We start from the raw sequence: 114,920 nt of genomic DNA, 5'->3' as shown, positions 1-114,920 counted from the left end.
TGATTTGATACAAGGAAAGGGTGAAAGGTCCATCTACGGGTTTCCCAAAACGGTCGATCAACCATTTACCAAATTCGTCTTTTCGGCTAGAGATGAAAAACACGACACCAACGTGGGGATCTTCATCTTCATCTTCACCACAGACACAAAAAGCTTGTTCAAAGAATTCATCAGAGAAAATCTGTTCGCTTTGGTAGCAATACAAAAGCGATTGTCAAACGACACTTTGACCGATTCTTCTAGCCAAAGCCTCAAGTTCTCTACCAGAAAGTTTTGCTGCGTAAAATTAACTCTCCACCCACATCCAAATCACCCTGTCGTATTGCACAATAGCAGTGCCAGAAACCTCAGATTTAGCTTACATTTGACCCCAAAGACTAAACCCTCACTCATTTTTAGTTGTGGTTTGGCGAAGTTAGGGTTTTTCTGTTGGTGGTAGGTGAAGGAAGAGGGGTTTTCGTGAGTGAAGAAGATGGTGAAAATGGGGAGTCGGTTCACATCTTGCAACAACCATCTTCTATTCTATTATATTCTATGCGAGTAAAACACAAACAGAATCGTGTGTGCATTTGTATTTATATATTATACTATATATTGCGACTTATCAAAGGAAAGGATTTTGAACAGAAACGTGTTTCACCTGGATATACAGCTGCGAGAAACTTCGGAATCGTTGCCACTGACCAAGGTCTCTAACCCTACAAAACAATCAAAAGCGATTGTCAAACAACACTTTCGACTGATTCTTGTAGCCAAAGCTTCAAGTTCTCCACCTACAAAACAAAATAGAATTAGCCAAAACCTCAAGTTCAAATCAAGATAGAATTAAATATTTTTCAAAAGGGCTGAAATTAATTACCTGTAATAGGCTGCTGGTCAATTCCCCATATGGACAATTCACCATTGTGGTAACCAGAATGCCCTGAGTAGAAAAACAAGACATTGTTCCCATCACATTAATCTTAATAAAGAGAGTCCATTGCCTCCCGGATTTGATGAGCAGTAGTAATAATTGTGTCATTAAATTTTTTTTTTTCAGAAATTTATCCACAAGTCGAGTATCCTTCCTTTCAACCAGTTAAGATCTCTCTTCCTCAATCTCGGAACCTTGGTAGTTCAGACCAACAATAAGTGCTCTCCGTGTGGGTGTGGTCATAGCTGCAGCAAAAAAAAAACACAATAAATTGGAAATCTATGTTAGCAAAAACAGGAGTACAAGAAACCCCAAACAGGAAGGAAAACAAAATCAGAAAAACCAGAGAGTTTTGCAGTGTAAAATTGACTCTCCACCCACATCCAAATGCTACCCTGCTGTATTGCACAATAGATGTGCCAGAAGCCTCTAATTCAGCTTACATCTGACCCCAAACTCTAAACTCTAAACTCTAACTCATTTTTAGTTGTGGTTTGGCGAAGTTAGGGTTTTTTTGGTTGGTGGTGGGTGAAGGAAGAGGGGTTTTGGTGAGTGAAGAAGATGGTGAAAATGGGGAGTCGGTTCACATCTTGCAACAAAAATCTTCTATTCTATTATATTCTATTCAAGTAAAACACAAACAGAATTGTGTGTGCATTTGTATTTATATATTATACTATAGATTACAACCTTTCCTTTGATAGATTACAACCTATCAAAGGAAAGGATTACTATATCTTACTCTCTTTCTCTCTCACTTTCAAATATCAAATTAGTGGAAACCATAAATCAGATTTTCATCTTTCTCTTTTTCCTTCCCAAATTTATTTACCTTCCGCTCAAACCCAGTTTTCTTCTTCTTCTTCGTGTGATTTTCAAACATAACACTCTCTTCCATACATTTATGCTCTGCCTTCATCAATCGCTCAAATTCCTGCTCCATACCCTAAACCCTCTTTCTCGAGAGACACCAGCGACCTCTCTCTTATCTCCTTCCACTTTTGCTCTCTTTCTTTCGGTCCACTCTACAAGTGTCCTTCACAAGCTTCGTCGAACCTCAGAAGCTGATTTCGGCTTGCTAGTTAATATTCTCCACTACTGATTGATGAGCAGCTGGAGGCCCTTTCTGTGCTTTAGACCATAGGTCCATTTTTGAAAAAAACTTTATATAATTTAATCATTATATAGTCTACATGTTTCAACTAAGGTTGTTGTTATTTCCACCCCTTCACATCTAGTTCCATCTCCCTTACATTAGAATAATCCAAAAATGCCCCTTGTAAATAATTCCGGTCATTCTCACTTTAAAGTGCGTAGGCTACTCACTTTAAAGTGTGTTACCTACGCACTTTAGAGTGAGTAGCCTACAAACTTTAAAGTGCGATTAATGGTAGAAACGAACAATTTAGCGGTAAGAGTCGGCGATGGGGCAGACAACGCGGCAGTCGAGTGCGACGGTGGGTAGTGGTCGCAGGTGACAGAATGGAAGAAGAAGATGATGAAACACCAAGAAAATAGAAAGAGATGGAGAAGAAGATGATGAAACCGTTGAAGAAGAAGTGAAATTGAAATGGGTGGTGGGTGGTTTTGGGAAAAATTTAAAATGAGAGCGGGGGGGTTTGGGAGGTTACGAGAAGTTATTTTTTGAAAAGGGGTATTTTATAATTTTCTCATTTTTATAGGGATGGAACTTGATGAGAGGGGGTAAGAATAACAATTATCTTCAACTAATAATAAGTATATAATTTTAAGAGGTAATTGCATTCAGCTTCTTTGAGATTTGTCATTATTTCAGTGACCTCCACTCTATTTAAGTCGTAGCGATACAGAGGATTATGTTGGCATCAATGGAGATTTGTACTTTCGACATCAATGGAGGTGCATAGTTGCGTGTGTTGGTGCGTGAAAAAACAGGGGAAGGGAAGGTTTTTTAAGACGCTTTTAATCTCATCCATTGATTTTGATCTAATGGTTGAAAATCACTCCTCTCACTCTCACATAAAAACATGCCCTATCACTAGATACTCCCTCTCTCTCTCTCTCTCTCTCTCTCTCTCTCTCTATATATATATATATATATATATAAAACAATAGGAAGCCTAAACCTAATTCTAAAACTACTCAACCTAATGAAAAGCCTTATGCGAATAATAACAATTCTCGCAATAAAATCATTACCTGTTATAACTGTGGCAAGCCTGGTCATTATAGCAAGTATTGTAGGCTCAAAGGAAAGATTTCTGAACTTAAACTTGACCCTGAATTAGAAGATAAACTCAACAATCTCCTTTTCCAATCTTCCGATGAGTCTGATTGAGAGGGTATCCGATGCTTTTCTTTTTTCTGCAAAGGGTCCTTTGAAGAAGATGCTTGATTGTCTTTTGAATTATTTTGTAGTATTTGAAGGGCAACTTGGAGGCTTTTCAATAAACCTTCCTCTGAAGAGGGACCTGCGAGTGCTGCAGTGATGTGAGCCTTCTGGTTGAGCAGGAGGCAAGATTGAGGACTTGCATGATTCAGATATTTCTGATTTGTTCTGAACCAAAGATCAATATTTTCCCTTGAAACCATCGAAGCATCAAAGGTTTTCCACCATTTGATTGAGGTCTGCTTGTGGAGCTCAGGAATGTTTTTGGTTTTAATGAAGTACTGCCATGCAAAAATCCAAGACAGCGAAAAGATAGTATAAAAATTTAAACTAACCGGATAGTTGTTTAAATCTTTATTCCAATTTTTTGAAAAAAGTTTGAATCCCTCCAGTACTTCGGGGGGAAAAATATCTTTTGTAGGCCCAAAGAAATCCCACCAAGAGTGGAACCAATTTGGAAAAGAGTAATTGGTGGCTTTCTTGAAATAGATAAGCCAGGAATGTTTGAGATTCTTATTTTGGAAGCCGAGGATGGTATTTTCCCAGGCCCTGACATAGTCCCAATAATTAAAACATATTGGGTCAAAGTTCTTGGAGAATTTCTTGGTTTTGTTAGGATTACTACCAAAATCTGAAGGTTTAAGAACTCTCATGATCTAGAAAGTTGAATGGGTTATTAGGGATTCATCATTTTTGTCCCTAAAGTGTTTGATTGCAAAAATATATGTATCTACAAGGAAAAACTCATAGAAGTTTTGGGTTTTGTTGTGGCTGATTGGTTCAAGGTGGCTTGATGTCGGAAAAACTTTCGAAGCTGTTTTATCGGCTACGAGCTCACCACTAGTTTGGTCCCAATACTCTGGCTCGATCAACATGACTAATTTGGAAATTGGTTTTTTGAGATATTCTTGTTTGGGAAGGGTTGATTGGATTGGTTTGGGATTGGCTTGAATGACTTGGGATTTCTGGGTTTGGATTAATGTTTGGAGTGATGGTAGGTCTTGGTAACTATCATCATCTGCAATGCTAGCCCAAGTCTTTTTTGGAAGTTTGGTTAGACCTTGTTCTTGGAAGGCCTGAAGGGTTTGGATTGGGAAGGCATAGTCTTCCTTAGTTTGTTTGGATTGGACAAAGTTTTGGGTGGATGACCCAGATTGGTTTAGGGTGGAAGACCCATTTTGTAAAGAAATATTCTTACCTCTGGATTTGCTGCTTCCCCTTCCTCTGGAGGAAGAGGTTCTGGAGGCCATATTAGTCTCTTCCCTGTAGATATTCACGGGTGAGATAGTCAGGGAGAGAGTTTTCTGAGCCTTTGATATATTCTATGTCAAAATCGAAAACACTTAAAATAGCTTGCCATCTGGCAAAAATTTGTTTTGAAGCTAAATTTTTAACATCTTTTTGTAATATATCCTTGGCAGATTTACAATCTACACGGACAAGAAACTTTTGATTTATCAAATCCGATTGAAATTTTGAGATGGATAAAACAATTGCTAATACTTCTTTTTTGACAGTAGAATAATTCTGCTGAGCAGGGTTCCAGTGTTTTGAAGTAAAAGTAATAATTTGTTCTTTATCTGAAATTCTTTGTTTCAAGATACCTCCAAAGCCAATATCAGAAGCATCAGTTTCAACAATTTTAAAAGCTTGGGGATTGGGTAAATAAATACAAGGAAGACTTTTTACTTGAACCTTTATTTGTTTGACAACATTGGTATGGATATCCGACCATGGAGGAGGATCCTTTTTGAGCCTATCATGAAGGGGTTTTATGAGGTTGCTGATCTGTGGGCAGAAATCAGCAACGTAATTGAGGCAACCCAAAAACCTTTGTAATTGAGTTTTATCAATAATTTGATCAGGGAATTTGTCTGTAAATTCAATGGCACGATTGATAGGAATTATTGTTCCTTGGTGGATATTGTGTCCAAGGAATCTGATTCTGGTTTGGAAGAGACTAATCTTTGATCTGGAAACAGCAAGACCATTTTTCTTGATAATGGAAATGAAAATGCTGATATGTTTGAAATGTTGATCAATGGATTGGGAGAAGACCAGCACATCATCAATGTAGACAATTGTAAATTTTGAATAAGGATTAAATATATCATTCATGATCTTCTGAAATTCGGAAGGGGCGTTTTTTAATCCGAATGGCATAACATTCCACTCATATTGGCCAAAAGGGACAGTAAAAGTGGTTTTATACCTATCTTCTTCTTTGATTTGAATTTGCCAAAATCCTGATTTCATGTCAAACTTAGAAAAGTTTTTAGCATCATGTAGTCTTGCAAGAAGATCTTTTTTGTTAAGGATAGGGTACCTATTCCAACCGAGGGCTTGATTAAGAGGTTTGTAATTAATGACAAGTCTGGGAGTTCCTCTTTCTATTTCAGCTTGCTTGTTAACATAAAAAGCTGAACAAGACCATGGACTCTTACTTTTGCGGATTAATTTTTTGCTTAATAGGTCATTGATTTCCTTTTGACAAAACTGAAGAAGTTCTTCGTTCATTTGGATTGGCCTAGCCTTGGTGGGAATTTTTCTATCATTGAAATCTTTTTCATAAGGGAGGTCAACCATATGGCGTTTCCTTTCCCAGAAAGCGCTTGGTAGATCCGAACAAATGGAAGATTGGATTTCTTTAAGAAGGTTTTCAATCCTAGCTTGGATCGAGGAATATTGTAATTGGGTTTCAACATTTTTGAACGAAATCTCATCTTTGAGAAAATTAATCTGTCTTTCTTTATATGAGATGACATTTAAATTCTTGATAATCGGAGGTTTGGAGAATTTGAAAGTAATAGGTTGTCCTAGATGTTGGACGGTAATGCCATCTTTAGTTGTCATATAAGGGAAGAGTTTTTTTATGAAGGGTGTTCCAATAATAACCCTGCTACTCAGATTTTTGACAAGCAAGAAGGATGTCTCTATTTCAAGGTTTTCATTTTGAATGATAGCCGAAGAGATTTTATATCTGATAATAAGCTAAGAACCTTCAGCAGCACTGAGCTTTTCAGTAGTTTTCTCAAAATATTTAGTGGGGACAAGTCCTTCTAAAATGCAGCTGGAATCAGCCCCAGTGTCAAAAAGAGCTGCAGTTTTAAAGCTAAAATCTCCTATGATGATTTTGACATCAATATAGAACTTTTGGATTGTAACAGTATTAATTATTTGCAGGAAATCTTCAATATCATTTTCAGGAGAATTGTTATCATCATCGTTAGGTAATTTAGATGTTGAAGGTTTGTGGTTTAAAGAATCATCTTCATACGATTTTTCTTCAATCCAACTTTCTAAGATGAGTTGTTGATTAGCCTGTTGTTGCTTCAAACTTTTGACTTCAATTTTTAAGTTGTTGACCTCCGATTGGAGATCTTGAATGGTAACAGGCTTAATACTGGATTTCTCAAGCCTCTTAAAAGTTTCTCTAAGATTAAATTTATTGGTGGTGAGAGGACCCTTTGGGGGTTTGCTTTCTAAGGTAGATTTAAGTTTCTCAAGATATTTCCTCTTCTCTTCTGGGTCAGGAATAACATTAATTGCTGTAAAGAGCAAATCTTGCTCATTGGTTAGGACATTAATAGAAGAGGAAGATTGGGACCAATCATCATCTTGGATGTGATTAAGGTCTTCAGATTTGTCCGAATTAGGAGAATGTGATTCTTCTTCATCGGAAGATTGGAAAAGGAGATTGTTGAGTTTATCTTCCAATTCAGGGTCAAGTTTAGGTTCAGAAATCTTTCCTTTGAGCCTACAATACTTGCTATAATGACCAGGCTTGCCACAGTTATAACAGGTAATGGTTTTATTGCGAGAATTGTTATTATTCGCATAAGGCTTTTCACTAGGTTGAGTAGTTTTAGAATTAGGTTTAGGCTTCCTATTGTTGTAGGTTTGTCTAGGTCTTCTTCTATGCTGAGGTTTGGGAAGATCATGCCTAGGTTTAGGTTTGTCTTTATTTTCACAACGAGCTCCAAATCCAAATTGTTCACAGAAGGTTCCTAAATCCCTTCTATTTTGGACCTTTTCTTTTGAGAGTTGCTGCTGGATTTTGTCATCTTGGCAAATTTTTAGAGCAACCTTTTGGATTATAGCTATAAGCTGACCATAGCTTAAGGTTTGGTAAGGGATTTCTTCTCCTGGATGTTGACTCCTAAGTTTTTCCCTAACCTTGTCGCCTAAAGATTTGGGAAGACCTGCAAGGAATTTTTCTTTCCAGAAGGCTTGCTGATTGTCTTCTCTAGTGTAAATCCTAGTCAGGAAGGTGTCTTTATACCACCTAAAGTCTCCTAGAGATTTACACTTAAGATTGGATAATAAGTCGCCAGACCTATCTTTGATCAAGGAGGGGTCTCCTATGAAGTGTTGGGCTATAGTGAAGATGAGAGTATTGACAGCATCAGATGTATATTCTCCACCTTCTCCCCTGATGGGGTTATCCTCATCATCATGTTTGATGGCTGTCAGAATTTGGAGTCTTTCATCGTCAGTGAGATAATTATCCCACCATCCTTTAAGTTGACCACAGAATCCTGCTACGAGGATTTCTACAATTAAAGTTTCTGGACAGTTGTTTGAAGTGGAGTATGCTGTAGCAACCATTGTCATATTTTGGAGGATTTTGGTGATACCATATTCATTTTCACCGTCTATGTTCCATTCATAGATATTGTTGGCACTGAAGCTCTTGGTACTAGAAGAATCATTTTCTTCTAATAATAAGTCAGGAGTTGTAGCCCTATTGTAATAGAGTTTGGTTCCTTTTCTCCAATTGTTTCCTGGATTGTGCATGACAGGACTGATTTTAGGTGAATCTTCAACAGATCCTGTTGATTTTACTTCCTCAATGTTATTTACAGATGCTTCTGGTGTTAGTGGTGTATCTTGAGCAACGGTATTGAGAAGTTTGAGTTGTTCAACTACCTTGCGAAGAAGCTTGTTATCTGCATCTTTTCCGGCTTGGGTATTTTGGAGATTTAGTTTAGAACCTTTCGTTAATTGGTAAGGTCTAAACAAGGGTTTTTCTTTGTGATTTTCTTTTTGAATTCCTGAGGTAGAGGGAGTTTCCTTCTTAACCTTTCCTGTGTTCAAAAGTTGGAAATAAGCCTCATCACCTAATTGTTGAAGGTATTTGTTTGTGTAGTTGGCCTGTTCCATAATATCTTTGATATCCTTCCATGTAACTGCTTCCTCACTTTTTGTTTTAAACGGGGATGCTAGGACATGAAGGTTTTGGGCATTTTTAACCACAAAGGGTGCCTTGGGAGGTACATCTGATTGTATTGTTTTTCCATCGCTTAGTTGCCAGGTTATGACATCGACTTGATAAGGGTAATTAATCCCTTGTTTGATGGTATAAGCATGGAACCAGTTGAAAAAACGGATATTTTGTTGGACTAGTTCAAGAAACCTATAGAATCGCTCTTGGATATTTTTCCTATTTTGGCCTCGGTAGTTTTTTAAGAACCATTCTCTTTGAGGAGTCCATTCCTCGGAATAGAAATCTTTCCTAAGAGATTCTTTGTCAATAGTGAACTCTATGTTGATTGCTCCAATGAAATTTGGGGTTTCAATGGAGGAGTAAGTTGGGGATAAAGTAGATCTCTGGTCATCATTATCCATTTGGTATGTTGTTTTTACCGGTGTTGTAGTCTCAAAACCAGTAAGGTGGATTGTAGATCCATCATTGGAGGGTTCAGGTTGAGCCCTACTGATGGAATTGGTCCGAGACATGGAAAAAGATCTTCTAAACATAGTAGATCTAAAGTCTTCTTTATTTTTGATTGATTTAGGTAGGGAAAAGGAGTTTCTCCTATCAAAGACTAAATCAACCTGCCCAGTTTGGTGTTGGATAACATCACGGAAGTCAGGGGTGACAATAGGTTGAGCCGGTGTAGCTCTTTCTATTGACCATTTCTCTGGTAGAGTGATATCATTCCATTGAATAGTTTTTGGGACGATAATATTAGCTTTTTTATTATCAGTGAGAAACAAAGTGGTTTCTCCAGACTTTTCACAACCTGTTTTAAGGAAATGAGATTTGATTGAGTTCATAACCTTATACTGAACTCTGTAAATTAAGGTAATTGGGACAGATCCTTCCTTCATATCATATCCATGAAGCTTGATGTTAAGGAATAGAACATCAAGAATGTTTTTGTCATCCAGACTTACTGTTAAGTCCGGATAACAGTTGAAGAAGATTGGTCCATGACTCAAGCTAGATTCAATAGTTCCTAAGAGAGAGTCATGAAAATTGTTATGTCTAGTATCTCTTAGACATAGAAGAACGACGACGTCTAGTGATCCTCTAGTAAGAGGTTTCATACCAATTTGAACACTACCTATGTGCAGGTAGTTAAAACCTTTGAGGATATGTTCTCTAATGCTTTTCTCAGAGAGCAGATGAATTTCTTCATCTTCCTTTTGAATTTTGTATTTTTGTTCTACCATCCTAATAACATAATTTGATTTTTTGAAAAATGATCCATTTGGTTTGTAGATCTCGTTATGAGGTATTCTTGGAATTTCCCAATTATCAAGATCTTGATTAATGTCTTCAAAATGAATTTCTTCTTTGAAGATTTTCTTTGAATGATTATGAGATTCATTTTCGTTGAGCGAAGAAGATGAGGGTTGGGAAGATTTGAAAGAAAGCTTGGAGAAGGAGCGTAGCATAATGAAAGACAAATCTTCCTTACCCATTAATATCATCGCCATCACTTGGTTTCATAGAAATAGATAATTAAATTGGAAATATAAGTTATGTTCTGGGTTGTTCTTAAATTTTAGGCTGGGAAAAAAGACAAGATCATACTAAAGCCACTCAAAACAAGTGTTTAAACGGAGGAAATAAATATTGTTCAGATCTGTCGTATTTTATCTATAGTATGGCCAAAAAGACAGAGAAGCCCACAACAAACGGGGCTTACAGACAAATGCCTCCGCTATAGATAAAAATTCTAAATCGAAACAGTACTTAAGTCCCAAAGTGTACTCATAGTATAGATCCAGGTAGATTCCAGCTTAAACATGTAAGAACAAAGAAGATAAACAACTTATTATATCCAAGTTACTCATCATATTCCTACTTCAAAAGACAATCAAGCATCTTGCTTGTCTTTTGACTTGAGCCTTTATTTGTTTGACAACATTGGTATGGATATCCGACCATGGAGGAGGATCCTTTTTGAGCCTATCATGAAGGGGTTTTATGAGGTTGCTGATCTGTGGGCAGAAATCAACAACGTAATTGAGGCAACCCAAAAACCTTTGTAATTGAGTTTTATCAATAATTTGATCAGGAATTTGTCTGTAAATTCAATGGCACGATTGATAGGAATTATAGTTCCTTGGTGGATATTGTGTCCAAGGAATCTGATTCTGGTTTGGAAGAGACTAATCTTTGATCTGGAAACAACAAGACCATTTTTCTTGATAATGGAAATGAAAATGCTGATATGTTTGAAATGTTGATCAATGGATTGGGAGAAGACCAGCACATCATCAATGTAGACAATTGTAAATTTTGAATAAGGATTAAATATATCATTCATGATCTTCTGAAATTCGGAAGGGGCGTTTTTTAATCCGAATGGCATAACATTCCACTCATATTGTCCAAAAGGGACAGTAAAAGCAGTTTTATACCTATCTTCTTCTTTGATTTGAATTTGCCAAAATCCTGATTTCATGTCAAACTTAGAAAAGATTTTAGCATCATGTAGTCTTGCAAGAAGATCGTTTTTGTTAGGGATAGGGTACCTATTCCAACCGAGGGCTTGACTAAGAGGTTTGTAATTAATGACAAGTCTGGGAGTTCCTCTTTCTATTTCAGCTTGCTTGTTAAGTACCGAACAGTGTTTGTTTTTTCACTGTAGTTAAGTACCGAACAGTTCTGGTTGATAACCGGAACTATTCAAACAGTTTTTGTTTTTTCTATAAATACAGAGCCCCTCCTTTGTTAGAGGGCACACTTTAGACGCAGAGAGATAGTCAGATCCTAGAGAGATAAACTGTAAGTCTTATCTCTTCCTGCTTTCTCTTTTTTCAATCTGTTTCAGTTTTTCAATCTATTTCTGTAATTTCAATCCTTTTCAGTTTTCAATAATATCAATCTTCTGCAATCTTGTTTAATGGACGGCTAAGCCTCCTGCTTTATTTTATTCTGTCAATGGAAGGCTGAGCCTCCTTTTAATTTATTTACTTACTGCGCATTTATTATTCCAGTCTATCTTTATATTCTGCAGTCTGGCTGCATCCTACTTCTCTTACCAGCTTTAATTCTAACCCCTTAAATCTGCTTCCGAACCCCTCTTGGTATCAAAGCCTCTTAAAAGTTTCAATCCTACTTCTCTTTCAATCCTTCCGAACCCTTCTTGGATTTCTCAAGCCTCTTAAAAGTTTCTCTAAGATTAAATTTATTGGTGGTGAGAGGACCCTTTGGGGGTTTGCTTTCTAAGGTAGATTTAAGTTTCTCAAGATATTTCCTCTTCTCTTCTGGGTCAGGAATGGCATTAATTGCTGTAAAGAGCAAATCTTGCTCATTGGTTAGGACATTAATAGAAGAGGAAGATTGGGACCAATCATCATCTTGGATGTGATTAAGGTCTTCAGATTTGTCCGAATTAGGAGAATGTGATTCTTCTTCATCGGAAGATTGGAAAAGGAGATTGTTGAGTTTATCTTCTAATTCAGGGTCAAGTTTAAGTTCAGAAATCTTTCCTTTGAGCCTACAATACTTGCTATAATGACCAGGCTTGCCACAATTATAACAGGTAATGGTTTTATTGCGAGAATTGTTATTATTATTATATATATATATATATTGAAAGCCACTCTCCTCATTCATATATCATTTAGTAATGATTAATCTTATGAGAGATCGAGACAGTAATAATATACATCAGGAGTTGTTGGTGCAATGTCTTCAATAAAGTAAGAGTAGTTAATGTTTTGTTAAATAATAGAGCGAGGATCAGTAGATTAATGATAAATCTCATGAGAGATTGGCACAATTTCCCATAAATTTAATAAAATAAAATAAAAATACAATGTAAAAATAATAATAAAGGCTTAGTTGCAACTTTTGTCCCTGACGTTTACCAATTCCACGATTTTAGTCCCCCACCTAATTTAATTACACAAATGGTCCCTGACTTTGCTGGCAGTCTGCAACGTTGGTCCTACCGTTTGTTTGTTACTGGAGGAGGTTTACGTGGATGGTCACTTAGCTGATGTGGAAGTTGAATTGGAGAGAGAAAGAGACTAACAACTGATTCAACCTTCTTCCTCGCCTCTAGGGACTCGTTCGTTCTTTATCTCTTCCCTTTTCGCTCAATCTCAAGCTTCGAAACATCTTCCTCACGGTACTCTGTTTTTTAAGGAGGAAGAGGGTAGAAGATGTCTCACGTGCAACTCACGTGCTTCCCTCTCACTTCTGTCCTTCTTTCTCTCTCCAATTGGACATCCACGTAAGCCTCCTCCGTTAACAAATAAACGACAGGACCAACATTGCAGACGAGCAGCAAAGTCAGGGACCATTCGTGTAATTAAATTAAGTGGGAGACTAAAATTGCAATTAAGCCAATAATAAATTAAATTTACGTTGATTATATTTTTTTTTAGTGGGTTTGTTAGTCTTACTCGGCTTTCTAAACTAGTTTGGTTTGTTACTTATTTTTCAACGTGTAACCAAAACACTAGTTTGGTTTGGACTTTTATTTTTGTCAAAGTTCAGGCTTTGTTTGAAGCACCATTCGGCATGCAACATCTTTTGGTACTTACAACCCACGGGCTTTGTTGGGTTGTTGGGCTCTTGCCTACTCTGTTGGGTCTTTGCCCACTCAATTATTAATGAAACTTTGATGAAAAATATGACAAGGTTACCTAATTGACCAAAGAAAATGAAAAGGTTACCTTGTTTTTGAAAGCAACAAGTTTACCTAAAAAAACAGACCAAGGACAAGGAAACTAAATGCAAGGGAAGAGGGTACTTCTCAAACGGGTAAAATGTTTTTTTTTTCTATATTCAGAATGACACTAATATTGTAAATGTTTTTGACATTATCTATCAATTTCTATCAATTATGTTTGAAAATTTTACCACATCATCATCTAAACTCATATAATAACTTAATTTAATTAAATAAACAATACATCTCCCACATATTTATAATGTGATTTGTTAATCAAGTGAGTTTACATAATGGTTCAACACTTTGTTTATTAAGTAAGTGGTTGAGAGTTCGATTTTTAACTCTTGTGAGTAGAAAAAACTCATTAACCAGTCTCCAACTGCTTTATGCGCTGACCGTGTAACAAATGATTAACCTCACGATTATCGATTGTAGAAATATTTTAGCTAAGACGAAAAATTAATGATGGTTAATTTATATAAACAAAACTCTTTTATAATATTATTTGGATGCATATTAGAATTAGGTAGGTCTAACTCAACCCAAAGGCTAGCTCTTGGGTTGAGTTAGGCCTACCTAATTCTAATATGGTATCAGAGTCTATTCTAGATCCATTTGTTGACTCCCCATATTTGGTCACCTGTTTCATTCCACGCTCCAAATGTCCAACCCTGAGCGTGAGGGGGTGTGTTAGAGTCCCACATTGGCTAGAGATGTGGTTAATCAAGTGCTTATAAATGGTTGTGCAAACCTCTACTCTTGAGTTAGCTTTTGAGTTGAGTTAGGTATCCCTAATTTTAATATAAGTATAGTTTAAATAATATAAATGAATTCAAAAAACGTTACATAAAAGTTATCTTTGGATAGTTAGGTAGTGTTTATTAGATTGGTGTCTTTTTTTGAAATTCAGATTCATTCATTCAAGAAGAAGCCCATGAGACAAGTACATCATTATGGATGATAGAGGAAATTTCCACAAGATCCTCTTCAATCCAAACCAAATCATCAAAACGGAAAACAAGTTTAGCTAAAGTGTTTTCAGCACTATTACGAGTTCTACGAACAAAACAAAAATATAAACATCAAAATTATGAAGCAACAAATGACAATCTCTAACCATTGTCTCCAAGTGTGAGAACCCACCATCCTGACGACACCATCAATTAAACAGCACCAAGCAATCTATCTCAAAACAAACTCGCTGAAAACCCAACTCTATGGCCAAACCAACCGCCCACCTCAAGCATAACGCTTCAGCCAACACATGGGAGTGTACTGGTCCCGAGACGGATGTAGCATCAGCTAAGATCTTACCATTCGTGCTGCGAGAAACACATCCCAACAACTCCTGAATCTGCAGTAGCCAAAAACCCCGTCAGGAACTGTTCCAATGGACATTCCTCCTCTAAACGAAGACCCAAGGGGGATGCGAACTAGATTGGCTTTACCTACGGGCAGAAGAGAAGAGTGTGTTGGGTTGTTTATGGTACGTCCAGGCACTGTGGACTTGAAGAATCCTGAGCAATTCCACGTCTATGCAACACCGCACGAACAAGGAGAAGATCAAGGCAAGCTCGCCATGCAGTCTCGCGACATCTGGGAGCTGCATTCGCCTTCCAAAGTTTCGTCCAAGAAGATGGTGTCAACGAGGGCTTAGATGAATTGGAAGGTTCCCTCTCAAAAAGTTGTCTTCTAAGGAATTGATAACCTGTCTTCGAAGAATAACATCGTCCACTGTTGCAAGCCCCGAAAAACCGTCCTCCAGAGGTTGCATGGGCAAAGGAACAACAAAAATTGCACGCATTGTGGGTGGCCAACAAAGAAAATCAACCCGATCCCGAACCCACCCACCTCCATCAGCCAACATGAGATCAGCAAGATGCGTGATACCCAACTTTGAAGCAATATCCTCTCATACACCATTTGACCAGAATTAGGAATCCACTTCTCCTCTCAAGCCTACTCTTGTCATTACCTACACGTAGGGGCGTATCTAAGGAGGGGCTGGAAGGGGCCATTGTTCCCGAAGAATTTTGATAATTTTACCGACTATAGGTATTTTTATGTAGAGTTTTTGTAGTGCTAGTCTCCGGCCCTCGCAAAGTTTAGTTCTCGTAAATTGATGACTTTTGAATTTTTTTATGTTAAATGTGAGGATAGAAATATTAGGAATCAATGATACTCTTTATCAGTCCTTACAACGACGCTCTCAAAATATACTTAATATTTTAAATCTTGTGTCAACAACTAAATATCTTATTCAAGAATCGAGAGACAATAGTGGGAAGCAAGTAAACAACTATTGGAGAGTGTTATAACGTTATGTGATGCTCATCAAGTTGAAGTTTCTTATATAAAAAATCTCTTAGTCTGTGGGTGTAACACCCCAATTTCTCAACCGGGGATCACATTAGTAACCCAACAATTCTAGGGATTAACTCGGATTTTTTTTAAAGGTGATATAGATTTTTGAAAAATAGGCTCATCATCACCCAAACAATAGTCCGAGATGTTCCCAGGTTAGCGGGTCCGGCACAATGTCTGATTAAAAGCCTTATTTCCTTAGACAGAATAACCCAAGAGTTCTTACTTGAATTCAAATGAACTTATCCTTTAGTCTTCGCTTGATAAAAACAATTCAATTTTAATATTTTCAAAAAAACTCGTAATAAATGTAATACCCAATAAATATCGCATAATATTAACCAAGTTTAAATTAAATAGATAACGGCGAAATTCAAAATAATATTTAAGCTAACGTTGAAAACCACAAAGTCAATTTAACGAAGTTCTAAGAAATCGAAAGATCTCCATCTTTGCCACTCCAAACTTCTCGCCGCTCAACTGTAAGCCACATCGCAATCCATAGACTCCCCATAGTCAAGCAAGTCGAACCTCACCACTTGACGGTCCACGACCTAATAGTGTTAAGCGCCCAAGTAGCAATTACCAAACAGAAAGGGTTAGCTTAAAAATCAACAACAACAATTAGCTAACCAACTTTTAAATTTCAAACTGCATAACTTTAAAATTTAAAAGAGTAACAAACTCATCAAACAACAACCTTATTTTAAAATTCAAAAATACCAACAACATATCTTCAATTTTTAAGAAAATCACAACATGTTCAAATTTAAAACAAAATAACATCATATATACAAATTAAAGATAAGATATCGCATTTAAAAAAAAAAAAGATAAGACAACATAATACAACCAATAAGATTAAGGTCTATCCCCTTAATCAAACAACAACCGATTAAAGTTTATCTCATTAATAAAACAACCAACAACAAGATTAAGGTCTATCCCCTTAATCAACAAATAACCCGCAAGTTAATTCCATTAACTTTCCAATAAGTTAATTCCATAAAATTTTCAATAAACAACATATTCCTTCCAACAGACAATTCAACAAAATTAAGCATGTTATTAACACAAGAAGCAACAATATATCAAGACAAATAATCAAATCAAACAATAAAACACCTTGCACACCTTCACTTCACGTATCCACACGTTGGATCTCTTCCCCCGGGACCCACTAACACGTGCCTGCCCCGGATCTCCCCAGCTCACCCAGTTCATCGGAGCCACCGTCGACTGCATCACCGGAATAACCTCCTTCCCTGGCCAGTCCCTCTGTTGTTCGTCCAACACCCCAGGCGTAACCACGAGGCCTCCATCATCCCCAGGACTTTGATAATAACTCTCATCTTCATCATCCTCTGTCATGTATCCATCTCTAGTCTCACTTCGTACTGCCTGTGACACATCCATATTCATAAGCCTCCATGTCCTTTTCTACCAGAGCCCGATATACACTCCCTTGGATATTCACTAGCAACACAAATGGGTGCAGGAGAGGATGAGGCAGCTCCACTAAAATCCGCGCAAAATCAAGCCTGGCCTTCGCTGTTGTATCCCCATCAATACACAAATAGCGTCCTAGCCTATACCCCACATCCGCAAAAAACTCCCCCTAGACTCCCAATGGAACTTGCCAAACCTTGACCCAAATGCATTGTGTTCGCCCAAAGGTAGACCACAAACAAGGTCTTACTCCATGCAATTTCTGCTCAAGAAAATCCCGACACTCGGCAATGGTAATCTCCATTTCCTGTTGCGTTTCAAATTCCAGAACAACCTCCTTGGCACCTAACGGAACAAGTCTGAAATTAAATAGCCCAATGGAACTAAAAAACTTATGAAGCTCCTCAACGTTTTGAACTTCCTGTACCTCTACAATCGCACAACGCTCGAACCAGCGTTGAACATGTTCCTGAACATTTATAATCAGCTCTGAGACCTCCGCTTCTGCCTGCACATTTGGTTTGCCTGCACTTCTGCACCTTTTACTGTCATGTTGTCTCTCTCTTTTGGCCTCCATACCCTCCCCCAAATCTCGTACTGCAACCCCTTTCCCCCCTCAAGAACAGGTTTTTGCGGTGGTCGTTGTTCCCATGCCTTTTAACGACCAAACAGTACCCCTCCAACCGCAGACCATGGAGCAGTCCAATCGCCAGCCAAGCCTCAACATCTGTCCAAAAATGAACAAAACCCATCCTAAAATGTGTGTCCCCCCTCCGTTTGTGAAAAAGCTCGACGTCCAGAACCCGACCAGCTCGCGAAAATACCCCACGCGCACCTTCTCCTCATTTACCCGAGCTCCAATCCCATCAACAAACACCGTGAATTAACCGGTCTATCGTCGTCCCTACATAGCTCTCCTGCCATCAGACACACCCTGAGCATTACCCGACCACTTCCAGCGTCCCTGAAATCGTGATGTCTGTACCCTTGGCTCTGGATACCGTCGTGCCGGAGCTCTTCTTCCGGAGTCTCTCTCTCTCTCTCTACCCTCCCTCTCTCTAAACATCTCTCTCTTGTTTTTAAATTTTAATAGATATATTATAAATAATATCTACAACTATTATCTCTGAATGAAATTCATAATTCATCTCTCCTCTAATTTTCCACCTTTATCTCCTAATTTTTCAATAAAACAACTATATCTGCAAAACTAAATTTTAAACTAACATCTCATAATAAATTTCTTAAATTCCAAAATTAATTCCTAAGGTTCAGAATAACCTCTAAATCACTTTTTAAAATAATAATTTCGGATTTAAAATTATTTTAACCACAAATTATATTTATCCTATTTTCTCTCTCTAAAAGAAATATGGAAAGATCTATTTTTAATTAATAAAACTCAAAAGAATTCAATTAATAATTTTTATCTCAATAATCACGAAAATAAACCTAATTGTAATGATTTTCATCAAATACACTCATCTAATAATATTATGCTTATGCATTATGATTTCAAAATCAAAACAACACTCAAGACTCATGAGTCAAAGTCAAACAAACAAGTCAACACAACATAAAAGTCAACATTCTCTTAATTATTATAATAATAATTAAATACTAAAATATAGGTCTTACAATGGGTAATGGTGGTCATAAGAAATAAGATGGAGACATGAAAGAATAAATGTATTTTATTCTACAATTGATTTGCAACTATCTGAATTAAATAGAAGATATAATGCCCCTTAGATTATTTTCCTGAGATGAAAAAAAAATCTTGTTTCAACTAAAACACATTATCCAGATGTTTCCCAAGATCTAAATTTAGGATAAATGTCTAGTTTATCCATGTTTTACCATACTTTAGTTTAAACTAGAAATCACTTATTGATATTTGACACTTCCAGTTTCAATAGCATCTACATGTTATTTTTTTTTCTACAATGAAAATTGTTATGAATCGGCTTTGCAATAAGATTAAAGATGACCTTATCGGAAATTTTTTAGTAATATATTGAGAGAAATTGCTGAAAAAATCACAGTTGATACAATAATAGATAAATTTGGTACTATGAAAGAACAAAAAGTTGTATTTAAATAAAAATTGTATTATTTGAAGTTTATATATTCATTGACAATTTTTTTAATTTTTTATTTCGGTCCCCACAACAACAAAATTAGGGATACATCCCTGCCTACATGCCATAAGCGCCTCCTTTCTCAAAAATTGAAGCCAAGCCAACTATACTGGACCAGACATAGCTTGGTCTGTAGCCCATTTTTTCCCCAAAAATAGAATGACGGGGGAAATACACATCCTTGTTAGGCCTGTCCAGAAATTTTGGGCCCGTCCGAAACCGACCGGCCCGTTACCAAAAAAGGCCATCTCGGTTCGGACGGGTCGGTTGGCGGGTTGGCGGTCGGAAAAAAACCGGGTTAGGCCGGTTTGGTTCGGTCGAGTTCGATTTGACCTCTGAGCCGACCGAACCGACCGAACCCACTCTAATAAAAAAAAAAAACCTAGAGACCTAATACAAGCCCAGCCCAAAGCCACCCTTCAGAAAAGAAAAAAAACCCAATTTCATAATATAAATACTCCTTAACTCCTTAACCCTAATTCAATCTTCATTCTTCAGCCGTTCTTCTCCCTCCCTTCTCCATTCTCCAGAAGCTTCTAACCCTAGCAGCACCACAACCTCCTTCTTCTCAACATCTTACCCTAGCCGCCGCAACTGTCCTTCTCTCTTCTCCTTCTTCCCTCACACATCTCAAACCTTAGCCGCTTCATCCTCCATGCTTCTCTCACCCGACAGAGCTTGTTCGTTTTCATTTTGCTCCAGAACAAGCCAACCATCGATTCTGGTTTGAAATCGCAAGGATGAAACGAGGACTCTCTTTCAGATGAGGAAAAGAATGGAAACTTTGTTCATCTTCTCTGGATCTGATCTGAAATCGCAAGAATGAAAGCTTTTTCGGTTTCCTTCCCCTTCAACAGCCACCGGACTCAACTAGTTCGAGAGCATGCAGAAAGACAGGCTTCGTAACTTCTTTCTCCCTCTCTCTTGATTTCACTTTTATGGTTTCCTTTCTGATTAGTTCTTTTTGCAGATCTAGAACTGGAAGCACAAAAAGTTTCAAACTTTGTGAAGTTGAGGAGTAGATCTACAGTTTGAACTCTGAATAAACACTGAAAATTGGAAAAATCAATGTAGAAATGGGAAATTTGAAAAAATCAATGTACTGTGTGACTTCAAAGAAATATATCTGACTGGTTTTAATATTTTGGCCCAGAAAATTCGGTTGGTTTTGATTTGGTAAAAATGTTTGAATAAAATAAAAAATGGAATAGATTTGGGAGTAAAGGACACAAACGAATTTAAAACCAACCCGACAGAACCCGCCCGACCCGCTGGGTACCCGAGCAACCCGCAACCGACCCAAACCGAAACTTCCCACGGTCGGTTGCGGGCCCAGTTTTGTGTGTGCGGGTTAGGCCGGTTTGGGCTTTTTGGGCCCGAAACCGACCAAACCCGACCGATGGACAGGCCTAATCCTTGTAAACCTTAGAAAGCATTGAATCAGGCTTAGACATGATGCGCCACCAATTTCCCCCCACCAAAGCAGTGTTAAAAGCTTTAAAGTCCTGAAACCCAAGGGGCCACCACACCCTTTCGAACGATAAAGAGAATCTCATTTGAGCCAATGGATACTCCGGCAACTAACATCTCCACCCCAATAAAACCGATTCATCATGGCTTCAATTTGAGAGCATTACCCATCTGGAAGCAGGAAGCAAGACATAACATAAGAAAGGATTGTCTAGCCCACTGCCTTTTCTAAAACCTCCCGGCCCGCTCGTGAGAGCGCCTTCTCCTTCCAACCCTTGCCTTGGGCTTCCTCCAAACCCGTTCCTTGAAAAAATAAAAAAATATGGGCCTTTGACTTACCAATGATGGTAGAGAGTCCCAAATATTTGTCAAAACACTCTACAACCTTTACATTCATAACCCTTTAAGGTGATTAAAACAAATCACATACACATTTCGGTTATACGAGAGCGTTGATTTGTCAAGGTTAATAATCTGATCCGACAGTTGCTCATAGGTTGAAATGAGATGGAATAGGACATACTGGTTCTATTTTGTGTTTGTTATATTTTTAGAGTGGAATATAATATGATACAAGGTTTCTTGAACAATAACTCTAGTGTTGTGTGATGTGATAAAAAAAGGCTTAAATAAGTTTTTGGTCCCTAACCTTTTCCAAATGCTTGGTTTTCGTCCCTTGCCGGAGCAAAGGTGGGTTTTAGTCCCTAACCTTTACCACAAGATTTGGTTTTGGTCCCTCCGGAGCTCTGGGTCAATGCCGGAGCTCCGGTGGCCCATGTGGCATAGCCACGTCACTTTAATGAGCCCAACTGGAATTTTTTTCATTTAAAATATAAAAAAAACACATAATTAAAACCCTTTTTTCTAAATTAAATCTTCATCTTATCATCTTCAACATCATATCATCCTCAACCCTAGAAAACAAAATCCCAAACCCAGAAAGGCAGAAACACATTTAGCTTTTCAAATCCCAGAGGCATAATCCCAGGAAACAAAAACCCCACACCTCCATGGATTGATTCAAGTTTGGTTGATTCAACTTTGTTGTTTCCCACACAACTACAAAACAAAACCAAACCCACACCCCCTTTCTCGATCCTTTTTGGGTTTGGGTCATAGATGGAGAGGGGAAAGGGTCATAGATGCACAACAAGGAGAACGATTGGTGCGAACTTGGTTGCAGAGGTCGTGTGACGGTGGAGTGGAGCGGTGCTTCGTGGCTCCAACTTGATGATTCGCCGGATCCAATACATGTGTTCCTCCACCGTCCTTTTCTTCGTTCTCCCTCTATCGATCCTTTTTCACTTAGCTTCTTCGATGGGGCAGCAATTAAGCTGCAGAAGATGGGGATCTGTTGCAGTTTGCTCAAAGGCACCTGCGTGTGCATTTTTTTCTTTTTCTTTTCCTCTTTGCCTTACTGGACATCATGTCCGTGTTTGTGTTTTGTTTGGGTTGCTGCCATCTTGGTTTGTGGGATTGGATTCTAGGTAATGTGAATATTCAAAGGGAATGGGTTTGATTTTGACAGGGAAAGGTAACAACAGAAGCAATGAAGATGGAGGTGGTTTGGATCTGCAAAGATTGTTATGCTTATGAATTTTCCTTTTTAATGTTTTTATTTAATTAAGTTATGAAATTATAAAAATTATAATTTAAATGAAAAATAAAAATAAATTCCAGCTGGGCTCATTAAAGTGACGTGGCCATGCCACATGGGCCACCGGAGCTCCGGCGTTGACCCAGAGCTCCGGAGGGACCAAAACCAAACGTTTTGGCAAAGGTTAGGGACTAAACCCCACCTTTGCTCCGACGAGGGACGAAAACCAGGTATTATGGAAAGGTTAGGGACGAAAAACTTATTTAAGCCATAAAAAAATGTCTAAAGAAATAAAAAGAAATTAAGTAAAATTCATATGGAAATTAAAAGAAACTAGGTCTGAATGAATAATAACGTCTCATGTTGTGATGATCACGACTTTTTTATCCCACAATGAAATGAACCAACACCATGAGGTCATCACCATCATTGTTAACTTTGCTAACCCAACCAATTAATTTGTGCACTCAATGCATACTGTGTGGTGTGCCAAAAATGTCAATCTCTTGTTACTGAAATATATGTGTCGGTCACTCAGCCTTAGTATTACTGTACTGCTATACTCCCATAGTCCCATGATCAAACCTTAGTTATTTATAAAATAGATTAAATGAAAAACTAATGGCTATAAATTAAGAACATTCTGTAACCAAAAAAAATTAAGAACATTCAATATATTATTCATTTACATAAATATTCTTCGAGCCGTACGTAAAAATTAATTAGAACGAAGGAAAAAAAAGAAAAAGCAAAAGGAAAAAGGTATCATAACAAATTAAAGTCCTAGGATGTATGGTATATATATTTCACTATAAAGTCTGATGAGTGAAGATATCAACCTCACATGATAACAAGATGGTGAAAAATACAATAATGAAACTGTAAAAATACGGTAGGGTCCAATGTCCTCTAAGAATCCAAGTGTAGGTCAATTGGAGCCTCTATCCAAGCCCCACGATAGTTCTATATCATTCTATCAAATATTGGAAAGTGATGTATGAATTGAATTGTACTATACTTGCTATTATGTTAGCTTCTTTTGGCCTGATGAAAAAGAATACAATACATAAATTATTTAAAGTTAAATGCAAGTAGTTCAGTTCACCAACTGGCTTATTTTCATTTTGTCAACTTTCACAAAACAATCAAAATATTCAAGGGTCCTACTTGACCTCTATGCAACTAATAATTTGTCACTTTAGATTATCTCAGATTACTGTGAAAATTTGCTATTTGCCAATCACATTGAATGTTATAGTATCACATGAACAAAAAGAAAATTACATTGTTTTCCAAGTTGTAAGAAGAAAGAATTTACATTGATAAAAAGTACCACCAAATGCTAGCGACTTTCCTGAAAATGTTAATAAAAATATACTATTATTAAAAATATGATATTTGATAACTATACATTAACATATGTAACTTAATATATAGCCCCTTATGGAATAAAAAAATGTAAATTAATATGATACAAATATCCAATTAAATTTCACTATATATAATATGGTCCTTAATTCCTTTTATGTACAAATTCAACAACAATCAGCTAAACTTCATTTTTTAGTTTTTAATGTATCAACTAATTTTTAAGCTTTTTGTTAGTTTTTTTTTTCTTTTACCACCAGTCTCCACGGGGAAAGAGTCCCACACACATGACTAATCTGCCTCGGGATACGGTAGTGATGTTCATGACCGCAAATATATTATTTTTGTTAGCTTATTAATTAGACTTGTCAAACATTGTATTATTCTTAACCTATAATAACTTCATACCGAACTTTGATATTCTTACACTCATTTCTTTTTACATGTTATTTTCACATATTTTTCTTTCAGGGCCGTGTAGGCCACAAGGCAAATGAGACATTCGACTTAGGCCTCAAACAAATATAGATGTATATTAGGCCCCCAAAAAATAAAAAAAAGTACCTATATAGTATATATATATTATTGAGATTAAAGAGAGGTAATGCAATAATAAAAAATCATGTCATATTAATTACATGAGAAGTGCAATTTTGACAGTTGTTAATAGTAGTAGTAATGATTTGTATTAGCAAATTTACATTTTCTAATTTGTTTGTATTTTTTATGTTTTATATATCTATAGTTTTTTAAAATTGAGATATATATAGTTTTTACTTTTTATACTACTACTTAAAGAAGTTTTTTAAAGTATTTTTAAAATTGTTTAAATCATATGTAAGGTCAATAATGTTCGAGATGGATTGAATGAGTTAGATATTTTATTTATGGAAAGTAAAATGTTAGAATTGCTTGATTATAAAAACGATGATAAATGATTTCGCAGCGTTAAAAAAACTAAAAAATTGATAATTTGTAATTGTATGATATATTATGTCTCTTTAAGATTATTGTTAAAAAAATTACTTTAATACTTTCGCTTTAGGCCACAAAAAGTCTATACACGACCCTGTTTTCTTTATATCTCTTTCATTTATTTTATCATATCATTTATCATATTGCTAGTTTCTTTCTCTCTTTTATTTCTATATGTCTTTAGTGTGGAGAAGTGTGTAATATCATTTTCCATCCATATCACGAAATCTATGGCGGTGTAATAACTATATTAGCTCTATATATCCATCTTTAGTTTCCTACATTAATTATTTTTCGCAATTATTGGAGACAAATATAGTGAAATAAGGGGGAAAACAAAAATGCAGGACCTGACTTGCCCTTTTGCTGTCTAGTATCTCTCTCTCTTTCTCTCACCATCTAGTAGTACATCTTTTTCATTTCCCTTGTTTATGGTCCTCCACATCATCCACGAGTGTTATCCTGGACGGTGCTCCTGATGACGTGGCATACCCACTTTTGTTGTAAACTCTCACCCTTTTCTCACACAAAGATAAATGGCTAATTGAAACTCGACCCACGACCCACCTGATAAAGTCGTGATCCGTTTGTAAAACTCGTAGTTACTAATCAGTCAATCGATCGTGATTCTTGTATTTTGATGATGTTTTCTCCTGACAAAATCGACTATTTTAGTTTTAGCTCGAATCCGACTGAAACCACGGGCCGGCGGGTGGATGACCCTACACAAAAGCATTACTAAGGACAGAAACGTCATTTCCCAAAACATAATGCAATAGAATCGGCTATACCTGATCCCTGACTCTCATCTCCTCGGCTTTTTCCTGATACACTCCAAATTTGTCTTGAACAGGTTCCTGAATTTTCAAATCAAACCTATCTATCACTTTCTCTCTCTAACACGTCCTCTCTCTCTCTCTCTCTCTTGTTCTCTTCAGATTCAACTCCCGGGAATTTCTCACTGTCTTCAAATTCTTCACGAATCAGATTTATATAGAGGAAGCCTTGAGAGGTGAGTTTCTATTTTAATGGATTTTGTTGATGATTCTGTTGAAGTTGGAAACTTTAGTGGTTTTGAGATTCTGGGTTTTGGAGTATTTTGGATTTTCTTTCTGGGTTTTTTTTTTGTTGAGGAATTGTCTGAAGATGCTACTTTCTAGTGTTTTTTTTTTTTTGTGTGTGTGTGTGTGTGTGTGTGTGTGTGTGTGTGTGTGTGTTGTTGGTTGCTGTTTTTGCTTTGTTGGTCGCTGTTTCAATTTGAGGTTTGTTTGATGATGTTTACTGTTGTTTTGACCGGCTTGTTGTTTTGTGCTGAATGACTTCTAATTTGCAGTGTTCTTCACTCTGCTGTGTGTGATTGTGACCTGTGACTTGTGGGTGCCGGAAAGTTTCTATTCGAGTTTTGGAAAATTAAGTTCATTTTTTAATATTTATTATATTTTGATTGGTTGGTGTTCTTTTTTGTTCTGAAGGCAGTGCTTTGGCATGGTGGAATTTGTGGTGTTTTGTTGGTACTATTTTTACATGCCTAATTTGAGTTGCCTGCAATTTTTTTGCATTTTGATTTTTGGAACCTATTTGCACAACAGAAAGCTCCTGAAATTTCCAACTCATTTTATGGTATGGGTTTTCGAAGTCTGAGTCTTAAGATGTATATAGAGCTAAAATGTAATTGATTCTTTGGTGGCTTTATGCATGTGAGGGGTGTTGCGTGGACAGAAGTTCCCGTTTTGTGATGAGTATGCAGTTTTTAATGGTTTTTACTTGCTGGATGATATTCTGGAATCTTGGAGAGTGTGGAAACTTAATTTAATGTTTACTGATAGGTCAAAGCGGTGCTTTCAGAGAGAATCTTACTGTCTATCGACCCAAAGGCCAGTAGGATTACGGATTATACATTATTCCTATCATATCTATATTGAGTATTGACACTGCACAAGTATCAGTTTTCCCTTGGTGGGAGAATGATCCTTTGTCTCCCACAAAGTCAGTGTAAACAGTTATTGGGTATCTGTAGTTTTGTTTCTTTAACTTACTTGGTGGTGGTCTTTCTGGATGTTTGAAAAGAGATTTTTGAAATATGGGATTGTTTTAAGTTGGATATGCATAATTAATAGTGCATGATGATAATAACTTTTTTTCCTATCATGTTTATATCAGGTTGGAATTGGATACTTGGCTTCAAAGTCCTTAGTATTTAGATATAGCACACAATGGTAGCAAGAATCAAGCAAACTTCTACTGACTCTCCCAATCCAAAACCAGAGGTTGGAGAGATTGACACTAGCCCACCTTTTCAGTCTGTTAAAGATGCTGTGTCTCTATTTGGTGAAGGTGCTTTTTCTGGTGAAAAACCTATGTATAAGAAGTCAAAACCGTATTCTGCTGAGGTAATTGTCAGTTTAGTAGTCATAGTTGTTTTCAACTACAATTCCCTTGCAATGTTGGAAAACTATTTTGAAAGTTGCATAATGCATGCTGTAAATTTCATTAAGTGGTAACTGTTTCAATAGCATGCGTTAAATCTAGTTACCTAGTATACTTAAACTAAATATTGTCTGATTTTCTTCCCATTTTGCAAGGAGGCACCCTTGCAAAAAAGGAGGCACCCTTGTATGATGTTGTGCTTCTTCAACTTTATTCAAGAACAAAGTTGCATAATGCATGCTGTAAATTTCATCAAGTGGTAACTGTTTCAATAGCATGCGTTGAAGCTAGTTACCTAGTTTACTTAAACTTTCACACTATTATATTGTCTGATTTTCTTCCCATGTTTTCCATATTAAATAATAAAATTGCAGTAGGAATCTATTTTTTAATCGGATGCCACAAAACTTAAGGGTGCCTCTGGTTTATGGAAATCTCTTCTGCTTTCACTAATAAACACCAACATTTTGCTGTTTTGTTAGCTTGTATTATCTTTTGTTTGAACCAACTACCCGAAAGTTTAAGTTGTTTAGTAAAGACACGTGAATGATTTTATATTATATTTCTAACATGTCCCCTCTTGCAAGAGCCCACTGGGCTAGAGGTGTTAGCAATGCACATGTCCATTGACGTTGTGCTAAAATTTACTTTTTATTGGAACAGTGGGGTAACGAAGATCGAACTCCATAGCACTTGGTGATAGAGCTTCTAATATTATGTCATGAACCAACTATTCCAAAAGCATTAGCTATTTGGTGACGGCACAAGAACAACTTAATTATATTTCTAACATCTTAAAAAACAAAAAATAAGGTGAAAACAATGTGATGATTTGTCGTCATTAATAAGATAAAAAATGTGGAAACAGAAAACACTTAAACCAAACAGGCCCTGAAATATAATCTTACAGGCTGTTCTGACCACTGAACTATAGGTTATCTGATTAATTTTAATTTCCTATTTCCTTCTTCCAAGGTTAGATTTGAATGTGCTTAATCTGTTTGGCTTTGTAATTTATACGTGTTTGTTCTTTCACTAGAGAGTTTTGGCCAAGGAGACAGAACTTCATGTAGTGCAAAAGGAGCTGAACAAGTTAAAGGATCAAGTAAAGAATGCTGAAACTACCAAGGCTCAAGCTCTTGTGGAGCTTGAAAGGGCTCAAAGGACGGTTGACGATCTGACACAAAAGCTAAAAGTTATCAGTGAATCTAGGGAGTTAGCAATCAAGGCAACAGAGGCTGCAAAATGTCAGACAAAACAACTTACAGAAGAAAAATATGGTGACCCGGATGGAACTAATGGTGCTTGGAAAGAAGAGTTAGAAACTGCAGTTAAAAGGTATGCATCTGTGATGACAGAACTTGATGCTGCAAAGCAAGAACTGAGGAAGACTCGTCAGGAGTATGAGTCATCCTTGGATGCAAAGTTGTCTGCTTTCAAGCAAGCTGCAGAAGCTCAAGGAGCAATGAAGGAAAATACAGAAAGAATGGCTGAGCTGTCTAAAGAAATTTCAGCCGTAAAGGAGTCAATTGAGCAAGCGAAGCTTGCATCTGTGGAAGCACAGCAACAACAAGCGACAATATTAGCTGAGAAAGATGTTCTAAGACAATCATATAAAGCTACCCTTGAACAATCTGCTAAGAAGTTAATAGCTTTGAGAACAGAATTCAATCCTGAGCTTACCAAAAATCTTGAAGTACAGCTGGCCGAGATAGAGAATGAAATTGGAGCTCTGCAAAAGCAAATGGAAAGTAAAAGGACGTCCGACTTGGACTCTGTGAAAAGTATCACTTCAGAACTTGATGGTGCTAAGGACTCACTGCAGAAAGTAGCAGATGAGGAAAACTCTCTTAGAAGCCTGGTGGAAACTCTTAAGGTGGAACTAGAAAATGTAAAGAGAGAACATTCTGAATTAAAGGAGAAAGAAGCTGAAACTGAATCCATTGTTGGTAATCTGCATGTCAAGCTTCGCAAAAGTAAGTCTGAGCTTGAAGCCTGCTTGGCAGAAGAATCCAAAGTTAGAGGTGCAACTGAGGAGATGATCTTGACGCTGAGTCAGCTGACAGCTGAAACTGAAAATGCACGGCGGGAAGTAGAAGATATGAAGAACAAGACAGCCGAATTGAAGAAGGAAGCAGAAGTTACCAAACTTGCATTAGAAGATGTGGAGAAAAACCTTAAAGTAGCACTTGAAGAAGCAGAAGAAGCCAAAGCAGCTGAGGCTGGTGCTCTCAACCAGATTACGGCATTATCTGAAAGGGCTATCGCTGCACGCTCGTCAACATCTGAATCTGGTGCTGTAATTACAATCTCGAAGGAGGAATTTGAGGCACTAAATCGGAAAGTTGAGGAGTCTGATAAATTAGCCGACATGAAAGTCGCTGCTGCCAAGGCTCAGGTTGAAGCTGTGAGGGCTAGTGAAAATGAGTCTATCAAAAGGTTGGAGACAACTCAGAAGGAGATTGACTATATGAAGACTGCGACACAGGAGGCCTTGAAAAAGGCTGAGATGGCTGAAGCAGCAAAGAGGGCAGTGGAGGGTGAGCTTCGAAGGTGGCGCGAGCGGGAGCAGAAAAAGGCAGCAGAAGCTGCATCTCGAATATTGGCTGAAACACAGAGGTCGCCTCAAGCATCTCCTCAGCACTATATGATTCAAAAGCAGAATCCTCCTCATACAACAGTGGAGGTCAAGAAGTTTGAAAAGGAGAAGGTTTCAGTTTCAAAGAAAGTTCTCTTGCCTAATATCAGCGGTATTTTCCACAGGAAGAAAAATCAGGTTGAGGGTGGATCTCCTTCTTATCTGCCTGGTGAAAATCCTGTATGAAATTTGAAACTTGGAGTAGTTTGTGAAGTTCCTGAATTGGTGAGAGAAAAAATGGATCTGTGTGCAGCTAAGAAATTTGATCAGATTTTGTTTATGTAGTGTAGTCTGTTTGAAGGAAAGAATTGTGTGGTGTTAATAGTTTTGATTACAAATGGGGGGAAGCTTCATGTAAATGGAACTAGTAGTAAGATTAAAATCTAGTGGTATTTTTCTGTTGATACTAAGCTTTCGTGTGTGGTAGGTTTAACTCTTCCAATGCAAGGGAGGGAACAAATTAAGTGAAAACACTATCTTGTTTTTTTTTTGCTAATGAAAACACTATCTTTTATCGCACGTATATGGTAAAATGTTCGAAGTTATAATTAGGTTAATTGTCACTCATAATAGTGTTTTAATTTTAATCTAATATAGATGATTAATAGAAACTTCAACACCATAATTTAAGAGTTAGGAAATTTTATATCTTGTTTGACAATATCATTCCATATATTTATTTTTTTAAGAAAACCTTTGAAGTTAGTATTTCATCACTTCTTTTCATTTTTAATATAAATGATTTTTATAGAAAGAAGAGATTTTTGTTATGCTTTAGTGCTATTGGATTTCTATCACAATAATCAATAATGTAAGGAAATTTAATATGTGGTGTGTATGTGTTTGTGTTGGACAACTAAAAAACACGCAAGTTTAGAATACACCATCTAAAATAATAAAAATATAAAATTTAACTACAAAATTTGGCATACTTCATATTTTATTAACAATTTATATGCAAAACAATTTACAACAATTCATTCATACTTAAAATTATAAATTGTGCAATTTTATTTAAAAATATCTCTTTAAATTATGTTATATTTTTAACATTTATATTATTCATGCAATGAAAAATCCAGTTATAAAGTTTTTATTTCTTTTTTTAATTAAAAGTAAAACTCTATTATTCTCTTTTTACTAAATAAAAAGGATATAACCTTTCTATAATTATAGTGATATATTCTACAATCACAAATTTAGACTTGATTCATTGACTTATACATTTATACCCCATTTTCTCCTGAAGGTGTCCTTGAAGCTCAAATGTTGAGACCAACATCACTATAGTTTACGCTTACTCGTGGTTCAACACTCAATTAGTACGAGTTAAAAATAGTGCATGTCTCACTTATTTAAATTTGATTTTGGTAAAGGAGAAAAAATCAGTTTGTGATCAAACTAATCATTAGAGTTTACCTTGACCTAAATAAGGAAGGCTACTTGAACCAGTGGTTATGTTCATTAGTTCTAACAACTCATAAGGGTTTTGAAGTTGGTGCTGTGCATTCATTTATTTGTCTGGTAAACATGGTGTCGTGCATGTTTGAAATCTTTCTAAAGCCAAAATCAATTCTGAAACAAGCTTCTGAGTTTCAGGATTGATTCTGAGGAAAAAAAGTTGATTCAAATACGCTACAAGTATGACAATTGACATGTAACAATGCACCTTGATAGTTATAGAGGTTATAACATGATGCCATTTCTATCAAATATTATCATATGCTCATCTCATAGTAGTTATAGAAATTAGATTAAGGTTTCTGTATGGTGAAATTTGCATCTAGTTGATGCAAAATTCCAATATTACATCTAATACCTGGGTATAACCCTTATAGAGAACAAGTATACCCTCCTTATCCAAAAGATATCAGTAAGAAGTCAAGGAATAAAAGTGGCTCAGAACTCAGAAGTCTTAAGGTGACTGAAAACAGTTGAACTAGCTTTCAGTGCCCATTAATAGCAAGACCATTTAGTGAGTTGGTAAAGCCATTCTGATTTTCCAATTTGTGGAGCTCAGCTTCTATGGTCTTGGCTATTTTGGCATCATCAGGATCTGGCTCAGGTATGTCTACATAGAAAGACCCCTGTCTGACTGGTGATATGGACTGCATAATCATAGCTTGCTTCTTGATGAAGTTATAGAGTTGTTGATGGAAGACATGATTAAAGGAGAAACAATTGTCGGTGTTTGTTTCTGCAGCGTGATGTCGGGATGACCTGGAATTTTCTTTTCTGCAAAAGTGTGGGAGGGATGCATAGTCCATTATCTGCACACAAGTTTTAAAAGAACCGTTGAGTATGTCAAATGTCTCTTGTAGCAACCAATCTAGAAAGAATGGAATAAATTTTGATTTGGTCATGTTCATCTCAAACTCAATCAGCATCATGTGAGATAAGATTCTTAACAGCAAGAATAATTAATTAATTAGTGATAGACCACATCCTCCACGACGTAGAGGTATGAGACCAAACTAATCTGATCCACTGTTATTAAGACTTCTCCAACCACTAACCAGTTACAAAGAAAATTCACAAATCTTATTTCATATTTCATAAAATGACAAGCTAAAATTAAATATTGGCATCTTTGCTAGCCTAGTAATTTGGCAGCATTGAACTAAAAACTAGCAAACAATAATGATGCAGTCATCAAGGAGGCACTTGAAGATAATGTTGATGTTTACCTTCAGTAATTCCTCCTTCCCGGAACCTTGCAGCACCTGGATTTTCCTCCTTGTTCTTTCTTGCAAAAGAGGCTTCACAACCTTCCAATTGTTAAATAAAAAGATTACAGAAGTTATAATTGGACTTTCAATGATGTTTATGAAATTAAGGATGTGAATTAGTCCAAATTCTCCAGACACTAAGACTTGCACTAACCTTCCAACATGCTGAGAAAACATATGGTGCATTAACTATATAGTATGTGTCTGTCTTTTCTGGGTAGTTCAAGTCATCTACTGTAGATATAGCAGTCAGAAGCTGCATAAGAGAGGAGTCCAATGGCATTAGCATTGATGACAATGAATACAAGACAAGGGAATTTCATAAGTTTAAAATACGAAGCAAAAGAGAGAAGTTAAAAAAGCAATACATTTTCCTAAATAACTGTCATACCCTCAATTGATTCAGTGCTGAGAATTTTAAACCAGACATATCCAAGACTTTCACACAGGTGCCAATGTATCGTCCATGCTTCTTTGTAGCTGTTGGCTAAAATAAGATCTTAAAATTAGCAAGCGAGGCATAAGAGAATTTATAAGAATGATCAAACAGTAAGGTACTCACCAAGACCACACGATCTCTATATTCATTAATTTGGATGTGTGACTGTATATAGTGTTTGTCCTGAACAAGAAGGACATGCAATTTAATACCAAATAGATAATTTTAAGCTTAGATGCTACATTGAAGAATATAGACAGACAACAAGAGGCATTAATGATGAAGCATTCATGCAGAGACGCGCAATTATTAATGTCTCATGCAGAAACCTTATGATGTGCTAAAGTTTCTAAGAAACTGAGAACTGGTGCAGTTTATGTATCACATATGTTAAGATTGGATGAAAAGAGATGGTATGAGATCCTTACAGATGCTTTGTCATATGTACTGAGCCCAACACCCACAGCAATGACTGGTAGACCCTGTTACAATTCATTCAAAATGAAAGAAATACAAAATTATATCCTGATAGGAATAAGAGCATTTCAGATGATCTATAAGGATGTCCTTTGATATTTCTTATTATAATAACATCATCCATGCAGGATGAAGTCAGGGAAGGGAAGAGCCATGAAGGAGGATGAATATAAAACCTACTTGATCTTAGATATCAAAAGCTCATATAAGATCCATAAAAAAACACTAGTACCTCATTCGAGTAACCTGAAATTCCTATGAGTTGAGAATCTCGCACAGCTCTGTACAAATCCACAGGGATAGGCTTCTGTTACACAAAAGAGAGAAAATTCACCACTATATCTGATTGAGAAAAACAATACACATCTATTTTATGATAAAAGTGTGATGAAATTGATATACGAATAAGAATAGGAAAGGATGTCCAATACAGGTGAATCTCATATGTAGAGTGATTTTACCTAAACTCCCATACACTTGGCACTAAAATGAATAACTTCATACAGAGTATAAACATTAAGAACAAACAAAATTTTGAACTTATGGGCTCATAATAGGACACAGGTTTCGTTAGGGGGTTAGCTTATATGGTAGAATGGGAGTAGAAGATTCATTCTGATTTGTTATCATCTGGGAGCTCACATTCGCTTTGTTGTAGAAAGGGGAAGCCCTTTGTGAATGGGAAACTATTCACACACATGAAGAGACAAACTATTCACAGCTTTAAATAATCAAATCTAACATAAGTTGTAAATGAGGTTTTCATGAGACACTTTGACTTCCATAAATCTTAGATTCAAGACTTTCCAGAGTCATGAGGTCACAGAATGACAAATTCTGCAAAGAAGTTTCATGAAAAGATAACCGGAAAAGCATATAAAGTCAGAAAGTAATTCCATAATAAGGGAACTCACCTCTAAAACTTTGTCAATCTCATTTTCCACTCTCCAGTGTATACAATCAATTAACTGCAACAGTTTAAAAATTAAACTGTCAGCAAAGTATAAATATACAAAGATCAAGACTCGAGTAATGCTAAGAGCATTTAAAAACTTGGCTGAAATTCCAACTAATTTTTTTTTACTAAACATAACAGATCTAACTAACCATTTTATGGGCTTTGGCAACATTCCAGTCCCTAGCGTTGAGAAACCTTGCTAATGTTTCATTTGCATAGCCCTGGTGCATAATCTGAAATTTAAAGAGAAACACTTTTCAGAAAAAAAAAAACAAAACACACATGATTGCAGATAGAAAAACTACACCAAACTATTTATTCTCACTAGTCTGCAAAGGATCACATAACCATGATGCACCAATAGCATAAAAAAATATCAAAATCTAAAGATTTAATGAATAGTAAGAGGAGAAAAAATTGAAAGACCCTTCCTTATATTGGTCCATAATAATTAATAAGTCAATTCAGCAACATTTTCTCAAAGAAAAGACCGATTGCACTCAACAATTTTTCAGCAACTATGAAGGTACCAGTGATCCAGATCAATTTGGCAGCAAAATCTAACTTTTGGGCATATTCTCTATTTTTTAATTAAAAAAATATAAGATTACAAAAAAAAAAACTTTTATCAAATCAGATTTCAGATCATCAATCAGAATTTCAATGGACTCTTTATCCTAATATTTTTCTGAACACCCAAGATCAAGCAAAAAAAAAAAATTAAAAGCCAAACCTGGAATGTGTTCTTCTGCTGCTCATCCACTGCAACAAGAAACAGCAAAAAAAAAATAGAAGTTTTGTCAGTGATCATCAGAGATCATGGAATCACAAAAGAATGCAAGTTGAATTCAAACATCTGATTCACAGTTTCACACCATTTTCCATCAGGGTCTGCAACTGCTTGATTGCCTCCTGATTTCCAACACCCATCTTCTTATTCACTTCTCAAGCAACTCTATACTGAAAAAAAGGGAAATCTGCAACTGGGTTTTGAAAACAAGATCCTTTAAAGTTTATACTACTACCCCAACTAGGTACAAGCCAAAAGAATATTAAATCTGATTGATTGACCAATAGGGGGTTGGAGACAGAAAAGGAAGGTTAGGCAGAAGGGTAGTGCCAAACCCTTGTACAAATGCAAGCTTTGTTTTCTCCTGTGCTTGCCTCTGTGAGAAAGGAAAGGCTCAAAGCAATGGAGAAGGTGGAGGTTGTTTTGGACTTTGTAGGAACTTCATGTGTGTGTAGGAACTTGAGGGGTCAACATTGCAAAGAAAAAAAGTGGGAAACTGTTAAAAACAACAACAAATCAACCAAAGATAAGGAAATTTTATATTGTTGTTTTCCATAAAGGATATGCCACATGTTTTGTTGGGTAGTCATGATATTTTATATTTTGGGTAAGTTTGCTAACAATTTTAATTGATTGAATATTCAATTCAAAAGTAATAAATACTAGCAATTTTAATTGATAGTATATCTATTTAAAATGTTAATTAAATTAGTAAATGAAATAAAAAAAATACATCTAAATAAAGAAATAATCTACTCATCATTTTTTTTGAAATATCTACTCATCATTAATAAGGAAACAATAATATAAATCGTATATAATCACATCCTATTAATATTAATATTATAATAAATATTTTTTTCAAAAAAAATTATTATAATAAATATGTAATATCTCAATATTATAGCAATGAAAAATCTCAACTGATTCTAATTTTTTAACATTTAATATTGACCTGCATTATGCATCAATTGGAATAAAAAATAATCTATTTGAGTTTAATTTTAAGCACTGATGATGTAAAGTTTTTTTACACCATCAACTAATCAGATTTCAAGGATGTGAGAAAATCTCTCTTTTTATTTAATTTCATTAACTGATTGACGGTGTAAAAAAAATTTACATCATCGGTGCATCATCATTTTTTTCAATCTATTTTGAATTAAATATAAATGTGATGAAACTTTTCTCTTGTAATAAAAAAAATATAAATATTATGAAATGTGATGATTTAAAATTTAGACTAATTTCTATGCACATACTTATTTGAAGAATGTCGAAATAAGGTTTTTCAATGAATAAAAAAAACTGTCAAAGAAGATTTTGCCACACCTGATACCATTTTCCTTCTTATAACCTTAATACACTGATATCATGTTGATGACCTGATGTTGTTGAATATTGAGTGTGTAAGAGATTGAAAAGTAAGGTATATGGCGTATGGCCTCCCATGTGGCAACCTTAAGTGGCTTTCTTCTTCATCTCATGTAGTTGTTTGTTTCTATTGTTAAATAGTACCCTACATTATTAGCAAGAGCCTTCCATGTTCTCAACTTTGAACGATCGAATTTCATAATTAGAAACATGACTACGTCTACGTGTTACAACATATTTTGTAGGGCGGTCCAAAAAAGTCTAAAAGACAACGACATCTTCATTGATGTCTTAGGTAAATTATATATTTACCGGGATATAACATTTCGATAGGATTGGATAGTGATATACAACATTTATGAAATAAGACTATATCAATACTTTGTTAAATTTAAAGTATAACATTCTTCAAATTAATTTGGCCAAGCACATTTGTTCAATTGCATGTGTTGATGTGAATATTTCAGTTTTTCGTCCTTTAATTAAGTAGTTGGAGATTCAATTCTCAACCTTTGCAAATGAAATTTTTTTTATTGATTAGCATCCTACAGCTTAGTGCCCTAACATTAAAGTGGGAAATTAGTCTAACAACTTTCAGTTATGAAAATACTTTGGGACATGAACAACGAACTCTTGAAGTTTAAGAGAATCGGAGGAAACACGTTGGAATAGGAACAACAGCCACCCTTATCAGGGACGATGATGGAGGTGAGCTTGGGGATGGTGTTACAGAGGTTCTTGGAGATGGATTTGGTGTTTGAATTGAGGAGAGGCGCTGACAGGGAAAGGCACGACCAGATGTAGGAGGCATTGCGAGTGAACTGCTTGCGGAGGAGGATGGCGAACAAGACACGCTCCTCATTCGACATCGTTAGGATCGGAAAAGCGAGGAGTGGAGGAGTTGGCCAAGCTTCAAGGATACGCTTTCAGGATCAGTTTGTTTGCAGAGGTTGAAGAGTGCCTCTACCTGGGAATAGTACTCCTCGTTCGACACTGCGATGAGTAGGAAGTCATGATCACTCAAAATCAAAGTGGATAGAAGCAATTTCTCTTAATTTTTTTATTTTGTCTACTATAATTTTGACTTTACTGTGATTTTCTATCATATATGTTCATATGCACATAAGTTTGTTCAATCTCGATCCTTGTCTGGTTAAAATCATGGCTCCTCCCCTATTTGCAGGTATTTTCCCTATCGTGTCAACGCTCATCATCACCGTGCTGGAAGATTTTTCAAGACTGTGCACCACAACAAGAGACCAAGAGCATCCATCAGTAGCTAAAAGAACATAATAAATTTTTTAAAATAAAATAAAAATAGAAACTGAACATTCCCAAATTAATGGGGCTTGTGAGAATATGTGCAAGAATTCTCAAAAAATAAAGGCAAATACTAAAAAAACAACTTGAAAGCCAATACTAATAATTGTGTTTTAGGATGTATATAATATTCGCAAGAATAAATTATGGAGCTCACGCGTCGTCAAAAATTCAGCCCCCATCATCAAGTATCACTAACTTTTGTAAGACATTTAAATAAACCGCCATACATTATAAATGTTTGAATGTCTTGTAAAAAATACATAAATTGTTTTTGTTAAAAAATTTCATAAAGCACTAATATAAATAAATATAATTATTAAACATGACAATTACCCGGATGAGTCTGCTTCCACAAAACAATTTTTTTTATTCTTAATACAAAGAGAGCCAAAAATACAAAACAAACACAAAAAAAAACCCTATACTGTCTAACTACCACAATTCCCAAGCCATAAGCAACTCCTTCATACCAGGGAGGGGATTCTGAAGATGGAGGAATGAAGAGTCTTGAAGCGCACCCGCTTTCGCCAAGAAATCAGCACAAAAATTTCCTTCTCGTAGGATATGCTCCACCCGAGCCACCCAAGAACGCTTCAACAACACACAAATGTTGCTAATAAGCACAGCAAAAGTATGGTGTTGTGTTGGAGGAGCACGCACTAAGGAGATAGCCAGCAAGGAGTCTGAAAAACACACCACACGTTTGTGCTCCAAGTTCCAAGCGAGCTCTAACCCATGAAAAATGGCAACTAGCTCCATATGCAACACGGAAGCTTGGTCGCGATAACCCCAGAAGCCAAAAATCCAATTTCCGCGAGAATCCCGTAGGAAACCTCCAAAACCATAACGGGCTGGGCTGCCATGCGAGCTACCATCGCAGTTAACTGCGATCTCAGACATGCCCGGCGCTACCCAGAAGACTAACCGTGGCTGAGCAACTCGCTGCACTTGAGGCCAAGCATGAAGAATCAGAGCTTTATGCTCAAGAATGGACTAAACAAGCTGCCCCTCTGGCAACACCGTCTGATCAAACAGGGCATTATTCCTCACTGTTCAAATCGCCCAAATAGCTGCCAAAGTTGTCGCCTCCGCCTCACCAAGCACTCTCTTAAACCAGTCGCAAGGGTCTATCAAACTGAAAGAACCATGCCGCGGAGAAAGCCCCAACCGAAGCCAAATCCGGCGAGCAAACTAACAATCCCGGAGACAATGCAGCACTATTTCTGGGTACAAGTTACACCGAGAGCAAACCAACGACGCTCCCATATGACGAGTGAAACGAAATTGATTCATCAGTAACGCATTATGGCAGCTAACCAGATCAAGAACAGAATTTTAAAAGGCCCCTTAAGACGCCAAATCCAATTCCAGTTGCTACTAGGGAAAGCCACTTGACTCTGCCTCTCTTGGATCAACCATCGATATCCAGAGGACGCAGTATACACACCAGACGAATCAAACATCCACACCATGCAATCAAGCACTGCATCACTAAGCAAGCTACCTCGCGCCAAGATCCTCTCAACCACATCACTTTGCAAGCTAGTGTACAACCTGGAAAAATCCCATGCCCCACCACTAACGACATGCCGCACAGCAATCTGCAGGTCGTGAATATCCACCACTGGAACCAAATCACAAAGCTTATAATTACCAAGCCACTCATCATACCAAAAAGAAGAGTTCCCATTACCTAGTTTATAAGAGAATCCCTCTTTAAGCACTTCACGTGCTTTCTGAATTTCCTGCCAAACAGTAGAGCCACCCTTGATGGAGGTAGACAAAAATTCCTCTGCACACCATATTTCTCTCGGACCAAAGAGACCCATGGCTTCCCCTCACCATTAATAATATGCCATACATTTTTGCCAAGGAGGGCAATATTATGATCTCTAGCCTTGCGAAGACCTAGCCCACCCACATGACGGGGCTGCGCCACAGTGTCCCAGTTAACTAAGTGAATACCATGATTCCTTGATCCCTTCCAAATAAACCTCCGGATAGCAGCATCAATATCATTACAAACACCAGTAGGGATCCAAGTGTGTTGCATACAGTAAGTAGACATCGAAGATAACACTGATTGAGCAAGAGTCATTCTACCCGCTCTATTAAGAAGATGGTGTTTCCAAGATTCCACCCTAAAGCTCACTCTGTCAACCAGAAACTGGAAATCCCCTCAGGTTGCCCTCTTGCTGAAAATAGGGAACCCCAAATACCTCATGATATTAGGAGAAAAGCTAACCCCTGTGATCTTAGACAAACAGCTCTCCATAACTTGGGAAAGGTTTTTCTGGTCCATAGCCTTAGACTTCCCTGCATTCACCCTAAGCCCTAACGCTGTGCAAAAGTTAGCAAGAATGTCCTTAGCTAGCGTAACTTGCTCCACATTAGCACGAGTAAATAAAAGAAGATCATATGCAAAGAGGAGATGGGAGAGCTTGAGAGTGGACCCACGCACCATCACAGGCTTCCACCAATCTTCTTGAACCGCCGACGATATAATAGAATTAAGTCTCTCCATACAAAGAACAAACAAATAAGGGGAGAAAGGATCTCCCTGCCTCAGACCACGCTTTGGTTTAAAACCAGGAAGCTTATCACCATTCCAAAGCACAGAAAGGGACACAGAAATGATACAAAACATGATGATTCAAATACACTTCACAGGCAAACCAAAAGCAACCAAAGTGCTCTCAAGAAATCTCCAATCAAGCCGATCATAAGCCTTCTCAAGAACAAGCTTAAAAATCACATCGCCCTCCTTGCGATTAGTCTTCATCATGGAATGAACAACCTCTTGAAGAATAATAGCATTATCCGTGGTGCTCCTCCCAGGAATAAAACTGCTCTGAAATGGACTACTGAGATCATTGAGAAAATGCCGGATCTTGTTCACCATGATCTTCGAAATCATCTTATGAAGGACATTACACAAACTTATCGGTCTCAACTCCTTAAAGGATTTGGGGTTATCCACTTTAGGAATCAGGACAATGAGAGTCTTTGAAATAATAGGGTCAAAATAACCAAGCTCAAAAGCATCATGAACGAAAGTAAAAACAGAATCACCTACTACATCCCAATATTTCTTGTAGAAGTAAGCCTGGAACCCATCCGGCCCCGGAGCTTTGAAGGACCCCATCTGATGGATAGCCTCATAAACTTCCTCCTTCGTGCCTGGCTTCACAAGATCCCCATTACCATCAGCAGGGAAGGACGGCAAAAGACGGGTAGAAATGCAAGAAGGATCAACATTCTCACATGTTGCAAACAAGTTCGAATAGAAAGTGGAGGCCTCAACCTTCAAACGCTCTCCATCAGCACACCAAGTCTCGTCCTCCAAGGTGAGCCCCTGAATGTGATTACGTCTCCGACGAATAACTGTTTGGGCATAGAAGAAAGCAGTATTCCTATCACCAAACCTCACCCACTTCTCACGAGATTTCTGGTACCAAAGCATCTCCTCCTGTGCCAAGATATCCTCTTGCTCCTTGCGCAACTCATGAAGTCTCCGAAGAAGAACATCATAATCAACTTGCTCAAGTCTCTCTTGGATGCTAGCTATACGCACTGCCACCAACCTTTTCCGCATAAAAATGTTACCAAAAACATTCTTATTAAAAGCAACTAAATCATCTTGCACATGTTTGAGGGACGCGACCAGCCAAGGAGCTCATTTCCTCCAAGCCTCTGTAATCACTTGATGATACTGAGGATGGTCCATCCAGGCGGCCTCAAACCGAAAAGGCTTGTTAACCAGAGCCTCCCGCCTTGGACAGCAGCGGAGAAACAACGTGTTATGGTCAGAGTGTTGACGAGGAAGCACTTCGATAGAGCCCTGGGGAAACCCAATCCTCCAATCAAGATTTGCAAGAGCTCGATCAAGACGGCGATGGAGAGGGCGACGTCCTTGGGCATGACGGTACCACGTGAAAGAAAGTCTAAAGGCTCCCAGATCAAGCAGCCCACACGCCTCATAGTTCTCAACAAAAGCCTGTGCTCTTGCCGGGCTAAACGCACCACCTCTAACCTCCGTCGCGCTAGAAACATCATTGAAATCACCAAGAAAAGCCCAAGGGCCCTGAACCAGATTAGCAACCCCACAAAGATGCTCCCACAAGTCAGAACGAAGAGAAGGAGTGGGGCTAGCGTACACACCAGTACCTACCCAAGAAGCTGTATTTGAGCTAAAGCGGAGGCTACCAGCTTGCCGGTGAGAAGCTACAACCGCAACCTGTAGCTGAAGAGAAAGAAGTCCTAAGGCCCACACACCACCTGAAAAACCATGAGCCTCCTTAATTGCTAGAGGTTTATAACCCAGCCGAAGCCAAAACGTTGTCATTCGCGCAAACTGCACGAGGTTCAAAGATGAAACAAATATCTGGTTTCATTCGACGAACTAGCTCCTTCAAATTTCTCTTGCATGAGGCATTGGCTCCCCCACGAACATTCCAGGAAAGAATTGATACATTAGTTGTGTATAACATGAGCAGTAATACACAAAAAATCCCAGCACCAACCATCAAGATGATTAATTTTTGATCATATTATGTTCAGAAGGCTAAAAAGGACCTTCCACATTAGAACCCAGCTTCTTAACCTGTGACACACTCGTCCCTGTTTTCACGAGGATCATTTGAGGCTGATTAGCTACATAGTTTGAACTAGTAGCAACCACTCCATCTTGCAAGCTAGTATTATTTCCCATGACATTACTGGTCCCCGCTGCAGCAATACCACCAGAAACTACTAACGCATTCGTGGATGTTGCTCGCATGGACTCCTCCCCTATTCGACGTTTTTTCCCTCCTTGGGATTTGGAAGGAGCGGGCCCACCATTCACACTTACAAGAGAGCTATTATTCCCCTTTGCACGAAAAATCATGCTTCTTGGTCGCGCACTACTAGGCAAAATATTCCCCTACCCCTTAAAAATTATGTTGGCCTTGTCTCCTCCACAAATCTTGGAGTTATGTAAATCCCCTCCCTTAATTGGCAGTTTTTTCTTTTTCTGTTTTCTAGTCACGGTCATCCAATCACCAGCCACTTCTAGCACCGTGGGGTCAACCTCAATAATAGGTTTAGCCGTTTTCTCCTTGATTACCTAACTCCCATTAACCGCATGCCTTGGCTGCTCCTGACTTTCCGCAACTGCCAAATCTGGAGATGGGGAGGGCGTAACAACTAGGGTTTCCGGTGGCGGCTCATCTGAAGATGGCTCCTTCGCCGGCATCTGCGCTGGCTCCGGTATCGGTGTGGGGGGCGACTGAGTACACTCTCTCCCACGATGCCCATAGCACCCACACTTTGAGCAAATAATATGAAGACCCTCGTAAACCACCTTATACCAAAAACCTTCAAACAAGAATTTACCCACAACTGACTTAGTAAGATCAAGCTCTACGCAGATTCTTGCGAACTTTCCCCACTCGGCGTTCAAAGTATTGACATCCACTCTTACCGGCGTACCAATTATTTTGGCCAACGACATGAGGAAACACTCATCATAGAAGGTGACGTTAAGTCCCGGGACACGAACCCAAGCCAAAGTTCGAGTGATTTTTGCAGCAGGAGTAATGAACTCTTTGCTCCAAGGAGCCACCGCCAAGTAATGATCAAAAATCATCCATGGCTCGCCATCCATCACTTTCTTTTTGTCTTCCTCGCGATCAAACTTGACCATGAAAAAGCCATTATCAATATCAAGTAGATCAAACTCTCCAACTAACTTCCAGATGTTGCTCAGCCTAGCTTTCATGGTGCGAAACCCAAGCTTCTTCCCCAAGAGCCCAACCAACAAAGCATCCTTCCATGGCGAACACAAATTGTCAATCACCGACTTGTCAACATGCAGTTGAGGAAGTTGCGTGTTGTCATTCACATACGTGACCTTCATCTTCCCAGTATCCCAAACGTTTTCCAATACCTTAGGTTGAGTCTTCTGGCCCTCTCTCATGAGAGTATCTTGAAAGGAGGAGCGTGGTTGCCCCGTTGTACCGTCTAGCGGCCGTCCCTATGCGCTACCCGTCGCTTCACCAGAGGAAAGGGTTTTCTCCGTATCAATCTCCATCTTTTGGAGTTTGTATGATGGTTTTTCAATTTTTATTTTAAAAAAAACATTAGTATAGTTTTTAAGCATATTCTTCATCGAAATATTAAAAATCTCATTATTGGCACTTTCACTTTCAATATTACTATTTATTTTTTTGGTATAAACATCCGGTACTTGATCACCCTTTGGATGCTTTCAAATTCGGGATTTAGTCACATATAAGTATTAATATATTTTAATACGTACGTATGCATGATATCTACATATGAACAGAAATTGATGGTTCACATTTGTTTTGTTTTGCAAGAAGGATGTAATTAGTGACGGTGCGATGATAGAAAAAGTTTAGAATGTCGGAATGACAAATGTTAAAATGCTTTTGAAAAGTTGAAACAAAATTAATCAACAACTGGAAATTAAGAAGCAGCTATAGGTAATTTATGATTTCAATCTACTTTTCTTTGAGAAAAAAAAAAGCAGGAATTGACCTTTGTTAATTACACGAACCATTCCAATTAACGAAGCATGGACATAAAATGGTATTATACCACAAATTCAACATGTTGTGTAACAAAGTTGAATACTTGGTTCTTCATCTATTAATCTAACTTTTCTTGTTGAAATCCAACTTTAAAAAAGAATAGTTATACATCAAGCATGTCACTCTCCCACCACGTGTTACATTTTTCCAACCTTTTCCCTTTAATTTGCTTCTGCTCATTCATTTTAAGTTTAATAGAATTCACATGCTTAGAGATGTGGTTTCACATGTTTCTCATCGGATACTTAACAAAAATCCAAACTCAATCTTCAGAATTTTAGGCATTAGTGCTCATCTTTGGCTCCATGGTGTGATTTATGCAGTATATCTCAAAGCATTGTGATTGATTTAATTACGAAGTTTTAAAATCTTGTAAGAAAATAATAGATCAATACATTGATCAAGATTTTAAATATTGTTTAGGAAAAGACTGCATTTCCTTTTTGTTAAGAATCGATAGCTCGAGTGGTAGGAGCTGAAAGACATATGTGTTGGGTAGGGGAGGTCCAGGGATCAAATCCTGGCGGGCACAATTTATCTTTCCGATGTACCAAAAAAAAGAATCTTCAGCCATATTATTAAGTGAATAAGGCTATATAGTATAATTGAAGTTGGATTTCTTGTGTGTTAAATACTATTGTACAAAAAAGGAGGGCATATAAGGCATGTAAATGTTTGAAAGTTGATACTATACTCTATAGAGAAATCTTATCTCTTAAGCTAGCTATTTTATGAATTTGATTTCCTTTTTGTGTCTCTTTTCAGTACCTTTAATTTCCTTTTGTTGATCCTACAGAGCCCTCAAGTTTGGCGGTTGTTTTTCAAATCTTAGAAAATAAATATGAAAAGAATTGGAGGAACAAAAAGTAAAAGTCTCTATAATACTTAATTTGCATGAGACGTATACCGATATACGCTAACCTTTGTCTTTTGCCTAAAGCTTCTCAATGGAGAATAAGGTAGAGACGTTAAATTTTTAATTCATACAAGATGAAGATGGATTTAGGAAAGAAGAGAAAAACATGGAAAAGGGAAAGGAAAAAGATGGATACATAATGCCAAAATGACACACTAATCACTCACTACAATTGAAAACTTTTCCACGTGTAAGATGCTCTAATAATTCAGATTTCAGAATAGTATATTTCATTTCACTTATTTGTGGAAAGGGGATCACTCCCTCCATTTCATATTCAAAGGTACTATTATGACTATACCTTAAAAAAAGTAGTATGGCTACCCAATTTTGTGCCACATTAAATAAAAAAAAAATTATATTCTTTATTGGAGCTAATCATATTCGATCAGAGAACCGTTATTGTGAAACTAATTCTCTTTTTTCTTACACAAAACTCAAAAAAAATTACTGATATTAATTAGACTTAGAAAATTGACATCAATTTAGTTTTATTTTAAATTAACATTAATTCAACTCTTTAGAAAAAATAAAATCATTAGCTGAATTCTTCAACTATAAAACATTTATTATTTCAGGCATTGAATAAGAGAAAGTTAAGTCAATTTGTTTTATTTTGCATTGTGAATCTCAAAACAATGGTTTGGGCAAAATGCTAGTGTAGACAAAGCTTTCACTACAATGACAATCACAGTTCTTGACTTTCCCTGTCTAGTTTATGCATAATAAGGTAATTTTGGTATTTTTTATATTATTAAAAGCTTAAAATTGTTGTCACCAAATTTTCAAGAATCAAAGTAATACTAGCTTTTCATGGATTATAAAAATTAGTCGTTGTAGTACGTGTGCCCATATGTATATATGTATGCCGAATTTAGCTTAAGTAAATGTCTTGAGTTCAAATTCATGTAAACGCAACTACATTTAGTCTTGGTAGGAAGAGTTTTACGCTTCAAACAAGATTAAACCTTTGGTTCAAAATACATATGCCGACTTTTATATCACAGCATCAAGTTCCAACCACGACATTTGCAATCGATAATGGTTTTGCACTGTTGGTGGACGAGTGATATTTGGGCATATATTATGTACTATATGATAATGTGGAATCCATAATAAATATTTGGTTGAATTATGTTAATTGTTATTTTAATACATGTTGAAACAGGACGTGATTTTATAGGAAAACTGATATGACGAAAAAGCCAAAAGAAAAGGAAGTTAATCTTACAAAGTGTTTTTATAGCAAAAAAGAAATTTATCTAACATGTCATAAATTCACCATTTTATAAATCAATAATCTATTTTGAAATGAGATATTACAAAATCACAACCATCAATTAAAAAGAGCAAATTTTAATAACTTAATAATTTGTTATACAAACATGATACAACAATCTCCTTTATTAATTTTTTCCTGAACAGTTATAACACTACCTTTTTTCTCTTTTTAATTTTAAGTGTATCCTTGCTTTGAAGCAAATGCATATTTGGTAAGTGGGACAACTTATGTCGAAAACAGGTTGTGTTGCCAAGTGCTTTTAGGAGCAAAAACAAATGGTTTTCCTCAACAAAATCCGATCTCACTGGGATCAGCAAAAGGTTCAAAGCATCCTCTTAAATAAAATCAATTATATTAAGCAACTAGATTTGGAACAGTACAAGCAAAACACAGATCATGTCCATGCAGACATGCACAGCTTAGCTGAGTAAGAAAAGAGCTTTCATATCATAACATAAATTTCAGTCCTTGTACTTTTTCTTTCCATCATTTTAAGACATGGCAACAAGAAGACTCAAGACAGCTCAGTAATCACGCGTTCACACTTATCTTCCAGAATCTTCACAGCTTCAGTAAATAGCAGCTCCGGTGGTAAAGCTCCAGTTGATTCAACAGTGACTAGACAAACAAGTAAAAAGAAATAGATGTTAAGATTTTCCTGGAATTATAAAACAACAATCAGTATCAAATCTCTATTCAAACCCAATTTTGCACAAGTTTTAGTTGAAAGAGATTCAGATAACTCCAGATAGAAATCTTAAACTAGGTGGCATACTCATATGCGTCTCTTAAAGACTTAGAGTGTGTTCGGTTTCCAGTTGAAAGCACATTCAACTGACATATTTGGCTTTCCGAGACAATTTTTCCAATTACTCAAATTGTTGGATTGAGAAAAAGCACATACACATCCAATCTAATAGATAAAGAAACACACTATTAAACTAATATCTGCCGAAAATATATTTGGTGTCAAACTAACAAGCCACACTTAAGATGTATCTGTCAAAACAACTGATCACAGTACAGCCTTAAAGTTTAATATTTTTCAACTGATCTACAAACTACAAAGAGAAGTTGAGTATCCTTGAAAATGCAATACTAAAGACGCTGTAGTTTTTGTATGTCAAACAACTTTGCAGTTCGAACTCGTTATTTCTATATTTCAGATAATACTTACAAATGAAATGATCTTTGACACGACGTAATGATACACGATCTTCCCATTCTTTACCACCTCTGATGCATTCCCTACACAAAGTGCAGTCCCGTGGTCTGGCTACTTTTGCCCTTCTTTTACCTGCTTGCTCAACAACCAAAGCAGCAAATTAAGAACGCGCCAAAGAAATAGGAGCTTGAGAGTACAGATGATATTGATATTTAGCAATAACAAATGTTGTGTCCAAAACAAAGCAAACATTGATGCAAAGCCAATTTGAACATAAAATCCCACACTGTTGTAGTTCACAAGAGGATACAAAAATCTGATGCTAGGAGGATCATAGAAACATAAAATGAAGTACCTTTTCCGATATCTTCAATATCAAATACTTTAAGTGGACATTTATTTTTTAGTTCTTCAGCCAACTCATCCTGAACATCTTCCAAGAGTACAACCTAGAGAAGAAAAGCCAATCAAACAGATGCCAGGTTTTTTCAAATTTGTGGCAGTGGGAAAGTGATCAGCAGGCAAGATATAAGATATTCCCTAACCTCTGGAAGCATCCTATACCAAGCAGTGGAAACCGGTGACCATTTTGCGTGTGTCTTACCGATGCCTTTAACTGCATGAGCTTCAAGTTCGATTTCCTACAAAAGCATGTACTTAGTAAGTATGGTATTCAGTAATAAGTAGGGCTACCACTATTCTTTATGATGACAAGTAATAAGTATGCAAAATCAATAACTCAGGTCATAGAGTATGATAAGAACAGAATTTATTACAGAATAATTATGGAAGTACTGGTGTTCGAGAGCCAGTTCTCTCCTACAGATTCTGGAATTTTGAGAGTCCAGTCCCTCCCTAAGACAACCATCCAAATTCTGAATATCCTTCAGTTCAGACCCAACCCCTAATATATAACTACTGCTATCTAATAACTGCTGCTGTCTAATTTAAATTCAAACTATAACAGTTACTAACTTCTATAATAATAAAACTACCCAACTTATAATAATAAAATAATAACTTCCTAACTGCTGTTACTGTTCACGAGTACTGTTCATGCAGTTCCCTATCAGAGTATGCGATGATAATATAAAGGGCAGAATGTAAACCGAGGTACATGAATCTTATAGAGTAACAAAAGAGCCATTCATGACTAACATTATTATGATTCTCTGACCTGGCCTATGACCCCCATCAGAGAAACAAAAGAGGTTTTCTGGAATTATAATAAGGGTGGAAATAAAACATAACGACACCTAAAAAATGGTAACTTTTAATAAGTGCTCCAATTTCCCTTTTTAAAGGTAAATAACCCATCTAGCACGAAACATGTTGGCTTGGAGGGAAAAGCACTCAAGAAAAAAGTAAACGATCTCTGAAAGTAATTGATCCCTCCCTATAAACCATAACCCCAAAGGAAAAGTGGTCAACTCCATTCAGAGATTTTTTGAACAATGCACATTGACATTATGATATGTTTAGCCTTTCCCTTTACTTTGAAGAAAGAATAAGTGCATCACTTTTCCAAATCCCACCCACAGAAGATGGACTGCAAAAGCTTACTACCTACTATCAGTAGAAGAAGAAAGTTATTGATTTCTCTATATAATCACACTCCCTTAAAATATATTTTGAATGATGCACATCAGTATTATGATTTGTTTACTCGCTTCACTTTGAAGAATGAGTAAGTGCATCACATCAAAAAGAAAGAATGAATGAATGTAGAAATCAAGGGTTACCTGACCAGGTCCAAGTTTATCTATTATAATATCCAAATATCTAGGACCAGGTGGATTGCTGGAAAATTCAGGAAGGGAGTCTTGGCTGCAGGTAAAAGAAGTAAATGTTTTTGGTTTTGAATCTGTATTTGGTTTGGTATCTTCAGCGATAAGCTCACTCCCATTAGGTAACCACTTCAGCTGATCCGATAACACTGCATTTATATTGTAATAACATTAGACAAGAAAGATTACTGACAGCATAGAGGGTGAAGTTAAATAACAAAATCAGAAATTAAAAGTAACTTAAATAATATCGAGCAGGACTTTCAAGTCATTTACCAGTAATACGAGGCTGACCCTTTTTACAATGAACATGTAGTTTGAAGACAATGCTATTCTTTTCATTATTCTCTCCCGCATTATCTATTCATGAGGAAGAAAGAAACAATTAAAAAACATTCAGCCCAGCCCTGTATGGGGTCAACCAAACAACATGTATAGTAATTCCAATTTTCCACTTATTACACAAGAGAGTGATACAAGCCATGAGAAATGCAATTATGTATGCTTTAGTGTAACGTATGAGACCTGGATATTCAAATAACCTTGGATCAGCATTGATTGGAACGAGGCCCAATCTATGAGCAAGAACTTCATCTTGTACAAGTGATGTATTGTTTGCAATATAAACTCTTTCAAGAGCCATTGTTGGGACCTATAATAACAAACAAAACAAAAATCAGTTGAAGGAATCCGTCTACTCTGAAGAGCATTTTCAGTACAAAAATGAAAGATTATGGTTGCACTAATCAATGCAAAGTGCAAACACAATATTCAAAACCAAAGAGTTTGACATCATGACTGCAAATAATGAGATAAGCATAAATATTTTACCTCTGATATAAGGATACGTCGAAATGCATTGGCAATTGCTGGATCAATACCAATCATATCAAACTCCATTTCATCATCCGTCAACCGTTTCACCTCAACCTTGAAGTTCTTACAGAAATCATCAAACCGCAAACTATTGTCAACACCTAGCGCTGCATAAGCACCAGAATACTGGATGGTATCTGTCTACAAAACATCAACACAGGAAAATGTTAATTAAAAAACATGCCAAAAACAAATCAGAAACAGAACCCATCAAACTATAGAATCAGTAAATATTACAAAATTCTTAAAATAAAACAAAAACAAAAACAAAAAATTCTTAAGATTTTACAGAAAAAGAGAGTAAAAGTTCAAATCCTAGCTTCTATGTTTCCACATCCCCAATCCTGAAGTTAGAAACCTCAACAAGTGGGTACTCAAAAGAACGAAAATCAAATGAAAAGGCATACTTAATGCACAAAAAAAGAAGGAAATTAATGAATCAAAAGACTAAAAGCAAAGAAAACAATAATAGTAAGGGAAAGTCGAAAGATAGATACATGCTGAGGAGCATCGACGTTGCAAAGGACGCGAGTCCTGAGAAGCTCGAGGTGTGGAGGTAGCTTCTGTGGAACGCTCTCCAAGTTCATTATGTAGTCAAGTATTCCTCCATTGCTCTGTTCTTGTTCTTCACCCTCTGACATTAACTCCTCTTTCATAGTTGCTATTGTGCTTCGAGTCGGCGATTGGCTGCTGAAAAATGACGAAACAAGTTTCAAAGAGTGTGAAGTTTCAGGGTTTAAGAAAATGATTCATGACAAAAGCTAAAAATGGTGCAACAGCTTGAATATAAACTAGTTAAAATATAAAGAATAATTACTAGAATTATATAATATAACAGTAGTATTTTAGTAATTTAGCGTCAGAAGAGACCATGAAATGAAATGAATAATATTAAGTGAAAAACACTAGTCACTTATCCATTCCTCCAAAATGATACACTATACGAATTCATGGCCTTATCCTTTCACTCTACAAGAGATTGAAAAAAGTAACAAAAGCTTCAACAATGACTTGATGAATAATGATTCAATTGCAGTTACTACTTGTATAAAAACATCAATCAATCAAGGTAGTCAGAAGCGGGATTTAGCAATAAATCATCAGTTCTTCGACGTCGTCGGCGAGGGTTCTTCAGAACGCGGCGTTTTGGTGTCCAACTCCATAGAGAAGAAGAGGAGGGAAGGAAGAAATAGAAGAAGAAGAAGAAGAAGAAGAAGAAGAAGAAGATAGAAGAAGAATGGATTGAAAATTAGGGTACAACATAAGTGAGTGGAAACATCAATATCAAGATCAACAATCGAAGAGAGACTTACTGAGAGAGAGAGAGAGAGAGAGAGAGAGAGGTTGAAGACAACTGTGAACTGTGAGAGGCGAGTGCGTAGTAGAGTAGAGTAGAGGGGATTTAAAACCCTAAACCCAAAACCTCTCAATAAACTAAAATACAAAAACATTCCAACTTTATTTTATACCTCTACAAGATTACAAGGACACTATTTTTTTTTTGTAGATAAAATAAAATTTGCAGCTTTAATTTCCAAAATAGTATTTCTTAAAAAAAATTAACTTATTTCAGATTTTTAAAAAAAAAATAGAAATTGCAAATAGTTATAAATTTCATTATTTTGAGAAACTTTTAAAAAATATAATTTATAATTACTTTAAAAATAAAAATATTTTATAATTATAACTAAATGAAATATAGCCTATTAGGGAGGATTGTGTGGTGCTGAATACAGATGGTAGCTTGCTGGGGAACCCTACTCGCGGCGGCTTTGGTGGTTGCCTGAGAGAGGCTAGTGGACGATGGCTTAGGGGCTTCTTTGCTTGTTTCACTGCATCGAATATTCTTCACCTGGAGCTGCTAGCCATTTTTCATGGATTGGTGCTGGCTTGGGATTGTAATTATAGAATTATTGATTGTCAATCGGACTCCTTGGAGGCAGTTACTCTCATTATGTCTACTCCTCCACTGAGGCACGAGTTTGCTGCGTTGATTTGGGACATTAAGGATTTGATGAGACGTCCTTGGCAAGTGGAGCTCCGCCATATCTGGCGGGAGGGTAACTTCTGTGCGGATTTTCTGGCTAAGCATGGCGCTTCTCAGATCGAGGAGTTACAGATCATTGAGCACCCTCTTCAGGGCATGAGTCTCTTGTTGTCAGCTGATGCTCGGGGTGTTCCTCGCTTGAGGACTTAGTTTTTCTTTTAGCTTCAAGACATGTACCAAAAAAAAAAATGAAATATAGCCTCTACATAGCATAATTTTTTTGAACAATCGTTTTTTTACAACTATTTTAAAAACATAAACTAACAAGGTGAAGCAATTAAAAAGTGGTGTACCGGTGATTCATTATTAACACTCGTTTATTAATAATTGTAAGTTCATAAATTCTTATATCTAAGCAAATCCTTTGCCGCCAGTCAGGGCCGGCCCTGAGTGTAAGGCCCAAGTTTTTCAGTTTATACCAAGTGAATAAATTCTTATTCACCAGTAGGTTTGATGCATGGCGAAGGGAAACCTGAACAAGAGTTTAGTAAATGAAATAAATGTATGAAGGAGAAAGTTCAGGAAAAGTCTGAGGTTCGTATTGAAGTCGATAAAAGTTATAGCACGATCGTTTTACGCTTAAACCTAAGTCAGAAACCCTAGTATATAGCTAATTTTCACTTTTAGGCACGACGGAAGTTAATTCCAAAAATCTTCAGAGAAATGTTAGAACTTCTCTTTTTCCATATATCACAACCGTTTCGAGGCGAAACTCTAGGATCTACGAACGTCCGATTCCAATCATCGGAAGTTTGCCGAAACCGAATCCCTGGTATTTCAAAACCCTAGAAATTCTCGACGATGAAGACTTTTTCTATTCAGAGCTTCAAATGAATATTCTACACGCGTACACCCATTTCTCTTGATGATTTCAATCTTTCTTCAGAAGGAAGTTTTCTATTCCGACATTCGATGCAAAAAGCAACTTATCGGGTAAAATAGTTTTATACCGACTATGCTTTAGTTGCCAAAAATACAAAGAGACCTCATTTTAGTTTTGGAATTCTTTCGCCAAAACATATCTATTAATTCACGGAGAATGACGCCGGAAAAATCAGATTCGCGAAATTTCATTTTCCCGCGAATTTCCAACCTTTATATATAGCAAAGAAAGGAAGAAAAACTCAAATTTTCCTCCATTTTCTCTCCTCAAACCCGCGGCCAAGAACAAGGAAGAAGGAAGAAGAATTTTGTTCATCGCTTGCTGGATCGTTGATCCGTTAGTTGCTACTTCAAGGCTTCGAGGTATAGTCGCTAATCCTTACCTCTGATCGCTTTTTCCATAGCTTTTCTGTAGAGTTTTCTGAGCGGATAGTTTATGGGTTTTTGCAAAACTATCATGAATCTTTCATTTCTGATTCTAAACCTCTTCCTTATGCACCCAAGATCACTTCTGCCGGGTTAGATTTTCCGTTATGTCGCCGGAATTCCGCCGGAATCAATTTGAGCCTAAAATACCCATTTTTGGAGTTTTTGGAGTAAAGCTTCAACCTTTAGGCTGAAAACTATCGCCTTAGCTTAGTGCTAGTAGGATTAGTTGTCATAAACGTCGTTGGTGACGTCCCTGCAAAATTTTATTTTTGGGATTTCAGTTTTGAAAAATCCTAAGTTAAAAATCATGACCAAAATACCCCTGCGACAGTTTTTGATCCGATAATTTTTCCGAGTTCAGAATACCCTTAGTTACGGCTTATGAAAGCATAGGAACCAAGTTTGATCGAAGAAAAATCGAGCCCCATAATTGCACAAAGTGGCCGAGCCCTATTAGGGGGGAGGAGGAAAATTTCCTTTTCCGAAAACTTGTCTTTCGCGCTAGTTTATCGTACCTTAGGGTATAGATTACTTCGAGTAACCTTAGTAAGTATCGATAGCTTAGTTTCCGATAGATTCTGATAGTATTCTGTGATTTTATTGTAAAGGTGCTTTTGAGGATTTCCCCGATGACCAACACTTTGAGAGCGAGGAAGCACTAGTTGATCATTCTGGAGAACTTTCAGGTGAGGGCTTCTCACTGAATCTCTAGGTAATGCTTAGGGTCGATGTTTTCGACATTGTTTATTGTTTATGCACTGGATTGTGTGTGATTGGAAAATGTTTTCTGAGGCTTCGGCTGACAATGTAGATGATTCATCTACTGAATGTTTTTGAGATTGACTTACATACTATGTGCTATGTGGGTAATCTAGGATGTGTGGTGCATGCTTTATATGCTAAGTGCTAAGTGTTTATGATGCGATTTATTGATATATGACATGTTGTTGATTGTGATGATTTAAATATGCTCTGTACTGGAATCTGAGATTCTGAATGGTGAGAATAGCGGGCAGGTCATGCCGATTTTATTTTGAGAGTTTTGAGAAAGTTTGATAGGACGAACGAGGTTCGGGCCTTAATTTTGTTTAGTGGATCGAGACCTCCTCTGGAAGCGACTTGGGATTGGGAGATCCTGAAAATGTATAAGACTTGCGATAAGACAAAATGGAATCTATTTTATAAAGAAAATTCATAAGACCTTAAATAACCTCAAAATCTTTAAGTAATGATAACAACCTCGAAGGAAGGCATTGGAAGTCAAATCCTAGTTTTGGAAAAACGAGGAGTGTCGTCGGATCCAAGTGTTGAGTTTGTTGTTGTGCTGTTGGAGCAGCGTTTGTTGTTGTGCTGTTGGAGCAGCGTTTATTGTTGTGCTGTTGGAGCAGCGTTTGTTATTGTGTTGTTGGAGCAGCGTTTGTTGTGGTGCTGTTGGAGCAGCTATGTGTCGTTATGAAGTGTGTCTTTTGGTCGCAGAATCGACTTTACCTTAGGGTAAGCTTTTAGAGACTTTAACTTCCCTAGAACACGTGGCGACGTGTCGAGTGAGGACGGAGACGTTGATTGACTAATCATTTTGCATACATGCAACATTAATGAGGTATTAACACAGGATGTACTCTGGACCTCGTCGGTTTCCAAAATGGTCATAAGACCCGGAATGCCGTGAAAGAGCGTTTGTAGACGTCTCTTGTAGCAGACCGAAATGGCAGACCTACGGGTTTACTGCTGATCTGGCTACCTTTGTGTGGTGTAAGAGGCACGCGGGCCGAAATGGTTCCACCGTGGCTGGTGTTAGGGCTGATCCGTTTAATGTCCATCCCTTTCCGGAATGCATGTGGTTAACTGGGTTAACCTGCATATCATTTCATGCCACATGCATACTGACTTAGTGATGAGTGTGTTTGATACTTGTTAATTCTATTTGAGGCATGTTAACTGTGATTTATCGTCGTTTATATTCATCATGAGATATGCAACCCTAGGATGTTATCCCTAGCTAAAAGCCTAGTGGCTATCCTATTATCTGTATCTATACTTGCTATTATTTACATAATTCTTTGGAGTTGACCCTCGCGTCTTCTGTGTGTGCTTTGGCGGACAAACGCCCTTTGTCAGATGTCTTTGGCGGACTAGTTCACGACGGCTCACCCTTCGGGGGAAACTAGAGTTGGGATGCTGGAACAGGAGCGCATCGCGATAGCGAGCGGAGGACGGAGGATGTACCTAGACTTAGTCGTTCTGGATTCAGATTCGGACGACGATCACGCTAGCACGTAGGATTGAGTGTTAGTGTGAGCTCCTCGAGATGGGATTAGTGTAGGAGTAGAGTCTTAGCTCTGAACATCATTTGTTTCATTCGGGACAGGGTAGTTTCCCACCTATAGCTTTTTGTGTGGTTTCGTTACGGGAATCACAGAGAGTTGGTTGGACTTAGGAGGTCTTATTTTCAGGCCATTGGGTCAGCTGATTCTCAGTTTTGAGGGATGGTGTTGCGGGCACTTCACCCTTTTCATTTGGTTTGTATATATAGCCTACGGGCGTTGCACTTTTCTTTCCGTCACTGGAGGTTACTCGTGACGAGGTTGTTACTTACAGCGGGGGCTGTTTATATATTGTATATTAGTTCTATTGCTTTTCGCTTTTGGGTTTTATTTAATTCAGTCTTGTCTTAGTTATTATCGGAAAAAAAAATATTTCACGTTTTTCCGCATTAAGTTTACTTTTGGTTACTAAAGTGACGCCACCGAAATCGGGGTGTTACACTGAGCCTGTGCAAGCAGGCCCACAGCTTAGGGCCTCCAAAAAGAAGGGGCTTCACAAAAAAATTCATTAAACTTTCCCCTAAAATAAAATTTAGTTATAATAATTAATGGTCAAGATGTTATTAATGACTTGAGCTGGTCTAGTGGTTAATAACTGTGTATGTTACTTTTATGTCCCGGGTTCGAAATCCACCTTTTGGCTTTTGACATGTTATTTGTTAATTGTAACACCCCACTTTTCGTTATTAGGTTATTTATTATTTTATTTTAATTATTATGCTATATGGTAATTTGATGAATTATGTGATTATAATTTAAATCTCATGTGATATAGAATAAGATTTAGATAAATAAGGTTGTTAGGTTTTTGTGTGAGTAATTGAGAGTGGGGCCCATTAGTATGACTATTTAAGGGATATGAGTGAATTAGAAAGAGAGAAATCAGAATTTGAGAATTGGAGAAGCAGCAGAACAGAGAAACACGTGAAAGGTGAAGAAGAGGAGAAAAGGTGGAGAAAACCTAGAATTTGATCTTCAAGAAGAAAAGAGTCTAGGAGGCTTTGTACCGGTGTCATAGAAGGTAAGGGTTTGAATTTACCTTGTATAATTGTAGAATAACAAAGGTTGAGTTTAACATGAAGGAACCTCCATCTTCTTTGAAAATTCAGAACTGAGAGACTGTGTTGTTGAGTGTTAACATGTGGTGAGCAAAATTGATTTTGAGCGAAATTGAGGTTCTGGGGAAAATTGGGTTTTGTTCTGTTCTCCCCGCAGATACCCTAACCGTCTGTGTTGTAGAGAGCATAACTCTCTCTACAGAATTCCAAATTGAGTGAAACCAATTTTGTATGAAAGCTAACTCATAGGGCTATGTTGGGTAATATTTTCATAATTTTTCGATTGCTAGTTCAATACCAGAATCATTTGCAAGTTCATTCTGTTTCTGCCCGCAGACACCCTAGCAGCCTGTGTTGTAGAGAGCATAACTCTCTCTAAAGAATTCCGAATTGAGTGAAACTAATTTTGTATGAAAGCTAACTCATAGGGTTATATTGGGTAATATTTTCATAATTTTTGGATTGCTGGTTCAATACCAGAATTATCTGCAAGTTAACTCTATTTCTGCTCGCAGACACCCTAACAGCATGTGCTGTAGAGAGCATAACTCTCTCTACAGAATTCCAAATTGGGTGAAACCAATTTTATATGAAATCTAACGTATAAGGCTATGTTTGGTAAAATTTTCATAATTTTTGGACTGCTCATTTAGTACCAGGATTATATGCAAGTTTGCTATGTTTCTGCTTATTTCTGGGATTGATTCTGAAACTGATTCTAGTAATTGATATGAGACATTTGATGATTTTGTGTTGCTAGTTTATCGGTGGAATAGTGAATGATAGATAATTATATTGAAGTGTTATTTTGTGCAATTTTGGTGTGATTTCCGTTATGGAATTTGGTGATAAAATATGTTATATATTTGGGGCTGAGTGGTCTCAAATTGCATGTTTTAATTTATGAGTTTTTGCACGAAATACACTTCATTTAGTCAAGAGGCAATGTGTCGGTTTTCATCGGAAAACTGAGGTTTGTCCCAGAACTGGAGTGGTTCTGGAAGTCTGGCGTGGACTTCATTGGTGGTTAACTGTCTGGAGTGGACGCGGTGATACCGCTAAGGTTAACAATTGGTACCACATGCATACATTAGAGTCTCACACACTAAGTTTCACGTTTTCAGTGGTTTTATGTGTTTGGTGATTTGTTGGTGAATTGTTTTGCTGTTGTGGTAAAGTCGAATTATTATTCTTCTTTAAGCTTATAATTTTCCGAAACATTAATAAGAATTGTGAAACTGTCTTGAGAGAAAATATTATAATCACTCAGATTTTAAAGACAATGTGAAGAGTTTATAAAGCAGGATCTGAATTGTTTACTTGCTCTTTGTTATGCTATATTTTATACAATGTAAGTTCTTACCCTTCTGTTGGAATGATGTTCTATGCGACATCGCTCAGGTACTGGAGGTAGAGATGTGGCTCATGAGGAGTAGCTTCGGAGAGTCTTAGCTTATGTTATTATTATTAATATTATTATAAAATAAGTGTCTTGCTCTGTAATGTAACACTGGGTAGATATTTTACGTTACTTTTACACTTCTGTTGAGGGGATTTTATAACCTCTCCTTAGGGAAGTTGTTGAATAATTTTCTAAATTATGGCGATGTCGTACTGTTGATGGCCGAAGTGCCTATGAAATTCAGCTTTGAGTATGATGAATTTTATTGGAATATCATGGAAGATAAACCTATTTAAATAAGTGATCTTAAGCATCTTGGGATTATCTAGCTGGTTTAGAAATTTTATTGGCATAAATAATTCTTTCTTTGAAAACCATATGAACTTATAAATTTTCAAACACAATCAGTGTTAATTTTAATGAGTTTTCGTGAAGAAGTGTAATACTCCCTTGATATGTTTTTAAACTCTGATAAACGTTTTTAAATAAAAACAATGGGAAAAAGGGGGTGTTACATTAATTAATTTGAATTGAAAGTATTCAAAAATTAAAGCAAAAGATCACGTTGTTTGGATTCGAACATGCAACCCCTGGGCGTGTTGCAAGAGGTCAGTTGCCAAACGAACCAACATAATGGTTCAGATGAAATTTCGAACGTTAAAATTATTAAGGGTCCATTTTTATTATTTCTCCAGGACCTCCAAAATATCGGGACCGACCCTGCCGCCGGTGAGCCACTAAACTAAAGCACCTGCAACAACTTTTTTTTGCAACTTTATGCAAATTATTTATTTGCGTTTCGATGTAATGTTTTAACTGTTGAGCGAGCATGCTAAAAGTTAATTGTTTTATATTGCATATCACCCCATTAGAAGTTTTAACATTGATTTTCCCTCTTATAAGTATCGTTTGAGTAACCATTTTTTTGTATGTGAACGATTGTCAATAGTGAATCACCAGGACCACTTTTTAATTTGTCCACCCTAGAACTCCCAAACTAACAGAGCCCGATCTAATTCACAAAGCATCATTGTTTAGTACACATGTTGGGTGACATTTCCTCTTAGCTTAATCTGTTTGGTTAAATGGAGGAGGAGGGAAGGGAGGAGAGAAATTTTAATTATTATTATTATGTTCGGTTAAGAAGGGAGAGGAGGGGAGGGAAGGTGAGAAGAAATAACTTCTTTCATGTTTGGTTCATGAGGGGAGATGAGAGATTTTAAAACAAAATTCCTTTAGTGACCCTTACTTTTAAAAGATTGTTATTTTTGCCTATCAAAACAAAAAAAACAATTAAATAGTGTCTAAAAAGTGAAATGATTCATATTTGAATATACTTATGAGAAAATTAATTTATACAGGGTGATGGATAAAATCTATACAAAATTTGTAAATGACTTTAATTTGTTTAGTTAGGAATAAGATGTATGTTTTAAAAAGATAAAAAAAAATATTAAGTTACGTTATATATGGTGCTTTTGAATTTTGACCAAAAAAATGGTGCTTTTGAAAAGAAAAGAAAAACATACTATTTTAAACTTCAGACATTGTATACATTCTCTAAATCATGATTACCATGGTCGAAAAAAGAACCCCCCTATCAAGTGTCTCCCTAAAGATTTGCGTGCAAGGTGAAAATTATTAAAATAAGGGTGTACAAACATTTATTTGATTTAAATACAAAGTAATCTTAATGACAAAATTCTAAGATATAATTATATACCATTAATTTCTGATATTACAAAGAAACTCAGTTATGAAGGTTTCTCCTTGTCATACGTGCAATATGTGATGTTTTAAGCAGTTTCCCCCCTTTGCCGAGAACTCAACACTACAAACAAGATATACTATCTTCTATATCCTAAAAATATCTAAGCTTTTCAAGCACCTCTAAAGACTTCAGAGAGGCACAACACAATGAAATGCAAGAAAACACCAAATATATATGCTTCAAGAGGAAAATAAATCACAACGGTTAACAATCACCTTTGAAATCATTTATCAATACTATAATATCATTTGAAGCAACTATAATTCTTCCATAGGTAACAAATACGCAGGGCAATAAGCATCATCAGGACAATAATTAAAAATTAATTTCAAATACCAAAAGAGGGGGGATATCTGATTTACAGCTTTGCTTAAAACATAGCTAAATAACTTAAGAAATAAAACAAAACTGGGCCCCACAATTAGGGCATGCCATTGGTTACAGGGTACACTAATATGACAAGAAATCACCCTAGACACTCCCATGTTGTTGGGGTGAGAATCAGTTCTAAAACTGCAGTTGGTTATCACTGCTCCATGCATTATCACTGCCTTTTTGACCTCTGTTGCTTACCACCCTTTTCCTTGTTTTCTCTTAAAGCACTCCTCTTCTGCTCCCTGCATTAATCACAAAATCCATTAACTGCTGTGGATTTGTTGAATACAGTATAAAGATACGTTCTATGAAGCATTGGCCCAAAGGCTAATGTAAAACAAGGAGAAAACATTTCACCTGGCATTTGAAATCTCCTCTTTAGATGGAAATAGCCTTTTCTTCCTTCTTTTGGATTCTGGTTCGGAAGACACTTTGCCATTTGCTTTAATACCATTACTTGGTTTTGATGGGAATTTCCTTTTTTCCTTCGTTTTCAATTCAGATTCAGAAGTTTGTTTGCCATTTTCTTTTACGCCATTACTTGGTTTGTCCTCTTCCTCCACAACCTCTGTATCTATTTCGACATTTTCAGATGTTTCTGATGGTTTTGCACCTTGCTTTGAGTTGCTCAATTTTTTCAACTGCAAGACATCAATTTAGAGAATATAAACACCAAAAGTTAATTTTACGCCCATGAGATAACTATCCAAAGGCAAAAATCAAATGATCCCACTATCCAACAAGAGGAGCTATATTTTGCTTTCGCACTACATATTGTAAATACCAAGGGGTTTCACCAAAGATAATGGAAGGCAAAACTAATAAGTAGAATATTAGTTCAAACTCCAAAGGTATTTTGAAAAAGTTCAAATCAATAAGCAGAACATTTAGCAGTCCAACAACCTTAGCATTTCCTTCAATCAAAATTACATCTATCAAACCAAACCAATATTCATATGAGACTGCACAATGTCAACATCTTATCCATGCCTAACACTACAAACAGTTAACAACCTAACAGCAGATTCCCCAACGTTCGTCTATCTTGTACTACCAAGAATTTTGTCAATCTACAAATTTGTTGCTTGTCGTTGCTAGTCATCCTAAACGCATTACTGGATAAAATTCAAAGCTACCTTCCAAGATAGCCAATTTTATAGGGGAATAGGACATAATGAGAACATGTAGAGAAAGTTTTAAACCATAAATGAGCATATATACCTTCGCAACAAAAAAACCATCCATATTGTGTACATGAGGATAGAAACGTCTCGTCTTATCTAAGGACGGATGAAAGCGTTGCCCCCTAAACTTTGTAAACCTGACAGAAAGCAAATGTCACAACACAGACAATTCATAATAATCAAAATCAGTGTTGTGAGGGGGAGAAAATGGATTCGATCATTACCCTGGACGTCCAAAGTCAAGTCCACAAGCAACCAGCTTAACATCCCTCCTTTTAAGGGCATAATCAATAACTGCTTCATTCTGAAGAAGTTTTAATGGGGAAAATTAGAAACATAGGACATAAAAATGCAGGCATATCAAACCCAATGGATGCAAGTGGCAAATAATAAACAAACCTCAGCAACCATAATTGAGCATGTGGAATATACAAGGTACCCCCCAGATTTTGAATTAGCATCCACCATGTCAATTGCAGCAAGAATGAGCTCCTACAGACAAGGAAAGAAATATTAAAGAATAGTAAAAACGGAGAAGAGCGCAAATTAGAAGATTTTGTTATAAGATGATTTTACTGACCAGGAAAAGAAATTTTACTAGGAAAGAAACAGTAAAAAAATTATACATTTATTCTGTGGCAGAGTATATAAAGTTCTATTTTATGTGATTTTAATTTTCAATGAATAGGGGGATGTAAAATTTCATAATTAGTCTCACTTCAGAACCGCTTTTGACTCTTTCTCTTCAACATGAAAAAGACTAAATAACAGAATGCGAACATCAATCTTCAAAAAATGTGAAACAGCATCTACAGAGTTTGGTTGTGTTGGACACTCTTTTCAAAACCAGGGTTTTGACTTTTGACAACAGATACAACTACTTGCCTTTGCCAAAACAATTCTCCCTCAAAATCAAACATGCATTTAGTTCTTAAAATATAGAAAACAAAGATGCTTTGGTGAAAGAAACATAAAAGCGGCTAAAGGAATGAAAATGTGCAATGCAGAAAACAAGATACATATTTATTCCTCTCAGTCCCAACTTCACTCCTCTCATCTCTCCCAAACAAAACCCTCAACAAATATTAATTTACCTTCTGTAGTTGGGCACATTTCTGTATATCTTCCAAATGTTTAGAGGTTTTAACGGACTCATCTTTGGATATAACCTGCAGACAAAATTATTTAGTTAATTTTTAGGTTCTTCAAAGTTAATGTACACACACACATATAGTTTACTACTTCTTACCCCAGTTCCACTGCAAGGAGCATCCAATAATACCCTATCAACGGTATTGAGACCCAAAACCTTCGGAAGCTGAAATAGAAGAATATAAATATTAAACAGATGTTAGCATTTATGGTCATGCAGTGTCATTAGAAGACCTACAAATGGCAGTAACATGTGAATCTCTGGATTAGAATAAAAATGCTATAGTATACCTAGACTAAGGATAGCTTAAAATGAAACGTCATCATATCACTGTTGTTGCCAATTTGACATCATCGTCATAATGTTAATAACAAAAATAATATGAAATAGGCAAAATCAATTGCAACTCCTGTAATCAAAGATTCGCCCAGGCATCTTATAACAACCAACATTTTGCACAGTGTCAAAATTGCAATATTAATATAATTGTAGACATTATATACTCTAGAGTCTAGATACAGCGCCAATTTCTTTCAGTAGCATTCTTTCTTGTAAAAATCTAATCTCTAATTGTCTTTAGTAGATTACATTTTTGATGTTTCTCTTAGTTATAGGGGAGCAATATTGCTTTTCTATAAGTAAATAAGAACCACCAATTCACCAAATACTTTGTCCAACCAAACAAATAATGCTGGACAACAGAGAAGCAAGACATGGTCACATATAAAACAATATCGAATGATATTACAATCTAATACCATTGAAGACATTTAAGGTTTTTGAAGGAATCTAGTAGACAAGAATTCGTGCAGTCAAAAGATGCTAACCTCCTTTCCATCATAGTTACATACTACAGTGTTTGATACACCCATACGATGCAAATTTGCAGTCAGTGACTTGAGCCGTGGTACCTTCATCTCATTTGCAAAAATTATACCTGCCATAAAAATAAATTATGACTGGATTACTGGAAGAACAAGTTCACAAACAAAAAACTAGAAAGCATACAGAACAAAGCATTCTTACAGAGTATACTTGATAATATCTAGAATAAATAACATAATAATTAACTATAAGATCCCTATACAGTAACTGTTACATACATCAGATAAATGAAGCAGTGCTACGAAAAGAGTATATACTGTTTTGTGCCAAAAACGGGATACACAGTTTGAAATGTACAGAAAAGTTAGAACATAATATTTACCAGTGTTCTTCATCAGAGCGGCAATATATGTTGTTTTACCACCAGGCGCAGCCCTGCAACAAGCATGAAGTGCCTTCAGCATCATTGAAGAAACATTTCAAGAAAAGCAGTTTGGCATTGCAGTTCAAATCTAAAAGTGTTCATGTTAAGATAACAACATCGTCTGAGTCTCATGTATTTTGAGAAAACTCAAAGAGTTCTCACAAGGCAATAACAACAGTTATACTAAAGAACGAGTTATAAGAGGAAGGACAGTCTAATTGGAGACAAAATTGATACAAAAGGTTAAAAGAAACTAAAGTTGTGAGTCCTATAGTTGTGAGTTTTAGTTTTGACTCATAATGAACCCTGAACATTATTCCTTAACATAGTTGCCACAAATTGAGTTTGAGCCAAATTTTAAATAAATTTTGATCTTTTTACAAAAGCAAAGTGTACATAGCAAGGTAAATCTAAATATGTATAACATTCCATTCATGCAGCAGGTCTTCAATCAATAAGTGATACTATACAATAGCAAGCTTGAAAAGAAAATTGGCAACTAGCAAACATAATCAATCAGGTTAAGCCTGAGACAATTGGCATTAATGTCAGCGAGCTGTCAGAAGTGGCATGGGTAGAAAATAGCAAGTGGCAGGTATTAAAAAGATGCTTTACCAAGGCACACTAACAGCTACAGACATTTAGAATGAAACATTTCTTTCTTTTAGGCTCTATTTGTCTGACAATATGTAGCAAAAAACTGTCGTATAAGTATAATTCTAGGTAGGAACTGTAATTGCCATAGGTACACTAAACACCATTAGCTCAGAGCACCATGAAAAATGATAACGTTGGCACAAATCACATTGGAAATGGATAGAAGTTTTCTCAATCATTGAAATTTTTTAATTACTTACGCCATATCAACAACACGTTCCTTCTCTTGAGGATTCAAGGCCATCACAGGAAGAAATGAACTTGCACTTTGAAGCTGCAAAGTAAAAAGTACTAATTGTATCATGTTCTTAAAATGAAATGGAATGACAAACCACGATAGTAAAAAATCACCTACCATGTAGAAACCAGCCATATACTCTGGAGTGGCACCAATTGGTACTTGAGAATCATACACAACAAGTCCAACCTGTAGGGGGGGAAGTTATCCAGGTTCCCTCTTAGTCTTAGATTGTTGTAACCAAGAAAATGATAAAAGAAAGCTATGTAAGACACAAACACTTACTTTTGACCATTTGCTTAGAGGATCCAGATTTACTCCTCTGTTTATCAAAACATCTGCTAAATCCCGTCTACGTGTCTGATTGTACGCAGAAGATAAAATATATGAACTCAGTGGGGAACATGGATAGGTTCATGTAAGTATATCATCCCAAAATGACAGGAAAAAAAAGGCAACCTTTAAAGTGTTAGTCCTCAGACATGTAGGGCGAGGCTTTTCAAAGGCTTCAATCAGCTCCATAAGTTCAACAACTGGAAATATCTGAGAAAACAAAAAATTCAATTTTCATGCGAACCCTCATTAAACACTATAATGAAACACAGCTCCATTTTACAATTCCTGCCACCACAGGTAAAAGTAAATAATGGACACAAAGAACAAAAGGGGGAATTAGAGTTCAATATGTTGATAATAACTTCATAATTATTCCAACCTCAACTAGAGCGCCAATTAGAAACTCATTGTAGCCATAGTACGAACATATATCAGTCTTGAGCTGCTCAATGTAATCCTTCCTTGTCGCATCCTCTTGCCTCAAGGCCTTAAAATTTGAAAGAACGCGAACAACTGGAAAAACAAACAGTTAAAAAAACAACTTACAAGCCAACCAGAATATTGTTCACAAGATAGTTAACAACAAAACAAACACTCACTCTCTTTAATTCTCCTCTGAAGGTTGGGAAGATCAGGTGGGCGTTGAGTCTCCTCCTCAAGTTCCTAAAAGTTAAAAAGCAACAGTTACCTCCCCTTTCAACATCTAATGTACAAAAACTAAAAAATCCAAATTCACCATAAAAATTCAAGTTTGGAATAGCTTAGTTGATTTTACATTGAAAATAGCTTAAAATATAAATATTTCTTAAAGGGTATTTGAAAACATGAGCAAAAAGTAATTTTTCCAACAACTTCAGAAAATTCTAACAACACAAAAAAAAAAACTAAAATAGAAGAAAGAAGAAAGAAACCTGCTTGGTTGGTAATCTGAACTCGTCAGACTCATCTTTGATATTGAGCTGCAATTCAGCTATCGCATCCTCTTCTACTCTCTTCCTTTCTTTATCAATCCTTCCCGACCTCCCCTCAATATCCGAATCAGAATCAGAATCAGATTCCGAACCCGAAGCCGAGGCCGAGGCTTTCCCTGCAGAAAAACACCATGAATATCAAACCTCCATCGCAAAACCAAGCTAGAATGCTTCCAAAACAGTTAGTTAGTTAGTTAGTTAGTTGGTTGAGTTATCGCACCTTCATTATCATCACTTCCTTGGAGGAAATCGTCAACCAAAGGATCATCCCCGTCGGAGAAATCAGAAGCGGAGTCGTCGCCGCCGCCGTCGTCGCTTCCGAGTTCGAGTAGCTGTGGAGCTTCTTCTTCGGATTCGGCGGGAGAATCTTCCTTGGGAGTGAAGTGCTTGGGTTTTTTGGGCTTCATCGGAGATTTGCGTTGCTGTTTTGTAGCTTTCTTCTTGATTGCGGCGGGAGCCATTGGAGGAGGAGAGTGTGGAGGTTGTGGCGTGTGGAGTGTGTGAGTTGGGTCTGTGTTTCTTCTTCTTATGTGGAAAATTTTCAGAATCGGCTAGGGTTCAGGGTTTACTAGGAAGATGCACGACGTCGTTTTATAGTTTCGTAATTTTTGTCCATATACTTTTTTGTTTAGTAATTTAGTCCTTATTTTTAAAAGGATATATTATGGTCTTTGTAGTGTCAAACTGTCAATGTAAACAAATTTTGGGCATATTAATTTTGGTAGTACTCTTTTACATTCTCATATTATTTCATTTATGATAGAGTTTATCATTTGTATTCGGAAATTTTAAATGCGGTGTGTAATTGGTTTTCGCAAACATAAGTGCATTAGATTGGTATGGTGAGAAATTTGTGAGGATGGTGCCAAAACTAATGCCCAACAAATATTGCGCAGACAACTAATTGATTTCAGCCAAATCAGAATATATATGAGGATGTATATTAGGAGGAAGAAACTTCGAATCCATAACTTATATCTCCCTCCTCCTAGCCTCTGGTTTCGAGCTCAAAAATCAATTTGAATCGAGATCGGGACCCATAACTCGAAGGCTTATTGATGGCCATGGCGTCGAACCTAGATCCGAGACCCAAAACTCAGTTTAAAGTTGGATGGTAGAGCGACTTGATGGGGTTTGTAAGGGGGAGAACAAGGTGTTGGGGTGGTGGATTTGGGGTTGTGGCTGATGATTTTGGGGTATGGAGGAGGAGAAGTTTTATGAGTTTAAGAAATCTTTGATTTTTTTTTTCATCTTTTCTTTTCTTCACATTGTAGATCTATTTGGGTTTGTTGCTGTTGTTTTGGGTTTGGGTTTGGGTTTGGGTTTTGGGGGAATCTTCTAGGGGTTTGGGGTTTTGTTGTTGTTGGATTTTGAAGATGATATGAGATTGAATTTCGTGTGTTATGTGATGTGTTTAATTGTCTAACATGGTTGTGTTTCTGGTTTTTTTTTTGGATGAAGACGAAGAAGATGATGGAGATTGGATTTGTTGGGTTTTGAATAGGATGTGTCAAGATGAGCAAGACGATGGGGATTATAGATACTTTTTTTGTTCATGGGAATTTTGAATTTTTTTGTTGTTGAAGAAAATGTATGAAGGAGAAGAAAATAAAGGGGATGTCTGAAGAAAATGATTATGAAAATTTTGGAATTGAGGATGATAAATATTTTTTTTGACGGGCGAGGATGATAAATCATTTTAATATGTGTTTTTTTAGTCATGCTTTAATCATCCAAATTAAACTATAATTAATTATATTTTGTTAATAAAAATAACATGGCATCCCGGTGCTAAAAGTTTCAGAGCCACATCATTAATGAAGTCCAAGTCAGCAATTTATGTTGCAAATTGATGGCAGGACCCAATTGCCACAAAACAAATCCTATGACTAAAATCGCTCCTTGTAAATAAAGGGGACCAGAGATGTTTTTTTACCCCATTTGTGTTGTTGAAGCTGTGATGGACTTCCTTGGTTATCGCACATGTTACAATTCTGACAGAGTCAATTGAGTTGTTTATATGGGAGCGTTGTTCAAAATGATATGTTCTCTTTCGCTCAAAAGTCACTTAGTATCTCCGGTTTTTGGTTTCTAGGGGGCTACTGTTGGGCCTTTAGGTTTTTACATCATGTTTTTATGTTGTTTATGTCAGCTTGAGTGTGCATGTTTGTTCTTTCATTTCCTTATGTGTATGTGGATTGTAAAAGCGCTCATAGATATTTATTCTTGCAAGTTGTAAGTGTTGTTTGGTAACCCTATGAGCTTTTATTCTATACATCTTTGTCAAAAAAAAAAACAAAGGGGGTCCAAATCAAACAAGGGCCTAAAATTAGGTACTAAAAGTGAGTAAGTCATAACGTTATTACATGTTGTAACACTCCGTCAATTTTAATGGTAGAAAATTGAAGAGCGTTAGCAACACTTACTTTAACACTTTATTTTCAAATATTCCTTTCGTTGATTGGTTGAAATTGAAAGTGTGACTCATATTTGTATGGGTCCTGCATGAATTTTAACCAATCAATAAAAAAAGTGTTAAACGAGTTCGCTAGCATTTTTCTAAAAATTTACATTAATAAGATTTTTTTGGTAACCGATGTTCACACAATCCCTGGTGACGATTAACCCATATCTGCTTGCTATGGTTGAACTAGTGTGCTATGAAGAAAATTTCATTCCACCATGTCATAATCCTTCGACATATCCAACTTCAAAGCCATGCCATCTTTCGTCCTTGTAATCTTCTTTATGTAGTGGAAGCACTAGAATGCAATCAGCGCAATATCGATGATAAGATGATCTAGAACAAAAGCTCTCTGGGTTTGACAGATAATATCAGGTAGGACTAGCTTAAGAGATTAGCCATAGTCTTTGGAATAATCTTAAAGATGACATTGCGGAGATTAATCGGTTTGAACTGAGAAGCCTAAGAAGCCTTCTCAATCTTAGGAATAAGCACAAGAAGAGTTTGATGAACAAAACCCGGGGACACCACGACATGCAACACTTGAAGGCACAACTCAGAAATCTCATCTCCAATAATACTCAAGCACTTCTTGTAAAACAAAGTCGACAGACCATCCCGCCTTGGGGCTTTCGTCGGATGCATATGAAAATATATTTTTGTTTTAATTATTACACAAAAAAAATTGTTTTAATTAAAATTTAAAGCGAAAGTTGTTATTCCTCCTATGAATATTGTGATTGATTAGTAAAACTGTTTTACACACTGTACATATTCATTAAACTCATATATTATTCTCCAAATGATTTATAAATCAAAACCATATTTATGATAAATTTTAATTTCAAATATGCTCTAATAATCAATCAACACAATTATACCAAAATTGCAGAAAATAAAATAACAAGTTTTTGGTATCATCAAAGTGGATCCCAAGTAATTTTGTCAAAACTTGTGTGACAAGTTCACTAAATATATTAAAAAGAAGGCAAAACAATTTGTTTTTTTAGGTGAAATAGAACAACAGCAGAAACAAAACGAAAAAGATAACTTGTTATTATCAAGTAGGAGTGAGTTCCAAGTCTTTGCCATATCAGGTAGGAGTGAGTTCCAAGTTGAGAATTCTCACCTATTTCTCAGACTCATCCTTGCAAGAGCATTTGCCGGTTTATTCATCTCTCGGCGCATGTTGAATCATCACATCCCAATTCTGGTTCAGTAAGCTCATTGGTCAAGTTAGCTGCACAAGAATGCAAGTTAAAAGACTTGTTACCGGTTAGCGCCTTGACAACGTCCATACAATCTGAGCCACATACGTTGTCATATCTATTTGTTATTGAGCCTGTTGTAAGTTAGAAGTAGTTCGGCAGTTTGTCAGAAATAGCTAAACAGCTTGGTTGACAGTTAGATACTGACTTGTATTCATGAATGAATGAAGCAAAAGCTCATTTTCAAATACCGATTCTTGTATTACAATCCTTATTGATGTGCTTCAATACCAATTAACTTCTTACATTTCAATTCATAAAAAAAGTCGTGTACTTATAATCTTAAAGTGCATGTTAACGTTCATTTGCATTGATGTCAACGAATATCCGAACATATTCAACATCCGTGCTTTTCAGTTTTAGTGAAGTCAGAATGTCCTTGGCAAGATCAATATTTCTGTAAACAGACATTCCAATACTCAACTACCGGTTTGAGCTGAAAATTAGATTGTCCCCTGCATATATTAACCCTTGTGGAAAATACAGTGAACAAAATCCAGGAGTGAGCAAGAATACTCCCTCAATCATTAGAGAAAAACAAAATCTTAAATGCGTTTCTATATAGACTTTTGAAACACAAAATGGGCAAGGTTTAAAATTGAATGTTAGAAATAATTGCTTTAATGAGTGCTTCAAATAACTTCTTTTGTCCTGTGTAACTGTGAAGAAATGTATTCGTTTTCCCAAATAATAGCATCCATAATTCCATATCAACTTGAGCTTGCTCACATCTAAAGCTTCCAGAGTTGTGGCTGCCAGTTTCCAATGAGTCATTGAAAATTCTTGACTAAAATGCTATCCAGGGTATTCATTTTCCCTAATAATGACATCGAGATCAGCTTGAAGTTTGCTCACATCTAAGCTTGTGGAAGCTGTGGCGGCCAGTTTCATTTCATACTCAGCTACTTCTCTTCTAATTCTATCAGTTGCCAGGATTTTCTCAGATATTTGTTCAAAACCTTTATGGATGCTAACCAGGAGCCTATAAACCTGCAGTCCTGTTGGATCTTTCTTTGCTTCCCTGTAAGCATAAACAAGAGAAAAGAAATTGCATATTAGGTGAAAAACAAAATCAGCCATGACATAAATAATATTTATAGCCAGATCTCTACTGATATTCATGGTGTTTCATGTCTCTTTCTTCTCTCTATTCCCTCTATTTGTTCCCATGTATATTTCCATTTCATTTCTTGTTTCTTGTGTGTGCATATTCATTAACATAACTGTGTGGGCATGTGGAATTGCTCCATAATAAAACTTTCATACCTGAAGACAATTTCATCTGCAACAGCATATGTCCGATGCAAGCGCTCCTGGATAGAATTACTCTCCAATTGAACCTCCCTGGTTTCTTTTAAAATCCGCTCAATATCAGCATCTTGCTTCCGACTATTTTTTGTAATCTCCTTTATCCGGTGAGTATAAGATTTCCTGGATGCTACTTTCTGCTGCTTCTCCAAATCAGCAAGAAGTTTTGTATGTTCCTCTTCCCTAGATAGATAGAGAATATCTGAGTCAAGAAGGCACATGCATCTTTGAGGTAAATCTGATCATGTGAAGACATCAATCTACTAAAAGCATTACAGAGTTAAGATGAAATCAGTTGGAAGTTTGGCACATTCAGTATTTTATATGGAAAAAACATACATCAAGTTGCTCATGTCCTTTTTGTCAAGTTCTCCATTCAAACAATGACAAGTGGACTTTATTTCTAAATATAAATAACATCTATTAAGACTTTGTTGTTAAATTTAAAAAAATTATACACACGTTACTACATGATTGGAGAACTTGATGGAAATTATAAGGAACTAAAGATGCAATAGATACAAAGTCAAAAATTCCTGAAATAAAATAAATAAAGAGGAGCCAGGGACTAAATTTAATGTGTCTCTAGATTATTTCTATGAGCTTATGAGAGGCCAGTTCATTTATTGTTAAATTCAGCAATATGGCTTTAGTGCATAAAGAGCTATAAAAAAGAGAACATCTAACCAGTTTCAATTTCACAGTCATGAAAAGAAGAAAGATAGAAGGCAGCATTCTTCATTAAAGCCATACATGAAGGGAATCAAGATGGATGGTGTAATGAAAACTGTGTACTATGAACAGACAATTCCCAGTGAAAACTGAAAACTAGAAAGCATGTGACTCATTGATTGTCTCCAGCTCGGGTTTCTAAAATGCAGTAAGCAGAGGCTTATTATCTTAAGCCATTGTTTAAAATTGCATTTTAATCCTGTTTTTACAAACTTTTGAATATTGTTTCAGTTGGCTAAAACAACGTAAAATGAACTAACTATTGGATATGCACCTATTTTGAATTTCAGATGAAATGAACTGCTCTTCCTGCTGAACTTCTCTCAACTTTTGGAGCATTGCTTGTGCATCTGGACTATTTGAATATAGAGACTCTTCAAGATTTCTCTTTCTCTCTTCCAAGGGTTTTCTTACAGTATCCCTGTGACACATTGAAATTTAGTGAAGTTAACAATCTTTCCAGTGATTGTACTATCGCAAGAAATAAATATAATATTATTAGTTTTATCTAAAAATACACATACATATACATGTATTATTACGTGCATTAATGTGTGTATGTTTATACAGATATATGTTTGTCCTTCATTGGAAAGGTCAAATTTGAACATTGAAATATTCTATATTGACATTTTGCACCTAATCCAAAATTTAAAATAATCCTATAGTGATCTGTATCGAATATAGTAATATTTGGTTAGTGTCATATATATATGAACAGATTGACCTACCACTCTGACTCTAAAGTCGAAAGGTAATTGGTTTTTGCTTGTACTTGCTCATTCAACTGCTCAATGTAGAAGTCAACAGAATGTTGATTATTAAATGCCATTTCAGCTGCTGCCTTCATCAGTTCCAGTTCTTGTTCAAGATGCTCCACTTCTGAAGTCCTCACAGTTACTTCATCGATGAGTTCTTTCTCCTGAATTTGAAATTTATCAGTTTCAAATCTTATCTAGTCAAGCATCAGGCCTAAGGAAAAGAAGCACTTCAGCCGTATATTTTGCATATGCATTGCTAATAAGTCAAAATAAGACTTATAATCCAATAATTCTTCTTTGCTCTACACATTTCACATATTTGGAAATATTATATATAGAAATGAGAAAGGGCTGAAATGCTGAATATAAGCATTTTAGCTTAATCTAAGGATATCATGAGTTTATTTGGGAAATATACCTTTTGTTTCAAGACTGTCAAATGCCCATCACCAACAGGAGCAGATTTCTCTTCATTTCCAAATGAACCTCTTCCAGCACCAACCTGTCCTTCAGTCAATTCCTTTTCAACTAATACACAATTCAATTCATCCCTGCTAAAACCTTCCATCTTGGAGTTGGACTCATCTTTTACTGACTGATTTATTGAGGCATCACCCTTGGTACCTTCTGTTTCAGGTGTCTGTGTCTCCATTCTGAGACAATCTAATTTGCTTTCAACTTTAGAATAGTGACCAGCTACCCTTAACCATCTGCCTTTTAGCTGAGTCCTCAGAAGAAATTCATAAGTTTTCTTCTTAGTTTGTTTCAAGCACTGGTATTTTTATCGTTTGCAACGTTCCACTTTCAGGCGACTCCTAACTCCTATTTACAAAATATTATCAACTTAGACAGGTATATTCTGCTTTTAAGACTAAATCCAAAAAATAACAATAACAAGAAGAAAAGCAAGCAGATACACCAAATTAGCAACAAGCATCTAAGATACTATATAATGTCATTTTTCCGCGCAAATAAAGATCATAAAGCTCCTGTATCAAAAAGAGAGAAGGCAAAAAACTGAAAAAAGAATGCTCCAATGACCAAATGATTGAATTCAAAGCAACATGGGCTAAGTTGGTTAAGTTTCGATCGTTTTCGAGAACTGTAATAACAAACTACCTCATTACTATAAGTAACCCTACTTCCCTCATTCTATTAGGAATGCAAATGAACCAAAAGGTACTTAAATTTCAATTATCCAAAATGATAATTAACTGACTTCAAATTGTAACAGACTAATACATTGATTCTTATAAAGAGATAAATAAAGTCATCATCAAAAGATAACAGTGTCAAAGAACAATATCATGCACAGATTTTGATATCAACCTATAGCTACTAGACTAAATTTTACAGAAAAATTTCAAAAAAAAAGGGGAAAAATTAATAAAAAGACTTGGACAGTGTTCAATAATCTCAGATTCTCAACAAATTGAAAATCATGTCAAAAAAATTAACTTTTTATGATTTCCCATATTTTCTGAGCATCCAAACACAGACCCAGAAAAAAAAAAAACACAAGATTTCAGCATTTTGAGATTCTCACAGTACCTTATGGAAGCTGGTATTTTGGCCGCAACCCAGATTCGCAACCGCGGAGGCGATGCCGGTGATGGTGACTCGGTCCGGAACTGAGTCGGAAGAGAGTTAACTCGGAAACGACGCCGTATAGAGGATGAAAAACTTGGGAATTCTCTTCTTCGTCTTGAGCTTGACTCTCTTGGTGCGGCAACTGGCAAACTCTGTTTGATAGCCATTTCACACGCACTTGGCAGCAACAAATTTTTTAACACTTTTTTTTATTAAACAAGTTTTATATAAATCTTATTAAAGAATTTCATTTTTAATGAAACTTACATGGATTTTTTATTATATAATATATAAAAGAAATTAAATGAAAAAATGTACTAAGAGTATTACCATAAAAATTTATATTTGTTTTGAAATTAATTTTTTATGATAAACTTGTGGGCCAGTCAGAAGTTTCCTAGTTGCAAGAATAGACACTTAAGTACAACGAACCATAAAGACACCATTTGCTTTTATACTTTAAGAACGATGACTTATGGGCTTGTAGGCTCGTCAATGACTTCCTAGTCGCAAGGCTCGCCTGATTAAATTATAAGCCTGATGATGGACGACCTCCTCTAGATGACCCATGGATCGTGGTGAGTGAGGGTCCCCAACAAGAGATCTCGAGGCAAGCGATGCACATTCGCGAAGCAGTCCCCCTAATTTGAAGGACTTCAGGGTGACTAACCCAAGATCAGATAAGACTCCATGTTTTTGGCGACCTCTCATCCAACTTGATGAACTTTAGAAATGACTCACTTATGTATAATGTTCGCCAATGTATAAGATTTGCTAGTATATTGTTTATAGTGCGTATGGACTCTTGGGTTGTATTTATGTAAGGCTGATGGGTCCGATTATAAATTAGGATTTAAGGTTACATTTTTTCTACTACAAAAGGAAAATTGTTCACTTATATTGAGCATGTTTATTTTTTCACTTGACTTAATACTAAACAGTGGCTAAAGTTTTATGAACTCTAACTTTCGGTAGTTCCTTGGCCACCATCATTGTTCACGCGATGTGAACATTGGTGTCATTACTAGGGTCAAACCCATGACCACATGCTTAAAAACCACTTTTACTTGAAATTTTGTCTGGTTATAAATATTAAATAACTAATTTTCTATTCAGCTTTTTATATAGTCCTGTTAATTAAAAAAAATATTATTAGAATCGACACATTTAAAATGAAAAGGTATACTTTACAAGATGAAATGCGAGAACTGTCTTTGAATAAAATTGTAAATTATGATGATTATGATAAAATATGCACCATTATAATAACTATTCAGTAACTTACCAAACCAAATTTATTCATTTTCTTGTCATGAGTTTATGCATATCATAATGGTTGAAATTATATGTAAAAAGTGTGATAATGGTTGAAAGGGCATGTGAGGAGGACTAAAGTGCACCAACAAGACCATGCCAGAGAAAGTATATGACATACCAACCAAAATTCTAGTTCCATATATAGGCAAGCTTTTGCAGTTGACTCAACTCAACACATCTACATTTGATTCTCAGACTTTGCTTCAAACTATCTCTTATTGATTTCACAGGTCATGGAAATTGGCAGAGAGGATGAGCTTATAGACATTTCAATTTCACCCTCATCAGGTGCTTCCACAAACATAGTAAGGAACTATGGTCACAACAAGGAGTTCATGTCTCATCAAAATAGGTACTCAGAGATTGACATAGTAGTTGAAGATTCCAGTTCCAATCACAATCCACCCCTCCCCATATTTCTAAAGGTATTAGTACATAATGACATTATTCTATAGCTAATAGCTTCATTTGAAATCAGTTACACTTCATTTCTGTTTAATGTGTAGTTTGAAGATGTGGAGTTTAAGGTGAGAAATAGCCAAGCTGGCTCTAATAACCCTGTGAAGACCATGGTGTCAAAGGTATCCACACAACTCACTGTGGAAGATGAGAGATACAAGAGAATTTTGAAGGGCATCACAGGAAGCATTGGCCCTGGTGAAATTCTTGCTCTGATGGGTCCTTCTGGAAGTGGGAAGACGACCTTGTTGAGAGTTATAGGAGGAAGGTTGCTTGACAATGTAAAGGGGAAAATAACTTACAATGATGTTAAATTTACTGCAGCTATCAAGAGGAGGTTAAGTGGTTATCTGACCTTATAGACATTGTGCATGTTTGGAAACCTTCTATTCTTCTAAAGTCAAAATCAATTCTGGCGAGAAGCTTCTGTGAGTAGCTTCTGAGTTTTGGAATTGATTCTGATGAAGGAGAATATGATCCAAGCATGCTAATAATCATGTGGTAAAGCAAGTACTTGATACTTTCATAGAACATTGAGATAAGCTAACTTTGTTATTTTTTGCTTATAGGATTGGATTTGTGACACAAGAGGATGTTCTTTTCCCACAATTAACTGTGGAAGAAACACTAATCTTCTCAGCATTCCTAAGGCTGCCAAACAATATGAGCAAGCAGGAAAAATATGAGAAAGTAGATGACACTGTCAAGCAACTAGGCCTTGAAAGGTATGTTTTGCAATTTGGCATACATTTCAATGTCTTGCATATCGAAGTTAACCAGAAGTTCCTTCAAAAGAAAGACATAACAAAGTTTTCCTATACAATGTCTTGCATAACCATAGATGTCGCAACACGAAAATAGGTGGAGGATATCTCAAAGGCATATCAGGAGGGGAAAGGAAGAGAACCAGCATAGGCTATGAAATTCTTGTTGACCCTTCATTGTTGTTGCTTGATGAACCAACTTCAGGCCTTGATTCCACCTCAGCAAACAAACTCCTTCTCACACTTCAAGAACTTGCTAAGGTGTTTGAAACCAAATTTTATCACTTGCCATTGCAGATGTAGAATCCCCAATTCAGAATATATGCTGAAATAAGTTACATTTGATTTACCTATAGGATGGAAGGACCATAATCACAACAATACATCAGCCATCCAGCAGAATCTTTCACATGTTTGACAAACTTCTTCTGATATCAGAAGGCTATCCAGTTTACTATGGGAAAGCTAGAGAAACGATGGAGTACTTTTCTTCTTTGAGGTTCATACCGCAAATACCGATGAATCCAGCAGAGTTCTTGCTTGACTTGGCAACTGGTCAAGTGAATGACATAAGTGTTCCAACAGATATTTTTCAAGATCATGAATCTTCTGACACTTCAAAAAATGTTATTAAAGTAGGAACTTAGGAACTCCTACACATTAAGTACATGCTCTATCTCTTTTCCTCTTGTTAATTGTTTGTTCTCTTTGTCAGTATCTACAACTCAAGTACAAAGCTTTACTGGAGCCAAAAGAGAAAGAAAAGAACCATGGAGCACCAAACACACCAGAACACCTTCAACTAGCCATTCAGGTTAAGAAAGAGTGGACACTGAGTTGGTTTGACCAATTCATGATTCTCTCTAGGAGAACATTCAAAGCAAGATGCAAGGACTACTTTGATAAGTTAAGACTAGTTCAAGCCCTTGGACTTGCACTTCTGTTAGGCCTCCTTTGGTGGAAATCTTCAACAAACACAGAGGCTCAACTCAGAGATCAAGTAATATCCATGACATAACTTTGATTATATTACAAGATTCACTGATTGAGATACTAATCAGTAATCACTATCAATGTTGCAGGTTGGTCTAGTGTTTTATATCTGTATATTCTGGACATCTACATGCATTTTTGGAGCAGTTTATGTCTTTCCATTTGAAAAGTACTACTTGATAAAAGAAAGGAAAGCTGATATGTACAGATTAAGTGTCTACTATGCATGCAGCACTCTCTGTGACATGGTGGCACATGTTTTCTATCCTACATTTTTCATGATTATCTTGTACTTCATGGCTGGTTTTAAGAGGACTGTCGCTTGCTTCTTCCTCACATTGTTTACTGTTCTGCTCATAGCTATAACAAGTCAAGTAAGTTATGTCAATAACAATATTGAGAATGAGTTAGTGTTTTACACTTCAATTAATATCTAGTTTTTCACACCAATATCTTTGTTACCAGGGAGCAGGAGAACTTTTTGGAGCTGCAGTTATGAGTATTAAAAGATCAGGGAATGCTGCTTCTTTGATACTAATGTTATTCCTTCTTACAGGTGGCTACTATGTCCAGGTATGTGCAATCTTTCTTAGTGCAATTTTTTTTCGACTAAGTAGTCACTTGTCCTCGTCCCTAAAACATATGAGGTCGGTCAACTTAGTTCCTAGAAGATGGAAATAGGCAAAATAGTTCCTAAAAGATGAAAAATGATCAAATTAATGCTTGAGTTACGAAAATTAAGATCAATGTAGTTCTTAAAAGGTGGTCCATCTGAGTCCCTGCATCCCTGCAAAGACTAAATTGAATATTTTTTTCATCTTTCATGAACTATTTTGACTATTTCTATAGTTTTTGGACTTAATTGACTGTGTTAGGAACTGAAATGACTATTGAGTTAATTTTTTTCAATAATGAGTATCAAGTATCAACTATACATAACTAGAATTAAAAAAAAAGTCAAACCTATTGTTATAAAACTCCCCTATGTGCGAGGATCAGAGAGAGAATGGATCCACTTTGTGGATCTAGTGTATGCAGTCTTACCTTGCATTCTTGCAAGAGGCTGATTTCACAGCTCAACCGGTGACTGGAATGTCACATGACAACAAGCCCTCGGGACATAACTAGAAAATATGTTACAAGTTTGTGGAATGAGTTGCAATCAATGTAAAACTCTCATACTCATTCATTTCCATTATTGAGCAAGAGTTCAAACACTAACAGAAGACATGCTTTTTGTTGCAGCACATACCAAAGTTCATGAGGTGGTTGAAGTATTTGTCATTCATGTACTATGGTTTCAGGCTTCTTCTGAAGGTGCAGTATTCAGGAGACCAACTATATGATTGTGAAAGCTTGGGAGGGTGCAGGCCCCTCCAAAGTTCACCTACATTTGACACAGTGAACTTGAAAGGTGGCTTAGAAGAAGTTTGGGTTCTGCTAGCCATGGCTATATGTTTCCGCTTGTTAGCATACTTTTTCCTCCGCAAAAGAATTGATGTCCGCAACTAAGCTATGAATGGTGTAGTTTCCTGAAAAGAATCATAGAACGTTTGGTTCCGCATTATAATTGAAAGATTCGTAATCACTAATGGAGAGAAGCTATACTTTCTGAAATTACTGTGGTTCATAATCACTATCAATAATTCTACTAAGATGCAGTTTTAAATTACAAAGCTACTTTACTTTCATTGCAATTCTTTTCTAATAGAAGGAAGTCATGTAATTTGTTTTAACTACTATAAGATGCCTACCAATTATGACATGTATATGATATGCACAATGTTTTCTTTCCCCCAACATAAAAAATTGATATAAAAATGTAGAATAATGCTTTTTTATGCAAGACAAATTAATACTTTTGACACAGTTTTAATTATCAAAATACAGCTCAGAGTCGGTGAGTGAACAAATAAATAAATGTGCTTAATAGATTAGACTATTATCTATCTATATAATATACTAAAGGAAAGTTTTTTTCTAGAAGATTTTGCCACGTGTCATGTAACACCCCGTTTTTAATTAAAATAATGTTGGTATTTTATTTTAATTAAAATTATATTGTATGGTGGTTTAATAGGTGATATAATAATACTTTAATGAAATAAAATATTTTTTTTGTGATGCTGGGTGTGTTTTATGAAATGGAAGAGAGCTAAGGGGTGAAAGTTAGGATTAAAAATAGAGACAAGGACTAGGAGAGATTTTAGGATTTTTAGTTTAGCCCTTGAGGAATTAGGTTTAGATGGTTTAATAAGGATGGCGAAGCAGCTAAAGAAAAAAAAAAATAAGAAAGAAGAGGACGTGTGAAAGAAGGAGAAAAAAAGAAGAAGAAGGCTGTGCGTGAAGTAGCAGGAAGAGAGGGAGAGCGGATCGGCTTCGGAGAATTCGATCGGGAACGGGGAGTTGCACTCAATCCAAAGGTAAGGGTGAGATTTTGAGTTTCTAATGGAATTATGGTGAATGATATTAGGGATTTGGGAGATGTAGAATTGTTTCTGTTAATGATGTTCTGGAAATCTGATTTGAAATCCATTGATTTTAGGATTTTCTTTTGTGTGATTGAACGGGGTGAGGGCAGAACCATAGTATGCTAGGAGTTTTGGGTTGAGGTTCCCTTTTGATTTTCTTTATGATCACGCACATAAGGACTGTTAGGTAGCATGCTTGTTAGGTTTTGTGTCTTGTTTGATGAGAAACAACTTTAATCACTTATTTTGGAACATAAAACGGATTGGTCATTTTCCTGGTATGAACCGTGACTTTTGAAGCCTTTTAGAGCCTGTTTAGAGTGCTCGAATAATGTTGCGTTGAACTGAGAAAGTGTAGGCCTTTGAAAGATCTTTCTGGAATGATATGGTACATAATTTTTGGTTGAGAGACGAGGTCTGTAAGTTCAGTTTAGTAAACCATGTTTTTCTGCGCTCTGTATCTGCTATCTCCGCCAGTGAACTTCAACGTGATTTTTCACCTTGTTATTGTGCCCAGAAAATTCTTTGATGAACTAGAAAGTGGTAGAGTTTTCTGTTAGCTTTTCAAATTGAGGTCATTTGTAATTTTTGAACAAGTAACGAATCCTGTAGGTTATCTCTACTGAAATATGTTTCTGCTGTGAGCGTAATTCCTGAACTGATATATGATTTATGCACGGATTTGATGATGCTGTGCTGCTGTCCAAAATTTCCTGGGCTGGACAGTACACTTCGAGACCTGTTTTCGCCCAGTTAGAGTGCTCAAATGAAGATGTGATCAACTAAGAAATTGTAGGACTTTAAGTTAGCTTTCTAGGCATATAAAATACATGATTTTTGGTTCAGTAACGAATTCAGGAGACCGCTTTTAGTGGCTGGTGTTCCTGCTGTTTTTTCAGATTACGGAAATTCTGATTGTTTTGAAAATATAATTAGATTTAGCTTACATGTTGTAGGAAAGTTAAGGTCTTTATGTGCCATGTATTAGCTATGAGGATGATGCATGTGGCTGAACACCTTTAGCATGAAATCCATAATTTATTTACCATATGTGATAGCTTCTTCCATGATTGCATGCTTAAGTGAGTTATTTCATTGATTTGGTGCCAAAATTGCCTAAGATGTCAGGGTAATTGTATAGTTGATAAAAATGCATGTGTGCTGAATTGTGTTGTTTTAAGCGATGTTAGTGATGTAGTGATATAGGCGCAATGCCTCATGTTGAAGTGATGATTATGAGATGTATACGTCCTTTTGAGTCGCATAGCATCTGCATACTCTGTGATGGCCTGTATTGGCGATTTGTGATGAAGGCTTATGCCTTGTGCCTCCAATAATTGGCAATTAGTGATGAGGGCTGAAGCCCTGTTGGTACCACATACATATGCATAGTCATTGTTGTGTTCGAATTGTATCCGAGTTGATGATGTTATTTGTGACTGTTTTAGTAACTGAGCTATATGAATATAAAAAGAAGTGGTGTGGCATTAATCTAGCATATTTATTGCCATTCTTATATTTATGATACTCGATATCTCACCCCTTCTGTTTGAATGTTATTCTTGTTGGTAACGTGCAGGTAATCAGGAGGAGTAGTCTATAGCCTTTATTTCGAGTTGGAATCCTTGCTCTGATACGTAGCACTCGGGGGGGGGGGGGGGGAAATGGACGCTTGTTTTCCTTCTGTTATAATTTGAATTAAGTTGTTATTCGAGAAGTTGTTTCTGTTTTAAGTTGTGGGCAAGATACTATGTTTTCTTTAAGTTTTAAAGACATTGGATTCGCTGCATAACTATTTGTCAAAGTGAACTAGTTCAAAGACTAATTAACTATCACAAGAGCATCTATTTATAATATAGTAACTATGAAGCGCGCAATGTAGCGCTGCCAAATCATCTATCTTATACTCACATAAGTTTGCCACATCAGAATTTTTAATTACATGTCATTGCATCTCCTACATTTTACACAACATACTATCAATTGAACCCTTGCCATTTCTATGCGCCGTTTTTTGCGTTCTTCTCTTTTCCCCTCTCCAGCATATCGAGCATTGATTCAAGACTATTTCTTTAGGGGACGCGCCGATCTAGAATGCCACCTCCTCTTAGCTTGCGGCCGCCACTTCCATTCTCTCACAAACTGAGCTACAACCACCAAATCGCTTGCACAATCGCACTACTCTCGCCGGGACAAACACCACCGTCGTTCACGCATCTGGTTTGCTTCTTTGACGTTTTATCTCTTCCTTCTCTGTTTGAAAATGATTTATCATGCTGATGAACAAATTGTTATTGTTATTCTTTTGTTAGTATGTTGTCTATTACCATTATGTACAGTGAAGCTCTGAGATGCTTGACAGTTTTGATACAATTAATTTAATTTGGAATGAAATTGAACTTGATCCCAATCTTTTCAAATTCTTTTGTTATTGTTATTCTTTTGTTAGTATGTTGTCTATCTGGTGTGGCTTATGGCAACAAGGAGGTATCATTCTTTCTTATCAAAACATATTTTCCTTTGAAAATTGACAGCCTCTTTTACTTGATGCACGCTACATGTTGCTAATTTGCTATGCGATTGGCAAATCTTAAAACCCGACCAATCCACATCGAGCTCAAGGTCTTAATGAAGGTAATATTTCTCTCTTCCATTTCACTTACAGTTGATCTACTAATCTATGGCATTTTCACATTTCTGATATAATAAGTGGTTGTGTGTGTTTCAGTTTAAGGATCTCAGGCTAGAACCCACTCAGGCCTTCACGAATCACGATGATGATCAGACTAAGGAGCCCAAGATGTTGTTTGCTCTGATCCACTTCAGAAGATGCCTACTAAGATCCGACGCTTCTTTTGAGACTCCCTTCTAAGGTTTGCATTCAACTTTTACATCTATGATTGCCCAATTTTGTATTTATAATCACAGCTTCATTGTTTGATCACTGAATCCTCGCATTTGAGCTCTTATATGAAGCATCCTTCCTCTAATCCGAATTCTCTTTCTCAATTCATTGACATTCTTAATAAGAAAATATGTTGTAATCCTTTTTACTTTTCTGAATACCTAAACCATGTAATATTCAGGTTACTTGTGAATGTCACGATGAAAAACCTAGATTGACATTAAGAAACTTGGATAAAAGTTTTAGTTCTCATTATTCTGTTGCGCAGGAAAAACCCTAGCTCCTCAACCAGATCTTGAAGAGACTGCCAAGTCGAAGAATCACACCGCTCACAACCAGTCCTACAAGGCACACAAAAACGGCATCAAGAAGCCCAAGAGGCACCGCCACACTTTCACCAAAGGGATGGATCCCAAGTTTCTGAAGAATCATAGGTACACTAGGAAGCACAACAAGAAGGATGTTGAATCCGTCACTGAAGAAGAGTAAAGTGCTGGTCAGTGGTCACTGATGGGGCTATTTGGATTCTTAGCTTAGATTTCTTATTCAGGCTCTATATGTTTTGTTTTGTTTCAAACCTTTCTCTATATTACAGTCATTTTCATGGTTTGTTCTGAATCCAGACAGAATGGAATGGTTGATTTGATAACATTATTGTTCTATTTTGTTGAAGACATTTAAATTTTATCAGAGTTTTAGTTCCCATATTAAATTGAAAAAGAAAAGCTCAAACTTCCTTTCATATCTGTGTTTGTATTGCTATATATGTTTGTACTGCCACGACGTAGAAATTAGAAACCCACATGCTTGCTACATATGTGTGTTTGTACTGCCATGAAATTTCCTTAAAAACCAATGCTTGGATAAGGAATTGCAATATAGGAGCCAAGAACATCCACTATAGGAGCAAAACAAAAAGCAAGGAAGGGCAAAAGTGCAAACAAGGCCTCAACATAACATATAATAGGACATAACTTTAATTAACTGTCATTTTTGTAATTTAGACATTTTAACTTTTGAATGTTGCACATGTCATCTTCTACGACCTTACAAAGGTTGAAATTCAAATTCCCTTTCAATGGCGTATTTGCTCTTTTTTGCTCTCTTCATATCATATCTTATTAGTTAAATGAAAAATGATTCCATTCAATACATGTACAATGATATGATAAATGAAAATTTGTTTCAAAGTCATTTAATTTTCTTACTTCTAATATATTAAGATTAATTAACTAAAGTATAGCTATATTTACAAGACTGCGCATCGCGCGGGTCTTAGTCTAGTATAATATTAATAGAATATTATAATATTTAAAAGATGATGTAACTGAAAGAGACAAATAGTGTGGTATGTTATGTTAGACATTTCATTTTTATTTTTATTGTAGAAAATAAGATAAATGAATGATATGATTTGTGATATTATAAAAATCAAAAAATATGAAAAAAAAAGTATAGAAATAAGATTTAAAAAAATGAACTGTAAGTGAATTATTAGTCGGTACTATGTAATATTTGATGTACAAAGTTGTGTGCACAGTGCACTGCTTGTTGTCACTTCTCTCACTTCTGAAGTTGATCAGAAGTAGCATAAGAAATGAGGTTTAAATTGTGTCATCCAAAAGCTTAGAATTTCAAACGATTAAGAGCATTGTTGCTTGAGCCGATATCGTTTTGTGCAGCGGAAATATAAGAGCAGGGAAGGACTCAATGCAACTTTGTTTTTCTAGAACACCATTTAGACATACAACTTTGTTTAAATGTCATAACCTGTTGCGGAGAACCACCATGGTAGGTGATAGGTCTATGCATCATCACCCATATCAATAATAGTAATTTTAGTTGACAACCCAATTTCACCTCCACCTCATATAATCTATAATCTATCTATCTATCTATAATCTATCTATCTATAATCTATCTATCTATAATCTATAATCTATCTATCTATAATATATATAAAAGCAAAGTTTTGCAGCTTTAGGGGCAAAAAAGTCCTTCAGCAATTTATTCCGATAACTATGAAAGCTGGGCATGGATATTTTTGTAAAAACATCATTTTATTTCACTCAGATTTGATCTCAGCCGTTCATTCATATCAGTTTCACTTCATCTTTCATTCAAGGGATTTGTTAAATTTGTGAAACCCCTTTCAGTTTCAACAAAATACAACGCTTCCCCTTTCACCTTACATTCTTCCTTTCTCCTTCTTCCCTCAGCCGTTTCACGAACTTGAAAAGGCAGACACATGGTTTCAAGTTCGTTTAAAACCTTCTCTCAGACACTGCCTCTGATTTCCAGCATCTCCTCGACACCCTTCCTCGCCCTTCCACCACCGTCTGAAACACCTTCATCATCGGCTTCATCTGCGACCAGCCCACGTCTCTTTCCATGGTAACCCCTGTTGCAGGTGCCTTGGCCACTGGGATTTGGCCTTTGACGGGTGGTCAAGGAACTGGCTAGATGGCGGTTATGCAAACAAACTGAGACAAGGGATTTTTTGGAGGGTTCGAATCAAAGTAGGGAAGGTGGTCTGCTCCGTTTGGGTATGTATTTCATCTCTGGTGGTCTCTAGGATTCAGAACTGATATCGTTCCCCTTTTTTTCTGATCTGATATCGTTTCCCTTCTTTTTTTTTCTTCCCTGATCCTGATGTAGAAGATGGCTGAGGTTTGGCACCGGAAATTGTTCCTTAAATGGTGGCTGCTGGCTGGGTGCTAGGTTTTCCTGCAAATTTTCAGGTTTGTTTCTCTTTCTCACGACTGTGATTCGTTCTTCCTCCAAGCATCCATTCGTTCCCTTTGTTTTTTTTCCAACTTCGTGATGGAGATGATTTTTGGCTAAGCAAGTTTGATTCAAATTGTTCACTGTGATTCCTGTTCTGCAGATTTGGTACACCTATGCTGGGATTATGGGGTTCCAGTTTGTGCATTGGTGTCGTTCTTCTACGTTGTTCTTGAATGTGGTATTGAATTTCCTTTCCCTCTCTCTCTGTTGTCCCTGAAAGGCCCAATTTTTTTTTCTCTGATGTTGATTCCCTTAGTTTGTAGGCTACTGTTATCTGGCTGATAGTGGAATTAGGACTATCTAGGCCCAAATTTATTAATACAAGATTGTCTCAGCTTTTAAAAGAACATGATGAAGAACTGTGGCGCCATCTTGAGATGACTTCTAAAGTAAGACAGTTTTTAATAGATATTCTATATTGTTAAAGTTATCCTTTTACTTTATGTTTGGAAATATCGGTAAACTGAATTATTCATTTGCTGATTGCGATATCTGCTGTTATGTAATTGTTTAAGGACTGTGCACTACTATGTGCTGTATTACATTTGCTAAATAACTAAATTATAAATAGATAATTAAGTGTGACTCTTTCCTGTTTCATTTTTTTAGTGATGTGAGTATGACCTTCTCTATGTTAGAATTATTATTTTGGCCATTTGTTTTCTTCTATTTACAGTGTTTTATGTTTCTCCACTACTACTAATGAAGTGATAGAGGCTTTAATTAGTCATTGTACTTTTTTAAGTGCATGCTTGCTTGATTATTCAACCATTATTTGCTTCTGGCTATTGAACAGTTTATCAGAAATGGCTATTAGATGAGGATCTCAAAATTATAATTATACTATGGAGGGAAAACTCTATTCTGGAAAATCATTGTTGGTTCTTTGGACCCAAAGCCTATTAAGCTCACGTGATTCTTTATCCATTATAATCAAATTCAGTTTCTGAAACCTCATCATTTTCTTAGTTTCAAAACTAGCTCAAATATGATTGCATTAGAACCGGTATTGTACTTACAATTTCTTGCCTCACTTTCACTTTCGCTAACAGCCCAATAGGTTCAAGTTTCTAATTAAACAGGCTTTGTGATTGCTAACAGGTTTACATGATGTGTAGATTATATGTCTAATTTGTCTTTTAATTTCAATGACTTTTCCTTCGCTTAAGCGAAACAAGCTGCTGGCAGCAATCCAGAAACAGGTAAATTAGCACCCTCAGATTTCAGTTTGATTTATACCGATGCAGCAAAAAAAAAGAAAAGAAAAAAAAAGACAATGACAAGAATTTCATTTCATACTGAATGAGGAAATAGGACCACCCTTTATCTGACCGCAGCTTTGTGACTAGTTTAAGTTTATTTATGAGTTCATCTCAAAGTTTATGTGCTATGTATCTGTTACAAGAGCATTATGTTAATGTTTTAAGTGATTATGTAATGCCTCATGAGTGCTAAAATTTTTATCACTCTGATATTTGCAATACATATGCCGTTTAGAATTGGGGTGTTACATTAGTGGTATCAGAGCAATGGTTGGTCAGTGACCAAGTTTTTAGTATAATATATATTCTAATACTTACTGATACTCGATATGTGTAAGTAGCACTATCGAGCTGTTGTTTGATAAGAGTTGTTGGCTGTTTGGGGATTCAGGAAAATGGTTGCTGGAAGGAATGATGAAGCTATCGCTGAGGTATTGGCAATGTTGGCTGGCGCCATTGGGCAAGGTCAGCAAGCGAACCTTGGGAACCATAATCAGGATGAATTACGTGCTTTGGGAAAGTTTCAGAGGAACAATCCGCCAACCTTTGAAGGAGCATACGACCCTAACAAAGCACAGGCGTGGCTGAAAGCAATTGAGAAGATCTTTCGAGTCATGAATTGTACTGACGCGCAGAAGGTGCAGTTTGACACCCATATGCTTGAGAAAGAAGCTGAAGATTGGTGGGACAACACTGTTCAGAGGTTTGAAGGTGATGGGATGGAGATTACTTGGGATCTTTTCAAGGGTGCATTTCTGGAGAAGTACTATCCAGAAGATGTGCGTGGAAAGAAGGAAATTGAGTTTCTTGAACTGAAGCAGGGTAATGGAACCGTGGCGGAGTATGCTACAAAGTTTGAGGAATTGATTAAGTTTTGTCCCCACTACAATACTGCCGAAGCTGAGAGATCTAAGTGTAACAAGTTTGTGAATGGTTTGAGACCTGAGATCAAGAAGGCTGTGGGATATCAACAGATTATCCGATTTTCTGACCTGGTTAACAGGAGTAGGATATATGATGAGGATAGCAGGGAAAGTGCTGCTCACTACAAGTCTTTGAAAGAGAAGAAAGAAAAGGGGCAATTCAGAGGGAAACCGTATGGGAATCCTGCTGATAAGGGTAAACAAGAAGCTGGTCATGACAAGAAGCCGAGTGGGGGAGGAGCTCCTAATCCGGTTAGGTGCTACAAGTGTGGTGTTGAAGGACATCATTCTCCTGAATGTCCCAATTCAGAAGCAACATGATTTAAGTGTGGCAAGCTGGGCCACAAATCCTTTGAGTGCCTAGAAGGTAAAACTGTGGCATGCTACAGATGTGGAGAGCAAGGTCACATCAGTACTAATTGTGACAAACCCAAGAAGGATCCTGCCAGGGGGAAGGTGTTTGCTTTATCTGGTGCTGAGACTACTGCTGAGGATAGACTAATTCGAAGTACGTGCTTTATTAATGGTACATCTTTGATTGCCATTATTATTATGGGTGTGATGCATTCTTTATTTCATTGGAGCTTGAGAGTCAGATGAGGGAGTCCTACCCCGAATTGTTCGTTTAAGGAAATTTTCGAGGGCGAAAATTCTTAAGTGGGGGAGAGTTGTAACACCCCGTTTTTAATTAAAATAATGTTGGTATTTTATTTTAATTAAGATTATATTGTATGGTGGTTTAATAGGTGATATAATAATACTTTAATGAAATAAAATATTTTTTTTTGTGATGCTGGGTGTGTTTTATGAAATGGAAGAAAGCTAGGGGGTGAAGGTTAGGATTAAAAATAGAGACAAAGACTAGGAGAGATTTTAGGATTTTTAGTTTAGCCCTTGAGGAATTAGGTTTAGATGGTTTAATAAGGATGGTGAAGCAGCTAAAGAAAAAAAAAATAAGAAAGAAGAGGACGCGTGAAAGAATGAGAAAAAAAGAAGAAGAAGGCTGTGCGTGAAGTTGCAGGAAGAGAGGGAGAGCGGATCGGCTTCGGAGAATTCGATCGGGAACGGGGAGTTGCACTCAATCCAAAGGTAAGGGTGAGATTTTGAGTTTCTAATGGAATTATGGTGAATGATATTAGGGATTTGGGAGATGTAGAATTGTTTCTGTTAATGATGTTCTGGAAATCTGATTTGAAATCCATTGATTTTAGGATTTTCTTTTGTGTGATTGAACAGGGTGAGGGCAGAACCATAGTATGCTAGGAGTTTTGGGTTGAGGTTCCCTTTTGATTTTCTTTATGATCACGCACATAAGGACTGTTAGGTAGCATGCTTGTTAGATTTTGTGTCTTGTTTGATGAGAAACAACTTTAATCACTTATTTTGGAACATAAAACGGATTGGTCATTTTCCTGGTATGAACCGTGACTTTTGAAGCCTTTTAGAGCCTGTTTAGAGTGCTCGAATAATGTTGCGTTGAACTGAGAAAGTGTAGGCCTTTGAAAGAGCTTTCTGGAATGATATGGTACATAATTTTTGGTTGAGAGACGAGGTCTGTAAGTTCAGTTTAGTAAACCATGTTTTTCTGCGCTCTGTATCTGCTATCTCCGCCAGTGAACTTCAACGTGATTTTTCACCTTGTTAATGTGCCCAGAAAATTCTTTGATGAACTAGAAAGTGGTTGAGTTTTCTGTTAGCTTTTCAAATTGAGGTCATTTGTAATTTTTGAACAAGTAACGAATCCTGTAGGTTATCTCTACTGAAATATGTTTCTGCTGTGAGCGTAATTCCTGAACTGATATATGATTTATGCACGGATTTGATGATGCTGTGCTGCTGTCCAAAATTTCCTGGGCTGGACAGTACACTTCGAGACCTGTTTTCGCCCAGTTAGAGTGCTCAAATGAAGATGTGATCAACTAAGAAATTGTAGGACTTTAAGTTAGCTTTCTAGGCATATAAAATACATGATTTTTGGTTCAGTAACGAATTCAGGAGACCGCTTTTAGTGGCTGGTGTTCCGGCTGTTTTTCTAGATTACGGAAATTCTGATTGTTTTGAAAATATAATTAGATTTAGCTTACATGTTGTAGGAAAGTTAAGGTCTTTATGTGCCATGTATGAGCTATGAGGATGATGCATGTGGCTGAACACCTTTAGCATGAAATCCATAATTTATTTACCATATGTGATAGCTTCTTCCATGATTGCATGCTTAAGTGAGTTGTTTCATTGATTTGGTGCCAAAATTGCCTAAGATGTCAGGGTAATTGTATAGTTGATAAAAATGCATGTGTAACATCCTGACTTGACGACTGGCCTCACGGTAACAACACGAGTCTTTTCAGCGCGCTTTGTCCTCACTCGCGCGCTTCCCGGGAAAACTTCCCAGGAGGTCACCCATCATAATATTGCTCCAAGGCTAGCACACTTAACCATGGAGTTCTTATGAGTTCGGCTCCCGAAAAGAAGTTGCAACTTGTTGTTATGAGTAGTACCAATCAAATCTTTTATGCCCTCCTCAACTGTATAGTCCATCCCTATACAATCTCGGAATACCTCTTGTTCGGGTGTGAAATCGGTTCATTCATGTGCCCCTTCGCCTAGAAGCCTGTCAGGAGCCGCTCCTTGTCCGTGCCTCACTGCACCGGCGATCACTCCCCGCCCTCGTCGGCCCCGGGCGTCACAGGCCCACCAGCTTCCGCTTGGTTCGTCCCCGAACCACACCGTACTGGGAGAGGTCGGATCTGATCGAGTTATTGGTGAAGAAGAAAGTTCAGGAAAAGTCAAAGGATTGCATCATGATCGAGTTAGTGAAGGTCATATGGAACAAAGACACCGGTGATGCGACATGGGAGCTGAAGGAGAAGATTCAAGAACAGTATCCAGAACTTTTTACTAACGCTTAAGTTTCGAGGTCGAAACTTTCTTTTTGGAGGGTAGTAATGTAAGGCCCAAGTTTTTAAACTTATGCCAAGTAAATAGAATCCTATTCACGATTAGGGTTGATGTATCGTAAAGGGAATCCGAAAGTTGATAGTATTCCAGTGGTGAAGGAATTCATGGATGTTTTTCCTGGCGATGTACCTGGATTGCCGCCTGTACGCGACATTGAGTTTGCTATAGACATCGTACCGGGAACAGGGCCGATTTCGATTGCACCGTATCGTATGGCACCTGCGGAGCTAGTGGAATTGAAGTCCCAACTAGAAGATCTTTTTGTCGAAGGGATTTATTCGACCAAGTGTTTCACCTTGGGGAGCTCTACAAGAGGCTTTGGGAACGAGGCTGAGACTAAGTTCTGCTTATCATCCGCAGACTGATGGACAAACTGAGAGAACAATCCAGTCGTTGGAGGATTTGCTACGCGCTTGCGTGTTAGACAACAAGGGCAGTTGGGATACCTTATTACCATTGATTGAGTTCACATACAACAACAGTTTCCATACGAGCATTGGGATGGCACCGTATGAGGCTTTGTATGGCCGCAAGTGTAGAACACCTTTGTGTTGGTACCAAAACGGAGAAAATCTGTTAGTAGGACCGGAACTTCTGCAACAGACGATCGAAAAGATCAGGCAGATCAGAGAGAAGATGAAGACTTCTCAGAGTAGACAGAAGAGTTATGCCGATCTAAGGCGCAGAACCCTGGAATTCGAAGAAAGAGAGTTGGTTGGACTTAGGAGGTCTTATTTTCAGGCCATTGGGTCAGCTTATTCTCATTTTTGAGGGATGGTGTTGCGGACACTTCACCTTTTTCATTTGGTTTGTACATATTGCCTACGGGCGCTACACTTTTCTTTCCGTCACTGGAGGTTACTCGTGACGAGGTTGCTACTTACAACGGGGGCTGTTATATATATTGCATATTAGTTTTATTGCTTTTCGCTTTTGGGTTTTATCTATTTCAGTCTTGTCTTAGTTATTATCAAAAAAAAAAATATTCACGTTTTTCCGCATTAAGTTTATTTTTGGTTACTAAAGTGACGCTACCGAAATCGGGGTGTTACAGCATGTGTGCTGAATTGTGTTTTTTAAGCGATGTTAGTGATGTAGTGATATAGGCGCAATGCCTCATGTTGAAGTGATGATTATGAGATGTATACGTCCTTTTGAGTCGCATAGCATCTGCATACTCTGTGATGGCCTGTATTGGCGATTTGTGATGAAGGCTTATGCCTTGTGCCTCCAATAATTGGCAATTAGTGATGAGGGCTGAAGCCCTGTTGGTACCACATACATATGCATAATCATTGTTGTGTTCGAATTGTATCCGAGTTGATGATGTTATTTGTGACTGTTTTAGTAACTGAGCTATATGAATATAAAAAGAAGTGGTGTGGCATTAATCTAGCATATTTATTGCCATTCTTATATTTATGATACTCGATATCTCACCCCTTCTGTTTGAATGCTACCCTTGTTGGTAACTTGCAGGTAATCAGGAGGAGTAGTCTATAGCCTTTATTTCGAGTTGGAATCCTTGCTCTGATACGTAGCACTCGGGGGGGAAATGGATGCTTGTTTTCCTTCTGTTATAATTTGAATTAAGTTGTTATTTGAGAAGTTGTTTCTGTTTTAAGTTGTGGGCAAGATACTATGTTTTCTTTAATTTTAAAGACATTGGATTCGCTGCATAACTATTTGTCAAAGTGAACTAGTTCAAAGACTAATTAACTGTCACAAGAGCATTTAAGTTTATTTATGAGTTCATCTCAAAGTTTATGTGCTATGTATCTGTTACAAGAGCATTATGTTAATGTTTTAAGTGATTATGTAATGCCTCATGAGTGTTAAAATTTTTATCACTCTGATATTTGCAATACATATGCCGTTTAGAATTGGGGTGTTACATGTCACCCCATATCATAAAAAAAAACAAATTTTGTTTTTTTTTAACTTATATTTTTGAAAGATTTTGTTTTTATCCACCCCATCCATCCGAAAAGATTTTATTTTTTCTTAATGAACTATCAACTATTAAATATGTACATATTCTTAATAGATAATATGAAATATTTTTGAAGAAGATTGATGAGGATATAGAAAAAAAAAATGTAATCAATTAATTAGATTATTATTTTCTGCCTAATTTAATTCTTTTTAAGAATTATGTTTTTTTAATATGTGATTTTATTATATTTCAAAAAAATGTTAATAATTTCGTGAAATTAAAAAATATACAATTGCATTGATCAATTCCATTCCAGCATCATTACTTTTTTTTTTGTTATGTACCAAAAAAAATCATTACTTTTTTGTACTTTGAATTTTTCAAAAATATTAAAACCAAATAAATATTTCCTATTTTAGGCACTCATAATTAACATATAGTTATGTCTTTTAATTGAAATTAATGAGTCTAATTAATCAGTAAATTTAAGGAATAGACTTGATTACATTTTTCAATTTAAATTTAAAATACAAAATCTGAAACGAAAATCTATTTTGAATTTATATATTTCATTATTATAGTTTGGATTTAAAAACAATTTTGGGACTAAACAATATAATTTACTAAATAAATAAAAAGTTATCTTTCTCAAAATTTCTCCATCATTAATATTTTAATTTTAATTTTTTTCGAAAGTTATAGTACAAATATTAATTAATAGGTTAAAAATAGAATTTTTTTTATATGTTATAATTATGTTAAGTTTTTTCACGTTATTGTTTTCAAATCAGGAAATTCAAATTTAAGTAGTAATAATAAGCTGATTTATCAGATTAAAAGTGTTTACGAAATCTTAAATGTGAATATCACAAGTATTATTTTCTATCTGAAAACTTTCAAATTATTATATAAAAAAAGTAATGACTACAATGTAATTGCAAATATCCGATTTTTAAATAATGATACAAATTTGAACTAATTGATTTGATACAAAAATGTTCTATATTTGCATCTATTTCAAATTTAATATATGGTAAAAATGTTTTAGCCATAATTAATTCTTTTCTTTTTCCTCTATCATAAAATTAATTCATAATTACTCATAATATCTCCAAATTCTAATCCTTCTAATATTAAGGGCTGCCACACTACTTTCTCGGTGACATTTCAATTTTGCATTTTTCAGTCCTATCCCTCTCTCATGGTAGTGATCTTATATTGATGATCACCTCCATGACAAAGTGAACATTTGTGGTGCATTCTTCATATTGTGAACCAAACCTTCCTTTCATTTTCTTCAACTTTTTTCTTCTGTGTATCATTTTTCACTCTGCCATGACACCGCCCAGTCTTTACTCGACCAAATTTTTCCCATAATTGTTGGCCCCTCAATTCTTTTTCGTGTTATTTATTTAATTGTAGTGTTTACTTTTCTTTTCCTTTATCTTTTACCTTGGTGTATGGGTGATTTAAATTTGTTTATACTTTCAATTGAATCTATAGGTTCTTCTCCTATAGTTATTTGTGTCCAATTCTTTCATTTATTCACTTCCATTGAAGCTTGATTATATTATTGGTGAATGAAAAAAAAAAAACCTTTTATGTTATTTTTCATATTTTAGGGTGAATGGTTGCTTATTTCTTCAGCAGTTTGTGAATCATAAAAACCATTGCATGTGAAGCATGGTGCATTCATCTCCTCCATTATGTGTATGTGAGATTGTCACTATTTTTTGACATTCTTAAATTGGTATTTCTAATATTTCTACTGATTTTCTTTTTCAGATGCTAAATGAGTGAACAAGTCAACATAAATTCATATAATTTTACCACTACTTCTCATTTAAAGGTTGTATATGTTTTTCGAAGGAACAAAAAAAAAAGTTGGTATATTGTTATGGGTATCCTTTTATTCAATGTGGGTGTTTCTAACATGTTGCTCCATTTTTATTTTATTTTGCTATTTATTCCATCAAATACTTCATGATATGTTATGCTACTCACTTAGATAAAGTTTTGAGTTTTGGTTTTGAATTCTTTTAGTGTCTTCCGACATGTTGCTAGGTCTATCATTATTTTTTGTGTTCATTTCTTATAGGCGAGTGTCTTCTCTTCATTCTTTGTTGTTCTCTTATGCATCCAGATAGTGATGATGATGAAAGACATTATATTATCCAAGCCTCTTGCTATGTTGTGATGTATCGGACATGGAGCTTAATAAATTTTGTCTTTCAAGTTGAAAATATCCTTAAAGAATGGTTTGATGATAATATTTTCTTTTTTCTTCACCTTTTAAATACAAAACCAATGCTCCATGGGCAGCATTAATACCGTGATTCATCGAGGAATTTTGGAGTAAAATGTTTCGTAGGAAGCAGCTTCAACTTCAAACAACATTGCTTACATTTTAAAAAAAAAAAGGCAAATGAAAGGCATAAAGTTGTTAGCAACGCACAATTGTTAAGCATTTAAGTGTTGACTTTCAATTTATAACCTTTATATAAATAAAAAAGGGAGAAATCTCTTATGTAAAAAATCGTTTTACATACACTTTCTTGACATTAACTTCATATGAAAATATTTTGGCTTTGTTATTTCATATTTTAAACAAAATAATCACTTTCAAATTTTACCATAAATTGATCTTATGTAATTCGAACTGAACTAATATGATTATGATATTTTTTTTATCACAGAAAGACAAATTATACCATCCAAGAATTAATCCTAGACTTCCCCCTCCCAACCCATGTGTCTACTTAAGTTATAATTTGGGGACTATGATATTTAATATCGGAAAAAATAGTATTAAATTTTGAAAACTTTAAAATTAAACAACCACATTGTCCTCGCATCCTAAAATTGACTACGTGATGGTAAAAATGTGAATAAAGTATTTTATTTTAATAATGTTACAAGGTTAGATTATGTTTATTTTTTAAACACAAACAAAATTATTTGCTAACAATCTATCTATCTATCTTATATATTAAAAAAATATCTATATTATAAGAAGGTTTTCTTCTATAAAATCTATGCAAACCTTCTTATCAATTCATTTCCCTAAAAAAACAATATGTATTTTAAATGACCATGTGGTTGTTAAATTTTAAAGTTTTCAAAATTTAATGATATTGATTCAAATTATAAGACAATTAAATTTTAAATATAAAATAAAAAAATTATACTGATAATTTAAACAAAAGTCACCCGTGCAGGGCACCAGGTGCTAATATGTATGTACTCAAAGGTGAAAAAAAAAAACATAGTATCACACAACATTTAGATTTATAATTTTATTAAATGATATCGATTTCTCAACTCTCTTAAATAACATCACTTAAGCACATTAAAATAGTCTTAAATTGCATGAAACAAGCACTCTTAAGTCTTCAATGTTCATAACTCTTTTGACTTTAGTTAGAGAAACTCCATGGTTTGTATATAGTCCTCATTTATTTCTCAATTATATTAATGACTCTAATTTCCTTAATTTAACTTTTAAATTTAATCAATTTATGGATTACGATCCTTTCAATTGCAAAAAAAAAATTGGCCATGTCAAGTTTTATCACCTTATATTGATTTTGGTGAGCTTAATAATTAAATAAACAAAAGAAATTTAAATCAGTGGTGAAGTGGTATCTATAACTACTACAAAGGGATAACTTTTGGCCACTATTCACATTAGGGTTTTTCAGAAATGCTTCGCAGGTGCACCATAAGGATTCTTTTTGTTACTTTTTGTTTTTTTATTTGGTTTAAATTGAAGTTTTAAAATTTATTAGGTTATGCTTCAAAAGTTATTTTTTGTTTGTATTTACTTTGGTTGAGTATGATGGAAAAATTTCATATTGTTACTTTATAGCTCTCTGTAATAATTCTTTTGGTATATAATATTTATAAAGTGGATATTAATATTGATAGTGTAGAGTATTTAAAAAAAATATTGATAGTATAGATAATTGTGGGCTTAAATTATAGAAATAAAAATTTATGAAATTAAATATTGAGATTAATATTAATTTTATATATGATACGAAATTAATAATTGTGTGTCCAAATACTAGAAATAAAAAAGTGGTACCCTAACGTTTGTCTTTTTAAGTTGTGACAAACAGGTTCTGAATATGCCCAAGCCTATTGGTTCAGAAGAAGAAGAACCAAGGGTTACTAAAAAGAGAGCTCTTTAAGCCACCATGCTCGTTCTGAACAGTGGCAAATACTTCAGAAGCTCTGAAGATGGAAGCTCTTAAGAAGTTCTGAAGAACTCAAGTCAGAAGTTCTGAAGACCAGATGTTCCAGTGGAACGGTCCAGAAGCAGAAGATTCAAGTTCTGAATACCCAAGCTTTTCTAGCTCTGACGATCAGAAGTTCTGAGGAACTTGTTCAGAAGCAGAAGTTGCAAGGTCAGAAGAATCCAAGCTTCAATCTGACGATGATCAGAAGCTTCACCAACGTTCATCTGAAGCTCCTTGATCTCAAGTCAACCGGTGAAAGGACAGGTCGCTTTCACAGTACAACGTCGTAAAATGGCTGAACTTGTTTTGTTCGTTAGGTGTTTGTAGACTTTCTTTTAAATCGGCCAAAAGGTTGAAAAGTGATCAGTGATTTTTTGCTGAAGCTTTTAGAGGAAATTTTTGTCATTTACCTTTTTTGTTGGTGTTAACCAAAAGGTTGAAAAGTGATCAGTGATTTTTTGCTGAACCTTTTAGAGGAAATCTTTGTCATTTACCTTTTTGTTGGTGTTAACTTTTTGGAAAACTTTTTTAATGTTTTGTGAGAAAAAAACTTTTATGGGGTTCATTTGCTTTTGATCATGGGTATAAAAGGGACTGGTGTTGAATGGATATCAGGCATATACGTTCAACATTATTCTGAGAACAAAAATTTGTGTCTTTAAATTGGTAATTCGTTTTTGGTTTTTGATGGCATCGTCTGTTGCAATTGATCCCGTTGTGACCCTGTGCCCTCCAAATCACAATTGGAGGATCAAAGTGAGAGTTGTTCGACTATGGATTGCTGATGGGTTTGCTGGGGAAAACAAACCTGCTTCAATGGAGTTGATTTTACTGGATCAACATGTATGTGTGATGTTCTTTTACGCTTTGTTTTTTTTTTTTATTGTTAGTATTGTGATATTGTGATTTTTTTTTGCTGAATATGTATGTTAAATTTTCTTCATGTCCCTTAGATTGATTTTGTTATTTGATTGTACTTCAGATAATAATGTAATATTATGTGTCATTTTACGGTGGAAAAATCCAAGCAACTGTGAGGAAGCTCATGTTTAGGAAGTGGGGTGAACAATTCGTGGAAGGAAATGTTTATATCATTACATTTTTTCACTTGATCCCCAATTTGGGTGCCTATCGACCTACTGATCATCCTTTTAGGATTCTTTTTAATCCTAAAACTAAGATCATTCCAGCTGAGAGTAGCATTATCCCAAGGTGGGGATTTTCTCTGAAGGATTCTGCTCAACTTAATGATGATGGCTTCCAGACGGAATACTTAGTTGGTGGGTGTTTTTTAACAATGAGCCTAGGCTATAGATTTTGTTTGAAATTTTCTCATCCAAATATTTCGATGTAGATATGATTGGTTTGTTGACAGCTACCTCTGAGGAAAGGACTTATGTCAAGGATGACATTGTTACAAAGATGATGTTGCTTGAAATTAGTGATGACAAGTATGGCCTATCGTTATTAAGAAGGATTTCAATATTTGCTTCAGCCTTCTGTTGTAAGTTATTTCCTGTTACTATTTTGTATTTATATGTGTGTTTATTTTATTTTTTAACAGAGGAAAACTGGAGTGTGCCCTTTTTGGAGAGTATGTTCAGATTGTATTGGACTACCTTAGTTCTAATCCTTTGGAAAAGCTTGTTGTGGTTCTCCAGCTTGCAAAGCTTAAGTCATTTAGAGGTACTTTTTTATTTATACAAGGAATGATAATCATATTGGATTTCCACTTAATTTCTGTTGTTTTTATTATAGGTAAGAATGTTCTTCAGAATGTAATGAAAGCATCGAGGATTATCTTTAATCCTGAGGTTGCTGAAGCTGAATCTTTGATGGACCGGTTAGTTTTGAGATGTTTGTTATTTGTAATTTTTAGGTTGACTTGTTTCTGAATTTTCTGATTTGTCTTTTGTTTTATTGTAGCATATCTGGCCTTAATATGCAGCCCAATCAACCTGTGGGGCATATTATTTCTCCTAATCCTTCTGTTCCAATTTTTGAAGATTTTATGAACAACTATCCTAAGAAAACTATATGTGCTTTGAATGAAACTACTGAGGTATTTTGCTATTTTTGTTTTCCAGATTTAAGGTTATTGGTTGTGCAAAGTTAATAGGGTTATTTCTCTGGTTTGTTTGCAGGATGGATTGTTTATTGTTTATGGAACTGTGGTTGGTTTGTTGCAAGATGATCCATGGTGGTATTTTGCATGCAAGTGTCACAAAGCTGTGACTTTTGATGATGGATTATATTTCTGCCCCGGTTGCTGTAAGCATGTTATGGATGTTTCTGCAAGGTGCTGTTCTTGTGACCTGAAATATGAATAGTGTTAACTTTAATTGAATTTTTGATATTTTTAGTAACCAATTTTTTGCTTTGTAGATACAAGATTAAGCTTGAGGTGTTTGATGGCACTGATTCTGGAAATTTTCTGTTGTTTGACTCTGATGCTCATCATCTCATTAAGAAGTCTTGCAAGGATATGTTGGGAAATTTGAAGGTATCCATTTTATTTTTGTCAGATTAGATAACCCGCAAGTAAATAATAACATGGAACACAATTTGTGGCAGATGTGAATGCTTATTTTAATATATTTTGTTCTTGTGTATAATGAATGAATTTCATTTTATTATTGTAGGATCCTAAATCTGCTGAGATTACTCCCTTGATGGAAGAACAATTGGTAGGGAAAGAATTGCTGTTTAAGGTGGAGAAGAAATCTAATAATTTTTTCCAGTTTGATGACTCTTATTGTGTGAAGCGTATTTGTGATGATCCTTCTATTATAGAAGCCTTTAAGGCAATTTCTGCTGCCCAGACTTCAAATTTGGTAAACCATTGAATAGATTAATTTTGTTTTCAATGGGTTTTCTTTTGTTTATTTGGAATTTGGAATTGATTTCTGACTGATGATATATTTTGATGATGTTTAGGCTAGGTGCCCCACTCCTTTGACTGTTGTTAATTCTGCTGGAGATAAGGTAGCAGTTGAGGACCCCTCTGAGTCCTGTGTGGTTTTATCCCCTGAGGTTCTAACCCCTTCTCTTGGTAGTGATCCTTCATATGTGGGAAGCTCTGCTAACATTTTCAAGAGGAAGGTTGATGAAGATTGTAAGAAACCTCCAACTGTTCCTAAACTGAAGATGAAGAATGTCAAAGTGGAGAAGAAGGAGTTATATTAGTATGAAATAATAACCAGTGTAGTGTGCTTCTTTTGATCTAAGGGTCACCTAGCAGTTTGCTGGTTTCTCTTTTGTGGTTTGTGTGATGATAATGGCATGGGTATATTTTGGGAGTTCTGGCCTATTGTAAAATAGGAGTTTGGTGTTGTGGTTAAGTATTTTTCTAAGTATGTTACTAAGTACTATGGTTATGTAACTTGCACTGGTTTGCAGTTGTTAATTAATGAAATATGTTGTTGTGTATTCTTTGTGACTTTTTATATTTTCTATATTTGGTTAGTGTACAATAGAAGAACATTATAATTAGAAATAATGTTTAATGTTTAATTGGTTAAAATACAATATATTTACATTGTGAAGCTGATTGATCAGAGTCAGAGGGAAAGCACAGATCCTCTAACCGTTGTATCTTCTGATTCTGATTCTGAACTCAGAGGGAAGTACATGGTCTTCCGAGTTTCTTGCATCTGAACATCAGAGCCTTCACTCTTCAGAGTCTGTATTGTCAGACTCTTCTACACCATCAGAGCTTCTGAATCGTCAGAGTCTTTTGGTTGTCAGATCTTCTGGATCTTCAGAACTTCTGGTGACTGGTTCCATATCAGAGTTTGTAAGACTCCAGATCTTCTGAAGCTTTTCAACTGTTCAGAGTGAACATTGAGAATGCGAAAGCGTTGCTTAGGTCACTCTTTATGCACAGTGCTTGTGATTTGTGTGAGACAGAAAACCAGGTCAGAGCCTGTTAGAGTACCATAATTGTTCATATCAAAAGGTTAACTTGTACTACTAGATCAAAACTTGATCTTACCATCTCCCCCTTTTTGATGATGACAAAACTAAGATTTTTGATGAACAATTCTGAAACAATAAACTGAATTCACTCAGAGTTTAGGGATATAGAATAAAACTTATCCTGATGTGAATAGTTTTTTTTGCTCTTTCTGAATTCAAGTTACTGCTTGATTCTGAGCTTAGCTCCCCTTGAATCTTATACTTGATGAAAACATTAGAAAAGTCTAGATTCTGAGATAAATAATATAAGAGTTCAGAGTGAATAACTTATGACATAGATGAAATAGTTTAATCAGAGCGCATAAGTAATCAGAGTCAACGGACAAGGTATCAGAGTATTGGGTATCAGAGTCAAACGGACAAGGTATCAGAGTATTGGGTATCAGAGTCAAACTAAAATCACTTCAGAAGAAGTGAAATGTATTCCTTGTATTTGCCCAGTGACACATCTATGGTCATAAAGGTGGAACTCTTAAATTCTCCAAAAGAAAAATAAATCACACTAACACATCTTACACATCAAAAACTGGGTTGTACTCCCCCTTTTTGTCATAAGCAAAAAGCTTGGGGTGTGAAAAACTTAGCTTGAAGTACAAGGTACTCCCCCTTAGAGAAGGTCTAAGTTTGAAGAAAACCAAAACGATGCATGAATCAGAGTTAGGCGAAATAAATAGAAGAGTTAATGCACAAGAAAAACGTTTACCACCGGCCAAGGGAGTAAAGAAAAGGGTCAGTTACCAATAACTTAACCTCGAGAAACTGTAGGAGCATTAACTTTCAGAGAGAAAGTGAAGCCTATATAAAGCGATGGAGAAAGGGGTAAGCTTCACAACTAGAGCACTTTCAACAAAGGAAATATGGCATCATACATGGTAGCACTAGAAGAGCTGAGAAAGAAAGCCTTTGAGGAGGACTTGTTCCTCAACATTAGGCATCCAGAGGGTACAACAACCATCTCAGAGCTAACACAGACACTGTTGGAGAAGGACCTGCGTCCAGAGCTGAAGAAAGACTTGAGGGAATTTCTTGCCTTCGTGGAGGAAGTGCAAGAACTCAGCCAGCTCGAACTGAAGCTGCTGGAAGAGAAAGAAATTATAGAGAAGAAGCTCAAGACTTCAGAAGAAATTCTGGAGAGGGATGAGCTGAACGTCAATCTTAACAACATCCAGTATTCACTGGATCGTCTGGAGAAGGAGAGGTCAGAGCAGCGCCAAGAGTGCAGAAGAATGAGGAGGGATCCTCCATTCTAGGATTTTAGGAAAAAGAAAAAAATGTATGATGTAAACGCAATTTATTATGAATAAAGAAAATTTTGCAAACATAATGTCAGATATATTTATATGCATAGATAATCACAAACGACCAAAGTAAAGTAATTAAAAAGAAGGAAACAGAAATTAACGAAATAAAACGAAGTTAAAGAAAAAATAAAAGCGAAGAGATTCTAAAGCTAGGGTTTATCAGATCGACGCAGAAGTTCCATCATCATTTGCTTCATTTCGATCAGCATAGACTCATGAGTATTAAGACGTTGTTCCACGATGTCGAGTCTGAACGAGCTTGAATGAGTAGATCTGGAAGGAACATTCTGAGCAGCTTGATTAGCAGGAGTGGAAGCAGAAGCAACCGGAGTAAAAACCACTGGTGCCAGTCTACGGGCTTCAGCTTCAGCTTCAAGTCTCTCTGCCTCTAATCTGGCTTGTTCAGCTTGAGCTGCGGCTAGACGTGCAGCTTCTTCTGTTTGCTCTTGCTTTCTTCTGGCCTCTTCAATAGCTTCAAGAAGCTTCTGTCTCTGTTCTTGTTCATGAAGAGCCACCCTTCTAGCAAACCTTTGCTTGGCAGCCTCGATCCTCTGACTTCCCTCTGCATGCAGGAGCTGCATCATAACTGGAACTTGAGCCACTAGCCAAGTGCTCAGACTGTGCCACTCTTCAGCCACATAGTCAGCATTTTCGCTTAGGTCAGTCTGACCTTGCACATTGCGTATCATCAAAGAAGCTTCATGATGGAAAATATTGATGCACTCAGAGAGAGATGTGGGTCGGAGGTGAGTGTAAGGAATTATAGAGAGGTTGGTTTCAGGAGAGGCTGGATGATTGCTGCTATAAGCTTCAGAGGCACCTTGTGGAGAGCTAATGTGTTGGACATGAGGTTCAGAGGCTCCAAGGTGTGGAGTTGCAACCAGAGGGTTTGGTGATCTAACCGAAGAGTGGTTAGACACAGATTGTTCTGGTTCGGGTTCTGGTTGAACTGGCTCTTGTTGGTCAGGGGCTGGTTGAACTTGTTGAGCCAAAGGGTCTGCCTCATGTAAAGGATTGGCCAAGATAGGTTCATCTGGGTCTACTAGACGTTCAGGTCTAGGGCCAGGATATCTCCTAGGGCTTGGACAAGTGAGATAGTACTCTTCTAAGGTAGACACCTTTTCTTTTCTGACCTCCATGAATTTTCTAATGGATTCAGAGTTATTGGAGGGAGAAGAGTCAGCAACATTAATTGGGAAGGATACAGGTGTATAGGCTGTGGAAGAGTCTGTATCAGTAGTTCTGGGAGCCAGACGTTCTGATGCTCTTGGGACAGAGTGATCAGAGGTTCTGGGTCCAGGTTCTGTTTGGTTGGGCTCTGGTTGTTCATGGATGATGGGTTCAGAAGTTAATGGGTTATACTGGATGGTAATAGGTGAGGTTGGAGCAGAGGGTCCGGTGGGTTGGTTCTGAAGCATATTCCAAAGAGGTGCTTCATTTGGAGAAGGTTGGAAAAATGAAGACCTTGGGGAATGTGGTGGAGAGGTGGTTTGTGCAGCTGGTTGGGACTCAGGAATGGGAGTGAGTGGATTTGAAGATTGTTTGAGGAAGGCAGAGATGGGGAGTGCATCAAATAAATTCAAATCATCATCAGAAGCAACTGCAGACTTACTTGATTGTGCTGATGATCTAGTCACTCTGGCAGGAGTTTCAACCCTTCTGATCACTTCAGCAGCTGGTTCCACCCGGGTAGGCTTCACCACTATTCTGACCTGCTTCTTCTGCTTCTTGGGAGAAGGAGGACCATCGTCATTATCACCATCGTCACCATCATCAGGCTTGCTGGTTTCATCATGTTTTCTCTTGGATTGACCAGCCTTCTTCCCTTTGTTCAGAGGGACATCTGATTCCTCAGAGGATTCTTCTAAGATCATCTTCCTCTGACCCTTCTTCGTGAGAGGAGGATCAAACTCCGGTGCAGGAGGCAACATTCTGAAGAATTCATCAACATCAATCTCAAAGCCTTGACTCCTCAGATCTTCAACGAAACACCTGATAGCTTCAGGGTTGTCTGCCTGGGTCCACAGGGGAAAGTCATTCAGAGGGACTCTTCTTCTGATTTCAGAAGATGTGTCTTCACGGGCAGGAGCAATCTTCTTTTGGACAAGACCCATCTTCTTCAGAGAATTTGCAGTGAAGACATCACTGACAATAGTGGTCAGATCCTCTGTGCATCCAGCATCGACTAGATCTTGAATGAGGCCGCTCTCAATGAAGATATCAGACAGCAATCTCCCAAAAGAGATATACTTGATTGCGGACTTGATGGAGGCAGTAGTCCTTGACTTCCGGATACATTCCTTCAGGTAAGAGAACAAGAAGAAAGGGAGGCAGAGTTTCCTCTTGTCTTGGATGAAGACCAGCATTGCCTTATGGCAGAAATTGATGTAGTCTGGGGAACTGCCTTTTGGCCTCTGGTTGATGCAGTTCAGCAGAATCTTGTGCCAGATTCTGAGCTTGGGATGAAAATCCATCACTTTGTAATTAGTCTTGCCCGGTTTGTAGTTGGTGTACAGGGCCTTGTTGGTCTTATCCTTTGTTTGGGGTTTCAGCTTCGATTCAGTGAATTGGAATCGATACCCACTAGCAGTTTCTGGACCCAGCAGATTCACGAAGGACTTCTCAGTAATGATAATCTTCCTTCCAAGAATGTGAGATACCACCTGAGTATCATCGCAGTCGGCGTGCTTCCAGAATTCCTTAATCAATTTGTCATACACCGGTCCTCGAAGCCTGTTGAAGTAGTTTTCCCAGCCTTGAGCTTGAACTTCAGGACGAAGATCATACCCATTTGTAGCAAGATTGTCGAGATCAAATCTCCATTCTGCCAGTACTTGAAGTTCCTCAGGAGCGTATACGCAGTGAACGGCACAACCCCGTTCTGCAATCTGAATAGTCTGCTCTTGAGCTTGATCTTGAACAGGAGCTTCAGGGCCCAATTGGCCTGTAGCTTGACCAACTACCATATGAGGGAACTGGGTTGCTTCTGCAGTAGCTCTTCTGGTTTGTCTCACCATTGTTGAAGAGGTTGAAGGTTTTGGGTAGAAGATGAAGGTTGAAGATGAATAGAGAGCGAGAGAGAAATCGAGGGTAAGCGGTTTTGAAAATACAAGAGAGAGAGAGTAAAAACCGAAAGTGTAGGAGATCGTGTCTGTATAGTGGGTTTTATTAAGTAACCGTTGATTCAAAAAGCATTTTAAGATCAACGGTTAAAAATTAAAGACATGATAGTAACAGTAAATACACGTATCACACACAGGAGAGAAGCACATCTACACGCATCATGACAGACTGTCACACGGGCACAAGGAACTATGCATCAGAGATACTGACACACGTGTTACTGTCTCAGACTCAGAGTCAATACCAATGGGTACACACACTCTGATTGAGTTACCTTCTGGACTAGACATCTTCTGATCAAGAAGTATCATAGTCAGAGGTTCTGATCCATCTTCACTCTGGACAAAAGTCCATGTTCAGATTTTTCAGAATAAAATTAAATCTATCCTCTGCTAAGGGCTTTGTAAAGATATCTGCCCATTGATGGTCAGTATCAACAAACTTCAGAAGAAGTACGCCCTTTTGTACATAATTTTAATAAAGTGATACTTTACCTTCAGAGTTTGTGAATCAGAGGGACCAGATTTTTCTTCTGGTTCATCTTCCTCTGGCTCAGCTTCCTCTGGAGCTTTGCCTTTGTCAGAAGTATTAATGCTTAAATCTGCAAACTTCTCAACTAGCTTTGACTGGTCAGAGTGAACATGACGAATGCGAAAGCGTTGCTTGGGTCACCCTTTATGCACAGTGCTTCTGATTTGTGTGAGACAGAATCAAGGTCACAGCCTGTAAATAGCAGACTTAGAAAAACACGTTAGAGTACCATAATTGTTCACATCATATTGTACTTAACTGTGACATTTCTGCCATGGGTTACCTTTTTCTTGTATAGAAAACTGTTTTATAGGTTGGTACTGCTAAAGGTGAGTAGTCAAGTGACACTCAGTGCAAAATTTATTTTTGGTCTTTCTATATTGGATCATTTGAAATTGTGTATCTCCTTTTAGTCAGAAAAAGTGTTTTTCTATTTAAAATTACTTTTTCTAGCAATTTAACTTTAATGGAAAGAGTTTAAGAAAGTCGTTTATAAGCTGGTGTCAATGGCAGACAAGTGAGATCCTCATTTTTATCATATTACCATTTGAAATCCTATTTTGTCTAAGTTTCTGGGAATTATGAATGCATTTGATAGAGTGGTTGACCTCTGCCCACCGAGCTCCAAATGGAAAATAAAAGTGAGAGTTATTCGTAGGTGGTTTTTACCTGCTGTTCTTATAAATGAAGCACCATCTACTTTGGAGATGGTTTTTATGGACCAAAATGTATGTATAATTTAGCTTTTTTCATATTTTACTATTCAGCTATTAGAGTTGAATAATATTGCCTAACCTCTATTTTAATTAGGGAGATAAAATACAAGCATCTTTAGGGAAGGCCATGTTCCGTAAGTGGGCTCACCAATTTGTTGAAGGCAGTGTGTATGAGATATCCGTTTTGATTGTTTTGCCTGCTAAAGGATCATTCCGTGCTACTAAGCATGCGTATAGGTTATTATTTAGTGGGAAAACGAAGGTTATTGAGTCGGACTGCAATTTGATTCCAATGTCAGGATTGTCACTTTCATCTTCTGAAGATCTTAATTGTCTTGAAATTCAAACTGATTTTTTAGTTAGTAAGTTAACTACTTGATTTGCATGATTTTTATGTTTATAACTTGCAGAATTGTTTTATTTTGGTTGTAATTTTATTTTTATGATTATTGATGTCAGATATGGTGGGGTTGTTAACTGCTATTTCTACTCAGAGAATTCAATTAGGTGGATTGGAAGAAATGAAGATGATTATGATGGAGTTATCTGATGAGAAGTAATTTCTCTAATATTTGGGATTATTCAGAGAGTCTTTCTAATTGTATGTTAAAAATTAGTTTAGTTAAGTGTTGATATCATTTAATTTATAACATTTCTAATAGGGGTAAAGTTGTATTTCTTGTGCTTGGGGACTGTGTGAGGATTGTGACTGAATATTTATTGATTCATACCAATGAGAAGCCTGTGGTTGTTGTCCAATATGCCAAGATTAAGAAATGCAGACGTAAGTTTAACTAGTTTGTTGATTGTTTGAACACCAGTTTCTTTCATGGCTTTGTATTTAATTTATGCTTATTTTGAGATATAGATGGTTGGTCAATTGGTGCATAAATTTTTTACTCGCTGTAGGTGCAAATTTGCTTCAGACATTGATACCTGCTGCTAAAATTAGCTTAAATGCTGATATTGACGAAGTTATATCGTTTAAGAAGAGGTATGCAAAAAGTTTTTGATTTGATTAATCAAATGTAAATAATTTTATTTTATTGTATTTGAAAATACTGATTAATGTATTCAACCATATTTTTATAGGATTCTTGCAAGTGGTATAGATGTTGGTGGACCTGTGGGTGATCTATCTTTTCTGAATTCTTCGTATCCAAAGATTGATGAAATTAGAGTGATATATCCAATTCAGGTATTTTGCTGGTGGAAAATGGATTGTTAATTCTAGATTTGGGTATAGTCTTGTCATTTGAAGTTTGTTTGTTTGATGCACTAATTGATTGAGGTGTTTGGATGTTTAGGACTTGAAGGATTTGGATTATGTGTGTTCTTTCTATGAACCAATGGGACATAATGGACTCTGTCTTAATGTCGATGAAAACTATTGCAATGTTTATGAAGTGTGTGATTTCGGCAGGTCCATAGTGTTTAATTACTATGACATATGGGAAGCATATGAAGCTTCTTCTTTTTGTGAAAAAAAGGCAGTGGTATGCTGATTGATTAGTATGAAATCTAAAGTGCAGTTGGTGTTTTTAATTATCTGTATGTTAGTTTAAGTTTTTATATTCTTTGGTGAATGCAGGCAAATATTTCTTGTGGGGGTTTAGCTTTTGAATTTGATAAAACCGAAGATGTTGTTCAACATTTTGTAAGCACAGAAGGTGGAAGTGAGGCCTCTAATTCTATTATTGGAAAATCTTTGTTACCATGCAAAAGGTTGTCTGTTGAGGGATCTTTTAAGGATGATGATGAAGGTTGTGAGAACAATTGTGCTGATGTGAAGGCAAGGAAGATTTAGGTGATATCAAATTACTTGGAGTGTTAGGTTGGAGTAATATTCAGTACTATAGATTTGTATTTTTTTGGGGTTGATGTTGGAAGTATCTAATGTAAGCTATTTAGTATTTAAATTTCTTAGAAAGATGGAGTATGGTGTTTATTGTATATTGTAGTTGTCTAATTTATTTTGTTATCAAAGTTGTATGCCGTAATTTTCCTTCTATGTGGATTGGAAGTTTTTAGTTTTCTACATTTTAAGAATTATAAGACTATTGTATCTGGATTTGTAGATGTCATCTGATAAAGATAATAAAGGGAGATAATATGTTGAGTCATGGACCATTATATTTTATTTAACCTTTGTAATTTTTATTTATATCTTTGTTTTATAAGTAGTTCATATTTTGATTTGTTCGATAAAGCAAATAAGGTTAAAATATATTTTATGGTTTTTTATTTTGTTTGGGATTTGATTAAAAACGATCGAATGCGTATAATTGTTATAAGGATATTTTATTTAGATTTGATATTTATTTATTTAATTTATATGTGTTTTTTTCAGTTATATCGTGTGTAATTAATATATCATCTGGCCAGGGTTGTTAGTTAGGCAATTTTTTTTTTTAAATATGGTTGTTGCAATCTAAGTATCCAGGATATTGAAATTATTTTTAATAGTTATTTATTTGTTAATATAAAAATATTTAATAAAAATAATACTAATAGTTTAGTTTAGTTATTTGAATAACTATTATTAGAATAGCATTAAAAGATTAGTGATTAACTTTTTTTTATAATTTGGAAACAATTAAGTGAAATTTAAATATTTTATATTAATTAAAAAATTGGTAGTATAAGTTATAATAGCATTATTTATTTTTTTATCAACAATGAAACGATTTAACTTTTAAAATTATAATATGTTAGAACTTGTATATTGTAAAATTTTATTTACTAGAATTTAAATTTATTTTCCTTGGTTATAATTATTTGTTAGTATAATTCTTGAAGTTATTTTCAATATGATATTTATAGATCAAACAATATATTTAAAGAATATTTAAAATAAACCATGTAATATAGTGAACATCAAATACCTTTTTTGAGATTTTTTTATTTTTTACTATATTTGATAAATTATTTTGTAGTGAAGTTTATGTTTATTATTTATTAGTTAGTAATTAATGGTATTTACATAAAAAGATATTTTCCAATTTTAAGACAACTTTTTTTAATTGATATATAAATAAATTGTGATCTTGTTTTATTTTCTTTTATTTTATATAATAGTGATTGGGCTTTTTGTGTGGAAAAACTTTGAAAAGGATTTGACATTGGCTTCTGTTATATACACGTGTGGTTTGCATTCGAAATGTCAATGAGGGAAGATTTTGTTAGGTTTAGAAGGATCTGGCATATGTGGTGTTCCTCTGTTTTCTATTTTGGGTAAGTTTCAGGTTGTAAAGGTGTTGCTGATTTTTTGGTAAATTGACAGGTTAGGGGCAAGGTGTCTGCCTTTTGATGTGTTGTTTTCATGAAGTGGGCGTGAAAAGGGATATGGTGAATTCGAAAAGTCTTTTTGCCGCTTTGTCCATTATCTACTTGTTGAAGGTGATTTATATGTCATCTATCAGACTATTCAGTACGTGTCAGGTGATTGGTACTTGCATGTTTCCAATTTTTTTCAGTTACTATTGTAGATTTTTATTATGTCTAACCCATTGGTAAACTAAGGGATATCTTTTATAATTAATTATTATATTATACATGAGCTGTGTGTCTGAAGTAAATAACAAATTAGTTTCTCTTAGTTGTTCTTTTTGGAAACAGTCCTAAAGGGTGTCTCTTTTATGAGTTAAAATGATGGTAATCAGTTGTGATGTATAGTTAGGTTTAGTTAGATGGATTAAAATATCATTTTATTAAGCTTGGTGCAATAGGCTGCTGTTCTAGCAATGAACATTGAAGAAAGGTATAGTACCTAGAGAGTGGAGAATTGTGCTAGAGAGAGAATGAGAATGAGAGAGAGAATGCTGAATTTCATGTATCATTTCATCAAATGAGCCAAGGTCCCTTACAATTGGTCACTCCCTCCTATTTATAGAGTTCGGGCACTATCTCTTGGGCCAATTGGGCCTCCGAAGCCAAGGCCCATCTTAAGGTTAGGGCCCCGCCTCGGGGCGGGCTATATGCTAGGCGTTGCCCCCCTAGGGGCTCGCCCAGTCCACTAGTCCACAAGACACCGAGCTCGAAGTATGAGAGCTAAGTGTGTCTTTTAAATGCCTTTACATATGCCCTATAATACACTGGGATTTGAGCTGCCAACATGGCTTGAGAAAAGAGAAGCAAACTACGTTGCCAACATGGCGTGAGCAAAAGGAAACTAGCATCTTTAGTCATCCAGTCCACTGACTTGGCGAGCAACTTGAGCCGACAAGTCCACAAGTCCACAAGCGGCGAGCAACCCGAGCCGGCAAGTCCACAAGTCCACAAGCGGCGAGCAACCCGAGCCGGCAAGTCCACAAGTCCACAAGCGGCGAGAGCGATCGCTCCGTACTGGCGGTCAGCTGGAACAGGTGCATGATCGTCCGCCGGCGGGAAAGGTGGCAAGCATTGGTCACGTGCCGATCACCCAAACGTTGATGGTATCACCTATCGGGCGATGATGTTTGGCTATTACAGTGGCGAGGCCTTTCGCGCTTTCCCCTATTTCAAAAACCCTTCGAATCCTCAACTGCCCCACGTGATGCGTCAGTTACATCAATTTCCCTCTTTCTCCGGAAACGTCACTTCACTTTTCATAACCGTCCCATCTTGCGCAGTAACTCCCCATTACATCCCATCATGCGCAATAACTCCCCATTACACGCAACCCATTTCCCCAAAAAACCATCATGACTCTCAACCTTCCACACGCGTCAAACACGCGTCACTCTTCCGGCCCTTCCCCCTTCCCTATAAAAACCCTCCTTCCCTACAAACATCCCTTTCCGAAACCTCTCTTCACCTCCCTAATCGCTTACCAAACCCCCTCTGCCAACTTCCGTTCCAGAGCCGTTGCTTATCACCCTTTCCGCTACCCACTCTTCACATCTTACTCCGGTGAGTCCTACTGCCTTTATCTTTGCATCATATACATACTCATCTTTTCCTCTCTTCCATTTCGCTGTCTTCTAAAAATGGCTTCAAATCCTACCTCCCCTAATCACTCCTCTTCCTCCTCCGGAAGCGACCCCGACTCCACGGCCGCTGGCGGCCTCCGTTTAGAGGTCCCAGAGATCCCTTCTTACCGATTAAAAACCTTTGCCACTCTGCCCCTTCCAGTCCAAAATGCCTCCACCCACGAGGCTATAGACCAACCTTCCATTTTCCAGGATAGCGATCTCATTGTGCAATTCGTGAGCTCCCTGGGTGGTTTGTCTAATGACGATGAGTTTAACGCCAAGCTCCGGATCTGGATCTGCAGTTCTGAGGATCGCCCCTGGATTCATAAGCTAAACGACGACGTAAAGAGATCCCACTTTTTCTTTGCGTACGAATACATGTTTAGTGAGCTTGGAATCAGGCTTCCCTTCTCGCCCTTTGTCCAAACCGTCCTCCGCGACATCAACGCGGCTCCCTGCCAACTTCACCCCAACGCCTGGGCCTTCATTCGGTGCTTTGAAATCTTATGCGCCGCTGTTGGCATCGCCCCATCCCCCACCAGTTTCTTCTACCTCTACGATGTTGACCCCAAGTCCATCAAAAACAAAGGATGGATTTCCTTGAAGGCCCGGGCCGGCCGGAAGTGCTTGCATCCCCACAAAAGTAACGCGAAGTCCTCCTTCGCGCGGAAGTACTTTCGTGTGGCGGTTCACCCCGCCTACCCAGAGGCGTTCACCCTTCGGGACGGGACCGCCCTTTTCCCTCTTTACTGGACGGAGAAGCCCAATGGGATCACCGATCCTTCAGAGGAATCTTTGTCCGCCAACGACAAAGCCCTTGCCCCACTTCCCATCCTTGACTGCACAACAGTCCTTGAGGGCGCTGACCTCTCAAGAACTCCCAAATACTTAGGTTGTCCATAGCTTACTTTTATTGTCAACATTTTCTTTCTCGTCTCCTATGCTGTCACTGACCCTTTTTTATTGTTACAGAAGATATGAACTTCACGAACGCCGAGCTCCTGAAGGCTCGCGAGAGGAGAATGGCCCGCTTTTCCCCAAAGTTCAACGCTGAGGGCGATGGGAAAAAACGGGGCGGTGCCGAGAACCAAGGTGAGGGCGCCAAAGCCCCTAAGAGGAGAAAATTGGTCAAAGCCTCCTCCGTCGCCGGCACTTCAAACCTTGGCGCTCAGCCCACCACTGCCGCTGCGTCCAAAGGCAAAAGTGTTGCTAAAGCCTCCGCCGCCGCAGCTACCGAGACAACCACTGTCCCGACCTCCAAATCTGCTACCGCGGACGTGGCCTCCGCAGCCGCCGCCAAGTCCACTACTGTAGGTGCTACAGCTGCCTCCACCGGTGCCGCAACTACCTCTGCTGATCAGTCACCAACCGCTGACACAACCGCCAACATCTCCCAACCCTCAGCTGTTGAGGAGCCCGCCCCCATTAATGCCACAACAGCTGCCGCGTCGTCTGATGCTCCTGCCGGGGAGAAAGGAAAAGAAAATGAAACCCCCCAGTCTCCTCCCCGCCAGGACGCACCTCCTAGCCCGCCCCCAACAGATGATGGGTGCCCCGTGTCTTCTCCACTTCGCCGCGAAGAGGGACCCTCTGATGTCGCCGCTACCCAGATCGAGCAGGCTCCTGGTAAAGAGAGCGGTTCTTCCAGCTACTACAACATGCTTCCCAACGCCATTGAACCTTCGGAATTCTTGCTTACCGGCCTCAATCGCGAAGTCATAGAGAAAGAAGTTTTGAGTCGGGGCATTAATGAAACCAAGGAGGAAACTCTTGCTTGTCTCCTACGCGCTGGGTGCATCTTTACTCATGCATTTGAAAAGTTCAACGCCGCCACCGTCGAAGCTGAGCGGTTGAGGACCGAGAGCGCTCAGCACCAAGAAGCCGCCGCCGCTTGGGAAAAACGCTTCGACAAACTGGCGACACAGGCAGGGAAAGACAAAGTTCAAGCCGACAAGTTGATTGGCTCGGCGGGAATTAAAATCGGCGAACTAGAGGATCAGCTGGCGTTGATGAAGGAAGAAGCGGATGATCTTGATGCAAGTCTTCAAGCTTGCAAAAAGGAAAAAGAGCAAGCTGAGAAGGACCTGATCGCCAGCGGCGAAGCGCTGGTTGCTAAGGAGTCAGAGCTCGCAACATTGCGCGCTGAGCTGGAGTTAGTGAAGAAGGCGCTGGCGGAGCAAGAGAAAAAGTCTGCTGAGTCCCTGGCCCTGGCAAAGTCTGACATGGAGGCGGTGATGCAAGCCACGTCCGAGGAAATCAAGAAAGCAACCGACGCTCATGCCGAGGCCCTCGCCATAAAAGATGCCGAGATTGCTTCCCAACTGGCAAAAATCAAAGTGCTCGAGGACGAGCTGGCGACGGAAAAAGCCAAAGCCACTGAGGCGAGGGAACAAGCCGCTGACATCGCCCTTGACTACCGCGAGCGCGGTTTCTACCTCGCCAAAGATCAGGCCCAACATTTGTACCCGAACTTTGACTTTAGCGCCATGGGAGTAATGAAAGAGATAACCGCCGAAGGACTGGTTGGTCCCGACGATCCTCCCTTGATTGACCAACACCTCTGGACAGCGACTGAAGAAGAAGAGGAAGAAGGAGAACAGGAGAAAGAGAAAGAAAACAATGAATAATGTAATTTTAACATCACTTTAGCTTTTACTGTCACCTTGTAGTGTGCTTTTCCGCCATTCATCTATGTTTAAGCAACCCTTCGCCATAGCTTTTTATATCGCCGTTGGATATTTTGTAAATCATGTTGGAAT

The 114,920-nt window shown here is 36.8% G+C and overlaps 11 protein-coding genes and 2 long non-coding RNA genes across 27 annotated transcripts; 7 read left to right on the top strand and 6 right to left on the bottom strand.

Annotated features, from left to right (window-relative positions):
- Nucleotides 1-25,388: 25,388 nt before the first annotated feature.
- Nucleotides 25,389-30,037, top strand: LOC130722606 (WEB family protein At5g55860). Its single transcript, XM_057573385.1, has 3 exons — nucleotides 25,389-25,580; nucleotides 26,729-26,958; nucleotides 28,035-30,037. Exons 2-3 carry the CDS (start codon nucleotides 26,782-26,784, stop codon nucleotides 29,817-29,819), a joined length of 1,962 nt encoding a protein of 653 aa, XP_057429368.1. The 5' UTR covers nucleotides 25,389-25,580; nucleotides 26,729-26,781; the 3' UTR covers nucleotides 29,820-30,037.
- Nucleotides 30,038-31,335: 1,298 nt separating this feature from the next.
- LOC130724078 (SEC14 cytosolic factor) lies at nucleotides 31,336-35,518 on the bottom strand. The gene is made up of 11 exons (XM_057575248.1): nucleotides 35,112-35,518; nucleotides 34,970-34,998; nucleotides 34,386-34,469; nucleotides 34,193-34,246; nucleotides 33,511-33,585; nucleotides 33,230-33,283; nucleotides 32,925-32,984; nucleotides 32,754-32,849; nucleotides 32,517-32,618; nucleotides 32,321-32,401; nucleotides 31,336-31,903 (listed from the first exon to the last, which is right to left on the bottom strand). The coding sequence occupies exons 1-11, from the start codon at nucleotides 35,164-35,166 to the stop codon at nucleotides 31,580-31,582; spliced, it is 1,014 nt and encodes a 337-aa protein (XP_057431231.1). The 5' UTR covers nucleotides 35,167-35,518; the 3' UTR covers nucleotides 31,336-31,579.
- Nucleotides 35,519-41,399: 5,881 nt separating this feature from the next.
- Nucleotides 41,400-42,068, bottom strand: LOC130725310 (uncharacterized). The gene has a single exon (XM_057576552.1). It carries the CDS (start codon nucleotides 42,066-42,068, stop codon nucleotides 41,400-41,402), a length of 669 nt encoding a protein of 222 aa, XP_057432535.1.
- Nucleotides 42,069-42,830: 762 nt separating this feature from the next.
- On the bottom strand, nucleotides 42,831-43,682 carry LOC130725309 (uncharacterized). Its single transcript, XM_057576551.1, has one exon. The coding sequence runs from the start codon at nucleotides 43,680-43,682 to the stop codon at nucleotides 42,831-42,833; it is 852 nt and encodes a 283-aa protein (XP_057432534.1).
- Nucleotides 43,683-46,852: 3,170 nt separating this feature from the next.
- On the bottom strand, nucleotides 46,853-51,780 carry LOC130725910 (uncharacterized). Of its 2 annotated transcripts, none has more exons than XM_057577095.1 (10): nucleotides 51,659-51,780; nucleotides 50,843-51,035; nucleotides 50,301-50,486; nucleotides 49,995-50,121; nucleotides 49,746-49,829; nucleotides 49,425-49,618; nucleotides 48,228-48,323; nucleotides 48,038-48,131; nucleotides 47,695-47,814; nucleotides 46,853-47,135 (listed from the first exon to the last, which is right to left on the bottom strand). In XM_057577095.1, the coding sequence occupies exons 2-10, from the start codon at nucleotides 50,999-51,001 to the stop codon at nucleotides 47,032-47,034; spliced, it is 1,164 nt and encodes a 387-aa protein (XP_057433078.1). In that variant the 5' UTR covers nucleotides 51,002-51,035; nucleotides 51,659-51,780; the 3' UTR covers nucleotides 46,853-47,031. The 2 variants fall into 2 exon arrangements, with proteins under 2 accessions (XP_057433078.1, XP_057433080.1); XM_057577097.1 differs by having other exon boundaries at nucleotides 50,843-51,032; nucleotides 51,659-51,768.
- A 5,153-nt stretch (nucleotides 51,781-56,933) lies between these two features.
- LOC130726825 (uncharacterized) lies at nucleotides 56,934-58,740 on the top strand. Its single transcript, XR_009015016.1, has 2 exons — nucleotides 56,934-57,048; nucleotides 58,487-58,740. It is a non-coding gene; the product is annotated as an uncharacterized LOC130726825 (long non-coding RNA).
- A 1,722-nt stretch (nucleotides 58,741-60,462) lies between these two features.
- Nucleotides 60,463-66,976, bottom strand: LOC130723725 (26S rRNA (cytosine-C(5))-methyltransferase NOP2B-like). The gene is made up of 17 exons (XM_057574849.1): nucleotides 66,642-66,976; nucleotides 66,362-66,537; nucleotides 66,050-66,113; nucleotides 65,830-65,963; nucleotides 65,574-65,657; nucleotides 65,400-65,474; nucleotides 65,232-65,303; nucleotides 65,077-65,150; nucleotides 64,178-64,230; nucleotides 63,798-63,907; nucleotides 63,067-63,135; nucleotides 62,912-62,986; nucleotides 62,217-62,309; nucleotides 62,042-62,121; nucleotides 61,855-61,954; nucleotides 60,991-61,274; nucleotides 60,463-60,875 (listed from the first exon to the last, which is right to left on the bottom strand). Exons 1-17 carry the CDS (start codon nucleotides 66,880-66,882, stop codon nucleotides 60,803-60,805), a joined length of 1,857 nt encoding a protein of 618 aa, XP_057430832.1. The 5' UTR covers nucleotides 66,883-66,976; the 3' UTR covers nucleotides 60,463-60,802.
- Nucleotides 66,977-70,583: 3,607 nt separating this feature from the next.
- LOC130726081 (uncharacterized) lies at nucleotides 70,584-74,716 on the bottom strand. The gene is made up of 6 exons (XM_057577302.1): nucleotides 74,506-74,716; nucleotides 73,373-73,776; nucleotides 72,925-73,115; nucleotides 72,468-72,614; nucleotides 71,420-71,644; nucleotides 70,584-71,174 (listed from the first exon to the last, which is right to left on the bottom strand). Exons 2-6 carry the CDS (start codon nucleotides 73,604-73,606, stop codon nucleotides 70,949-70,951), a joined length of 1,023 nt encoding a protein of 340 aa, XP_057433285.1. The 5' UTR covers nucleotides 73,607-73,776; nucleotides 74,506-74,716; the 3' UTR covers nucleotides 70,584-70,948.
- Nucleotides 74,717-76,018: 1,302 nt separating this feature from the next.
- Nucleotides 76,019-79,698, top strand: LOC130724490 (ABC transporter G family member 26-like). Its single transcript, XM_057575719.1, has 9 exons — nucleotides 76,019-76,286; nucleotides 76,368-76,657; nucleotides 76,890-77,045; nucleotides 77,162-77,345; nucleotides 77,441-77,719; nucleotides 77,800-78,084; nucleotides 78,167-78,451; nucleotides 78,543-78,650; nucleotides 79,323-79,698. The coding sequence occupies exons 1-9, from the start codon at nucleotides 76,095-76,097 to the stop codon at nucleotides 79,587-79,589; spliced, it is 2,046 nt and encodes a 681-aa protein (XP_057431702.1). The 5' UTR covers nucleotides 76,019-76,094; the 3' UTR covers nucleotides 79,590-79,698.
- Nucleotides 79,699-80,266: 568 nt separating this feature from the next.
- On the top strand, nucleotides 80,267-83,422 carry LOC130721951 (uncharacterized). 2 transcript variants are annotated; one of them, XR_009013731.1, is made up of 4 exons: nucleotides 80,267-80,500; nucleotides 82,625-82,768; nucleotides 83,083-83,182; nucleotides 83,277-83,422. It is a non-coding gene; the product is annotated as an uncharacterized LOC130721951 (long non-coding RNA). The 2 variants fall into 2 exon arrangements; XR_009013730.1 differs by lacking the exon at nucleotides 80,267-80,500 and having other exon boundaries at nucleotides 82,226-82,768.
- A 96-nt stretch (nucleotides 83,423-83,518) lies between these two features.
- LOC130725308 (60S ribosomal protein L29-1-like) lies at nucleotides 83,519-84,151 on the top strand. Its single transcript, XM_057576550.1, has 2 exons — nucleotides 83,519-83,623; nucleotides 83,700-84,151. Exons 1-2 carry the CDS (start codon nucleotides 83,519-83,521, stop codon nucleotides 83,940-83,942), a joined length of 348 nt encoding a protein of 115 aa, XP_057432533.1. The 3' UTR covers nucleotides 83,943-84,151.
- A 1,457-nt stretch (nucleotides 84,152-85,608) lies between these two features.
- On the top strand, nucleotides 85,609-93,098 carry LOC130722893 (uncharacterized). Of its 13 annotated transcripts, none has more exons than XR_009014113.1 (6): nucleotides 85,609-85,999; nucleotides 86,112-86,194; nucleotides 86,341-86,418; nucleotides 86,504-86,629; nucleotides 87,342-87,442; nucleotides 92,863-93,098. XR_009014113.1 is itself a non-coding variant. In XM_057573776.1 (6 exons), exons 2-6 carry the CDS (start codon nucleotides 86,150-86,152, stop codon nucleotides 87,915-87,917), a joined length of 306 nt encoding a protein of 101 aa, XP_057429759.1. In that variant the 5' UTR covers nucleotides 85,609-85,999; nucleotides 86,115-86,149; the 3' UTR covers nucleotides 87,918-93,098. The 13 variants fall into 13 exon arrangements, 12 of the variants coding, with proteins under 12 accessions (XP_057429759.1, XP_057429758.1, XP_057429757.1 ...); XM_057573776.1 differs by having other exon boundaries at nucleotides 86,115-86,194; nucleotides 87,410-87,442; nucleotides 87,894-93,098; XM_057573775.1 differs by having other exon boundaries at nucleotides 87,410-87,442.
- Nucleotides 93,099-98,571: 5,473 nt separating this feature from the next.
- LOC130724319 (uncharacterized) lies at nucleotides 98,572-100,418 on the top strand. The gene is made up of 8 exons (XM_057575521.1): nucleotides 98,572-98,840; nucleotides 98,915-99,011; nucleotides 99,125-99,246; nucleotides 99,319-99,403; nucleotides 99,487-99,622; nucleotides 99,705-99,859; nucleotides 99,946-100,063; nucleotides 100,203-100,418. The coding sequence occupies exons 1-8, from the start codon at nucleotides 98,606-98,608 to the stop codon at nucleotides 100,404-100,406; spliced, it is 1,152 nt and encodes a 383-aa protein (XP_057431504.1). The 5' UTR covers nucleotides 98,572-98,605; the 3' UTR covers nucleotides 100,407-100,418.
- Nucleotides 100,419-114,920: the final 14,502 nt, after the last annotated feature.

Source organism: Lotus japonicus, chromosome 6, assembly GCF_012489685.1.
Source record: "Lotus japonicus ecotype B-129 chromosome 6, LjGifu_v1.2".
In the NCBI taxonomy this organism is placed as follows: domain Eukaryota; kingdom Viridiplantae; phylum Streptophyta; class Magnoliopsida; order Fabales; family Fabaceae; genus Lotus; species Lotus japonicus.
The sequence above is the reverse complement of the archived record's forward strand: the minus strand, read 5'-3'. Positions and strand labels throughout refer to the sequence as shown.

Coding starts and splice junctions, on each gene's coding strand:
- LOC130726081 (XM_057577302.1), bottom strand. CDS start 73,606: ATGGAGACACAGACACCTGAAACAGAAGGTACCAAGGGTGATGCCTCA. Junction 72,615..72,924: donor TCGACTTTAGAGTCAGAGTG/GTAGGTCAATCT, acceptor AATGTGTCACAG/GGATACTGTAAGAAAACCCT. Junction 71,645..72,467: donor TCATCTGAAATTCAAAATAG/GTGCATATCCAA, acceptor CTATCTATCTAG/GGAAGAGGAACATACAAAAC.
- LOC130725308 (XM_057576550.1), top strand. CDS start 83,519: ATGAAGCATCCTTCCTCTAATCCGAATTCTCTTTCTCAATTCATTGAC. Junction 83,624..83,699: donor TTTCTGAATACCTAAACCAT/GTAATATTCAGG, acceptor TAAAAGTTTTAG/TTCTCATTATTCTGTTGCGC.
- LOC130723725 (XM_057574849.1), bottom strand. CDS start 66,882: ATGGCTCCCGCCGCAATCAAGAAGAAAGCTACAAAACAGCAACGCAAA. Junction 65,151..65,231: donor ATATGGCTGGTTTCTACATG/GTAGGTGATTTT, acceptor TTTACTTTGCAG/CTTCAAAGTGCAAGTTCATT. Junction 63,908..64,177: donor CGCTCTGATGAAGAACACTG/GTAAATATTATG, acceptor TTTTTATGGCAG/GTATAATTTTTGCAAATGAG.
- LOC130725309 (XM_057576551.1), bottom strand. CDS start 43,682: ATGAGAGAGGGCCAGAAGACTCAACCTAAGGTATTGGAAAACGTTTGG.
- LOC130722606 (XM_057573385.1), top strand. CDS start 26,782: ATGGTAGCAAGAATCAAGCAAACTTCTACTGACTCTCCCAATCCAAAA. Junction 26,959..28,034: donor CAAAACCGTATTCTGCTGAG/GTAATTGTCAGT, acceptor TTCTTTCACTAG/AGAGTTTTGGCCAAGGAGAC.
- LOC130725910 (XM_057577095.1), bottom strand. CDS start 51,001: ATGAAAGAGGAGTTAATGTCAGAGGGTGAAGAACAAGAACAGAGCAAT. Junction 50,122..50,300: donor GACGTATCCTTATATCAGAG/GTAAAATATTTA, acceptor TTGTTATTATAG/GTCCCAACAATGGCTCTTGA. Junction 49,830..49,994: donor AAGGTTATTTGAATATCCAG/GTCTCATACGTT, acceptor CCTCATGAATAG/ATAATGCGGGAGAGAATAAT.
- LOC130722893 (XM_057573772.1), top strand. CDS start 87,898: ATGGTTGCTGGAAGGAATGATGAAGCTATCGCTGAGGTATTGGCAATG.
- LOC130724490 (XM_057575719.1), top strand. CDS start 76,095: ATGGAAATTGGCAGAGAGGATGAGCTTATAGACATTTCAATTTCACCC. Junction 76,658..76,889: donor ACTGCAGCTATCAAGAGGAG/GTTAAGTGGTTA, acceptor TTTTGCTTATAG/GATTGGATTTGTGACACAAG. Junction 78,452..78,542: donor TCATAGCTATAACAAGTCAA/GTAAGTTATGTC, acceptor CTTTGTTACCAG/GGAGCAGGAGAACTTTTTGG.
- LOC130725310 (XM_057576552.1), bottom strand. CDS start 42,068: ATGACAACGTTTTGGCTTCGGCTGGGTTATAAACCTCTAGCAATTAAG.
- LOC130724078 (XM_057575248.1), bottom strand. CDS start 35,166: ATGGGTGTTGGAAATCAGGAGGCAATCAAGCAGTTGCAGACCCTGATG. Junction 34,247..34,385: donor TTGCCAAAGCCCATAAAATG/GTTAGTTAGATC, acceptor AAACTGTTGCAG/TTAATTGATTGTATACACTG. Junction 32,850..32,924: donor ATAGAGATCGTGTGGTCTTG/GTGAGTACCTTA, acceptor ATCTTATTTTAG/CCAACAGCTACAAAGAAGCA.
- LOC130724319 (XM_057575521.1), top strand. CDS start 98,606: ATGTTTAGGAAGTGGGGTGAACAATTCGTGGAAGGAAATGTTTATATC. Junction 98,841..98,914: donor CCAGACGGAATACTTAGTTG/GTGGGTGTTTTT, acceptor ATTTCGATGTAG/ATATGATTGGTTTGTTGACA. Junction 100,064..100,202: donor ATATGTTGGGAAATTTGAAG/GTATCCATTTTA, acceptor TTATTATTGTAG/GATCCTAAATCTGCTGAGAT.